This window comes from Periplaneta americana, chromosome 3 (assembly GCF_040183065.1).
Source record: "Periplaneta americana isolate PAMFEO1 chromosome 3, P.americana_PAMFEO1_priV1, whole genome shotgun sequence".
NCBI classification, from domain to species: domain Eukaryota; kingdom Metazoa; phylum Arthropoda; class Insecta; order Blattodea; family Blattidae; genus Periplaneta; species Periplaneta americana.
The window spans coordinates 65,647,894-65,792,072 of record NC_091119.1 but is presented as its reverse complement, the minus strand read 5'-3'; the positions used below and the strand labels follow the sequence as shown (position 1 = coordinate 65,792,072).

Below are 144,179 nucleotides of genomic sequence, written 5' to 3'. Positions count from 1 at the left end.
CAAGTGGGCAGACATTCAGCACGAAACAACATGAAAGTTTACAGAATTGAAGGAAATGAATGACAGTGACAATGCAGAAATAATAAAGATAACAGCTTGGAAACATGGAAACAGATTCCAAGTCAATGAACTCTACAGTCCACCTAATAACAACTTTGCTGTAGACCTGATAACTAGAGCTAGGATTTATATGTAGTACAGTATGAGTTAAGAATGACGCCGAGCATAGTTGCGTCTATGTGATGCCGGTTAAGAAGGTTTTAAGCCTGGTAGACAAGACTCGAAATGCAGGAAAAGACACAAGGACTAGACAATGCAGCTTATAACCCCCCGCTGTTTTGTAAGTGGTGGTTAAGAGGATTAAAGACCCTTAGCGCTAACTAATGGAAGTACTGAATGACAAGAATGGCAAATATGAGGAGTGGGGGCATGGCTTGCATGTTTGTAAAGTCTACCGAATAAAAATATTAGCTATTACTGCATACGAATCCTAGCTCTACTGATAACTGACAAGAAAACAATAGTGATCGGTGACCTTAAAGGCCACTCTCCAAGATGTGGATATACCAGTAACAAGAAAGTAGGAGATGTCATTGAGCAGTCGTAGTTATAATAATAATAATAATAATAATAATAATAATAATAATAATAATAATAATAATAATAATACTAATAATAATAATAATAATAATAATAATAATAAATTAATGATAAATTAATGATAATAATAATAATATAATAACAATAAATGAATGATGATAATAATAAAATAATATAATATAATAATAAAATAATAATAATAATAAATTAATGATAATAATAATATAATAACAATAAATGAATGATAATAATAATAAAATAATATAATATAATAATAAAATAATAATAATAATAATAATAATAATAATAATAATAATAATAATAATAATAATAATAATGTATTCAGTCTGAGAAAAATGTTTTGTCGCATAGATACTTTATAAGTCTCAGAAACGAGGCACTGTGCGTGATCAGAGGGCGTGCGACCTGAGGTAATAAAATTAGCTTTATTTCGTTGTATGTATGATCATGCGCACAGCCTTTTTTCTGGGACTAGTAAAGTATCTGTGCGACAAAACGTTTTTTCTAAGACTGAACAACCACGTCATTCTCAATCAACAGTTTCGATATTATTCAGTTTGTATTAAACAGATACAGATGCTGTTTATAAATGTTAAATAATAGTTTCTGAAGGCATAGTAAATATTTAAGTTATTTAGCCTACGAATGATTTGACGAGTCTCTTCATGAATGAATAATAATCAAATTGTTCACAATTTATTATCTTAGTTATGTGCTTCACCTGAATCAGTCATGGATGTGAACCTCAAGCCTGCAATCTTTTCTGCTTCTAAGTAAATCACTTTATCTTACTACTAAATTATACAAGATTCAGCAGTCTGCAATAATATATATATATATATATATATATAGTATATAGGAGGCAATGGCATTACAATATTATTATTGTTAAATATATTGTCCTCTGTTGCTTAGTAACATAGTTTGCTCTTGTATATCGTCAACATTCGTTCATTAAGTAAGTATGTGATCCGGCTTAATTTTAGAAAGAATTTATTTCGTTTAATGTTTATATCTTTATATGAATATTTTTTTTTGCATTAATACACACAACTGAAGTTGTCCACAATTAACGATTTTACAACTGACGTTCTTGTTAAATGGCAACTGATCAGCACAGGGTGTAAGTTTAAAAAAGAAACGAGCAAACAAAACATGGAAGGACTGGAAGGAAGATTAAATTCTGCCTTCTCCAACTCATCCTTTGATTAAAAGGTGCCTACAACAAATATCTGCAAGGGGAAATCAATCTGTAAGTACTGCATGTGCCATTTTCTGACATTTTTGTGACTAAATTTAATTTTACTTATTGTCTTTACCAATTAGTCGTAGTATTAGCGTTGGGATTATTTTCTGGAGAAATCTAAGTAAATCTACATTAAAATAAAAAATGAAAACAAAAAACAAAGAATAGTAAAAGAGAAAAAATAAGAAAAAAGAATATAAAAGGGAAATAAAAGAAGCAAAGATAAATAAAAAATAAACGAAAAGAAAAACGAAAAACAAAATGAAAGAAAACCAGAAAAAAGAAAGAAAAGAAAAGAAAAAGTCAAATAAAAACTAGAAAATAAAAGGAAAGAAAAAAATGAGAAAGGAAAATAAAATGAGTGATCACCATCTGCTTGTAGGATCTGTGTCACAAAAAAACTTGATAGAAAAACCGAGAAACATCTGTCGTATAAAAATAACTGAGGTAAGTACATTTTTTTCAGTCTACAAAGTATTCACACTTTGGCTTTGTCAATGCTAAAATAAAAAAAACTCCCTTTGGGCTCTATAAGCCCTTCTTGTACGCATTAGATTGCGATTTCAATATGTTTGTCTCAACATACAATAGCAAGCATTCACAAACGAAAAAAAATAATAATAAAACTAAAGAAAAAAAGAAAAGGACACGAAAAAAAAGAAAAGGACACGAGAAAAGAAAAGCAGGAAAGAAAGACGAAAGAAAAGAAAAAAAGAAAGAAAAGAACTAGTAAGAAAAAAGAAAAGAAAAGAGAAGCATAAAAGAAAGAAATAAAAATGTGAAATCAATAAAACAAAATGAAAAAGACGAACAAAGGAAAGGCATAAAAGATCAGGAAAGAAAAGAGAAAGGAAAAAGTAAAATGAAAAAAGGAAAGAGAAAAACAAGAAAGGAAAAGAAAAGAAACAGAAAGGAAAGAAAAAAAGTAAAATGAAAAAAGCAAAAGTAAAAAAGCAAAATAGAAAAAGAAAGATAAGAAAAAAAGGCAAAAAATAAAATTGAAAAGGCAAAGACAAAAAGGAAGAAAAATAAAAACATAACAGGAAAAGAAATCAAAGAAAATGAAAAGAAACAGTAAAATAAAAAGAGAAAGAAAAAAGAATGAAACGAAAAAAAAAAGGAAAAGCGAAATAAAAAAGGGAAAAAGGAAGGAAAAGGATGGTAGAAAAGGAAAAGAGTAAGTGAAATAAAAAAGTCGAAAAGGTAAACAAGAGCATTAAAGAAAAAATGAAAGGAAAAGAAAAAGTAAAATGAAAAAAGAAAGAACAAGAAAAGCAGAAAAATAAATAAATAAATGAAGAGAAAAAAAGAGGAAAGTAAAATGAGCAAAGTAAAAGAAAAATGAAAATATATACAAGAAGGAAAACGAAAAAAGAAGAGTAAAGAAATATAAAACAAAATGAAAAAAGAGAAGAAGAAAGAAAATAAAAAAGTAAAATAAAAGGACAAATGAAAAGTAAAACAAAGAAAAGAAAAGCATTAAAGATAAAAAAGGAAAGAAAAGAAAAATGGAAAGAAAAAGTAAAGCATAAAAGAAAAAGAAAGAAAAGAAAGGAGAAAAGAGGAAACAAAATAAAAATTGGAAAAGAAGAAAGAAAAGAGAAGGAAAGGATCAAAATGAAAAGCGACAGAAAAGAAAAGGAAAAAGGTAAAATGAAAAAAGAAAAGTATGAAAAAGAATAAGAAAAGAAAAAGGAAAAGTGTCCACACCTGTGGAGTAGCAGTTAGCGCGTCTAGCCGCGAAACCAGGTGGCGCGGGTTCGATTCCCGGTCGGGGCAAGTTACCTGGTTGAGGGTTTTCCGGGGTTTTCCCTCAACCCAATACGAGCAAATGCTGAGTAACTTTCGGTGTTGGACCCCGGACTCATTTCACCGGCATTATCACCTTCATCTCTTTCAGACGCTAAATAACGTAAGATATTGATAAAGCGTCGTAAAATAACCTATCAAAATAAAGAAAAGGAAAAAAAGGAAACAGGGATAAGATAAAAGAAAGGAAAAACAAAAAACAAAAAGTAGAATGAAGATAACGAAAGAAAATAAAAGGTAAAGAGAATGTAAAAGGAAAAAATCGAGGAGAAAAGAATGAAAAAGTAAAGAAGAAAGTTAAATGATAATACTTAAAAGAAACAGAATAATGAAATGCACTGTCCACATGGAAGGGAGGCTGGGATGGGCAGGGCGGAACTCGACATGCAGCCACCTCCTCGTGGTGAGTTCTGGGTTGTTTCACTTCATAGGGAATGAATGAAACAAGCAAAGTGCTGCATTATCAATTATGTTAAAACTGATAAACATAGACAAATGTCGGCCTCGGTAGCGTAGTTGGTATAGCGCTGACCTTCTATGCTCGAGGTTGCGGGTTCGATTCCGGGCTAGGTCGATGGCATTTAAGTGGGTTTAAATGCGACAGGCTCATGTCAGTAGATTTACTGTCATGTAAAAACTCCTGCGGGACAAATTCCGGCACGCTGGCGACGCTGATATAACTTCTGCATTTGCGAGCGTCGTTAAACCATAATTTAATTTTTAATATAAAAATTAGCACTAATAGGTCTACCATCACCAGCCCCGCATTACAAGGGTTTTGCCTACATTTTAAACAGTCCTTGCTCTTTAATAAGAAGTAGCGTTCTGCCTGAACCGTTTTATTAATTCACATAAAATATAATCTGCCTTCTATGCTCGAGGTTGCGGGTTCGATCCTGGCGCAGGTCGACGGCATTTTGAGTGTATTTAAATGCAACAGGCTCATGTCAGTAGATTTACTGGCATGTAAAAGAACTCCTGCGGGAGAAAATTCCAGCACACTGGCGACGCTGAAGTAATAATAAATTATTATTATTATTATTATTATTATTATTATTATTATTATTATTATTATTATTATTACAAATAATATAAAATAAGTGGTATTGAAACAATTTTACAATATTTTATTGTAACAAAATTGTGATTTTATATTTTTATTTTTTGTCTAATTCAGGACCAATTATATTCACAGAATGTAGGAAATGAAGAAAACATCACCACACTGAAGGCAGCTACAAATGAAGAGATGGAGAACTCAACTGATAACGACTATTAATTTGTCAGTTGATGATTCCGATGTTGATGCTGTCTGTATTCCTTCGAAGTCTGATGGTTCCGAAAACGAACACTACTCCAGTAGACCTGTCACCAAATCACCTCAAAAGTCTCAACATAAACAAAGTTCAGCAACAGTTACAGGGTTAGATTTAGCAGGAAGTAATGATGTACGAGTACATACTGTTGTCACAGCAGCAATGATTTCAAAGAGCTCTGTCCGAAAATCGGAACTAACTTCACTGCGGATAAAGGACGTGAAAAGGCAGCATGGAAGGACATAAAGATAGCCTAAGTTGAATTGCGAAAAAGTGAACCATTCATTGTTTTCTACAAGACAGAATATGCAGAATAATTATTTAAAATGATAAAAACAAGGAAACATTATCACCGTGGACGCCCAAATTTGAACAGTCCCCCAGCTGTTCTGCAAGCCAAAGTGAAGAATCTTTTAGACTTGTGTGAATTCAACATCATTCCTCGAATTCACCAAAATAAATTCGAGGTCCAACATCGAAAGTTACACAGCAATTCTGCTTCAATTGGTTGAGGGAAAACTTCGGAAAAACCTCCAATCAGGTAATTTGTCTCAATCAAGGGTTGAACCGGATCCGCTTGTTTCACGGTCAAGCAACTCTAGCAGTTAATCCACAGCGGTGGAACTAACTGAACTGTTAGTTGCAAACGCTGATAAACCTGCATTTAATTTTCCCGAAGCTCTTGAGAGCTATCAGTGCAGTTAAATTTACAAGAGCAATTAACGTAATTCACTGTTACCTGAGATAACAGAAACCTAGCTTAAGTCTGAGTTCTATTCAAACTCGCGCGGAATGTTTGACAAACGTGAAATACTTAATGAATACACTATTATCGATGTCCATCGCTGGGCGAAATTATGAATCCAATTTACTCGATGAAATTTGTAGTGCCCGTGTTTGCTGCATACTGTATCTGCTGTGATTTTTATTGTAATTGTTTGCGCTATCATAACACACCAGACCACTGGGCGCAAACCTTTGTACTACGTTAAAATGAAACGAATAGACCGTATACGTGAGGACACTGATGGGGAGGAGCGTGTCGTATAGCGGTTATGAATTTTACATAGCGTGTGGATCTAGCCAGAGTCCGTGGATATCCAGAGTACCGCAATCGTTTGAGCCGGCAAATGCCGACAAATCCGCCATTGTTAGTCCAGCGCGCGCTATGCAGTATACAGTTGCATAGGGAAAGAATGTAATTTAAGTGCGAAAAAATGCAATGCTGCTGTGTTCAGAACTGTTCACAGAGAACTGAAAAAAGCGCACATTTGTTTTCTCTGTGACAAGGTGAAAGAAATAAGGAAAAAGGAAAGCAGTAACTATAAATATAAAATGGAACGATCCGCTACCTAAGCGAGCATACATTGTGAGATTAATGAATGACTGTATTTTGATATTTATTTTTTTTTTAATTGGGCCCCGAAATATTTTTATAAAACTAATCTAGAATTTAAGTTGTTTCAGCAATGATATTTCTACATAAAACAAATTAAAATTACGTACCAATTAGGATCAGTGTCAAATTTTTACCATCTTCTCCCTTTCAAATCAAGCATTTCTGAATTTTATCCTATTTGCTATTTGCAAGAATGACATAATATATTTGTGAAGTTCTGAATTCATTCTTGAGACAAGATTGTATTGTTTGGCTCGATTGGAAAATGCAGGGACCGTAGAAACTAGAAACTCTATTAAAGTTAGACTGATGTGAAATTTCAGTTTTCTAAATTATTCTAGGTAGATCTCTGAAATTTTGTACTTTTAATTTGTAATTTTAAATTGTGTAAATTTAGGTTTTCAAAAATTGCTACTATTATGGCCAAATTTTTTCTACATACTTGTCAGACCTTCAGAAACAAAACTTACTATACAATTTTCCTTTTAATTTACTAAAAAATAATTAAAAATATTTAATGCACTAAAAGTGTAAAAACAGAAAAAAAATTCAACTCGAGCGTAAAAAAATAGTATTAAAATACCTTTTATTGATATTCTGACTGATATGCATATATATTATCAGGCAGTACATCTCACTTGACGATATGTGTCAGAGGAAGAACAATTGTTTGTTTGCATATGAAGTCTGATTAGTAGAATATGTAGCTAATCGGCGAAGTATGCATTGGAGGGAGAAAGGAACTGGCCACCCTACCCCATTATCTCCTGGCCTAGTTGTCTCATGAATGATGCCTTATTGGTGGTACTTATGAGATTCAAACATGTCTTCGGACATTTGACTAAGCAACAGCAACAACAAAAAATATGAGTGTTAGGTATAATCCTGATAGTAAGTTTTGTTAAGAACATATTCAAAAACTCCTCTAATGATTATTGTAATATAGTAAACTCTATGTAAACTGTAAGAATTGTTTATGTATTTTCGCGATATGACTTCCTAAGCTAAAACGACATCAAATAAATAAATTTAAAAAAACTCTACAAAAAATCATGCACGTAGTACAAAATCCGTAGAAAGAATAGAATTTTTAGCAATGCAAAATTTACAGTAAATGAAAGTGGAGACAATTCACTTCAAGGTTTTGGATGATAATAATGAACCAGGTCTCTGTCTTTTTTATTTTCTAGGCATTTTGAAACATATAGACCTAGTATATTATATACAGAACTTAGCCTTATATACACTACCACGCTGTGAACACTTAACCTACACTAGTAAATAAAGGTGACTAAAAAACTATGTAAACTTATGAAAACACTATAATAGATAAATATTATTTACAAATCACTATAGACTGTAGACACTATTATAACACTAACAATAAAACTATTAGAAACTTGCAAATATTTCTTGTATCACAAACAAAAACCAAGCATGGAAAACACGTTGCTATGGCTACTAGCAACAAGTGGAATTTTCCTTTAGACAAGAGTTGTGCTCTCCTTTGCAACTGAATATCTTTTAAAGGAAAGCAGCCTTTGAAGTAGGCCTAACACCTGTTGGATTCTATGAAGAAATATTTCGAGAAGTCGAGAAGCTACACTGGCTCAGTCGGAAATCTAATATAATAAATAATGTATGAAATAGAGCGTGATTTCCAAAATGGTCACAGAATTCAGAGTGGAGGTCGTGGACGGAGTATTTAAATTAACAGTCAGAGCCCGCAGCCTTTTAAAAACGTGACCCTAAATAGCTGATAGACCGGTCGTATGGTCATGAAAATTGGCAGAGGGCATCTTTAGACCAAAAATAAATTGTTAAAGGTAAAAACAAAGAAACGATTTTTTGACCAAAAATGATAAAACCTCACGTCAGTGTATCCTTGGGGACATTATACTGAAATTACTAGCTTCTATATTTTTAAAGCTAAATTCACAAAATGTTTACCAGTACTATATCTGGTTGATAATAACACATGTACAAAATTTCGTCTCTCTTTAATAAGTGGTTTGCATTTTATTAATAACTTAATAGAATAATATTGTATTGCTTTATACAAAAAGTCCCTTGCGTCACAATTTACATTATTTTTAATTGATATTCACTTACATGATTCTTTATATACATTGGAACAAACATTACTATTGGAATTTTCTGTACAGCGAATGGGTAAATTATTAGGAAATTTTATGGCTATTAATTTTTTATTTTTTATAATAAAAAAATTCTAGTAATTTACTGATTAATTTTACAGTAAAACCTTATAGTAAGCTTTGATTCCGTATATGTAAGGATCCATATAAGTGAAAATCACTTAAGAATAATGTCAATTGTAGTGCAAGCGACTTTTTATATAAAGCGGTTCAATGTTTTAATAAAATGATTAATAAAAAGCAAACCACGTATCGTAGGCGGATGAAATTTTGTACACTTGTCACTATTAAGCAAATATATCAGTGATAAAAGTTTGATGAATCTAGCTTCGTAAGTATGGTAGTTATGCATTTCACTGTTGTGAACTCTTAATACTAATAAACTTCGCGAAGTTTCATTATAGTGCAGTGGCGGCTCGTGATAAAATATTATGTGTGTTCACAATTTTGTGGTTCCAAAATCGAAGAGAATTTGAAATTGTACGTTTAGTCTAATATGAAATGTCATGATTCCAATGTTTCACTATCGAAAAAAACCGTATATAAATTCAAAACGACATATAATAATAATAATAATAATAATAATAATAATAATAATAATAATAATAATAATAATAATAATAATAATAATAATAATAAGAGTAATAATATTCTTTACTGTTCCAAATTTCATTGAACAGAGTTCATTGTTTACGTTTGTTAATAATGAATACATACCACAGTCCCGTTATTTACAAACGCGTGTGTTCAGTAATATATTTTGATTCACAACACACTGATACACTATAGCCTATACCAGTACTGTAATCTCATTCGCATAGATTGATTGCTATAAATACATGCCAGTAAATATTATTCTTAAATATTATACACTACCATACAGATACTTAAATTCATACCACCACCACAATCAGCCAGCACGTGTTTGAAAGTCAAACTATGCTATTATGCCGACACTGAAGTATAGTAATTCACAAACTACACTCTCGTAGCAGCACTGTACACACATCTACGTAAAGTAAACGTTCCTACAGTCAGATGCTGACATCTACAGGCATTTAAATTTCCTCCTCGAGATATAGCACGTGAACGATAGGCACCGATGCACCTGACATCTGTAGGATAGATTCACTGTTCACTTAACGCTTTGTGCTCTTGACGAGTCATAAGCGGCCAGCTAAAGACAATTTTCTCCCGCGCATGCGTGAAATTCCTGTAACCATCTCGAAAAGAGCACGGCTTGTACGTGAACGGATGTTGCCAAGTTTACATAAGAAGTTTATGCAAGATGCTCGATTCTGATATTATACATCCCCACTACGTCAATACGGTATCAAATAATAAAACTAGTCGTGCATTAATGGAAACAAGGTGTTCACGTGCTCTTGTGCTCTTATTGACGCACCGCCACTGGTATAGTGTCCCCTTATATGCGGAAGCCGGAGAGTTCGCACGAGAAATGTAGTTGCAAATGTTTAGATTTATTGTTATTTTATTTGAAACATTGTTATTTTAATTTGTTACTTGTAATTTATTAAGCTCATGCTGCTGTAATACCTACAACTGTGACGTTTATGAAGGAGTGTATTGAACACTTAAATGTATATTTATACTATTATAATTATCAAATGAAGTTTTTTTTTTACATTAGTATGTTGACTGACAATAATGTTCTATAATGTGAGAAGATCCTTTAGACGTTTTTGCTCTTCAAATTAAAAATATCTGAGTTTTACTTAAAATATTCCTATCCCTAGCGTGTTGAAAAGGACTAACAATGGCGGCCGACTCGGTGATTGCGCTACTCTGTATATCCACGGACTCTGGTCATCAACAGAGTCCGGTCATCAATTGGAAGTTCATAATAATATGAACCGTCAGTCTGAGACCCCCTTCTTCCTCATCCGATTAGTTCCAAGTAGAGATTAGAATGTTGTTGGGGATCTCACGGCTAGTGTTGAGTAGAATGCTGATGATGTGTGGGCATTTATCTATTTATAGCGTCGCGTAATGCTGCAAAACCGGAAGATTGCGTGTTCGATTCCCGATAGACTCATGGATTTTCTCCACTGATCTAATCCTTCCGACCGCACTATAGACCTGCGGTTTACTCAGTCTCTAACAAACATGAGCACCAGGGGCATTTCCTTGGGGATGAAGGCGATAGGTACTTAGGATTGGCATCCCTACTGTCATTAATGCCGATTTTCTGTATTAGTCTCGTTCATTTCAAGCTCTATGTTCGGTTCAAGTTTGTCGAGCGTCACAAGAACAGAAATCTGCTTTGAAGAAGCGGATCTCTCACAGCTCGCTCGAACTTGCGTCTTATATGATCTGTGCCCTTGAAGTTCGCTGGTTCCCTCCCATCCCTTCATGCTTTCAGGTGAGTAAGGATTGTAGAATGAATCTTGTGAAGTTTTATTTAGATGTAAGGACACGTAATTTGTATTACAAAAATATGTTTAAACAACGACAAAAATATACGTAACTTACATAAAAGTACATCACATTAAGTTACATTTTAAACAAACATGACAGTTGTTACTATACCAATTACCGACAGAAAATAGCTATAATTACATTCTTCACATAATATTCAAATAGATCACAGTTGCTCGGTAACCATATTTGTGCGATTATACGGATGATGGAAGTATTAGCGACCTGCATTACAGGCGCTATGTTCGATTCAAGTTAGTCGAGTATGACGAAGTTCGACATTCGTCGATGTTCGCTCTGCAGAAGTAGGCCTGTCACGTTTGTTCCACCTTGTTATAAAAATATTCGCTGTCCTCTACGTCCACCATTTCATGTTTCAGAATAAATCTTGCGATTAGTATTTCATATAAAATAAGACGAAGTTTGCAATGTCTTGGTTTCTTCTATCATGTTCGAACATTGCAGGACACTATTTTAAACTGCTTACGGCAGGTATGCTCAAAATTGTAAAAGCCCCGATTACACGGATGATGCTGCACTGCATAACACACACAGTGTACGGACTGGGCTCCGCAACTACATTGCAGCACCGCCCGTGGTATAGTTCTCACACTCTTACAAATATGGATAATAAACTGAATTTGAAAAAAGAAAGAATATACACTGTAATATTCAGTTATTACATTATTTATTATATTTAATATAGTTATGATATAATAATATCATAGATAATATCATTTTCATATTCCACCATACAGTCTACTTTGCGGTCTATTCAACATCTGCATTCTTTTCTGCAAGTAATCAGGAATCTATTTCCAACGAATTTACTGCAATGCGCTAGAGATGCTCATCTGTTAATCGGGACCTATGTTTGGATTTAGTAACCTTCATTCTCGAAAATAATTGTTCGCACATATATGTCGAGGCGAAGGTAGCTAACATAGTGGCAACGAATAAGCTCATCTTGTAATATTTAGTTTTGTTCATTTTTTAATAATTCTATGCTTGTCAAGTCATATTCTCTGCATTTAGTTCTGAATTCTATGTTACTTAGTAAATCAATTAACTCGTCCTGGAACTGCACTCTCACGGATTGTACTAAATTTATGAAAAGATTAACAAAAATATTAATATCACTTTCCATACGTCTAAAATCACTAAATCTATGTTCTGTGAATTCAAATTAGAGTTGTTCCAGTACAGAGATATAATTAACTATATTTTGTTCAGGCACCATACATCTCTTTACAAGTTCAGCATCCGTGAAAGGTTTTAGTGACTTAGCTAATTCCCAACATACTACATAGGCTAACTTGCTCCAAAACATAGACTCTGAATTGTTCGACTCTCTTCAATGTTTGGCCTTTCATGAAGTGCTTTCAATTCTTGAAGCTTAGTGCACGTTGCACCCCTGAAAAAGTATTTTATCAAAATATCTATTTCTGCTGGAATAAAATCACCATAATAACAATAATAATAGTAATAATAATTGGCCTAATAATAATAATAATAATAATAATAATAACGTTGGTGTATGAAAATAGGCTATATTACAGAAAACAGCTTCTCTGTCACTTCGGCATGTTCTGGGTAGCAGAGCCTATAATGTAATTTTATGTTGCTCAGTAGTATTCTTGACAGTACCTTACAATATAGCAATCACTTTCCGTTTTCACCGAACGTACTACAAAAATAGTCTTCCTCCCACACTGTACGGAATGATCGTTTGCTACAGAAGGTTTTGACTGTGTCATTATCCCGCACTGTTCGTGCGTTTACTAAGTACTTGAACTGCCTTCTGCAGCCATCCGTCGAGCTTCGAACGGGGAACAGCACGCGCTACATTCGAAGGTTGTGATTACAGAACGTAATCGGGAGTCAGAGAATGGGCATACCTGGCTTAAGGATTTGAGTACATATATCGCGATTAGATTTTAATATGGAATAAGACGAAGTTTATAATATCTTGGTTTCCTCTCTCATGATCGAACATTGCATAATACTAGTCAGTACTATGAGCATATGCGTTATATATATAAAATTTATTTATACGTAAATTTTTGTAAATGTTTATACTTATTACTATGCTTAACTTCACAAGATATATTGCTGGCATCCTTATGCAGCTAAAACATAATGGCGCAGGGAGAGGAGGAACTAAGAAGAAAGGTATCGAACGTATGTAAGGAAAGGGAAAGATTGAACAAACGCAAAGGGACATTCGGATCTACAGAGACTTGGCAAACATAAACCAAACATAAGGCCTGTTACCAATTTTCAATGGACTCGCTTATTTTAGTTTATATGTTTCACTTTAACGTACTGTTGAGATGCCTATGGATTAGGTCGAAGTTTTTAGTGTCTTGATATCCCCTCTCATGTTCAAACATTACACGACATTATTCTGTAAAGATGGGAGCATCAACCTTCTCTGATCCGATCTGGTCTGCAATGTGAATGGCTTTGAAAGAAGGATAGGATTGAAATGTGTGTATTTTGGCTGGTACCTGCCTTCGGCTACAGTTTCTTAATTATGTTGAGTATTGTGGTCTTGATGGTATTTATTTTCAGATATTCAAGTAGTATTACGAGGAATTTAATCTACCATTGAATGGCCCATAATTATATTATTTGAATTCACAGTAAAACATGTGTAAATTGAAAACCTACTGTTTTACCACCAAAAAATGTTGCCATTTTGCAGAGATATCCAAGACACAGAATAGAACAAAAGTTCTGAATGTAGTAGTATGTGATACTGGAATATTTCAGTTACTCGAATTAAATTCTCCAAAGTTTCTGTTTAAATGAGACATATTTATTATTATTATTATTATTATTATTATTATTATTATTATTAGTATTATTATTAACTTAAATTAATTAGAATCCATTAAATACATTAAGTCTTAAAACTAATTACACTACCTATTGTACTCTATGTTTAGGCAATAACATACTTAAAATTTTACCTTCATTTGGATTCAAATTGCCCACACACACAACACACATACGAACTTTCAAATATTTTTACCGCAAAATTCTGTCATAAGACGCGGGCTCTTGACTTCATTCTGGAATTTGCAAATTTCTTTTCCTATTTTCGCCGCTGTACAAATTAATAATCTCACAATTAGTTGTGACTGATCATAAGCAAAGGCGTGACGCTCTGTATCTTGTAGGCCTATACATAATCCTGCGCCTCAGAATGTGCTTACGAGTACAAACTAGTTCTTCAGGGAGAACTTGTTCATCAATTTCTAAACAAATGAAATAAGCTTTTGATATTTTTTTTTCGTTAAAATAAAACAAAATTAACCTGTCCAACATATGACAAAAGAGATGTCTAAGTTACAGAAAACATGGTGCACTATATATATAGGGATTCAAAACTTGCAAATTTATAGCATTTTAACCGATTGCAAAAGGAATTGTCAGAGATACAGAAGTGTCCAGGATACAGAAATGCCAAACTTGAGGAGTTTTATTGTATTGTTTCATAGGAATTTAAACCAGTGATGACTTCTGGAGGAACCCTTACTCTGAAAATTATTTTAAAACATTTCTTTTGTTTTCGCTAAGTTTACCAATTGAAACAAGTAGGTGAAGCGCATGTTCTCATCGTGCACGGTTTTCCATTCTAAATATTTAATTTGATAGTTTTATTTTCCTCAATCGTTAAACAGACTAGCCGCCGCTGCAGTTGAAAAAATTGAAGTAATTCAATTAATCATTACATAATGAGAAATGTTATTTTAAACAGAGAGAGATGTAAATTTTAAATTTAAATAGCTCGGAAACTTATTCTTCAGAGTCTGCTAGTAGTAGTAGTAGTAGTAGTAGTAGTAGTAGTAGTAGTAGTAGTAGTAGTAGTAGTAGTAGTAGTAGTAGTAGTAGTAGTAGTAGTAGTAGTAGTAGTAGTAGTATTGGGTGCCTAGAGGTGGGTTAGGGACGACTCTTCAACACGTCGGCTCGACATTAGCCTATTGTACACCCCGAATTATGGGATGAATGAGGATTAGGTGTACTAGCCCACCGGCCGCATGAAACCCTCACCCACTCACCCGCCTATAAGTTCATACCGCCAAAGTGACAAAGCAGCACAGGATCCATTCCAACAGCCCTTCTAAAGTATCGAAGCGCCCTTGGAAGTTACTCTTAAGGGGTTGGATACAGCTTACAGCAGTAAAATTTTTGGAAACATTCAACATTTTTTCCCCCCTCCATTACTGTATCTTGTACAATAGTGAAAACTGGTATGTGTAAAACACTATTCTCCTGCTATATGAAAATATATATATATATATATATATATATATATATATATATATATATATATATATTTACGATTCAAAAAAGTTATTTATATTTTTTTTATAAAATCAAAATGGTGGCAGTTCACTGTGCAGTGATGAAGCGTTTCCCTCATAATTCATAAACTTGTTAACTTCTTCAGTTCTCTCTCTTTTATTTTATTACTGAAACTCATATTTACAATATCATGCTCTTTCAACTACATTCCTTAATAAATAATATATATTTTTTTAATTTTGTGTTAGAAGAAAGTACTGATACTTGACCATTTTTAAATTAATTTATTTTTTATCAGACAATCTATCAAAGGTAGAGAAGTGATCTTGCATCATATTGTAGATATAACATGCATAAATACTCACAAAAAATTTCATCACAGAATGTTGGATAGTTTTTGAGTTATGTGGGAAATGCTTCATCACTGCACAGTAAATTGAATTTTGAAAAGAAAAATGTAAATATTTTTTTAATCGTAAAAATATTTTTCCATATAGCAGAAGGACAGTGTTTTACACATACCAATTTTCATTATTGTACAAGATCAGTAATGGAGGAAAAAAATGTTGAATATTTCCAAAATTTTACTGCTGTAAGCTGTACCTAACCCCTTCAGGAAAGAATCCTAGCAGAAATATTTCGAAAGGCTAGAAACCCAGAGACGGTTTCAGAGAGGACGTCCCTCCTGCAATCGGACGAATACGTGCGTCATGACCTGAATATGGGAATGAGATGATGAATGTGAATATCTAAATTCATTTTCTACAAGGAAGAAGAAGAGAAATGTCCCGTGCCAATGAGAATTTCAACCCGGCATTTGTCTAAGTAACTGTGTAAAACCACGGAAGAACCACAGTCAGGTTCGGGGATTTGAACCGTGAACCTCTCGAATGCGAGTCACGTGCGGAACGAATGAACCACCTCTCTCAGTTTTAGAGTCTTCTAAAATCGATATTAAATTAATCTAACGTTTTTTTTTAAATTATGGGATAGACCTAAATCTATAAAGTACTCATAATCAATGAGCATTTATTCAAATATCTCAACAAATCTAATTACACCTAACAGCAATTCTTTAACATAAACAACTTTAGTTCATTAATAAATGTTTTTTAGTAAGTAATCTTATAATAATAATTATCTGCGTCTCTATATAATAACTCGTTTATATTTTTGCATTTACTATTATTTCTCCATTTCAATTTTCAGATGAAACAATTACAAAATACACGAACATCAGCTACGCAAACTATCTTGTAACTCACGACAATTCTCAGCTATGATTACTCTAAAATATTTTATTATCATCATTATAAATTTTAAATTTTAACTTCATTGACAAATTTTAATCATTGTATATTTAATTGTAACATGAGCTATATGTATAAAATATTCGTCTAGTCTAATTTTAAAATCCAAAGATTATCTCTATATTCATCCTGCATTATGTCATATTTACATATAGCTCATGAATCTTATGTATTACATATATTGTTTTCTATTCTTTGTCATTTGCATAATTTACTGTTATAGGTCCAGATTATATGTTTTTGTTATATCTGAAGATGCCCTAAACGGCGAAAACGTTCATATTGTTATTACATAGCAAATAAACATTTGCAAGTTGATATGTCTTAAGATTGAAATTTATTATATACTTACTTAATAATTTACCAGGCATATTGATATATAAAATGAATTGTAAATTACTCAATGTCAATCAGACAACTTTGTATAAACGTTATCTGAACCTAAAGATTAAGTTGCACAATACCAACGCAAACATTTGGTTTAACCAACAATGTTTGAAAGAAAACTTAGTACCTAATTATGCAAAAGTCAAAATTAAAAACAAAACCCAATCAGCTAAGAGAACAAAAACTATGGCCCAAACAATTTGGATCAGAAACGAAATTAAATTCTTACACAAGAAAAAAGATGTCATGAATACTAAGTTATACGAACTTCATCTACAAAATTCAAAAGCTTCAACTACTGCGTGGCCTATTTTAGATCAAATAATAAATAACAAAATAAAGATCCTAATGGAGAATAAATACAAAACATTGAATAACAAATTGCAAAAACTAAGGTCCAATTCGTCACAATCATCAAGTAATACCCAACAACCGATGAACAATAACAGATTTGTCAACTTAATTGATACGCAATTCTCAGATGAGGATATTGAAATATTGAATAAAGGATATAAACATAATTATCCACAGACAAGTTTAACTAAAACAATAGAAAATCTAGTTATTGAAACAGAGACAGTCATACAAAACAGTAATCATAATAATAAAGATTACTTACGATACAACGCCGCTAAAATTATCAAAAACTATAAAACAAATCCTAAAACCAAAGAACAGTTTCAAAAAGCCAAAATAGAAAAACGTAAAATCAATAACCTAAACCAAAAAATGAAAGATAATAATCTCATACATGTTAAGGCTGACAAAAATAATGCAATAGTCATTATGAAGAAAGACCAATATATCGAGAAAACTACTGATTTTTTAAATAATAATCAAATAACAGAAATACAATACAATACAATCCGACAGATAATTACCAAAAGCAAATAAAAGATACATTAAAATTAATACCAGATATTATTCCAAATTCAGATAGGCATAAATATATAAACCAAAATCCCACAATCCCCACTCTTAGAACATTACCAAAAACTCATAAAAAAGATTTAACAATGAGACCCATAGTTAATAATATAAACGCTCCGAACTATAAATTAAGTAAATTCTTAGACAAATGGCTGAAACAAACATTACAATTAAAAAATCAATACACCGTAAAAAATACAAAGCATTTAATAGACAACTTGAATAAAGTAAAAATCAACAATGAATCAAAATTGATGTCTTTAGACATAGAAAATTTGTATACAAATATCCCAATTCAAGAAACCATACTCATCGTTAAAGAAAAATTACAAAATTTACAAATAGCAGAAAATATAATTCAGCAAATAATACGATTGTTAAATATAGTTACATCCCAAAATTATTTCATCTTTAATCAGAAAATATATAAACAAAATATTGGCCTAGCTTTGGGCAACCCTTTATCAGGAACTCTTACCGAAATTTTCTTACAAAACATAGAGGATAACAAAATCAATGAATAATTTCGAGGGAAAAATTGTTCCGGAGCCGGGTATCGAACCCGGGACCTTTGGTTTAACGTACCAACGCTCTACCACTGAGCTACCCGAGAACTCTAACCGACACCGCTCCAATTTTTCCCTTTATATCCACAGACCTCAAAGTGGGCTGACAACCGTCAAGCAACCAACTTCGAGTGCACACTAACTCCGTGTGACTTAAATTGTGGTTTTCTGTTAACGAACAGTGACGTGTATTATGCAAATCAAGATTTCAGGTATAACTCCCTGTAAAGTTTAACAGAAAACCACAATTTAAGTCACACGGAGTTAGTGTGCACTCGAAGTTGGTTGCTTGACGGTTGTCAGCCCACTTTGAGGTCTGTGGATATAAAGGGAAAAATTGGATCGGTGTCGGTTAGAGTTCCCGAGTAGCTCAGTGGTAGAGCGTTGGTACGTTAAACCAAAGGTCCCGGGTTCGATACCCGGCTCCGGAACAATTTTTCCCTCGAAATTATTCTAATCAACTTTACAGGGAGTTATACCTGAAATCTTGATTTGCAAAATCAATGAAATTCTAAATAAACATAGCATTAAATTTTACTATAGGTATGTAGATGATACAATCATAATTTATGAGAACACTACAATAGATAATTTCATTCTTGATTAATTTAATAAACTACACAAAAATCTAAAATTTACAGTTGAACATGAAATAAATAACTCGATTCCATTTTTAGATTAAAAATAATAAAACATAAATTTGAATTGAAATATGATATCTATAGAAAACCAACACATACAACACATAGTATACCCGCAGATTCAATACATCCCCAAAACCAAAAACAAAGTATGTTTAATTACCTAATAAATAGATTAACACAAATACCATTATCCAAAAATAAATACAAAAAAGAAGTACAAAGAATTTTAGACATTGCAAATGATAACGGATACAGTAAAACCCTTATTCGAAAATTAATTCGGAAAAAAGAAAATAATAGACAACGACAGACAAACACTACCTTAACAAAAACAAACAATAATAAATCAAAATTTTGGTCAACACTCACTTACAACAAATACATATCTAATAAATTAAAAAACTTCTTTAATAAAGAAAACATAAACATAGCATTCAAAACAAATAATAAGTTAAACAACAATATCCATAACACAATAAATCCTACAGATAAATTAAATAGTAAAGGCATATATATGCTTAAATGTCACACATGCAGTAAGAAATACATAGGCCAAACTAAACGTAATATAAAAACAAGATATAAGGAACATGTCAATGATTTCAAAAATAATAGAGAAAAATCAAAATATGCAACACACTTAATTAATACTGGACATGAATTAGGTCATTACCAGAATACATTAAGTATCCTAAAACGTACAATGATAATAAATTCATAAATGCAGCAGAAGAATTCTTCATTGCCTACTACCATAATAAAGATCAAAATATAATTAACGAAAATTTATTAAACTTTAAAAATTCACTGTATGCAATTGAAAATAGACCTATTCACATTGATCTTACGCCATTCAAATAGTTCCTTTCATATTCTTGCGCCGCTACATACCTCAATACATACGATTATCTAGGCCTCAGTTCTCTTAAAACCACCAACACACCAACACCAGCACATACAAATGTAAGTATTCGAATGCCGTCAAATCCATTAAATAATTACATCCTTCCCTCATATCAAAATTGAAAAGCAAATTAATAGTTAATATTCTGTTATTTATAGAACATCTTCATTTTATATACTTCAATAAACGTGATGACACGTAATAGGATGTCAAATTAGAGTAGTCACCAATCGTCAAACAACATCCATTTCAAAAGCCAACGATCTCTCTAAGTAAGTAATCTTATATTAATTATTACCGTTGCCTTAAATCACTTACATATATTTGGTATTATAGCTTATCTAATTATTACTAATTCTACGAATTACAATATTGATTTTCTCTACTTAAATTTCAGTGTATGATTAAAATTCATACCTAACTTATGATTTATCTATTACGAAATACTCGTACTTTCCATTACACTCATAATCAATGAGCATTTATTCAAATATCTCAACAAATCTAATTACACCTAACAGCAATTCTTTAACATAAACAACTTTAGTTCATTAATAAATGTTTTTTAGTAAGTAATCTTATAATAATAATTATCTGCGTCTCTATATAATAACTCGTTTATATTTTTGCATTTACTATTATTTCTCCATTTCAATTTTCAGATGAAACAATTACAAAATACACGAACATCAGCTACGCAAACTATCTTGTAACTCACGACAATTCTCAGCTATGATTACTCTAAAATATTTTATTATCATCATTATAAATTTTAAATTTTAACATCATTGACAAATTTTAACCATTGTATATTTAATTGTAACATGAGCTATATGTATAAAATATTCGTCTAGTCTAATTTTAAAATCCAAAGATTATCTCTATATTCATCCTGCATTATGTCATATTTACATATAGCTCATGAATCTTATGTATTACATATATTGTTTTCTATTCTTTGTCATTTGCATAATTTACTGTTATAGGTCCAGATTATATATTTTTGTTATATCTGAAGATGCCCTAAACGGCGAAAACGTTCATATTGTTATTACATAGCAAATAAACATTTGCAAGTTGATATGTCTTAAGATTGAAATTTATTATATACTTATTTACTAAATCTATATAACATAGACGTCATTCGGTTAGTATTTTAGTTTCATGTGAAATATAATAAAATGTTTGTTATTATACGTAGTTATATGAAATCATGTAAATTCAAGTACTGTATTAATAATACCATAAGAATATGGACTACATTTAAACAACGAATAGGTTAGACTAGTAATAGTCATTCAGAGTACAGCTATACACGGTGTTTAAAAAATACGGGGCATAAATTCAGGTATGTATGTCCCACATGTAGACAATCAAAATAGTTCATTACAACATGTGTCCGGAAATGCTTCATTTCCGAGTTATGGCCTTCACAACATTGAAATTCACCGGAACGTTTTTCTTTCCGCAGGTCGTTGTCATTACAGAAGATGTTCAAAATGTCCACCTCCTGCTTGAATACAGACCTCACATCGATGTCTCATTGACCTGCGAACACGATCCCAAACTCCAGGAGTATTGCGTATGTCCTCAGAACATGCCACAATTCGATTCCGAAGGGATTCCAAATCAGGCACCGGAGACGAATAAACCAATGATTTTAAATGGCCCCACAAGTAGAAATCGAGAGGGTTCAGATCAGGTGAGCGTGGAGGCCAAGAAATTGGGCCACCTCTACCTATCCATCGATCAGGAAACCTTCGATCCAAGTACCGGCGAGCCGTACGACTGAAGTGTGCAGGAGCGCCATCATGCAAGAAGTGAATGTGTTGACGATTGATCAGTGGAGTGTCTTCTAAAACATGAGGTATGGTTCCGGTGAATTTCAATGTTGTGAAGGCCATAACTCGGAAATAAAGCATTTCCGGACACATGTTCTAATGAACTATTTTGATTGTCTACATGTGGGAAATACATACCTGAAATTATGCCCCATATTTTTGAAACACCCTGTATGTGCCATCTATAATGACATCCTATAAGACAAACGTGGTCAGATAACTGAAATAAAACAAGTGGGGTTTTATTATTATTATTATTATTATTATTATTATTATTATTATTATCATATAAATAAATAAAACTGTTGTTACTATATATTTTAAACTTATACACGGTATTTTTCTATAATATGACGTTAGATTGATGACATTTATATTAAACCTATTAATTTTGACTAATTATTTCAAGTTCTCTTCGGTTTCGGAACACAAAATTGTAAACACAATCAATTTTTATCACGAGCCGCCACTATCTCCTACACACAAGTATTCCTCGAAGTTGACATCCTGAAGACAGTAAGGAAATTGCACATAGTCAAGGAGTTCGTCACCCCTAGTTTGAGCTATTACGTAGCATTTGATCTATTTTCTTATCAAATGTCGTCGCTTTTAGAGGAAGTATAGACCGGAAGTTGCTAACTCAGTCGTCACCAAGCAGGATTTTATCGTCATCGCTGTGACGAGTCACGCGACCAGAAGGTGATTGTTTCAGACAAATGAAGCCAGATCCAAAGAACACACGTCAGAAACTGCGACAAAACAAATTCTTTCTAATATTGCAAATAGAATTTTTATTTTCAGGAAAATGGCTTTTATAGAAATTAACATTTTGAAAAATATGAAAATCGATATAGATTCTACACGAATTATGGAAAGAGCAGTACTTTAACGTAACATATTTTGCTCAACACAGTGATGTTTTTGTTTTCTGTCCTCCCCCCCCCCCTCAAGTTGTAGTATTTGTAACGCTTTGTATTTTGAAGTGGCTTTCCAATTAACTTAAATATTAACGTCTATATGTCATATTTACCTCTGATTGAGGCTATAGCTGACATGTACATTATTATTAGGCAGTACATCTCACTTGGAAATGTGTCAGAGGAAGAACAATTGGATGGTGATTAGCAATAGTGATTCAAGAACCAAAAACCTGTTTAGAGATATTGGCCTTTGAAATAAATCTTTTTTTTTATAAAACATTTTATGCAAGAAGTATTATAACATTCATACTATTACAAAAAATAGCACAAATAATACCAAAAAAGGCTAACCGATTTTTAATAAGAGACCAGCAGTTGAATTAATATTTCAAAGCAAAATAAATAAATGAGTTTTATGCAATAAACGAATTTTTGCTTATAAATAGCAGCAAAATTCAGATATCGCATTATTGATTTTTTTCGAGTTATATTAGCCTGCCATCAACAGATTTGAGCAAATATCTCTTTTGTTTTTTTTTTAATTGTCGTTTGGTCTATTATTGAGTGACTCCGTCCAATTGTCTGTATACATCTGAAGTCTCATTAGTGTAATGTGTAACTAGCCAGAGATATAGATACAATGGAGGAGGAAAGAAACTAGCCACCCTACCCCATTATCTCCTGACTTAGTTTCCTCATGAGTGGTGACTTAATGGTGTCACTTGTGAGGTTTAAACCTGTCTTCGGACAGTTGACCAGCAAAAAAAGTCGTATTAAGAAGATGTACATATTAATTTCAAATTAACAATCTTCATTTCTTTTACTATCACATGAACGTAAACAAGTAGGCAGTTGAATTATATGAATCATTTTATTACCACGTGTAAGATTTAGTCGGGATTTTGCTATTGTTTACCACTGAGAGATTGGTTATTGCTCTCTAAAGAGACTACTATGGTATTATTTTAGAACAGCTTAATTACCAGTAAATCTGAGAAAGTCAGAACGATTTGAAAAGAAAATCTTCAAAATAACAGTTGAACGTCATTTGGAGACACCCCAGTAACATAGGTCTAGTGTGGGATTAAAAACTTTTTCACGATATGAAACCATTTTGTGGGGCAATGGGTTTTTACTCGAGTCTCAGTGAAGTGACGGACATGAACTACAAATTTTCGCTAATATGATGAGGAAACACATTTATTTCAACTTCTAAGAATGAATTTCAAATACTTGGGATGTCCTACTTTATATAGTAACATGAACTGCTGCCAGGAAGTCGGAAAGAGGATTGCAATAGCAAAGAAAGCTTATAATAGAAAAAGAAGCATCTTCCGTGCACTTCTCGAAAGGTAACTACGGAAGAGACTAGTGAAGTGCTTTGCGTAGAGTGTGGCATTGCTTGGAGCAGAAACATGGACATTCTGAAACATGAATATTTCGACGAAGTGAAGAAAAGCTACTGGAAACATTTGAAATCTGCATATGGACAAGGAAGGAGCGTGTAAAATGAACAGACAAAATAAGAAATGAATTTGTGCTATAAAGAGTGGGTAAAGACAGAATGATGCTGAAACTAATTAGCAAGAGAAAAAGAAATTGGTTGAGCCACTGGCTAAGAAGAAATTGCCTACTGAAGGATACACTGCAAGAAACGGTGATCGGGAGGAAAGTTCGGGGCAGAAGGATATATCAAATAATAGACAACAACATTAAGATATATGACTCATATGCGGAGACTAAGAGAAAGATGGAAAATAAATTGGAGAATGCAGGGTTTGCAGTGGAAGACCTAGGTTTGGGCAGAAAATTATGAATAAATGAATATTAGGGGCCTACCTATTTTTATATTCTAAACAAAAGTATCTTTACATTTTTTAATTCTTTTTTTTTATCCTTTTTACTTGAAATTTATTTTTATTTACACTGCAAATGTAAGGGATCTGTTCTATCACCACTACTATTCACTATTTACGTAAATGACATCCCCTCGACTCTACAGCACTGTAAGCATCACCTTTACGCAGACGATTTACAAATCTATATCCATACAACCCCTGACTCACTCAACGACACAATACACAATCTTAACGAGGACCTACAATCTATATCTGCATGGGCCAGAAAGTTTGGTTTGACTCTCAATGCAAGAAAATCACAAGCAATGCTAGTGAGACATCAACGTCTATTATGCAACATTACTCCTGCTCTTCCAGTCAAGTTAAACGACGAGTTTCGCTTCCTGTGTTAAAAACCTTGGAGTTTACTTTGATACGCATTTAAACTGGAATAACCAAGTAATCCATATTATCAAAAAAGTGCTTTCCATACTACATTCCTTAAACAGCATTCGAAAATTTCTCCCGCTATCACTCAAAAAAATCCTAGTGGAAACACTAGTAATGCCCCACTTTGATTACTGTGATTTTCTACTGACTGACCTTAATGTCAACCAGTCGCAAAGATTACAACGTGTTCATAATTCTTGTGTTCTCTTCGTCTGCGATGTCCGTCGCGCTGACCACATTACCCCATTCTTCCAAACTCTAAATTGGCTACGGCTTAACGAACGTAGAAATTTTCACTTTCTTGTTCTCCTTTTCCAAGTCCTTCACACCCCTACATCTACCTATTTACCTTGCCTCCCGTTTCAGTTACCTGTCATCATATCATAATCTCTTCACACGCACGCAAAATAGCCGAGTACTAGCCATATCAACACATAAGACATCATCGTATTCATCATCATACACAATCTCGCTGTTGCGCTTGTGGAATACCCTACCCAGTGACATCAGAGACTGTCGGAATTTAGCAGTGTTCAAAAACAAACATAGTAAGCATTTTCTTACGCGTAAAGTAGGTTTAATTTTTACGTAATTAATAAAAAAAAATTTTCTCCTTAACTTCTACAATAAACTGTCTAGCATTTATTAATTAGTTAATCTTTTAGTAATTTAGTTTTTATTGCATTTGTAAATTTAATATTAGGGTAAATTAGGGTCTGTTGGACAGTCAGGCATGTTGGACACTTTGTACTTTAACGTGTTACCTCGCCACTCGTAGGCACCACATTCTGCTAGAAGTCAATGACAGAAGTAGCCACGAGTGAGGCTACTTCCGTCATTGACTTCTAGCAGAATGTGCTGCCTACAAGTGGCGAGGTAACACGTTAAAGTACAAAGTGTCCAACATGCCGACTATCCAACAGACTCTAATTTACCCTAATTGTAATTATAATTGAAGAGTCCACTGCAAGAATTACGGATGTCATTTGGAATACATTTTGCAGGAGAAGCAATTGGAAGTTTGAAATGCTTAGCGCTCAAAGCTTAACTGTGATTTTCCGATCATTACTGGACAATGACATCAGTGTTAATGCCATATAACTCTGTATGTACATTCTATATGTCTTAAGCTATGCATTGACAGTCTTGGTTCATTTTCGACAAGAAAGTAACATCCATCATTCTTGCAGTGGACTCTTCAATTGTAATTGTATTCTTAATATTGTAGTTGTAATCCCCTGTTAGAGGGAAAGAGAAGGCCTGATGGCCTTATCTCCACCACGTCAAATAAATAAATAAATAAATAAATAAATAAATAAATAAATAAATAAATAAATAAATAAATAAATAAATAAATAAATAAATAAAATAAATAAATAAAACTTGAAATTTGCCTCAACTTAAAGCAATATCATTCTATATTTCCCAACTATTAAGGCTACAGGATCCACTGAAACAGCTGGGGACAGCCTGAATGAAGAAGTATTGTGTGTGATGCCAGAAACTTTCTCAAGTTTAGATAGGGACATAGGTAAGTAAGTAATGTGCACTGAATGCGACTTTTTTTGTATCACTAGAGGGTTTTCTAATAGACTAGGCTCCCGTCTTTCAATAAACGCGAGAGAGAATCTGGCGCGCACCTTGGATTGCAAGTTGAGATTAAAATTAATGCACACTTTTCGATTTTTTCCCGGTTTATATTGTTCAAGAAATTTTAGTATTGACCTGTTAACTGCCAACAGCCTACTTCGAAAACTGTGGGTCTTACATTTATCGTGGGGTAAGGTTTGCCGCTTTACGAAGTTCCGACGCAGTTGAGAAAGAGTTAGATGTTAATAGCGTGTGGAAAAAATATCAGAGATAATATCAAAATTGCAGCCGAGCAGAGCATAGGTTCTTATGTAACTAACAAAAAGAACCGTGCTTTGATGAAGATTGTTCCATGGTAGTAGAAAGTAGGAAAGAAGAAAAATTGAACTTCTTACAGGATCCAGTTGAGGCGAATAGAGATAATTATTTCAATGAAAGATGGGAAGCAAGTCTTACTCTGAGGAATAAAAAGAGAGATTACTTCAAGGAAAAACTGAATAAGGTAGAAATAAATAGTAAGAATAAAAACATTCGATATTTATATAAGGACATAAAGGAATTTAAGAATGGATATCAGGCAAGGGTAAACTTAATCAAGGATGAGAATGGTGACTTGCTTGCAGACTCTCATTCAGTCCTGAACAATTGGAAAAACTATTTTGGACAACTACTAAATGTACATAGGCTAAATAGAAATGATCGGGACGAAATTTAAATACAGACTGCTGAGCCGTTTATACCCGAATCCACACTCTCTGAAGTCGAAATTGCAATGGTAAATCTGAAAAAGTACAAGTCTCCAGGTATCGATCAAATTCCAGCAGAATTAATGCAAGAGGGTGGAAGCGCATTATCTAACGAGATTTACAAGCTTGTACTTGATATTTGGAAAAAGGAAATTATACCTGAACAATGGAAGGAGTCCATAATAATTGTACTTATTTTTAAGAAGGGAGACAAGACTAACTGTAGTAACTTTCGAGGAATATCATTTTTGTTGACGTCGTACAAAATTTTGTCCAATATTCTTTTGAGAATATTAACTCCATATGTAGATCAAATTATTGGAGATCATCAGTATGGTTTTAGGCGTAATAAATCGACTATAATTGATCAAATTTTTTGTATTCGACGGATATTGAAAAAAAATGGAGTATAAGGCTACAGTACATCAGTTTTTCATAGATTTCAAAAAGGCATATGACTCGTTAAGAGGGAACTTTTATATAACATTCTTATAGAAGTTGGTATTCCGAAGAAACTAGTTCGATTAATTAAAATGTGTCTCAGTGAAACATACAGCAAAGTCTGTATAGGCCACTTTCTGTCAGATGCTCTTCCCATTCGCTGCGGTTTAAAGCAAGGAGATGCACTGTCAATTTTACTTTTTAAATTTCTCTAGAATATGCCATTAGGAAAGTCCAGGATAACAGAGAGGATTTGGAATTGAACGGGTTACGTCAGCTTCTTATCTTTGCGGATAACGTGAATATGTTAGGAGAAAATCCACAAACGATTAGGGAAAACATGCAAATTTTACTTAAAACAAGTAAAGCGATAGGTTTGGAAGTAAATCCCGAAAAGACAAAGTATATGATTATGTCTCGTGACCGGAATATTGTACGAAATAAAAATAAAAATATTGGAAATTTATCCTTCGAAGAGGTGGAAAAATTCAAATACGCCTGTTTCTTGGAGCAACAGTAACTAATATAAATGACACTCGGGAGGAAATTAAACGCAGAATAAATATGGGAAATGCCTGTTATTATTCGGTTGAGAAGTAGTCTGCTGTCAAATAATCTGAAAGTTAGAATTTATAAAAAAGTTGTTTTTATTTTAGTTGGCTATTTAACGACGCTGTATCAACTACTAGGTTATTTAACATCGATGAGAGTGGTGATAGCGAGATGATATTTGGCGGGATTAGGGCGAGGATTCACTAGAGATTACCTTGCATTCACATTACGGTTTTGGAAAACCTCGGAAAAAACCAACCAGGTAATCAGCCCAAACGGGGATCGAACCCGCGCCCGAATGCAACTTCAGACCGGCAGACAAGCGCCTTAACCGAGTGAGCCACGCCGGTGGCTTAAAACAGTTATATTATCGGTTGTTATGTATGGTTGTGAAGCTTGGACTCTCAATTTGAGAGAGGAACAGAGATTAAAGGTGTTTGAGAATAAGGTTCTTAGGAAAATATTTGGGGCTAAGAGGGATGAAGTTACAGGAGAATGGACAAAGTTACACAACGCAGAACTGCATGCATTGTATTCTTCACCTGACATAATTAGGAACATTAAATCCAGACGTTTGAGATGGGCAGGGCATTGAGCACGTATGGGCGAATCCAGAAATGCATATAGTGTTAGTTGGGAGACCGGAGGGAAAAAGACCTTTAGGGAGGCCGAGACGTAGATGGGAGGATAATATTAAAATGGATTTGAGGAAGGTTATGTTAGTAGGGACTGAATTAATCTTGCTCAGAATAGGGACCAAGGCGGGCTTATGTGAGGGCGGCAATGAGTCTCTGGGTTCCTTAAAAGCCATAACCAAGTAAGTAAGTAATTTTATTCAGAACATTATAGTGTGTTTAAGGTATGCGGCCGCATTTATTAATGAAGTTAAATAGTTAAATTCATAGTATTGAAGTTATTTGTGGTTTAATATTGATAACAGTAAAACAGTACCAGTAGACTACATTTTTAAGAGCAGGTTTAGGATCCCTAAAGTCAACTAGGTGACAATTCACAGCTGCTATGGCGCGCCAATGTGCAAATTTTCAGAACCTATAATTCAGCTGTTGTTGACAACCCCATCAAGCAGGATTCCTTCTCACCTCTTTTTCACCTGAAGGCTAAGATTGATCCAATCTTCGAAACGTTATGAATTCATTATTCATTAGCAGTATTGGAAAATGTCAAATCTTTAGCTCTTCTTAACAAAAATTATTATTACTGAAGCACTTTAAATAAATAAAATCACTTTGTCAATTTCACATTTCATATGTTGGTATCCATTCCGTTGTACGCTAATTACTACAGAAATAACATGAATACATTAATAATAAATTTCATAATATAAACTTTAATAATGGTTGTTACTCATTAACATTAACTTGTTTGAGACATTTACTATAGGGGTACGAGTAGGCCCACATAAGAAATATTAGAAGCCTAAGAGATTAGTCTACGTTTGCAGAAAAGGATGATAAACGCTGATACAGGTAATAGTATCAGTCTCTCTTGTTAAAAGAAATTATGGCATGATATGTCATTATTACAACAAAGCTGTGAGGTTTATTTATAATTTCATAAATTCCACAAGATTAAGTTTGCATAATATTTTGTATGTTCGCCAGGTACCACGTTGAAAATTAATTAGGCGCTCATTACATTTTATTTGTAAGTGTGTATACATATATTTATTTAAATAATAATGAGGTCTATTTGTAAATAAGTAAGTAAACCGATAGGTTTGGAAATAAATTCCGAAAGGACAAAGTATATGGTTGTCTCTCCTGACCAGAATATTGTACGAAATGGAAACATAAAAATTGGAGATTTATCCTTCTAAGAGGTGAAAAAATTCAACTATCTTGGAGCAACAGTAACAAATATAAATGGCACTCGGGAGGAAATAAAACGCAGAATAAATATGAGAAATGCCTGTTATTATTCGGTTGAGAAGCTTTTGTCATCTAGTCTGCTATCAAAAAATCTTAAATTAGAATTTATAAAACAGTTATATTACCGGTTGTTCTGTATAGTTGTAAAACTTGGACTCTCACTTTGAGAGAGGAACAGAGATTAAGGGTGTTTGAGAATAAGGTTCTTAGGAAAATATTTGGGGCTAAGAGAGATGAAGTTACAGGAGAATGGAGATAGTTACACAACGCAGAACTGCACGCATTGTATTCTTCACCTGACATGATTAGGAACATTAAATCCAGACGTTTGAGATGGGCAGGGCATGTAGCACGTATGGGCTAATCCAGAAATGCATATAGAGTGTTAGTTGGGAGATCGGAAGGAAAAAGATCATTGGGGAGGCCAAGACGTAGATGGGAGGACAATATTAAAATGGATTTGAGGGAGGTGGGATTGATAATAGAGACTGGTTTAATCTTGCACAGAATAGGGACAGATGGCGGGCCTATGTGAGGGCGGCAATGAACCTGCGGGCTCCTTAAAAACCATTTGTAAATAAGTAAGTAATGATCATTCAAAATCCAACACTCTAACTAAACAGATGCTTCTTTTAAATTAACTCTGTGGTTTTTCTGCTTTCTCTGTTCTACTGCCCTTTCGGTTATTCTTCAATTTTAATGGCTCATTTGTTAATTTTCTCCTCTCTCAGGCGACTAAACCTACTTTTCAGTGCCTTAATATTCCATATTGTCTCGTTATGTATTTAAGTTAAGAACGAATAGTTTGCGTATTTTTCACAATATTCACTTATTCTAGTGCGTCATCGTCCTGTGTTATGGCTCTGAGACGTTTTCGAACTATAAATGCAACGGACTAAGTTCGATTCACGGAAGGATGGTGGAAATTTATCAACTTCCTTTGGTGGTATATTATGTACTGAAAGATGACTGGAAAACGATATGCTAAGTACAGCCCTTACCAAAAGTTTAAGGACACCCTCCATAAGTGATGTTTCACTCCTATTTTTATTATTATACAGGGACCAAATGACTGTGAAAAGTGAAGTTTTTACTGCAAACTCAATCTGTCTATCTTCCAAATTTTGGATTATATAACAATTTTTCTGTTGTGAAACTTATTAAAAATTACACAGTTTGTATCAAAAAAATTAATTACTCCAAAATGGGTTGACTTAGATCAATGAATTTTGGAATGGAGTTAGGTTATCTCCAGTCATTCGTCCACATCCCAATAATCTGCGACTTCACGTTCACACTCACTGAATGTCGATTTATTTTTTTATTATTTTTTTTTTTTCAAGGAAGAAATCCAACCTTTTCACACTTGTAACAAACTCCACAGCTGATTACTAAAATGGAGGGAATAAGCTGATTGACTAATATTACCAACTCCCATTGTTATGATGTAAGTGACAGTGGTAGAACCGGGTCCATTTTCCGCAAATTTCAAGAGAATTTTAGAAAATGACAATTTTTCCCAAAGGAAAAACAAAACAATCTGGAATACAATGCCTACACGAACAGCCAGAAATTTTTTAAACAAAAAGCAATAATTGTACAAGAAGTATTTCAATATGTCTAATTCTATCCCAAAATTCACAAAACTCAATCTATTCTGGAGTAATTAATTTTTTTCCTACAAAATATGCAATTTTTCAATAAGTTTCATAACAGACAAACAGTTACGCAATCCACAGTTTGGAAGATAGACAGATTGGGTTTGCAGTAAAAACTTCACTTTTCACAGGCATTTGGTCCCTGTATAAACATCAGCGGGTTTCAGATAAGTATAAGAGCAAGAGTGAAACATCACTTATGGAGAGGTGTCCTTATTGTTTTGGTAAAAACTGTATATGTTACTGCCTAAGACCCCGATGTATAAAACATAAGTGTAACATATTTTGTAGTGCGTATTTTGAACCTTTCGACTTATTACAGCAATTTACATAATGAACTCTCCAGCCATTTAGAGTTAACGAAATGAAATACAACTTTTACAGTCGGTAGAGAAGACATGGAAGATTATGAAAATGCCGTCGCCTCAATTTATATCTTACTCACTCACTCACTCACTCACTTTACTCACTCACTCACTCACTTACTTATGGCTTTTAAGGAACCAGAGGGTTCATTGCTGCCCTCACATAAGCCCGCCATCGGTCTCTATCCTGAGCAAGATTAATCCAGTCTCTACAACAGTGATGTCAACGAGAGCGCAAACGTGCTCACAGCCCATATGCGCTGATCAGCGCACGTAAGGCACGCAGGTACAAGTCACTGGTGTACATAAGGCTTGTACATTGCACATTGACGAAGAAGTCGTTCAGTAAGTTTCAGGCTGACTAGACTCTTGGCTTCTTATGTAAGTGAAAGATGAGGTGATGCTTTTTGTTGGTTTGTGGAAATTATTTAGTTACAAAGACACGCAGTGTCGAACGCCTGAAATTATTAGTTCATCTGCAGAATGATATAATATTCAAATTAGTTAGTTCTTATTGACATTAAATAGTAGTGAATGTAGAGTGAATCGGGGGGAGATGACTATCGGGGGAAGATGCTTATTTCTTTGTAGTTTCGCATTCTTCCAAGAGACAACGCCACGCGCATGTCTTCATGATCACTGAGACAGTTGAATGTCTGTAGAGTGGAAGCTAACTCATTTTGCCACGTGTTCTTGTTGTGAGAAGAAGAACAGCAAGAAAACAAATAATTTTTCTGCTATAAAATAATTGCAAAGGTATATTAAAATTTTAATACATCCTTGAATTCGTAATAACTGTCAAACGTTTGTAATAGATATTGTAGTAAAGGTTCTAAAGTTTGTATTGTTAACAACCAACGACCTTGTTCCGCCATCTTAGGTTGCGTCATAGCACTAGGCATCTTACAGCGATACTTGGGGAAGATGATCACTTTTTTTTGGGGTAAGATGACAACTTGTTACAAGAGTTTTATTTGTTGTTTTATCGCAGGGAATGTGTAAACATTACATAAGGTCCTGTGATAGAAGTCAGTGGATTGAAGACAGTCTCCAACTTGCGGTGGAACATGTTATAACAGAGGGTATGAACTGTTTTAGAGCATCGCAAGCATACGGGATTCCTTACAGTACCCTTAAACGCCGCCTAAAAAAGACTGATGACAAAAAATTGTACTGGATTGAATTCATTGTGTGCAAGAAGTGATTTCATGAGTCTTGCACACGGCAACAAAATATGTGCAATGACTGTGTTGCTAAGTAGTGATAAACGAGTGAAAAAGTGTCCATGAGCTTTAGATTAAGTCATTTTTGTTATATACATGTATCAAACCAAGTTCATGTAAAATACATATATCAGTAAATGTGTTAATTGCATTTGCCATCTTACCTGACTATCGGGGAAAGATGCCTACAATGCAGGCAAGAAGAAAACCTGTATCTATAAACAAGGTAACATTAGTTTTATGTTTTATACCAAAAATATAGTTTCAAAATATCTTCCAGACTTTGATATTTCAATATGAAATTCAAAACTAAATGAATAGTACCTTAAATTTTCAATGAAAGAAAAAGTCAGGCATCTTCCCCCGATCCACTCTATGTGAAGATGTATTGTAGAGTTTCTTCCTCATAGCACTGTATTTATGTTTACAGAATAAAGTACAAACAAAAGTGTGTGCTGCTAATTGCGTAGACTCGTTACATATCAGTTACGAGTTGTGTCTATAAATTATCCAGATTTTCATACATAAATTCTCAGTTTGACGATGTTTCTTACCATTACGATATCCTTTGGTTAAGCCAAGAAAAAATTCTGTCCAGGTATTTTGAATTGCGTCAATATTTATCAGAACTCATAATAGAAAAATAGAGACAATCCAGAATTAGTTGACTCTACATGGATCGAGGAACTTAACTTTCTCAATTATAAATTCTAGCATCTGAACGTTTTGAACTGGAAATCGCAAGGAAAGACTTCATTAATTTGTGTCGATAGATACTGTTAAAAGCTTACAGATGAAGATTTCATTGTGGATGTCACAGATCTCACAGCACAATTTTTATAATTCCAACGCCTTCAGTCATTGAACTCATGTTCAACAATGTAAAATACTGCAATGTTTTACAAAATCTCTGGGAAGAGTTCCATAGACGATTTAAAGATATTGACCTGCTCCAGCCCAAGTTGGATTTGTTTTGTGATCCTTACTCATCAAACCCAGAAAATATACCAAAACAGTTACAATTGAATACCTGAATTGGCAAACATCACAAGTCCAAAATTTACCGAATTCGATTTTTTACCTAACAAGTTGTGTTTTATATAGAGTACCATTCATTCTGTAAAAAAAAAAAAATATCCTAAGTCCGACTTTAAGTCTGTGTTTTTGGATCATACAAATATTTATTTCAATATTCATAATGCAAGCCTATAGTTTCTTTGCGATCCTGAAAAATTTACTTCAATGGACTTGGAATGTTAGCCAATTCAGGTCTTCCATTAGAAATTATTTTGCTGCAGGAAACAACATTTCACCGGACATAAGAAGGTTGGGGGTTGGCAAAAATCAGAAAAAGCACTTCTGAATTACGCGAGAAGTCAGGAATTTTAATTTGTTTCTAGAAGTGTGATGATGCTCATATAAGTAGTACACGATTATCTAACAGTTAATAACAATAATTAGGCTGATTATAGGCCTCATTATTTAAAACTGCTTAAGTTAAAGTGACACTATGTTTATTATTAGTTATAACCCTACTATTTTATAATTAACTGTATTTATTAGTGAGGTACATGCTGCAAAACATGCTTTTATTTCCTGTTTTCTTGTATGAGCGTATCATATTATCTATTACTGAAGAGCAGTTTAATTCATCTTGCAAGTTCATTTTGCTCACCCCTTCTTTTTCACCTCTACTGCCAGCAGAACAGATTCAATGGAACCCGTGAGCGCCTGGTAGCACGTAGAGCCTTTCACGTGCTCTGACCTTGACATCCCTGCTCTACAATCATATCCCACCTCTCTCAAATACATTTTAATATTATTCTCCCATCTACTCTCAGCCTCCCCAAAGGTATTTTTCCCTCCGGCCTCCCAACTAACACTCTATATGCATTTCTGCATTCACCCATACGTGCTACATGCCCTGCCCATCTCAAGCGTCTGGATTTAATGTTCCTAATTATGTCACGTAAAGAATACAATGCATGCAGTTCTGCGTTGTGTAACTTTCTCCATTCGGAAGTGTGTGTGTCAAGTGATGGCACAGCTGAACATTGATCGCTCAGAGATAGGCAGATCTGCTCAGTACGTGTTGTCACATTGTCGAACTTTCTTCATTCTCCTGTAACTTCATCCCTCCTAATAATCCGTGGCGCTACAGCCAGTGAAGGGCCTAGACCGACCAGCCGGCTGCTGGCCTCACGCCCACATGTCGAAGCAGAGGTAGACGATCATCCCACCAGAATGGAGGTATCGTGTGGTTAGCCGTTATAGCTGGCATTCACAACCGGATTTTGCTACCTATCGTAGCTCCCCAAGTGCATTGCGATGCTGGGTGGGCACCGGTCCCATACACTGGCCGAAATTTCATGAGAGACTTCATCTCTCCTAGTCCCAAATATTTTCCCAAGCACCTTATTCTCCAACACTCTCATCCTCTGTTCCTCTCACAAACTTTCAGGTTTTTTGAGATCAGATTGGATGACAATACTTTCCATCCGAACAATAACAGGCATTTCCCATATTTATTTTGCGTTTAATTTCTTCCCGAGTGTCATTTATACTTGTTACCGTTGCTCTAAGATATTTCAATTTTTCCACCTCTTCAAAGGATAAATTTCAAATTTTTATATTTCCATTTCCTACAATATTTTGGTCACGAGACTTAATCACATACTTTGTCTTTTCAGGATTTACTTCCAGACCTATCTCTTTACTTGCTTTAAGTAAACTTTCCGTTTTTTCCCTAATAGTTTGTGGATTTTCTCCTAATATATTCACGTCATACGCATAGATAAGCACTCAATTCGTATTATCAATATTATTTTGTATGGGAGATAAGACTACTTAAACTTGTTACATCAGGCCTCATCGAGGATTTCGGTCACTGGTACGAATTTTCAGGGGGAATTTCAAACTCACAGTTTCGAAAGGTTTCTAGTCAATACAGTCACAAGCAATATTACACGTATTATCTCGATGCGGAGATTCTATAGTCATTAGTGGGAGGTCCTAACGCTGGTTAGGAGACAGCCTGTCTCCGCCTCGATAGATAAGATTTCTGAGTAGATCATTAAGGAAAACACGTAAGGGAATCTTGTGACGAGAACGTTCCAGAGCTCTTTGTTTTCAAGCAAGAGCATCCACGCCAGTGATCACTCTGTTTCCTCGAGTGCGGTTAAACAACTTCCGACGGTTTCTTCAGAGTGATTCATTATCAGCCACAGCTGAGCCGCACACCCACTAGTGCAAGTCGTGTTGTCTGAGCAGTGATATCGTGTTCCTCTACACCGAACCGAGGTAAGTAAGTATATTTCTACACATTTCATTCTGGAGAGATTTTTTGTGAATTTAACCTAAGTGCTGTATACTCGAGTATGAACGAGTTTCGTGGAAAATCTGCTTAATTACGGTACCGTCTTCAGTAGGGAATCATTGAAGTTTATATAATGCATATTCTTACCGAACTACCTGTCTGTCAATCCGTTTATCCATTTATACATGTAATCTTCTAAATTTATTCTTTTCAGTATATACTGTTATATACATATATATTAGTATATAATACGTATATCTATATAATTTCCATTTATTTGTCCATTGATCTCAATTTTTATCTACTCAACTAACGTAACACTGCGTTTTATAAGTGAAAATCTATTTCCAGGATTTCGAGAATTTCGAACAATGTAAGTTTTAATAATTACTTTTCCAAGAAAAAAATCAAATGTTCAGGCATAACTTATCCTCTAACTTTTGTGTAATTGAATGGTATTGTATCTGATATCTAAGTGATTATGTGATAAAGCTAGTAATGTCATGCACAATGTTCTACAATATAGGTTACGTCCACATCGAAGTCAATTTGTCGAACCCAAGTGGATAACGGGAATTTTTGTCACTGACAAAATAGTTCACATTTGCGGTATACAAGTCAAAAAATGTGAGCTCTAGTGAATAACGGGAATTTTTGTCACTGACAAAATAGTTCACATTCACGGTATACAAGTCAAAACATTTGAGCTCTAGTGAATAATGGGAATTTTTTTTACTGACAAAATAGTTCACTTTCACGGTATACAAGTCAAAAAGTTTGAGGTGTAGTGAATAACGGGAATTTTTATAATTGACAAAATAGTTCACATTCACGATATACAAGTCAAAACGTTTGAGGTCTAGTGAATAACGGGAATTTTTGTCACTAAGTACACTGACAGAATAGTTCACACTCACGGTAACAAGTTAGCACAAGTTAACAAGTCGACAAGTTTGAGTTCTCGCTTCAAGCTGATGCATGTCTCCATGTTGTTGTGCAACAACATGGAAAACTTTTCGTTTAACTGACTACTATAAATCTTGTACCGATACATATAATGCTTGTTAATAACACATCATTACAATTACTTCACATTATAAATAAGCATAGCATGCTGTCTAGCCACAGCTCAGTTTACAAGATTTCCCACTCAAAGGACGGGGATACGTGACCGATACATCCCGTGACGTTTATGGTAAACAAAGGGGCTGGCTGATTCAATATTTTTAATACAAAAATTGTAGAGGTTTCCAGGATGTAATTTAAGTTGCTCATAATTTCGTTACGTTTTATAGTCTGGAAAATCCGGAGACTGTCTCTTTACAGGAAAAATGGGACTTTTTTTTTATAAATGAGCATTGACTTGCAAGTGTAACGAGTTTGCTTATTTAAAATCGATTATTTCTCATTTAGAACAATGCCAATTTAAATATATTTTTCATAAGCAATGGTTTTACTTCTGCGATATCATTATTACCATATCAAAACATTACAAACATGACTTTCAAGTAGGACAGTCTACGTTGGTAAATGTTTAAAACTCTAAAAAAAAAAAACCATTTTAAATAAGATTAATTTTGAAGAATGCATGTTATTAGTAGACAGGATTCCCGGACTTTATTTGTCACAGACGTTTCGTCATAGGGATATTATGTCATATTTTGTAACTTGGCCTATAAAATCAGCAGTTATTAAGTTAGTGTGATTCTGCTTATTGGGTTATATAAAAAAAAACATTTCTTAAACAGATTTTTTGGCTATTATCAGTTGAAGGAATACATTATGCAAAATGAACTTCAGAATTTTCTTACTCTTAAGCTTATATGATCCATATTTGTAATACGTAGGCCTATAGCCTGTATGAATCACCAATTAAAGTAAACCTTATATTTAACACTTACGCTCGGATGTGTAAGGCAACACATAATACCTGTATAAATTACGTAACCATGTTTACCTACCTATACACGGGGTACGCACTTCACTCCGAAGTCACTTTATTATTTACTCATGGCTTTTAAGGAACCCGGAGGTTCATTGCCGCCCTCACTAAGCCCGTCATCGGTCCCTATCCCGAGCAAGATTAATCCACTCTCTATCATCATACCCCACCTCCCTCAAATCCATTTTAATATTATCCTCCCCTCTATGTCTCGACCTCCCAAAGGTCTTCTTCCCTCCGACCTCCCAACTAACACTCTGTATGCATTTCTGGATTCGCCCATACGTGTTACATGCCCTGCCCATCTCAAACGTCTGGATTTAATGGGCACTTTATTATTTTGTATATTAATCTGTGTGTTTTATGGAGAGTGATTGGTTAGATTTTAAACGTAGGTGAGGGGGGCGCAACAGCGAATAGGGATTATATAGAATGGACGCTCAGCGAATTTTCCTGTTTTGTTTCTCTGTGCGCCAGCGTTTAGTTCCACTTTCAAGCGCTAGAGGTTAGTGTAATCGAGCACACACTAAGATAATTATTGAATATGGATAACAGTTGAGACACAGGATCCAAACATCGCCTACGTTATTGCATAATCCAGTAACGTTTTGCTTCAGATAAATTCAAGCTAACAGCTTCTCCTTATTTCTTAGTGATAAACTAGTTGTAATTAATATTTTTTTTATGTTTTATATATAGTAAATTATATTATAAAATTATACATCAAATTCGTTTAATATTTCTATACAATATATATTCATAGGTTTTACTTCTCATAGGAGTTTTGTTTTTCCATTTTCAGCGCTATCAAATCATTACATATTTTAACTACTGATGGGGTCAACGTCTCAACTTTCATTATGAAGGAACTTTAGAGTCTAGGCATTACACATAAAGACGGATTTATTATTTCATCGGTCCAATTTGTTTTATTTGAGTACATAATGTACCTGTGGCGGCCGGGTAGCTCAGTTGGTAGAGCAGCTGGCTACGGACTGAAAGGTCCGGGGTTCGATCCCAGGTGGTGACAGGATTTTTTCTCGTTGCAAAACTTTCAGAACGGCCCCAAGGTTCACTCAGCCTCCTATAAAATTGAGTACCGGGTCTTTCCCGGGGGTAAAAGGCGGTCAGAGCGTGGTGCCGACCACACCACCTCATTCTAGTGCCGAGGTCATGGAAAGCATGGGGCTCTACCTCCATGCCCCCCAAGTGCCTTCATGGCATGTTACGGGGATACCTTTACCTTTTTTTTTTTACATAATGTACCTGTTATATTCCGCTGTGTCGACTGCTAACTGGTGTGATGTCAGCGCCAACTCTAGGGAAAAGCAGAATCTCACGCTCAAGCTGGTTTGAAGGTCTTTGAAATGAGTTCTGTTAGGCCTACATCAAAGGTACCGACGCGAAGTGTCCATACTTGTAATTCCCTACATAGAATAGGACCTGTTTTGCAAAGCACTGGATTTAGGGGCAAATTTAGGGGCAAATTCTGTGAGTGTAATACATTTTTATGCATAACTTTTGAATAAATCCACATATTTTAATAATAATAATAATAATAATAATAATAATAATAATAATAATAATAATAATAATAATAATAATTATTATTATTATTATTATTATTGTTGTTGTTGTTGTTATATTTTAACTAGAAATCTAGACGGTCAAGACTAGATTTTGGGAAAGAAGTGGAGATCTATTTCCCTCTTTTTAGGAACTGGTTATGTGTACCTTAATCGTGTATCCATACTGTGTTGTCACAAAACTTTATCTTGTGCTATGCTGATATGTTGCAAATCTCCCTTATTTCCCCATGACCTCGTGTGTTTGGCCTTATTTTATTGAGATCTCCCGTGTTTCGTGTTCTTTATATAATGCAAAATAATAATTACTAGATATTAGCATAATTTTTGTATTAGAAATATGGTAATCTATCAAAAGCATTATAATTTACAATTATAAAGGGCATATTTATCACTTTAGCAGCCTTTCAGTGAGAAGAGAAAATATTTTAAGTTAGTTTAAAAGATAAAAGTGATTGTGAAAACTAAAGTTGCCTATATTGAAAATGTAAAACTTTTATGTTTACTTTATTGCACAGATATGGGAGACATTAAATTGTATATTAACACGTGGAATGCACAATATTTAATAGCCCCAACTAGAAAAAAAAAACACTATTTTTCAACACAATCCCGTTGAACTCTAAAACACTTCTCCCACTCTGTACGTTCCAGTAGTGTTATAGTCCCTCCGTTCCAAATATGGTATAGTAACAAACAAAACAAGATAGATTATTGCGCATGCGCGCACGAAATATTTAGCAGTATGGTATTCTGTTCAGTACTGAAGGGACTATCAGACAGTATAGTTGTGAATGTTTCTAGTCTTCTGTAGTGCATCAAACTGTAATATTATTTAAATTGTTCATTATGAACAGAAATCAAATGGGCACCTGCTGTGGTGTTCCTGTTGCAGAAAATGTAACACCAATTTTGAATAGAATATCTAAGGCACAACAGCTGTATAAAAACGAGTTGTAATTTATTGCACTTTTTATGTTAATTTTCCTCTGTCAAACAATGTTTTTTTTTATTTTATTAATTTTACATCACACAGAATGAAATGTACTTTATTTACTAGTTTCTCTCATGTTAATTTATGAAACAAATAAGTATGTAGAAGGTGTATTAAAGTTACATTATATTACTGAGAAATTTAATAAATTTGTACCATATTTTGGAACGAAATAAATTACATCTTTCTATAACATATTTTGGAACAGAGGGAGTAGTTTTTTATTCTGTACTTTGATCTGCGAAGAAATCTCCCACAACCATCTTGACAGCAATTTTTTTCAAAATTTTTCCCTTTAAGATATTCCTTTGGTTTGAAAATAAATAAAGGTTACTAAGAGGAAGATCAGGTGAGTAGGTACGATGTTCAATAAGTTTCATTCCAGCGTTGTGAACTGCATACATAGTAACGAGACTCTCGTGAGCAGGAGCGTTGTCTTGTTGAAAAAGCATTTCTTTTATCAAATTGTCATTAATGTTACGTAGTGTGCCTCGGTATTCGTGAGATCTCCGTTTACTTAGTTGTCTGTCACTATAATTTTAAATACTTTTATACTTGGTGTTAAATCACCCGACAGACTTCACGTAACGTTGCGGTGAGATATTTGAGATCTGTTGGAATGGTTTGTCGGAATTTCTTTTGAAACGAAGCTGATAATTAAAATCAAACAAGTTTTCAAACTGAAGCCTACAATATAAAGAGTTAAAAACTAATAAACACATTATAAATACTTCAAAAATCAACAATTTACCCAAACTTTCAAAATAAAAAATAACCAGACAACTTATGAATATATTATATATATTTTCCCGTGACATAAAAGCCGCAAATCTTAGTGCAAAAGCTCTTATATTGAAATAAAGTATCGATGAAGTGGTTATATTTACTGAATCTATGATAAATGCCTGTACTGTCGCATTCAGCTATTTTAGTGGGAAATATGATCTAACTCATGAAAATAAGATCTGTAAACTAAACGCCACGACCGGGAATTGATTCCAAAACATCATTTTATTTCATGTTACTGTAGAAGCATTTGTTATAACTTTCATATGTTTATTATTTATATCCTGACCAGTTTCTTGTTCATACGTTGTATAAATTTATTCTAACATCAATTTCTGCTGAAAGATGCATAGCCTACTCAGAAATGTTGTGCCCGGTGTACTACGCCTACGTGCAAATGCACACACATATTTTGTGCGTAGGACACTATTTGCCACTTGCACTATTGATCTACAATAGGCCTACTGTCCCTACAATTTCCCTAGTCAATACACTTTACGATTCTAGAGAAAGATAAGCGTTTATTATAACCTCACATTATAAGGGATTAACGTTTGAAGGATCTATGTCGGTGCTTACCTTATGACCTTGATGCTGTGAATTTCGGCTTACACGAAGTATTCGTTCTGTTTCACGATGGAAGCTAGTATGAAATGATATCGTATTGCCCCTTTCATAACAATCCTAACACTTTACTTTGCTTTTTGATACAAAATAATCAATCATCGAATGGAACCACCAACCTGCCTGTACAAAACTGAGCGAGTACTATGAAGTTACGCATGTTTTCAGATGTCTCGTGAAAAGAAGAGAAATACATTATTACTTACAATAAAGACAAATTTTAATTAAATCGTGTATTTTTTCTACGTAATGTAGGATCACGGACTCTACTTAAATAAAAATATGTATTAGTATTTAGTACGAAGGTCATACTAAAGTCATGAGCAACCCATTGTTATAAATCTTAATTTTTATTTTTTAAACAAACCAGGTAGGCCTACATCACCTTAATCTACAGACTTTTCTGTCACTTTTCAACATAGTCTCCATTTCTTTGCACACATTTTTTCCCGCCGTTCTGTAAGTGTGAAAATTCTCTTGCTATAGAAGTCAGTTTCATCTTCCAGAAAACATTGACGCACTGCTTTCCAGATGTCCTCCAGCGTCTCGTAGCGTTGGCCTCGCAGCTGCTACTTTACAGAACGGAAAAGATGGTAGTCGGAAGGTGCCAAGTCGGGACTGTAGGGAGATTGCGGAAGAGTTTCCCTCCCAAATGTTCTGAATTTCTCCACGGTGACATGACCAGTGTAAGACCACGCGTTATCGTGTTGCAGGATAATCTTCTTTCCAGGCCGTTTCTCGCGCAATGCAAGACGGTGCTTCAAAACTGTCTGAATATAGCAGACAGCATTTATGGTCTGTCCTGGTTGAAGAAATTCAACCAAAGTGTATCCCAGAACTCATCAACTCTTTCCTTGTTGCGTTCCATGGAGGCAATTCGAGAGCGACCGCTAGGGAGGCTCATCTGGGATGCTCGTGTTCCCATCTTCGAAATGTTTCACCCATCTTCTAACACTGCTGGCGCCCATGCACACATCTCCGTACGCACGCTGAAATCTGAAGTGAATTTCAGCTGCAGATTTTTCTTCTTTAACAATGAATTTAGTGACAGCACGCTTTCGAAACGAATCATCATTGTCGACCATTTTGCAAACATTGCCTGTGGTCACATGATAGAAGTTAATGACGTCACAATATGTCAATACATAGTGTAAAGTCTGTAGATTCTGATCATATAATTGTTTTTGTTACATTGTTGAAATTGAAATTATAGCAATGTGTTGCTCATGACTTTCAGTAAGAACCTCTGTATATGTTTCCCACTGTAAAGAAGAAATAAAAGATGCCATGTACTTCTAGAAAGTAACCTGAAGACTCTAATAAGGTTATTATCAGTAATAATAATAATAATAATAATAATAATAATAATATATAACGAGCTTTTATGATAGAATCGCAGTCCTCCTCCCGGCTGAATATGAACTCCCGAACGTTGGTTCGAATGCATGATAAATGATGTGACTGATTAACTTGCTTCGCTTGGCTTGGCGAGGGCTGAACTCGGCACGGGTCCGCAAGGCTTGCTTTGGTCCATTGTGCGACCTTATATGCGATGATTGTCCAATTCCGACAAGTGGCCTGGGTGGCATTCGTCAATCCGACACTGACTTCACCCAGCCTATTTTTACTATTGTGGATGATCGATGAAATAAGGGAAACCGGAATACCTCGAGAAAAACCCTCTGCAATGTCTGCTTTGTCTACCACAAATTCTATCACGACATGGCCGGAGATCGAACCCGGGCCGCTTGGAATGGAAGGTCAGCGCGTTAGCATTGTAGCCACAGACGTGGCTGATTAGCATGCTGACGTACTGTTCCTACTCGTCAGGGAGCGGCTTCTGCAATCCAGGTGTCATGGTTTACTTTTCAAATTAAATTCATCCTTCGCATTTCTTATAAACAGTAATTAACACTTTCCTTAAAATCATCAACTGTATGGTCTACCACCTTCGGTGTACTGCGCATGTCATGCAACTGCAAAAAAGTACAGAGACATTTTATTGTGCTTTCGCAAAATAGTGGGTGTCCACAAGTCGATGTTATTTTCTTATTTCGATGTGATTATTTTGTACAGAAAGTCCAAAATATACAACCGTAAAAAATAGCATAATTCATCAAGTTCCTTCCTAATCTCAACATGAGCACCATTCGTCGCGTTTAAAATCTATAGCTGGCATTCCAAGTTTTGTAGCATTATATGTGTTAGCACTATTTACCGTAGCCTATAAGTTACCAACGCCTGCAGAAAGCCTTGTCAAGGAAAATCTGTGAAATGTATTTATAGAGTGGAGCGCTCAGTGTGTGTGTGTCCAATGCCCACCCATTTCACTTGCGTGATTCGAGTTCCGCATACTGTGGATAGATGGCAGAACTGTGACCCATTTTCTAGTTGTACACCACTTCGGCGGGTCACACTGTTCATGATGTGTATCTGTGTCATGTACTAGGGTGAGTGTATATGTAAGTGTTCGTGTAAGTGTAGTGTCTGGAATGAGTGATTATGATGAAGATGAAGAAGGGAGAAGGGGAACCTGGTGCCGGCACGTAGCCTATTCCTGTCGAATAGCACGAAGGGGGTCGCCAGGTTTAACGTCCCCATCCGACGGACGAATCACTATCAATAGCGACATATGCCTTCTCTGCATATACACTGCGGAGAGATGAGATTTGGGATTTAACCCAGGCATATTGGTGACCCAGGCATATTGGTGCACAAGAAGTTGTGCACCGCCGTCTCTCCTAGTTCCGAGGTAGAAATTTTACATGAAAATTTCGAACCCGGACCGGCTAGTCTAGAGGCAGACACGGTACCACAGAGCTAACTCTGCGGACTGGAAAACAGTGTTGGGCTGTAAATTCTAGCACTTTATAGAGTACTGTGTATAAAATTCCAACATAACCAGTTATGATTCACTTGTTACCGCTTTTCAACAAAGAAGAAGGGGCCAATTATTCTATCTTTAATTAACCCACATGTCCACTGGTGTGGAGTAACGGTTAGCATGCCTGACCGTGAAACGAGCAGACCCGGGTTCAAATCCTGGTTGGGACAAGTTACCTGGTTCAGGTTTTACCGAGGTTTTCCCTCAACCCATTAAGAGCAAATGCTGAATAACATTCAGCGCTGAACTCTGGACTCATTTCGCCGCGGCATTATCACCTTCTTATCATTCAGATCCTACATAACCACAGTAGTTGATAAAACGTCGTAAAATAACCTACTGAAAAAAATTAACTCACACCACACTTTCACCTTTGATATCTCTGAACACCGACCTTCACAATATGCTTGCTAAGATTAGCATTTAACTTTAAATTTGACTTATCGAAGAAGAAGAAGAAGAAGAAGAAGAAGAAGAAGAAGAAGAAGAAGAAGAAGAAGACATTGAATTATGCATTATCTTTATCGATAACATTAAGCATTTTCATTGTAAACTAGAGTTTTGGGCGATCGTGTGGTTTCAAGGATTGACTGACAAGGAAGGCTCACCAAGTGATAAATGATTTTCATAACGATTGCTCCTCCATATATTCCATTTGCAATAAGAAACCTCCCTATAAATTTCTACATCCGGAAAGGGCCTAGTTTTCGAGATTTGATTTTTTTTCCAAATTCTTCAATCCAGAGCTATGACAGCTAATCCAAAACAGTGCTATGTGCTAAACATACCAGGCAATATATCTCATCTAGCTTCATACCGTACTGTCAACATCTCCTTAAATATTATAAATTATGAAAATGACATATCAGATAGGCCTACATAATATTCATGAAATTGATTATAGAATAGTCTATGAAGAAATGATAAAGAAGTGTAAGCATACCTGAAATTACTCAAGTCACTATACTGATCAGATCACAGTACTGAAAATCGCTGTAAAAATGCTCAAAATACAGTGGAACTTTGCACTACGTTACGAACATTTCAGATAAATAAGTTTCTCATAGTCAGCTTTATAGCAATTTTGTACATCAACAGGAATGACGAATTTATAAGGTCTGTTGTCAAGGTAGCCGGATTTGTGCCAACCACAAGTTATTTAAATATATTATTCATATATCTAGAAGACGAAAACTGATTATGTGTTAAGGACTGCAATTTTATCACATTACTTCTATGATGCAATATAATATTCGTGCCAAGTAACAAAACACTATCAGAGAACTTCCGAATGAAATTTTTCCAAGGCCTAAAGGTCAAGAGGCTGAACAATCGGAGTTGTGTGCTTTGGGATTGTTAAAACCTCACCGTTTTACCACAGTTTAGTATATACAGTTACGAAGCTCAATACGTAGGGAATATGCATCCATAGATAGTTGCTGACCACTAGGATCGCTACTATCGCCTCATTACAGACAATGCGACATCACAGATAGTGACTGCTGAATTTAAGAACGACTTAATAAAATAAAGGAGCGCGAGATTTCCACTCACACACATTAACAGAAGACTTCCTTGTGTTAGTAAGTTTGTACATCGAGAACATTAATGTGGCGATTAAGATTTTAAATTGAATAATTATTACTAACTTCAAGTGCAAATCTGGACAGCCGAAAATGGAATTTGAAATTTATGTAATCGCAATGGACAAAATTCGAAATATAAATTAATTCCGGTTTTCCATGTGCACTTGCTTTTTAAATTTAATGAAGTAGAAATATGTCGTCTTCGCTTTCAGAAACCGTTTCTGACTTCGATGAACTTTTTAATTCTGACAAGAACAAAGTCCATTACCAAAAACATTTAAACATTTTATTTTCTATTAGCCTTATTCACGCGTCTCTGTCATTTGTAGTCGTCTGCTAACCAATCACAAAACTCGCATCCACAGCTCACCATATTCCTCAGTCTCAAACTCCGACGAGTCTGATGAGCATAGATCAGTTTCACGATTAATTTAAAAGCGGTTTCAATTAGCACTGATAAATTGTTGAAGAATTTAAAATTGCATTTGATGCAAGTGCGACGTGATTGGATAACTTAAAAAACGTCCTCTGCTTTCTAAACAACGACTAGACCTAGAGACTGCGGTGGCTCTAGAGACTGCCTTATCAGCCACAGTAATGTGAATCGCGATATGATAAAGAAACTGAATTGCTGGAAGTACGTAAAACGTATAACGAGCAAGTATCTATTTGTCATTTTCGGGGGGACTTATTTTTATATCTGTCTTCTAATCTAAAATATTTTGAATTCTTATTCTGAGGGTGGGTGCAATATAGCCTATAAACTTATCGTGAATGTTAAACAATTTTCTCTTTGACTTTCAGAATTAGGAAGAAATACGAAGTGTCTCAAATTGATGTAGGCTTACACACTCTTTGAAATACTATTTCACAGCAAAGAAATGAGATAGAAATACGACTTTTACGGTTTATGATTCAGAAGGCAGTGAAAAGCATGGACACATGTTCATCTTATGCAAATCTGGCTTTCAGGTAGTAGCTCCCTGCAAAGCAGGTTTCAATAATTTCAAGGAAAAATTGTTCCGGGGGCTGGGTATCGATCCTTGTCCCGGATTGTGGCGGTGTCGTGTATAGTTCCTGGGGTAGCTCAGTTTGGAGAGCATTCGCGTGCTAAGCGAAGGGTCCCGGGATCGATACCTGGCCCCGGAACAATTTTTCCTTGAAATTATTAAAACATGTTCATCTGTTTATAAACAAACATGGCGGTGCAATTATCGTTCGATGAACGTAACTGGATACTGAAATGTTATTGGAAAGTGAAGAATGTTGTTGAGGTTCAACGACATAGGAGGGTTGAATTCGAAACACAACCACCAACAAGATTCACAAGAATCCGAGACAAGTTTGAAGTCGACAGAAAGGTGCAAGTTGTGTTGAAAGGGCGGTGCGGAAGAAAGAGAAGTTACACCGATAACGAGAGTGTTGGTGCAGTCATGCAGGCTTTTGCACAATCCCCAAAGAAGTCAATGAGGTGATGTTTTGGTGAGATTGGTATCAGAAAATCCAGTATTCATCGAATTTTGTGAGCTCAAAAATGGAAGCCTTATATTCCGAGACTTGTCCACGCACTAAATGAGGACGACCCAGATAGGCGACTGGAATTTTGTGAGTAGTTCTTGAACATGTGTGATGAAAGGGAAGATTTTCAAGACAATTGTTTAGTCAGATGAAGCCACATTTAAACTTAATGGCACAATTAACCGTCACAATTGTGTGTACTGGGCTAACGAAAATTCACACATCTTTCAAGAAAAGACCGTCAATCTTCTAGGAGTAACAGTATGATGTGGTCTGACTTCCAGAGGAATAATAGGACCGTACTTCTTCGAAGGGACTGTCACAGGTGAGAAATACCTGCAAAATTTGGAAACCACGATTCCACGTCTTAATGACCTCTTCAACAAGACGGGGCTCAAGGCCACTTTCATGTCAATGTGAGGAATTTTCTCGATCGCACACTCAATCAGAGATGGATAGGACGAAGAGGAAGTGCTGCGGAGTTCCCGCCTCGATCTCCTTATTTAAACCCTCCAGACTTCTACCTATGGGGAGCTCTAAAGGACAGAGTATACGCAACAAAACCACAAACACTGGAGAAAATGAGAGTTCAGATTGAACATATCTGTAATAGCAACAATCCAGTTGGTATGTCGCTCTGTTATACGTCGTTGTTGGGAGTGTACTGTGGCCGAAGGGGGCCATTTTGAACATGTACAGGCTTAAGGAATACAAAACCGCAAAAATCGTATTTCTGTCTCATTTTGTTGCTGAGAAATAGTGTTTCAAATTGTGTATACATCAATTCGGGACACTCTGTATTTGATGTGACTAGACAGTAGTCTTCAACTCATCTGTTTCTCGGAAGACTAATGTTTTTCGAATACATACTGGCATTTCCAAAACTTACGTGGTTTATATCCCGTCTTCAGGATCCTTGTATTTTTTCAATTTTTCAATCTCGTTACTCACACTTTATACCCAACTCTTTCCCCATGTCTTCATTTCATATAAGTATGCTCTTTCACCGTGCAGCCTTTAACTTTTCTGAGGAATCACATCCGCTAAGTCTTTGTTTAGTTTTTTTTTTTCTCTCTGCTTAACCGAGATTCACGATTAACTTCATTATGTAAGGCAGTGATGTCAAAGCAAGCGCATTTTTCTGACCTTGACGTCGTGCGCGGGCAGCAAGCGCTAAGTATGGAAAGAGGAAGCGTTGTGTATATGAATAAGCAACCTGTTGGATTAAGAAAACAGTGGTGCACAAACTTCAAACGGAACGTGAAATTTTATGTCGTTATTTTTATATGGTTTCTTTCTGTTTAATATTATCTATATTGTCTGCAAAACAAAAGTACTAACACTGATTTCTTAATATTGCACCTGTGTTTTAAATCTTAGTAACATAATAGAGAGTTAAGAAGGAATATTCACTTAAATTCCATAGTAGTATAATATTATACTGTATTAAGTGGATGAAACACATCATTCATAAAGAAAGTGATATTCCAAAGAAAGAGATTGAGTATGACATGATAAGTTGGAATTTATATTGATGGTATCTTCAGCCTTACAAAAGTAATCAATAAACTAATCAAAACAATATTACAGTACAAAGCAAAGTTACCTAGGTACTGTATCTGTTTTAAGTGTACCTAACTAATATTACATAACAAAACTCTTATCGCATTATGCTTTTAAGGTGATATTTGTGAGCAACTTCCTATCATCAGAATATTAAATTATTTTCTCGAAATCTGCTGAAGCTATAGAGATGAAATTTTTACAACACATGGGCACGTATGTTTTGCTTATGATGTTACAGTAGTTGCTTTGTTAATTCATTTCCTTACAAACAATTTCCATGCGAATGTTTTAAAAATTTTCAATACACTATCTTCAGTAATAGGTATATACCGTATATTAGATTTACGAAAACATTCTGTAAGGCTACTAAATAAATAGAGCTATACCTGAAAATTTCACTTTTATATACGAAAAGTTGAGAAAATATTTCTTTTGAATAAAAAAATCAAACTTGTGAAAAATGAGCATTAAAATTACAACTTACAACTTACATTCTTATAATGCACTTATACTGCTCAGGCAAATCTAAAATTTACATGGATACAGTTTTAATAAGTTCTCTTCCCTTTATCTAATGAATCAGTGCTGACTATCCCTGAATATAGCTCGACCAAGCGGCATATACCACCTCTTTCATCTGTCTCTTTCCTTTCCTCTGTAAAGCGCTCAGGCTCCCCTGGGCTATAAAGCGCGTGCTTGCTCCTGTGGGCATCAATTGACATGCCTGATGTAAGGTCAGTCTCTTTGCCTAATGGTTAGCTACGCTGGCTTCTAAGCAGGAGGTTTCGGATTCGATTCCCGACTCTGCCAAGGAATTTTTCCTTGGGTAGAAATTGTTCCTTAGTAGCCTAGCCTACACAGGGTGTTTCAAAAATATAGGGCATAATTTCAGGTATGTATTTCCCACATATAGACAATCAAAACAGTTCATTACAACATGTGTCCGGAAATGCTTTATTTCCGAGTTATGGCCTTCACAACATTGAAATTCACCGGAACATTTTTCTTTCCGCAGATCGTTGCCTTCAAAGGAGACATTAAGAGGGCACTCTGACAGTTCATTCCGAGGCGAAGGTTACATTCAATGTTATGTAGGCGTTAGACTGTGCGACATGTATTCAAATCAAGAGCTGGCAGAGATAGCCTACACTTCATGTACAGTTGTCAAAAAAAAAAGTGGCCGCACTAGTGAACAGCGAATATTTTCAAAGTCCACTTCGGGTCGCGGCGATGTTACACGATGCATGTGCTTGTACAAGCAGTTCCGGAACTATGAAAGTGTTCCATGTCTGCGCCTCGTAGACCAGCGGTAAAGTGCTTGTTTAATGATTCAAAGGTTGTGGGTTCGGGCCTTCTTCAAGTTTTCATTTTATTTTTTAATCGTTCTTTAGTGATGTAAATGATATTCAAATTATCATTTATATCCAGTTATCGTTCTTGATTGATATCACGTTATTTATATTTTGTTATCGTTCTTTAGAGATATGAATAAAATTCAAGTCATCATTTGTATTCTCTTATCGTTTTATAACGATATGAATAATAATAATTATTATTGTATCTCCGATCGGGGTTAGCCCTATTTTACATATGTATGTTAGGGCTATAGTTTTATGCACAAAAAAGATAAGCATAAAGAGAAATGGAAAACAAAATTAAATTAGCTTACGCGATGTAAACAAAACATAAACAATCCGTAAATTAGGCATTGCGATTGCAAAACAAATATCAGGTATCAATTTGAAACATACAAAAACATTAACAACACACATACGTAACACTTCTATAACACAAATATGCAGCTTTCCGTACCATACATCATAAATTAATACAAATAGTCACACAAACACAATCAAACTATAATTACGACATTGCGACGACATCAAGCATCCCATAACTGACTCACATACATCACAAATCAAGCATCCGTTGCAACACATATACTTGAACATAGTAACCACAGTTTTAAAAGTTACAAATTTAGCTCCAAGAAGAATAAATAGGACACTGTTACTAATTACTATTCTTCTACAATTTCTTAAATACATCTGTAATAAATCTGTGAAATTCCGATAGAATAATATTCACATTTTTTATATTGCTATCGTTCTTTAGCGATATAAATAATATTCAAGTTATCATTTATATCCTGTTTTCCTTCGTTAGCATTATAAAATAATATTCAAGTTATTTATATTGTTATTGATCTTTCGCAATATAAATAATCTGTATTTTATGTAAGTAATTATTATAACACTTAGATAATTAAATACGTATTATATAATATCTTATATTAATTAAACAAACTAATATTTATCATTTATATTGTGTTATCGTTCTTTAGTGATACTGTATAAATAATATTCAAGTTATTTATATTGTAATCGTTCTTTACCGATATAAATAACATAAATTTAATATTAGGTTTGGAAAAATCCAGTTGCATAATACTGGTATTAGTTTTTCTTTTTGTATTATTACATTATACCATCTTGAACCACAATAAAATGAAAAGGAGTAACGAGGAATTGAACCTGAGACGTTGACATCTAAATTCCGACGTTCGTCCGCTGAGCTACGAGGGCAAAAGTGTGGAAACATTTTCAGAAAAATTGGCTCAATCACACTCTAAGATTTTCTGATGATTCGTAGAAGCTAGTCCAGGATGCGGGGGGCAAAGGCTAATTGAGATTTCCCGGTCTCTGATCGGGTCAAACATCCTGATAGAATTAATATTTAACCCTTGCCGTGACTTTCGGTGAAGTCCGGAGGGCCCAATTAGTCAAATCCACTCTCCTCTCTCCAAGCTTGGGCCCCTTGGAATTTAATAAGATGCGAAAGAAATAGATAGTGGTGTGCGGAATGCAACGGGATGTTACCGCATTTAGGCCTATCCTTCCCAAGAAAAACTGCAAACATGAACAAAGGAAGCTTTTAATAGAAGAAGAAGGATCTTCTGCGGACCTCTGGAAAAAGAACTAAGGAAGAGACTAGTGAAGTGCTTTCTGTGGATTGTGGCATTGTATGGGGAAGGAACATGGACATTACGACGAAATGAAGAGAAACGAATTGAAGCATTTGAAATGTGGATGTGGAGAAGAACGGTGCGTGTGAAGTGGACAGACAGAATAAGAAATAAAATTGTGTTTGAAAAAGCGAGTGAAGAAAGAATGATGCTGAAACTGATTAGAAAGAGAAAAAGGAATTGGTTGGGTCTCTGGTTGAAAAGAATAATAGACGACATTAGGATATGTGGATCATATGCGGAGACTAAGAGGAAGGCAGAAAATAGGAAAGATTGGAGATTGCTAGGTTTGCAATGAAAGACCTGTCCATGGACAGAACACTTATGTATGTTCAGAATGCCTGGAATATCGTGTCTAAGAACAGTCGCTATTTGCAAAGACTAGTCAATTCCATGCCCACTCGACTGCAAGATGATCGAGATAAGAGGAAGATAGACTAAATATTGAATTGTGGTTTTTTGTTTTGTTTTTGAACGCTTAATTGTTTGAATGTTTTAAGGCCGACGCCAGTAAATTTGTTTTGTTTATGCCACGAAAGATATTTTATTGAGAATAAAATCTTTTTTTCTTTCCATTTGCAGCCACAATATCATAATGATAAAGTCATGGCATAATATATTAATGTACCTGATGTTAATTACTAAAATAATCGTAAAACAGAAAGGAGCCATTATGTATAGTTTGTCTCTCTCAAAAACAGAAAAAAGAGAACATAAAAAGCATGAGGTTGTAGTCGAACGCAGGACCTCATGAATAAGAGGCCTGAACGCTACCATTACGCTATCGAATAACACACAGAATACTTCAGTTATAACTGTAGATATCAGGCAACGTGGTCCAACAACATGTAACATCGCCTGTCTCCGAATTGTAGCGAAGATACCCGAAGGGAACTTTGTTTCAGGAGAGCGGCCACTTTTTCTTTTGACAGCTGTACGGTAAGGCGGACGGCAATGCTGCGCTGGCTCGTCGTTTGTACCAGGAGAGGTACCCACAGCGACAATGTCCAGATCGGAAGACATTTATACGTCTCCATTACCGTCTGTGCGAGTATGGAAAATTTAACTCTCCTGGTTTGGGAAGGGGACGACCAAGATCTACAAATCCAGAAGTACAGGAGAAGATTCTGGAGGCTGTGAACATGACTCCTTCTATCAGCACACGAAGGGTAGCGTTGCAAGTCAATGTTCCTCATACGACTGTCTGGAGACTGTTGAAAGAGTATCAATTGTATCCTTATCATTTGCAACGTGTACAGGCCCTGTCACCAGTAGATTACCCTCCACGAATTAGGTTCTGTCAGTGGTTCTTGCAGCAGTGTGGTGTAAATCCGAACTTTCCTGCCTTAGTATTATTTACAGATGAATCACAGTTCACACGAGATGGCATAACAAATTTCCACAATCAGCATGTATGGGCGCATGAAAACCCACGTGCAACTGTTCCATCTCATCACCAGGTGCGGTTCTCCCTCAACATGTGGGCCGGTATCATTGGTGATCGATTAGTTGGACCCCATGTACTTGTAAACAGACTTACGGAGCAGGCGTACACAAACTTCGTGGAAAACACCATACCTCATGTTTTAGAAGACACTCCACTGATCAATCGTCAACACATTCACTTCTTGCATGATGGCGCTCCTGCACACTTCAGTCGTACGGCTCGCCGGTACTTGAATCGAAGGTTTCCTGATCGATGGATAGGTAGAGGTGGCCCAATTTCTTGGCCTCCACGCTCACCTGATCTGAACCCTCTCGATTTCTACTTGTGGGGGCATTTAAAATCATTAGTTTATTCGTCTCCGGTGCCTGATTTGGAATCCCTTCGGAATCGAATTGTGGCATGTTCTGAGGACATACGCAATACTCCTGGAGTTTGGGATCGTGTTCGCAGGTCAATGAGACATCGATGTGAGGTCTGTATTCAAGCAGGAGGTGGACATTTTGAACATCTTCTGTAATGACAACGACCTGCGGAAAGAAAAACGTTCCGGTGAATTTCAATGTTGTGAAGGCCATAACTCGGAAATGAAGCATTTCCGGACACATGTTGTAATGAACTATTTTGATTGTCTACATGTGGGAAATACATACCTGAAATTATGCCCCGTATTTTTTAAACACCCTGTATATTGTCTGGGAGTTTGTGTTATCTTTAGGCTTAAGGGAGATTTAAGTAGATATAAATGTTAGAATGGACTGACGCATCCTATCAAAAATCCGCTGTGAATATCCCCTCAGGGGATCACTAGAGATCGCTCGCTATCCGATAGACTTACATCCATCCATACATAAGAACGGACATAACCATTAAGCATGATTTAATATTTTCGCGTTATTTAATGTGATGTCTTGTTTTATTGTATTCTGCCTAACGTCCCATGCACTCATTGAAATTGATTCTGTTTCTATATTCTTATACATGTCGAAACTGACATTTGAGTCTAAATTTAATTTAATCACAATGAGAGAGTTGTGTTATGAATGAAATCAAAAGTAAACAGGCCTATCCTTATTCCCCTTTAGACGACATTAATAGAACTCTCGAGTAAAACGCGATAGGATAGAAGGAGCCAAGATAGCGGCCTTAAGATTATTCCTGGAAAGGAAACCATTATCTATAATATTCTGTAGGGAGAAAGCATTGATGACATATCATTGAAACAAGTTTCTGTTTGCACTGTTTCCATTTCTGGCACAACGTATCTTGCTTAGTTTTGTGTAATTTTTCACCCAGTTTCTTTAAAGAATTCATAAATATCTGATCAAGGTTATTGTTTTGCTTTTAGTGAAACTTGCAAATAACTTGACTGAACCCATTAAGAAAACAAAGAAAGAAAAAATAAAGGAAAACGATGTAGCGAAGACAGCACATAACTTACTTTCTCATTACTAGTTCGTTAAAAATTCAGTTCCTTTATGGAATTGCGAATGATCTTCCCATTCATAGCTCATTTCTTTTAATGGTAATCCAAAATACATCCTACGTAAATTAAACCTTCTGCTACATAGAAATCAAGTAGCTTTCTGCTTTGCATGTCATTGTCCCGTCGCTCTTATTTCCGGCAGCCAATCACATTGCAGGTCGACTACATTTAAACATGTGCGTCTTGTGATTCGCTGCTGATGACATTAATGCACTTACTAAGGCTCGAAACATACTTAAAATAATCGCCCGCCATTTTAGCTCTTTCGTTGCCGTTCACAGAAAGCACACGAGGACGTTATTTGCCGTTCAATTACAGTGCGTTTGATTTATTATCATAGGAGCTACGACATGATAATGTTTAACGGTGTGGCAAATAGATTCCTCGTCTGGTAGCTCGGCAACGAAAGAACAAAATGGCGAACGATACTACCTACCTGACTTTATAGTGCCTTCACTTCCTAAGACGTAAGCAAAGAGGAGGAGTCACACTGGAAATAACAGCGACGCGACTATAAGTCTATTTATACACGCTTGAATATCTATGGCAGTGGTGGGCAAAATGAACGCAACCCACAAGACAGGATTTAATGGCAACCACATACTGTGGGAGGGGTTGCACTCTACAGTGCAGTGACGGATTTACAGACAGTTGCGCCACTACACTCCTACCTTACTTACAAATGGCTTTTAAGGAATCCGAAGGTTCATTGCCGCCCTCACATAAGCCCGCCATCGGTCCCTATCCTATGCAAGATTAATCAGTCTCTATCATCATACCCACCTCCCTAAAATCCATTTTAATATTATCCTCCCATCTACGTCTCGGCCTCCCTAAAGGTCTTTTTCCCTCCGGTCTCCCAACTAACACTATATGCATTTCTGGATTCGCCCATACGTGCTACATGCCCTGCCCATCTCAAACGTCTGGATTTAATGTTCCTAATTATGTCAGGTGAAGAATACAATGCGTGCAGTTCTGTGTTGTGTAACTTTCTCCATTCTCCTGTAACTTCATTCCGCTTAGCCCCAAATATTTTCCTAAGCACCTTATTCTCAAACACCCTTAACCTATGTTCCTCTCTCAGAGTGAGAGTCCAAGTTTCACAACCATACAGAATAACCGGTAATATAACTGTTTTATAAATTCTAACTTTCAGATTTTTAGACAGCAGACTGGATGATAAGAGCTTCTCAACCGAATAATAACACACATTTCCCATATTTATTCTGCGTTTAATTTCCTCCCGAGTGTCATTTATATTTGTTACTGTTGCTCCAAGATATTTGAATTTTTCCACCTCTTCGAAGGATAAATCTCCAATTTTTATATTTCCATTTCGTACAATATTTTGGTCACGAGACATAATCATATACTTTGTCTTTTCGGGATTTACTTCCAAACCGATCGCTTTACTTGCTTCAAGTAAAATTTCCGTGTTTACCCTAATCGTTTGTGTATTTTCTCCTAACATATTCACGTCATCCGCATAGACAAGAAGCTGATGTAACCCGTTTAATTCCAAACCCTGCCTGTTATCCTGAACTTTCCTAATAGCATATTCTAGAGCGAAGTTAAAAAGTAAAGGTGATAGTAAATCTCCCTGCTTTAGCCCGCAGTGAATTGGAAAAGCATCAGATAGAAACTGACCTATACGGACTCTGCTATATGTTTCACTGAGACACATTTTAATTAATCAAACTAGTTTCTTGGGAATACCAAATTCAATAAGAATATCATATAATACTTCCCTCTTAACCGAGTCATATGCCTTTTTGAAATCTATGAATAACTGATGTACTGTACCCTTATACTTCCAATTTTTCTCCATTATCTGTCGAATACAACAAATTTGGTCAATAGTCGATCTATTACGTCGAAAACCGCACTGATGATCCCCAATAATTTCATCTACGTACGGAGTTAATCTTCTCAAAAGAATATTGGACAAAATTTTGTACGACGTCAACAAAAATGATATTCCTCGAAAGTTACTACAGTTAGTCTTGTCTCCCTTCTTAAAAATAAGTACAATTATTATGGACTCCTTCCATTGTTCAGGTATAATTTCCTTTTTCCAAATATCAAGTACAAGCTTGTAAATTTCGTTAGATAATGCGCTTCCACCCTCTTGCATTAATTCTGCTGGAATTTGATCGATACCTGGAGACTTGTACTTTTTCAGATTTACCATTGCAATTTCGACTTCAGAGAGTGTGGGTTCGGGTATAAACGGCTCAGCAGTCTGTATTTAAATTTCGTCCCGATCATTTCTATTTAGCCTATGTACATTTAGTAGTTGTCCAAAATAGTTTTTCCAATTGTTCAGGACTGAATGAGAGTCTGCAAGCAAGTCACCATTCTCATCCTTGATCACGTTTACCCTTGGCTGATATCCGTTCTTAAATTCCTTTATACCCTTATATAAATCTCTAATGTTTTTATTCTTACTATTTGTTTCTACCTCATTCAGTTTTTCCTTCAAGTAACCTCTCTTTTTATTCCTAAGTGTACGACTTGCTTCCCGTCTTTCATTGAAATAATTATCTCTCTTCTCCTCAACTGGATCCTGTAAGAATTTCAATTTTGCCTGTTTCCTTCTTTCTACTACCATGCAACAATCTTCATCAAACCACGGTTTCTTTTTCTTAGTTTCATTATAACCTATGCTCTGCTCAGCTGCAATTTTGATACTATCTCTGATATTTTCCCACACGCTATTAACATCTAATTCTTTCTCAACTTCGTCGGAACTTTCTAAAGTGGCAAACCTATTCGTAATTTCGACCTGATAATTTTGCTTAGCTTCCTCGTCCTTTAATTTCAAAATATTGAATTTAGTAATATTAACTTGTTGCTGCTACTCGCTTGGCTACTGATAATCTTTCTCTTAATTCTCCAATCACTAAATAATGGTCAGAATTACAGTCTGCACCCTTGAAAGTTCGAATATCTACTATACTAGAATGTCTCCGTTTATCTATCAAGATGTGATCTATTTGGTTGTGTGTCAATCCATCTGGAGAAGTCCAAGTATACTTATGTATATCCTTATGGGGGAATGTTGTACTTTTGACAATTAAATTTTTCGATGTGGCAAAGTTGACTAATCTAACTCCATTGTCACTACTAATTGCGTGTAGGCTCTCTTTTCCAATAGTTGGTCTAAAAATATCCTCCCGTCCTACTTTAGCGTTGAAATCCCCCAATAAAATTGTCATGTGATATCTAGGGAACTGATCAAAAGTATGTTCCAATTCCTCATAGAAGCTATCCTTTATATGGTCGTCTTTCTCTTCTGTAGGGGCGTGAGCATTTATAACTATGATGTCGCACCATGTACCCTTAAGTACTAAATATGATAACCTGTCACTGATAAATTCGACCTTTTTTACTGCTGATTTTATAATTTTATGAACAAAGAATCCTGTTCCTAATTGGTGATTATTGTTTCCTTCCCCATAATAAAACAAGTAATCTCCTATTTGTGATATGCCATTCCCATCTAACCTAACCTCTTGTACTCCCACGAAGTCTATTCTATATCTAGCTAGTTCTTTTGCTACTAATGTTACCCCTCCTGTTCTATAAAGACTAGTTACGTTCCAAGTGCCAAATCTCAAAACCTTATTCCTTTGCTGTGTTCGTGCCAGAGAATCAGTCCTATTCCGAAGCTTATTGTAGGGATTCGTAACAAGCTGTTTTTTACGGTGATGGGTTGTTAGCCCTTCGCCCAACCCCCAAGCTGGAGGACCACCCCTTATCGGCTGTCCACGACTGCTTATTCAATATATTCGCAGCTACCCTCCATATCTGGAGGCAGTCTCCTCTATCCGCAACCTGAGGACGCGCCATGCCGTGGTGATAGGGACCCACAATACATGGACACTCCTACCTACCATATGTAATTAGAATAGTCCATTCACGTGATATTTAATTAATCATTTTTCAAAACAGTTTCTTGGGAAATTGGGATTTATATCTCTGCATGCTATTTTCAGTTGCGCAAGGAAATGAGCATCGCTTAAGCGGGATGTGTGGCTGGACTTTATAAATTTAATTTTAGAAAACAGCTGTTCGCACTGGTAGGTTGATGAATACATACCGTCATTTCCCATAACTATAGTCCACGATACAACCATTCAAAGATCATTGTAGAAGTAACATAGACCGTTCGTAGATAGCTGCAATGACTTGAATTCAAACTACAGTACAGCAAGAATATAGATAAACGAGGTACTACGTTATGGAGTACAAAATTTGAATAGTTGTATCGTGGAAAATAGTTATGGGAAATGACGGTACTCATTATTTTTGAAGCGAACTGTCTAAGCAATGGATATGTAGTAGACCTACTGGACATCTTTTAAAAAGTTTAGCCCTAAGTAACCTTCACATTCTGCTTTCAAGAAGCCATCATTCTGCGAATCCAGTACCTCTAACTGCAATTCTGGGATAACATTTTCAATTTAAACATGAAAGGAGTGGCAAAAATATTGAAATCTTTCTCCATCCTTTGAAAATCACCGAATCTGTGTTCTTTGAACTCGTATAACAGGTGATCTATTTTAAGAATGTACATATTTAAGTTCGCGTCCTGAATATTTGTAACTGATCCTAAACATGAGAAATGAAAGAACCGCCTTTCTTGTAAGTGTGATTTCCTCTCGATTCATATGATTCTGCGAAAGACATTGTATCACTAATGAAGATCCGAAGTACAGCAATCCAGTATAATCCGCCACGTACACGCACAGTATTTTCGTGGGGTGGAGGTAGAGGAAGGTAGGGGGTAAGTTTGATGCTTCACTGAGGTCTGACGTCACTGCGGCAATGCCGCAGGAATGCCCACCATTGATCTATGGTCATATCGCGTGTGTAGGATCTCACCAGTATATCAATATGCCAGCTGCATGTCACTAATCTTGAACAAAATCACATAAGAGCTAATCTTACTCATACTACTTGCGATCATTTGTAATATTTTTCTGTTTACCAAAATCTGTTTTAAAAGTGATGTTACGGATGACGCTACAGTCTATTGATAAATTCAAACTCGAAAACATTTGCGTATATAATCTTTAAAAAAAGGTTTGTCGCAGAGATGGGCCTACTTTAAGCTTATAAGTCTCAGAAAGAAGGCAGTACGCATGATTATACATAAGCTTACAACGAAATAAAACTAATTTCGAATAATTTCAAGGGAAAAATTGTTCCGGGGCCGGGTATCGAACCCAAGACCTTTGGCTAAACGCACCAACGCTCTCCCGACTGAGCTACCAAGGAACTCTACGAGACACCGACTCAATTTTCATCTTTATCTCCATATACCTCAAAGTGGGCTGACAAACCGTCAAACATCCAACATTGAGTATACACAAACTCTGCGTGACTTAAAATGTGGTCATGTCACTTTTCGTTAACAGAAAACCACACTTTAAGTCACACAAAGTTTGTGTGCACTCAATGTTGGATGTTTGACAGTTTGTCAGCCTATTTTAGGTACGTATGTGGAGATAAAAGAAAAAATTGAGTAGAGTTCCTGGTAGCTCAGTCGGGAGAGCGTTGGTGCGTTTAGCCGAAGATTCTGGGTCCCGGGTTCGATACCTGGCCCCGGAACAATTATTCAAATCAGCTTCACAGGGAGCTATACCTGAAAGCTAGATTTGAAAAAATAATTTTATTATCTCAACTAGTCATTCTCTTGTGAACAAGATCGCTCGTCCTCTGATCATGCGCACTGCCTCCTTTCTGGGACTTATAAAGTACCGAATCTGTTCGACAAAACTTTTTTCTGTGGAACAAAACTTTTTCTAATACTTATCTATATTTTGAGCGATGGTATACGCAAATAAAGGGGAGGGTTTGTGCCCGGGAACATTCCAGTCAGAAGCACCGACAACACGGTGAGTGTGTCCTTGAGGTCACTATTTCTACCCCCTTCTGCCACCCCTCTTTCTTATCATTGGCCAAACGCTTAATCGTCGTGTCGAAGACAAGTGGTGTAGCGTTTTTGTTCCGCCACTAATGCAAGACGCGTGTTTGTTTTTGTGGTACAGAAACATCATTTTCTTTTTACTAACATTTCTAATTTTAATCTGACTATAACTTTGGATTAACGGCTGAGAACCTAAAACACTGTTTATTACCTCTTCCATGATGATACTGGTGTAAAACACAAACAAAATCACTATACTAGGTATAGGAGGGAAGAAAATTAATGCATCCATTAACGTACCTAAACTTGGAAATATTACATTTTTGAGTTTGATGAGTTTCGTTAGGTTTTTATTTAATAAAAATACAATACAGTATTAACAATACTGTTTTTACTCACGAACTGACCTATCCATGCGGACGTATTCATTATACAGTGTATATTATACTGTCCACAGCACATTAGTATACATTATAGAGAGTGCATTAAAATTTAAAAATAATCAAAATCTGGATATTTAAACAAATTGTTGAAAATGGTGGTTATTCATTTCGACAGATGCTTCAATTCTTTTGTGCATATTATCCCACTATAGCCTATTGTAAATAATTCCAATTTTCGGTTTCGTCCTTCGTATCAGTAACTCATGTTATAATAATTCTGTACGTACTCTATAACCGAATACTTTACGTACTGTAAATTCAGTCTTCACTTCTGCCCGAACCGCACAAATAAAATTACTCAGACATGCTATCTACTGCCAGTCCAAGTGGTTATGTCGTAGAAAGGGGAAAATCACGTGACAGTTAATTACCTAACGAGGCCCTTTTATTTAAGTTATTTTAAACAGTTGTACCTATAATATTACATAGATGTCCAATTCCTAACAGAAATTATTTTTCAAAATAAGGCTAGGACAGCCCAGCAGAAGCGGGTGAGGGAAATTGTGATGCGACGTAACCAAAAGAACGCACAGTACCTGTGCGAAGATATAATTAAATAATTAATGCTCTCTTTTCACTGGAAAATGCGATCATATTTCTGGAATGTACAATACTCACTCAGTACTGTTTACAGTGACCTTGATTTTATGAAATGTATTTTATTTGTATGCATTTAGTGTGGGTGTAATAAAAGATAAAACAATTTCTTTCAGTTCTTTGAAACAAAAACAAGCATTTAACTAAACCTTAGAGATAGTATTAACTTCACTTGAATTATCGTATTCCAGTTATTTTTCATCTATAACTTCACATTCACAGTGTTGATTTAACTTTTGAACAGGTCCGGGTGCAATTCCTGACTAGGACAAGTTACCTAGTTGAGGTTTTCTGGGGTTTTCCCTCAACCAGTTAAGAGCAAGTGTTGGGTAACTCTCGGCGCTGCACCCTGAACTCATTTCGCTGGCTTTATCACCTTCATCTCACTCCGATGCTAGATAACCATAGCAGTTGATAAAGAGTCGTCAAATAACCAATTTAAAATAAGTTTAATTTTCGCGAATAATGAATCCATGGACAAAGATTCACATACGCATGCCAGTGTGATAGTTTATTCGAAACCATAGCAACGAGAGAGACCATCGCTTCTCTCTTATCTATTCTTTGACACTTCCAGATCAGTGTAAATATACAGTGCTCTGGACACTAGCATTGACAACATTGCCAGTATGTTTCCACTCTTGTTTATTTTGGAGCATGCTTGTTTTGCTTACGTCTCGAAGCATCTAAATGCACATCTTATCTGTTGATTACAAACACTCAAAACACTTTGTAATAAAGTTAATTTGCTGAGTAATCTCGAAGTTAGTGTTTCGTGTCAGATAACCCTTGATTGCCTACATCCTGCATCTCAACAGCTAAGTGGCCTAACAGCCGCCATTTCATTCCAAGAATTCCCTGCACTCAAAGTGACGTTCGCACTGCCACCTGTGTTGTGGCATGCGATGATGGATTACATTATCTCTGTCGTCGGGTTTAAATAGCAGATAACACACTTATGTCAGTTCCGTGGATAATTGTGGAAAAGGGAATCACGTGTGTTCATTTTCGTTCCAATAAAAGCGGTGTTCAAAGTGTCTTCGTTCCTAAATTTGGTTAATGAAAATGATACTATAGCATCGTATCGTCAGATGTTACTTCTAGATTGTAAGTACCATATCATACCCTAGAGTATGGATGTGCTGTGATGTGATGTAGTGCTTCGTAACAAGCCTTGTGTATACTTGTAATATCTCCTCGTACTATATCATCGTATCATTAAACAGCGGATTTTTGGTTCCGATACTGAACGTTAGATGTCAGTTGCAGGGATGTCATTGAACTCAATACTACGTTCCCTCCGTAAGCTAAGGGACGTGACACCTTATCGCTGTGTAGGGACCGAAAATTCGCTGTCTGGATGAGCAGTAACAGTACTACAGGGGCATCATTTTATTTTTACTTCAATTTATATTGTACCTCAGTTTTTGAATGTACTTCATTCTCGCCCCTTCTACTAATGAAGTTCAACCGTCCTCCACACAGATCCAAGACCGCATATACAGTCATAGTAGCCTTACGGTCATAGTAAACAGTACGTTTCAAAAATATGTTCGCGTTTTCCAGTTACGAAAGAGCTTTCAATATTGAATCACTTTCGCACAAGTACGGTCGTCCATTTGCCTACGTCGCATCCAGGTTTCCCCCACCTGCTTCTATTAGTAGTAGTATTTAGTAGTAGTATTTATTTATTTAACCTGGTAGAGATAAGGCCGTCAGGCCTTCTCTGCCCCTCTACCAGGAGATTCCAACTACAATATCAACAATAAAATTACAATTAGTATTAAATTTACAATTACAATTACAAATAATATTACAATTAGTATTAAATTTACAATTACAATAAAAATCAAAGTACGAAAAGATTACCTGAATAATTAAAGCTAGATAATTTATCATAGAGAAACATAGAATATTTTATATTTACTGAATTACAAATTAAATCTAGAATAACAAAATTGTATAGTGATGAAATTACTGAATATTGAAATATTTTGTGATAGATTAAAGAAACTATTTACAAGTAATCAATTACTGACCAAGTGCCTAGTAAGTTTTCGTTTGAATTCAATTTTATTTCGACAGTCCCTGATGCTAGCAGGTAGCGAATTCCAGAGTCTGTAAAGGCTAGTGGCTGGACTGTCTTAGCTCTTTTCTGAGAACATTAATTTCTGTTAGAAATTGGACGTCTACGTAATATTATACAACTGTTTAAAATAGCTTAAATAAAAGGGCCTCGTTAAGTAATTAACTGTCACATGATTTCCCCTCTTTCCACGACCCTGCGACATAACCACTTGGACGGACAGTAGATAGCATGTCTGGTTAATTTTATCTTTTCGGATCAGGCAGAAGCGAAGATTGAATTTACAGTACGTAAGGTACTATTTTATAGAGTATGTACAGAATTACTTCAACATGAGTTACTGGTACGAAGGACGAAACTGGTAATTGGAATTACGTACAATAGTCTGTAGTGCGATAATATGCACATTAGAACTGAAGCCTGAAATGAACGGCCACTATTTTCAAAAAATGTGTTTAAATATCCATATTATGATTATTTTCCAATTTAACTTCATTCTCTATATTCTACGCTAATGTGCTGTGGACAGTATAATATACACTGTATAATGAATACGTCCGCATGGACAGATCAGGTCGTGAGTAAAAACACTCATTCTTAATCCTGTAGGCCTACTGTATTTTGATTAAACAAAAACCTAATGAAAATTATCAAACTCTAAAGCATGATATTTCCTAGTTTACGTAAATGGATGAATTACTTTTCTTCCCTTCTATACCTAGTAAAGTGATTTATTTGTATATTACGCCAGTATCATCGAACTCCAGTCGTGGAAGGAGATAGCAAACGGTGTTTCCGGTTCTCAACCGTTGATCCAAAGGTATAGCTAGGTTAATATTAGAAATTTTAGTAAAAATAAAATGATGTCCCTCTATAACTATCTTACTAATAAAAACTCTATATACAGATGTTTAACTGTCTTATACAGTGAGTAGCTCGTTTATAAGTCGTGTGTAAATTCCTTACCGGTACTAATAATCACTACAACTGTTACACAGCTACGTCATAGTTTCGTCATTGTTTCATTTCGAAAGGTAATAGAATATCTGAGATTCTCTATAGCATCCGGTAGAGCGCTCTAGTGTGCCGTGTTAAGTATCGATAGTACATCTGTCTCTGATCGATTACCACACTATATTTTGGTCAAAGAGTACAAGCTACAGCAATATTACTGTAATTTTTTAATGGTCTTTGGTTTGTCCTTCTGTGGTTACAAGACAGCTATCATCAAAAATGACAGTCGATACGAACAGCTGTTAGAGGAGCGGCCATTTTTCTCTATATACAACGCTTAAACAAAGGGTTTCGTGTATATAACTACTGCAAAGCAATTCTCATTGTATAGTTACAGACTGTTTATACATACATCGCTCATGCATGGTTTATTAGTAAAGTTTTCTGTCTCAACTTTGCATAAGTCTCGTATAAAAACTGTACACGGTTTATTAATAAGACCGAGAGAAGTTAGTAGTTGTCTCTAGCGGCAAGATAAGCTGACATCTCTACTGGGACTGAGGCCGTCTATGTATGGCAACGCTGTTATAAAGCAATTCTGTTATCGGACGCGGCCAACTGCATAATATAAACATCGAGAGCATGTTGACTTGACTTCTTTGACTCCTTTCCTCTGAGCTTGGGTCGTCTAAGTTTGGCGAGTACAATACTGTTCTCGCCAAGCTTAGACGACCTCACTCACACCACTCTGCTGACTCGTGCCTTACCCAAAACATAATAAATCATACAGTAAATGCCTGTTAGTTATGCATTATGATTCTGAATTAGCCCAGCCGCTGGGCTGAGGCAAGTACGATGTTTTTTTTTTTTTTTTTTTTTTTTTAACAGAGAAGTTAGTAGTTATCTCTTGCGGCAAGATAAGCTGACCTCTCTACTCGGGCCGAGGCCGTCTATGTTTGCAACGCTGTTATAAAGTTATAAAGCAATTCTGTTATCAGACGATGCCAACTGCATAACATAGACATCGAGAGCATGTTGACGTGACTTCTTTGACTCCTTTCCTCTGAGCTGGGTTCGTCTAAGTTTGGCGAGTACAGTACGTAATAGTTTGTTACACACGAGATGAAGAGAGCAAGATGAGGTGGCAGAGGGAAGAACGTTAGTGACATGAATACTTATATTATGTAAAGTAGTAGCGATTCTGCTCTTGTGCTTAGAAAGTGAGAAGTTAAGTTATTCATTAATTACAATTCGTACCAATTCGTACCCTACTCATTCATTAATAGTATTCTACCAAAGGGCAGGCCTTTCACTGCAAACCCAGCTTTCTCCAATCTTTCCTACTTTCTGCCTTTCTCTTAGTCTTCTCATAGGCCTATGGGTCATTCTCTGAGTTCGCGGCAATTGAGAGGATCAGAAATGGAAAACTATAAATTCCCCACAGCACTTGAAACACTTCAGTTTAAGTGAACTGGTTTATTGCACACACTTTTTATACTTATCAAAGCATTTAATTGAAATGTTAATATGGTTGGTGTTGCCCAGTCATTTTGGTTCCTATTTTATGGTAACACAAAGGACAATAAGTCAGAGGACATTTTGATTATGCTTAGATTTTTTATCATTTTAAGAATTCCTGCATCAAGTTGAAAGGAACAAGTCGTACATTTACTAAAAATAATTGACATTTCAATATTATTATTAGTGTCCAAATATTAAGTAACTCAAACCTACCTTTATATATGTAACATTTGAAGCACAAATGTTTCAAACTGTGGATCATAGCTAAACCAAATGAGTCTGTGTTAGTGTGTTACATGCTTTACCCCACTGCGGATCACATGCTATGTTACCCAGTACTGGCTAGGTCAGGGTGGCGACGTAGTGTGTGTTCCGTGTTTGTTTCAAAAATGGTCTCTCTAGTGCTCAGTGGCAACTGAAGTTGCCATGAAATTTTAGCATCTTCTGATATCTGTAGAATATTTTTGGTATTCTTCCAATTACATGTGCGACGCATATACCAGGTACATGTGAAAAAATGTAGAAAATTAAAACGAGAATAGTTCTGAGCACTATTGTAAGTTCGTAAGAGGATTAATGAACATTTGAATTGTGGATTTTTTGGTAACAAATAGTGGCTTTCATTATCAGTTGTCGAAAATGAAACATATCCATAAAATTAAAACGCCAGTTAAGCATGAACTTCTGAACTGTGAACTTCCTGTTCCACTGCTACCATACGAAGTAAAAGTCCTTTCCTTCGTTTTGTTGATGCCAAGTGCCTGCGTTCAATCTAGCACATAGATGTCCAGTTATTGAAACTCGTACGAGGTAACCCCTAGCGAAAGCAACCCGCAGCGCATATCCTTTAAAGGCATTTTTCCTATTTTATATCGAAAGTTATTGACCTTAGCAGAGCATGCTTGACGTGCAATATCTCCTGGTTCTATAGGCGTTTGGACACCCATGTCTAGCATGACTGTTGAAATCAATAATTATTGGCAATTATGAGAATCGTAAATTAACGCGTGTCTAGGCTTTGCGGTGAGGAAGAAGAACCACGTCTTGCTCCAGTGTCCTAAACTGAAGGAGCTAGGTCCAAATACCTTGAGGAATGTTTAGTTCTCGAGGATATAGCTTAAGAATTTTGTCTGTCAAAATCATTTATTACCAAACGCTGTGGTCGAGGAGATATAGTCTCGGACTAGCATTCGGGAAGCCCAGTTCCAATTCCGAGGTCGGCCAATCTGAGTGCTTGATTTTTCGGGATTTTCCTCACTCGTAAAGGCGAATGTCGGATTAGAATTTAGGCCTGCTTTGCGTGTACCCCGAACGTTCAGTCCGTTGTCTAAACTATATAATGGGCTATACTACGCAGCTGTACTTCACATAGCCCATTGTGGCGAAACCAATTGGAATTAAAAAGCATTACGAAGAAAATCAGGATAACTCCGGATATATCGCATCAGGGACTGATGTGAAATGCTGCCGTATCTATACTGGCCATACTGTATGTGATAAGAATATACAATACTGAATTAACGGGTTGATCATGTCACAACAGTGAATGATAGCATAGACCTATAATGGTTAATATTGCAAGAGACAGACCACCAAGGAGATAACGATATTAATCGTCCAAGAACACTAAGGAGAACTATGTTAAAAACAGGTAGTTATAGTATTTTACTTAACTCTCTTTCAATTGCACAGTTATTCAAAGAGTCGAATTCAATTTGGACGAGAAAAGGCCGAAGAATTTTTCCTGGCACCTTCTGTCAGGAATAGGATTCTGTATCTACGACACGGGCCTCCCGGAAGAAGCCATGTTTAGGATTCCACCTACTTTTAAATCCCATCGCCCTCTGTAAGGTATGAAGCCGCGATACTTAGATTCAACGCCCAACATCTATTAGTCCCCCTTCAGGGGAGGGCACGGAGTGGGAATGTCCTCACACGCAGGCCGCTCAGGTGGGCCCATTGTACTATCCGGGATGGAATGGTGTGTATGCTCTAAGGCCCCGCACTACAGATCCTCCTGCGCGCCGCCTAGAAATAATTTTCCTTCTAGTAACGTAATTGCATGTAAAACTATGCAAATGCACAAACCATAAAAATACATACTATTGAAATCACCAACTTTTATGTTTTACGATGCCATTGTTTTTCAAATATTGTTACATATTTGTTCAAGAAGGCTGATAATTTACAACTTACGCTTAATTCTGCAGTTTACATACTTGAGACGTGATGCTATCTCACACAATGCGCCGACTTCAGCTATATGGAGCTAAAGGTGACTGTTTTGTAATTTGGAAAGCACATCGTCACTTGACCATTGACAGCTATAGATGTAGCCATGCAGGAAGACGTCTGGCCGCGCATGCGTATTTTCACCCAACCCCTGCTCTTGTTGCAAACCTACGCTAAAATACACACTAGTGCAAAATATCAGTTGCATCTTTTACTAGTGCAGATATCGTTTTACACTCATGTTCTTTTATCCTTCATGAAAGAGTGGGGAAAATCCTACCGTGAAATACAAAAGTATCTTGTCAAAGGATGAAAACCATAAAATTTTGAAATCACAAATGTAGGATCATGACAAAAAACAAAGACCACAATAGGGGCAAAGACAAGAACAACGACAACGAACACGATGAGGATAACGATATGGACAACGCTAATGATAACGACAAGGAACAAGACCATGATAAGGACCATTACAAAAAAGGACCACGATAAAGCCCATGACGACAATGAAAAGGACCATGACATGGACCCATTTTTGAGCGAGACTTCTGTATGCGACCCCACTCCCTAATTGATAGAGTACTTAACCCCACTAGAAAACGATGGTTTTACTTAACGTTAGTGATACCACCGAAAATAGAATAATATAGCTCTGATATTTCAGAACACCTAAACATTTCGAATAGTAGTTTGCAAGACCAGATGTTAACATAACAGCCAGGGATAAAATCGAAGGATTTATAAAAAAAAAACTATATTTCTGGTGGATATCCGTTGACGGAAAATGTGATACATTTCAGTGTGTTAAAGAAGTCTGGAAAATTTAGTTACGTATGATACGCAGATATCGAGTTTGTTTTTGTGAACATGCAATGAAGTTTGCAAAACTCTAAACAACAGCTTTTTGAGTATTTTCCGGAAGACACTGAAAACAATACGACTTTCACAGATAGTTATTAAATTAAATTAATTTTTAGACATTTGCGTTCAGCTGGCTGAAATTAAAAAGAAAAGAAATTAGAAAAAAAATGCATTTATTCTCGTTATAATTGCCATCAAAACAAAGAGATAAATCTTACTGAACTTTAAAGTGATATCGCTATGTGTATATTGAATACAGAGTCCAGATTTGAGAGCTACTTTCTTAAAATTAGGCACATTTGTAACAAATTATATTTTACTTTAGCATATAACTGCTGACTTTTTATGTTAAATGTTATTCATGTTTCTGAACACACAGGAAGTATATATTAAAAAAAGGCGTTTTTGTTTTATTTTGTAAATCATTCCGCGACTCCCTCAGCTCTTTATACTCTTTATACTACCCCCGTTTTGGGAACCGCTGGTCTAGGAGCGTGTTGCTAAAAAACGTTTATCAGATGATGGAAATGATTATAATTTGACAAAAAACTGCAAGGTCATCTGCTGTCAACGGTGGTAATAGGTAGTGAGCCAGGGATCCCTAAGCGCCTGCACTGCATGCTCTCGATAACCCGCACAACATTTCCTTAAAGAGCGATGAATGTACTTTATCTTGCTGAAAAGTGAACTTTGTTGGATATGTATTGCTTGTAATATGAGGATGTAATACAGGCGCTTTGACATCCCTGTAGTAAATTGTGAGATTTTGATATCTAACCTACATTACTTGCACATGAATTCAAGGTTCAAGAATTATTTTTCTGTAATAGTTAAATGTGAGAAAATTATCACCTGCAACAACATAAAAATATAACAAGGCATCAAAGCAACGCTGCCAGACAACAAAAATCAAAGCAGCCATTTTTTCAACTTCCTTCAGACGATGATATCCAGAAAAAATGAAATTCAGAATTATTGTGTGCTGCAATGACTGCAGCAAATATTCCTTTTAATAAGCTGGAAAACAAAACACTGAAGGAATTTGTTGGAAATGGACAAAATTGCAAATTCCTATCCAGTCCACACTAAAGAAATATTAGCCTGTGCTGCTATAGAAAAAATTGAAAAGATCTTAAGAGGGACCTGGATGGGATACAATAATATTGCGATTATATGCCTACTACGTGGAGGGGTACGGACGCTGGAGGGACTGCAGTCAAATCAGGTTACTTAGCTTATTTTAAATATGCTCCACTCACGTCTTGTGAGTTTGAAATAACATTTTCTGCAATTCAAAACATTCTTAATAATAGAAGAACATCCTCTGCAATGGAGAATTTTGAAAAATATATTGTACATTGTTTTTACGGCAGAAGCATTGTATACTGTATTGTAAAGAGCATAACAAAGATAATCTTGAAAATAACAATTTTATTGAATTGTAATAAGTGCTTATTAACAGCCTATTTTGTACTTTTAGTGCCTATACAATCTACTTGGCTTCTCGTTTTCAAAATTTATCTGCATATCATGAGCTAAGTATCAGGTCTCATCATATCATAAGACATCTTTATATTCTTCATCCTATACAATTCAGTTGCTAGAAATTGGAACTCGCTTCCGAGTGATGTAAGGGGTTGTTGGACAATAACTTCATTTAGGTCAAAATTACATAAATTCTTACTTAACAGATGAATTACTGATTAATATTTGTTACTTATAATGAAACTAACATCTGTCCATTATTACTATTATTATTTTTTTTTTTGTTATTGCTATTGTTATTAAGTTCTCTAAATAGAATGCAAAACTTCTAATGGCAAAATCTCATTACATTAATATTCTCATTATATCAATATATTTTAGATTTATATTTGGCTCCCTATAACATACGTAGTTTTTTATTTTATTGGGTTATTTTACGACGCTGTATCAACATCTAGGTTATTTAGCGTCTGAATGAAATGAAGGTGATAATGCCGGTGAAATGAGTCCGGGGTCCAGCACCGAAAGTTACCCAGCATTTGCTCGTATGGGTTGAGGGAAAACCCCGGAAAAACCTCAACCAGGTAACTTGCCCCGACCGGGATTCGAACCCGGGCCACCTGGTTTCGCGGCCAGACGCGCTGACCGTTACTCCACAGGTGTGGACAACATACGTAGTTCTATTATATTATTTTTCATCATTTTAACCAACTAGCTAGGCTATCTGAACTTAATTATAATTCTTTACATATTGGATATAGACTGAATTGAATTACATTAGCTCATAAATTAAGTTATTACTTTTTCTCATAGGTTTTATCTCAATTTAAATAAACATGTAGGCTTACTAGTCGTTAAAACTTAACTGAAGAATATTGCTGGACAATCTTTTAAGAGTATTGTAAATAATCATAATTTTAATATGTATGTCACTATTGTATTAAGGCTGGTTGATGGAAGAGAAGGCCTTATGGCCTTAACTCTTTCAGCGAAAATAAAACATTCTATTCTAAATAAAACATTCTAGACAGAGTGAAAAGTAACTAAACCGACAAATTCCGGGAGGTTGTATGGGACACCAAAACAAACGGTTTTCTCTAATGTCATATTTTCCTCAGAGGCTTTATTAAACCGGCAGAAGGCGTATGCGTTCATGGCGACTCTACAAATTCCATTTTGTTGTACGTCTTGACCTTTATTAAACCGGTCTGGTGGTGGGGATATTTGCTGTAGCAGGGGAAATAAACAATAATCCTGAAGTCTTTCACCGCGTTAGACAATCCGGGCCGTATTCATAGACATTTTTAGCGCGGGCTTTCGGTGGATGATCAGCGTTTTTCGTATTCATAAACCAGGGTTAGCGATAGGATATGATTTGAATTCTATACTAGTAACCAGTGGATAGCCGGGGCTAGCTTAGTACGCTCGTAGCGCGTGCTGCGAAATGTCTATGAATAGCACCCTCCATGTCCCGCCGATGTAACTTTTGTATACAGGTCAATGGAGGTATTTTGAACATCTTTTACAGTGATTTTGGTATGTAAATGTTTTTGAACATCTTTTACAGTGATTTTGATGTGTAAATGTTTTATAAGAAACTTGCAATAAAGCATGGCAATGGTTTGTGTTACATTAAGATCTGGTGTCCTCGCGAAACAGTGCCTCACGGCACAATATGACATTAAGGAAAACTGTTTGTATTGGTGTCCCATACAACCTCCCGGAGTTTGTCGGTTTCATTACTTTTGTGCGAGATCGTGCGTATTTGCTTGGTTTCCGCACAAAACCAATCCACGGAAAGTCTAAAATTCCACATTCAGTATTCCCAACCTAACACACATAACAATTTCCCTCTTCTTACCGCTTAAGTGACATATTGATTTTACTGCTTTAGGGTTTTAACATATTATTTTTAGAGACGTTCAGTATAGTAATAATTATAAATTGGAAACTTACCACTGCAATTTCATCTAAATTGCACTGTTGATTATTGTTTTTAAATATTTGCAAAAATTAAGTGAACTCTACAACTCCACTAAAGTTACTGCATTAAGGAAGCCGTGAAAAAATCAACAAGATTCCAGACTCATTATAGACTGGGGGAAAAAAAAGACAGACGTATATCACGGCCTGCTGGAGTATAGTAAACACAGAAAACATTTTAAAGCAACAATGTTGAAGATAGATATTTTTGTTTTGTAAATTTGCCGTCATTGAACAGAAACCAAGATGGAGATTTCATTGCAACTAATTAAAAATTCCTCTTTCAGGTATGTAATAAACGATCTTCGCACAAAATAATGTATGATACACGAGCGGTATGTTTTCTTTCAATTCTCGGAAATTAAAAAAGCTTAACTACGTTTCGCTTTTTCAAACTTTTCCTCGAACATGAAAACTTCAACATACCGCTCTTGTAACGCATATTGCTATTCATCCTGTATAAATACCTACGAGGGTGTTCCGAAAGTATTGCCTCCTATTTATTGTCATGCAAACTACAACAGACACAAAGAGAAAAATAACAAAGTTAAATAGAGCAAGATTTCAGTTACATTTTATAGTTATTTTTCCACATAGTCACGCCATTCATTATGCATGTTTTTCAGCGATGAACAAGAGCCTGTATGCCTGCTCGTAAAAATCTGAACCAGCAGAGGCAAGCAACTTTGTTACAGCTGCAATGACAGCATGCTTGTCTGGAAAATGTTTGCCATGTAGTCCTTCTTTCCTTGGCCCAAGGAGATAGAAGACTGAAGGTACTAAATCCGAACCATCGATGGATGTGGTGGGACAGTCTAGCCAAATTTTGCAACGTGATCGGTGGTTGCAAAACTGGTATGGAGCCTGCAAGCGAAAGGTTGTCTTCTCTGGCTTGACTTTGGAAATTCAGGCTTTCAGCTTACAAGCAAACATTCTGATGGAGGCAGATAAAAATGTTAATTCTTTTTCTTCCACCATTTTAATAATGTCAAAAGAAGTGCTTATACAAATTTTGGCCACTCGACCGCATTTACGAGGCCGTCCAGAAAGCGATTTTCCCTGGGGCCGTTTACAGAAAAAAAGCAAAATTGCATGGAAAGATTTATTGAAACAGGTACAGCAATTGTTGCTATTTGTCAACATATCCCACTGAAATTGAGACATATGTCATACCATGGGATCAATTTTTGTATTCTTGAGTCGTAGAAATCAACCGCCTGAGATCGGAATCAGCATTTGACAACCGTATTTTTTTTATTTTAGTAGATTATTTTACGACGCTTTATCAACATCTTAGGTTATTTAGCATCTGAATTAGATGAAGGTGATAATGCCGGTGAATGAGTCCGGGTCTAGCACCGAAAGTTACCCAGCATTTGCTCATATTGGACTGAGGGAAAACCCCGGAAATTCCTCAACCAAGTAACTTGCCCCGGCCGGGAATCGAACCTGAGCCACCTGGTTTCGTGGCCAGACGCGCTAACAGGTGTGAACGACAGACGTCAATCCCATGATATGTCGATCGCATGGTGTGACAAATGTCTCAATTCCGGTGGGGAATATGTTGAAAAATAACTTAACATTTGCTGTGTCTGTTCCAATAAATTTTTCCAATGAAATTGTGTTTTTTTTCTGTGAACTTATTTTTACGGCCCTCGTAATTGTGGTCGAGAGGCCAAAATTGGTATAAGCACCTCTTTTGATATTATTAACATGGTGACAGAAAAAAAACTAACTTTTTTATCTACCCCCATCAGAATGTTTTCTTCTTAGCCAACATCTTGTTGTAGCGTTCAGAATTGGCAGTTTCATCCAAAAGAATCGCACCCAACCTATCCCAAAAGACTGTCATTTTCGTCACTGTTAAAACGCACTACCTACACCTTACTGTGCTCGCATCCACTGTATGGTCTCCATATGCCTTTCAACGTATTCCGAATCTCACCGAACCGGTGGACAACAATGACGTCACGCTGCAGCGAAAAAACTGCTGGAAGGTTCGATGGCTATCATGGCGGCTGTACAAGTTGTTGTCTGTGCTACGCTAGCAAGATTTTGCGAAATTTCCATACTGTCATCTTGTTCAAAGAAAAGAGAGCATTAACAATAGTAATAACTGGTCTGTTTACATGTTCCCTCATAAGCCATTAACATATTGTTTTTACGTTGCGCTCATTATAAACAATACAGCAGAACTAAAGCAGAATACACCGCCATGACACAACAGTGTACGATGTCATTCGTCTGCTAATTCCCGCCCTATACAAGAACCAATCAGATTCACTGATGGCGGCTGCCACCACCTCTGCAAGCTGATGGCACCGGTGCGACACCGGTAGAGCATCAGTGACGTCATCGGTGAAATTCGGAACACCGTGATGCCATCGGGTTGCTCAGCGCTGAGATTCGGAATACGCTCTTTAGCAAGCGTCGATGGATGTCAGTGGGTACAATTTGTACCCATTGAGGAATTCAGTAACACATCTCTGTTTCTTATTCACCTCTATGTCAGATGCCATTTTGATAGACTGTACTGCTGCCATTATCTGTTGCACGAAAACCAAACTAACAGAACATTAGCGTGAAGGTTCAACCTTTACTACAACGTCACTAACATCCTACTCAGACGTTACAGGTCAACACAAAAAATAGAAGGCATTACTTTCGGAACGACCCTCATATTTAAACAATTTTTACTGCCTTCTTGCCTGTCTTTTTTTTTTTATTTTTTTTAGTGCCTATATGTCTCAACTTTCCTCATCATAGACGATACAGCAATGACTGATAGTCAGAATGCTGTGATTCTGTCATAAAATTTGATCTACCTCAATCCAGGATTCTCTTTCATAATGAGACTCCCTATTGTTTACAGTATGAAATGAAGTTCAGATAATATATGTTTGTTTATTGAATTCAAATTGACATTACGAACTCTTATCGTATGTTTTCATTTATTAAGTTCGAAGTATAAACGTTTTGTCTTCCTTGATGTTTCCAAATAATGGTAAACTTAAACAGCTGTAATACACATTAAAACTTGAGAAAGCAATTTCATAACAACTTAGATATATTTTAAGAACGAGACGCGCTGTTTAGCGAACGGGTAGAACGCCTGTTATCTACGCCTTGCACCCGGGTTGCAGTCTTAGTGAGACCGAATGTAGTTCGTTGAGAACAAAGGTGAAGTAGAGTGCAAATTTTAGTGGCATAGTCTTCCTGCCTTTAATCATTCCAACATTTCCCCCATGATATATGTGCAGAAAACAAAGAAAAATGTTTACACTGTTTATTTTCCCATGACACGAATATAAACTCCACAGGATTTGTACGGAGAAAGTTGTATGCAAGTATTTATTCACACTGCAAATGGGTAAATACCAGAGTGCGAATTAACGGGGGATGGAGGGATTTTCCCCCCTGTTGGAAAGTTATCCCCTCTCATAAATTCATATTAACATCCCTGCCAGGGATAACTTCTATCCCCTCTCACAAAATATAATTATTTTAATATACTTTATAAAATATAAAGTAAGCAAAGAAAATGATATTAATGTATTATCATCACCGGCAAGCTGATAACAATCAATAACTTACGAATTACGCATCTTATTTTAAGCTTCTCATGGATATGATCAAGTTGCGAGACAAGCAACTCAGTGCGACCAAGCGTTGAGCCGTATCGAATGAGGATCATAATGTTACGTATGATATTCTCTATTTAGGATTCTACCCCCCCCCCTCATCAGAAATCTTAATTCGCAATCTGGTAAATACCCTGTGACAGTGGTAACTAATTATACTCAGTAATGACAATTAATAAATAAATTACAATTAATAATAATAGTAATAAAATAATAACAATAGTATAATAATATTAACAAAGAACATCCTAAATTAAATAAAACACGATCACTTAAAATAACCTTTAAAATAAATCTAATTTGTATCTTAACCTTGAGTTCGAACTTAGACCCACGAGTATATACTAAACCCACGAGTATATAATTAAACCCACGACCACATCGAATCCCTTACGAGTAAATAAGAGTTTCAATGTTTTAATCGTAATTTCTTATGTTTGGGTTTTGTAACAAGCTCGTTTTTACGGTGATGAGTTGTTAGCCCTTCGCCCACTAGCTAATTAGAAATATTTACGTACAGTAATGAATGAGAACAGAATTAATGATTTAGCTGTTCTTAGTATTGAGTCAGAATGGTTGTGATCGTTGGAATATGACGATCTAATAAGTTAATATTTTCTTTCTTTGTTCGTTCAACCTCCTTTCTGAGTCTTACAAACCGATGCCCGTAGGGGAGGGATAATTCCTTGCTTCACACATGAAACATCTGAAATAGAAAAAAGAGTAAATGAATGAAGAAGAACAATTGGTCGGAGTTACGCAATAAGAGACCAACCGCCAAAACCCTGTTTTCGAGATACTGACCATTGAAATAAATCTGGTTTTTATTAAACATTTTATGCAAGAAGTATTGTAACATTTATCTATTACAAAAAAGTAGCACATGTAACACAAAAAAAGACTAACCGATTTTTAATGGTAGACCAGCAGTTGATTTAATATTACAGAGAAAAATAAATAAATGAGTTTTATACAATAAACGCATTTTGCTTATAAACAACAGCAAAATGCTGACATCGCATTCTTGATTCTTTCCGAGTTAATAATCCAGCCAACAACCAGGGCCGGATTTAGGTATAGTGCCGCCCCTAGGCAATGTTAAAATTTGCCCCCCACCAACTCCCACAAACAGTTTATGAGCAACTATTATACAGGTCATGTTTAGTTTAAATTAGTTTTAATTGAAATGTTACAAATCAGAAAACAAATTACTGGAATAAAAATACATGTATTTTACTTGTGAATTATAAAGTTTTCCTTCGCACTTTCTTCACATGGAAAGCATTGTGATGTCATCAAAGCCGATCTGACGAAGCACATCAGACCAGTTGCAAAGAAACATATTCAGACTTATTCATTGTTGAAACAAAATTGATTTGTGAAAGGCAGGCATTATTTTCAAGCATTGGTTTTGTTGGTGGTATAAAATTATTACTAGTATTTCTTACTTCGATAGGAAGTATAAAGTAAACTTTATTGAAAAATAAACTCCAACTCTTTGCGAAATAAACCTTTCATATCGAATTATAAGTATAGTCCACATGCTGGAAAGTGATTAAACAGTATTGTTGACGATATATCATTGGTTAATATAATTGAGAGTTGTGGTTACTATTCATAGAGATAAATAAAACACACATCTAATTGATATTCAACAATGCATTTTTGTTTATACAAGCAGTTAAATTTAAGCACTTTCATAGTATAATAACGTAATACCGGCATTACACTCCGTATAACTATGCAGCTGCACACTTTCCTTTTACTCTCACCACGACCGCGAAAATCCGATACCAAAACAATATCAGACTTCTACAAGGTGTTCAAGAACAAATTTCAGAAAAGATTTACCAACAAGTGTTTTAAAAACAAATTTCACTGTAAAATGAAAATTTAAAAAAAGGGGGGGGGAAAAAGGAAAAAAGAAAATGCTGCCCGCCTGGAAATAGCCGCCCTAGGCAACTGCCTAGGCCGAAATCCGGCACTGCCAACAACAGATTTGTGCAAATATCTATTTTTTTTTTCAAATTGCCGGGTGGTCTATTGTTGCGTAACTCCGCCCAACTGTAATGCTAAATGCGATGTTCTGGAGTAGAAAAATTTTGAATGAAATAAAAAAAAAAACTTATTTAGATATCACTAGCACAAACAAAATTGGTATATGGAACGCAAACGTGTATATTAGGCATAAAAAATAATAGTCTGTTCGCTCTTAGTTTGTGTCCTAATGTAAACACTGACCAGGTGTCAGAGATCGCAAGACATTCCACTCACAAGGAAGCAGTGCACTATAATTTGTTAAACATTACCATTACATATTTTTGGTGTGCTGCGTACAGGTCTGGTATTTTGACGACGAATACAATTTGTTTTGTTTACATTTGGGCCGATTCTGAGAGTAAACGGAGTAAATCGAGATTAATGTTTGGAGGAGAATCTTTCGAAAAACAAGGAAGGATGAAATTAAAAATACAAAAATTAGAGATATTATGGAAGTTAAAAATGGTCTTTGATGTGAGAGAAGAAAGAAAATTAAAATTGTTTGGACATGTGAAGAGGATGGCAAGTGATAGAATACTACCTATGATTTTGGAGTGGGAAGCAGAGGCACCAGAATACGGGGAAGGTCTAAGGAACAATGGATGAATCAGGCACAAACTTAAAATGCACTTAAATCACGTGGTAATTGATGCATATAGAAAATTAGGATTTATAATCAGAAATACAAAAGAATTAAAAAATATAAATACTATAGATACCCTATATAAAACTCTAGTTAGAAGTAAGCTAGAGTATGCGTCTGTAATATGGTCACCTCAGTTCCAGTCCCATCAGATGCAAATAGAAAGGACACAGAAAATATTTTTACGTTATTTATATTTTAAAAAACATCACGTGTCGTCTTATGACAAGCAAATTTCATATAATCAGTTGCTTTTTGAATTTAATTATAAACTTTAAAATCTCGACGATTAATAAATAGCCAAATTTTACTCTATAAGACTGTTAACGGTATATTGAATAACTGTGATTTTCTTAAATTCCTTCAGTTCAATGTAAAAAGAACAGAATTATGTCATAGACAACCTTTTATTATTCCCATTCCTAGAACTGTTTTCTTCAAGAACTCTCCATTGTTTGTTATGTGTAATACTTACAACTCTCTGTCTTTAAACTGTGATTCTTAATTGGATTTCAGTTTAACAATTGAAAAATTTCATACAATATTAAAAAGAATTGTATTTCCTTAGATATTTAAATTATGAAGAAGTGTATTATAATGTTTTTACTCTAGTTTTTAAATAATTTTGTATTACTATATTGACATTTGGCACTATATATAACTGTAATATTATATTCTAGCATCTATTACCATTATGAATTTTCTCTCTTTCGTTTGTGTTGTTTGTTTTGTTGTTTTTTTTCTCTTATCGTGTATTTTGTGTATATAACTATGTAAGCCACCTGTAATTGGAAGCCTGCTTCTGTTGGTGGTGGATTTAAATATATAAATTAAATTAAATATGCATTATATGAAGGATCGAACTTAAGTAGAAATACAATATTGTTAATGGGTTGTAGGAAAACTACTGTACTGTAGAAAATTTCCAAATAAGAAAATAAAGCATGTAGTTTAGACACATCTGAAAACTCCGGAGAAGGGAATCCTCGCCTGGACCACTCCCTAAAAATTGATCACTGAATAAACCAATTTATGTCTGTCGGCAGTGATCTGTCATTTACTCCTATCTTACATGTAGATACTTTGAACATCTTTTTGTTTTGTTTTTTTACAGAAATTTAAGAGGATATGTTAATATTGGCTCAAATGGCAAGTGGAACATACTGATTCTACTATAGATGGGTACCACAGCCGCGCCACATCTCTACCTTCCAGCCCAGAACGCGTATGTGCCTGCAGGGGATAGCTCACCTCCGGGGAGCCTGCCCGTCGAGGATGAACTGATAAGGTAACATCAGTGCTATATGTGAATCAAAGTAAAGAGTGTTCCATCACGTCGAAATTTAATTCTGGCTGTTCACTTCCTTGGGGATTCAGGATGAGTTATCCCAGCCTTCAGTCTCTTAGTCCAAGGGCTCGGCTCAATTGACTAGCGAGGATAGTGACGTGCACCTATCGCCACTCGTTCACTTACGGCTAGCATCTTAGACAACTCTGTCCTGCAGCTTTTGAGCTGTATTACGGACGGTTCTCTGCTATATATCTCTCTTTCATACGTGGTACCTATTAGTTTACGTCCATTTTCGGCTTTACTCTTCAATATTTCACTAGGTTCCTTCAAGGAACGGCGACAGAGTGAGACAAGTGATCTACCGGCTTGGAGCTCCCATAGATTCTTTCCCAGAGCTCCTATCTCTCTTGCAAAGACGACCGCTAGCGCACCTTTTAGTTTTTTTCCTACCATTATCCTCATTTATTGATTGAATGAGTGAGTGAGTGGTTGGTTGATTGACTGATTGACTAATTGATTGATTGATTGATTGATTGATTGATTGATTGATTGATTTCCTTCTGCAGTGTTATCGCTCAGTGCTACGTAAGAGCAGGAAAGTAATACTACAACTATGACATCGCTAACATACCTGACAAAAGGAAGTTAAACTTTACTTTGTCTACGAATACCGGCTCTTCTCTCTGACAAAGCAATCCTTACTAGATTTTAGATTTCACGGTGATTGTATTCATAAGAATTTTAGGATTTTAATCGTGTGTAGAGATAATATCTCCAACGTTTTACAACTTCTTGCTACTGCTGAAGTTCTCAGATCTAAAGGGTCGCCAACTCTGTTCAAAAAAATTGTTTATTTAACGATGCTCGCAACTGCAGAGGTTATATCAACGTCGCCGGTGTGCCGGAATTTTGTCCCGCAGGAGTTCTTTTACATGCAAGTAAATCTACTGACATGATATATTATTTTAATGTATCGAAGTACTGTACATATGATATTTCCATGCAGATATTCTGCGTCATCATACGATGTAAGAGTAATGGACATGCGTAATGACATGCGTAAATCACTTCGTGATTTAAGACGGCGCTTATTCCGTCGGATCCCGGCCAACTAGTCACTCATAACGAGTGCACCTCAACACATGTGTGGACTTCGGTCCTACGTTCATAGACATCTATGACGTAGTGCAAAGGGCGGCCACTAGAGGGAACCCAAGAATTGGAGCTTAATTTGAGACGATTCTGTCCGACGCCGGGGTGGTATCCGGTGTGGCTTAGTGGATAAAGCATCAGCACGTAGAACTGAAAACCCGGGTTCAAATCCCGGCGCCGGAGAGAATTTTTCTTCGTTCCATTACTCTTACATCCTACTGACATGAGCCTGTCGCATTTAAGCACACTTAAATGTCATCGACCTGGGCCGGGATCGGACCCGCAACCTCGAGCACAGAAGGCCAGCGCTATACCAACTACACTACCGAGGCCGACCCTACTCTGTTGATCCGTTATGTTTGACTAATCAATTTTTGCTCTCAGAGCTAATCTCGTACTTGATGTTACATACCGGTACGCCTATTTTAGAAATACGACGTCTGATAAAAATATGTCCTGTTTATTTTATTACTACCGAACCATATTTATCTCATGAGAGTGAGACTTCTGGCATATGGCCTTAGATCTTCCAGTACATAACAGAATGTCAGTAGTCCTGACACCCGACTGTCACTGGTAGACAAGTCGTACTTATAGTAAGTTGTATCTGCTCATCTAATTAGCGTCGCTGTGCTTCCGAAATCCGTTATGTGTTTTAAAAAGATTTTGCAGGAGAAAAAAAAACATTGTCACATTTAATTCCCTTGATATTCAAAGCTATTTTCATAATAGTTATTAAGTTGTTGTTTAGTCAACTGTCCGAAGACAGGTCTGAACCTCACAAGTGATACCAAGTACGCACCAACTATGAGGCAACGAGGCCAGAAGATAATGGGGTAGGGTGACCAGTTCCATTCCACCTTCATTGCATACATCGCTGACTAACTATATATTACACTAGTCAGACTTCAGATGTATACAAACAAATGTTCTTCCTCTGACACATATCGTCAAGTAAGATGTACTGCCTGATAATAGACGTACATATCAGCCAAAATCTCAATCAGAGGACAAATTTATTAAGTAATGATTGAAATTATACTGAAAATAGATTTTAAAATCAAGGTACTTAAGAGTGACAACGCATTTTTCTTTCTCCTGCAAAATCTTATTAAAAACACATAGCGGATTTTGGAGGTGCAGCGACGATAAATTTTCGTGTCACCGTGACTGATAATGAGTGCATTTATCAGACTGCTGATAGCTAAGATAGCCGATTCAGGTTCGGAATGTGAAGTCTTAACAAAACGACGAAATAAAATAAAATTTGTAGAAGTAGGCCTACGGTTCATTAGAGGAATAGAATATGAAAGGACTCATTATTTTAGAAAGCAGGAAGTCAGAACCAAATTAAATATTTTCTTCATTCACGTAAATAAAACACAATTTTACTATAAAAATGGCAGCACTAAGTAAATAAAACCTAATTGAGCGTTAGATTTAACCATTTTGGCCATTTATGTTGCAGATGGAACAATCTATTAAGATGAATTTCTACAGTTTTTATTATTATTATTATTATTATTATTATTATTATTATTATTATTATTATTATTATTATTACTATTATTATTACTATTATTATTATTATTATTATTATTATTATTATCATTGCAGATATATTGGACAGGAGTTTCCACGCTTGGAAGGACAGACATGTACCATATATAGTGTGCCAAAACAACCTATTCAAAGATCAGAACTACAGGTAAGAATCATGGCTAACATAAAAGTCACTAGGTTACGTCTGTAGTTAAATTCTGAGAGAACAGCCTGCAATCTAATCGTCCCTGTCTATTTGTCTTGCTTTATGCTAACTACGAACGCACCCAAACTTTGAAAAATAGTTTGTCCATTTTGGAGAAAACATTATTGGATCTCTCTTAAGACAAAACGAGTTTCTTCTTTAAATTTTAATACAACAAATTTTATGTTCAAAATTGACAAGGCACTTTTAAAAACAGTACATGAGAGAGATCGTGAAATTTATGTCTTGTTTCTGAAGTAATAGAAATGAGTGACGCCTGTCTATTTTAAATTAAGAGAATTATTCGGTTATCTATTCGCAAATTTAGAAATATACAGGCTAGGGCCGATGAATAAGGATCTCAATGGTATTCCTCTGAGTATCTTAATATGTTAGGTATTAAAACGTGATAATACTGTAAATTGTGAAATAACTCAATCTGCTTATCTGAAGCACAGGATGCTTCTCAGATAACACTGTCTTCTTACACAACATATACTGAGAATATGAATGAGTCGGCACTTGGCGGTAAAACAACTGTAGTCCCATATCTAATGTTTGTTGTGTTCATACTAATGTCAAATACAGAAAAAATTATTTAATCAAATTGAACTATTCATAACAACAACGATAACACCAATAATCCAGTAACATATACGAAGGTAATACTGACTGACTGCCTGACTGACATATTTCTTAGCTAACTGACTGTCTGACTGAATTAATTGTTGGCTGGCTGACTAATTGACTAACGCCTGCCTGACTGACTTACCTGTTGGCTGACTTACTGATTGACTGACTGACTGCCTGACTTAGTTGGCTGACCGGCTGTCTGACTGAATTAATTGTTGGCTGGTTGACTAATTTACTGAGTGCCTGACTGACTATCAGAATGAATTAATTGTTGGCTGACTGACTAATTTACTGACTGCCTGACTGGCTATGACGCAGAATTAATTGTTGGCTGACAGTGTAATTGACTGACTATCTGATCGAATTAATTGTTGGCTGACTAATTCACTGACTGCCTGATTGACTTCTGACTGAATTAATTGTTGACTGTGTGACTAATTGACTGACTGTCTGACTGAATTAATTGTTGACTGTGTGACTAATTGATTGACTGTCTGACCGAATTAATTGCTCACTGTGTGACTAATTGACAGACTGCCTGACTATCAGACTGAATTAATTGTTGGCTGACTGACTAATTGACTGACTGCCTGACTGAATTAATTGTTGACTGTGTGACTAATTGACAGACTGCCTGACTATCAGACTGAATTAATTGTTGGCTGACTGACTAATTGACTGACTGCCTGACTGAATTAATTGTTGACTGTGTGACTAATTGACAGACTGCCTGACTGACTATCAGACTGAATTAATTGTTGACTGACTAATTGACTGATTGGCTGTCTGACTGAATTAATTGTTGACTGTGTGACTAATTGACTGACTGCCTGACTGACTATCTAATAATAATTTACAGAGTCTAACTAAAATTTGTTTTTCTTTCAATTAAACTCAAAGTCTATTTCGAATTTTTTCATGTAGAATTATTGCATAACGATAATATTATGAAAAGATTAACGACGGAATAAGAAATTAAATAAATTAAAATATAATGAGTAGACTATAAAAAGATTAGGCTACATACATTTAATAACTGAATTTCTATAATAATTTTTATAACTATGAACGAAAGACAGGACATAACTCATTAACATTTTTTATCCTTATGGAGTTTGAACATGGAAAATGGAGGAAGAATCTTTAAATCTCATATCTTACGTAATACACCAGGAAGTACAGACAAAATCATTCGATAAGGAAAGCTATTAAAGTAAAATTGGCATTATCAATTCAGAGTAAGTTATCATCTTTATTTGATCATATTGTCACTTAAGTATACATTATTGTTCTATTTTTATCAAAGTTAAAATCTCGTCAACTCAAGAGGAAAAGGAACTACTGATTGCTAACAACAAGAAATGCACCATAAAAAGCGGGTCGCTCAGAAGCACACCGATGCAAAGTCAGACATATATGAGATTTTTTATAGTACATCATGTGTGTTTTTTGTTTCGGTTACTTAAATGGCATAGACTACTAAAAGACATAATCTAGGAAAACGTTACGGCAGCGATAGTGGAATAAGATTAATATCACGTAAAAAAAAATCTTAAAAAATATCAAACAATAAATGGGAATCAAAGGGAATCAAACACCGTGATTTCTGTTTAGTAGGTAAGTCAAACATACCACTGAGCTACGACACACTACGGTAACAATTCTTTGCTAATGTCCTTTCCATATGTATTCGCGGTGAACAAATAGGGTGCATCTGCAATTTTATTCGTTGTTAAATTCGTGTGTTTGGAAGTATCGTGAGTCATAGCATTAGAAATTAGAAATAGATGACGGCAAAACAGAGTGAAGTTCGTTCTAAAGGCGTGGGAGGGAAAACAACATGTGGAACTATCAATATAGTAGCCTATGATGCAAATTTTTGGTACAGCTGCACTGCATGCCCGTTATGAAAACGTTTCTAAGGTAGCCATTTTTGCTTTCCATGAGTGTACACACGTCAGTCAATTCCACTTTTATACGATACTGGACTCGTAACACTGATAGCACAGAAATGACCGCCGACAATGTTGCCTGGGGCACTTTCATTCAGACACTGATACAATTCGTTTACGTCCCTAAAATACGTATATGTAGACCGGAACTTTTTGCCTTACTTCCCTTTCCAAAAATGTCATACTTACTAGTTAATCCTGCATACATGATATAAAATATGTCTAAAATGTAGGTAGTAGCTACTAGAGCGCTGGTCTTCCATCCAGGTGGTGAGGGTTCAATCCCTGGCCAGATCGTGATGGAATTTCTAGTAGACAAAGCAGACTTGCAGAATGTTTTTCTCGAGGTACTCACCTCCCCCCTCATTTCATATATCATCAGTAATAGTAAAAATGGGCTGGGTAAAGTCTTGGAAGTAGTACGAGTTTCCGATGCTGATATAGGAAGGGCTTGGAGGCTCCGAGTCCCTGGGATCATACGGACGGGACCTAGCTTATCAGAGACTGAGGCAGGGTGGCCCTGGCCCACCTGTCAGCGTCGACTGATCAAGAAGAGCTTTTTTGGTTTATTTATTATTTTTATTTTGTTGGTTATTTTTGAGCCCCTGAGGTTTATCAGGCTATTCTTCCGCGAAACGGGACCTGGCTCTATCAGGGGCTTGAGGCAGGATGGCCCACCTGTCACTGCAAACTCACCATTTTCCAATTTTTCTTATTTTCTGCCTTCCTCTTAGTCTTCGCATATGATCCGTGTTTCGTATAAACACCAAATTATCTTACGTTTCAGGCAAGTCAAGCAGAAGAACATGTTTTCCAATACCTGAGTGAACTCAACATCCCTGGAATGTGGATGGTCTTCTTTCAAGGAAGAAGTTATGGAGGAAAATCATTTCGCAATGAAAGAAATGGAAAGCTAATGATAAGAGAACATGACTACGTCTTGTTCACAGTATACAAAGGCTAGTATTATTTTAACACAATAACAATAAACAAGAAAATAATGATCATTTGCATATTCTGAGCTACATTCTGGATATATTTTGCAGCTTATACAAAGTGTTTCATTCACTTTATTACAAACTTTTAGGTTTGACAGAAGTGATTAATATGAAAAATTTTCATACAGAAAGCAACGCCCGAAAACGTTTTCTCTGGCCGATACAAACCTTAATGTGTGTAGTCAGATTGCTCTCTTTGTCGTATTGGTAAACCATAGCTATTCATTCTAAAGCGATTTAGGGTCCATGGCAAATCATTTTGTCTTCTTTAATATAAGTATTCATGTTGCCACAATAATGTTTGTAAACATTACAGTGTTTTTTTATTTGTTGGTTATTTAACAACGCTTATTTAGCGTAGATGGTATTTGTGATTGTGAGATGGTATTTGGTAAGATGAGGCCTAAGATTCGCCATATATTATTTGACATTCGCCTAGCGATTGGGAAAACCTCGGAAAAAATCCAAGCCAGGTAATCAGCCCAAGCTGAAATCGAAACAACACCCGAGTATATAAGTATGGGCCTACTATATTTAGAACATAATAGTAAACATGATACATATTAACTGTAAATACTCTATATATAATATATTCAATTAATTCATTTAACGAAATCAACTCCGTTATGGTGAACAAAAACATGTATATATTCTGAGATTATGAAATTCATATCTTCTACTATAACTGCCAGTAAAAATTTGTTTAAGCTAAGAAAATGTTCTTCCTACGTCACATGACGTTACAGGGCCAAAATAAGAATAACAAAAATCAATATACAAATTATCAATATTTATATTTTATACAATATATACAAATAATTAATTTATCAAAACCTATTCCGTTGCAGTAAACGAAAACATATATTCTGAGGTTTGAAATGCATATCATTTACGAACATCACATAAAATTTGTTTAAATTAAGAGAATGTTGTTTCTACTTCACATGACGTTACAGGAGCATATTTATAATATATTACATCATTGTTATTTAATGACCCCATGCGTATCTGCTTGCAATTCACGTGACGTAATAGATATAGCTACCAGAAGAAACTACTCGATCCGCCGTACGTTTGGGAACGAAAATGCGCTGCCTGCACATGAAACGGATGTCCGTAAAATTTTAACGGCTAATGGTGGTGCGCAATTACTATAGAGAAATGGGCCCAAGAATTTATAAAGACGGCATAGTAGTCTTATACAGAGACATTTTTGTGACGTGAGGCGAGAAGACGGCGGGTTACTACGAACCGCTTCCTGCGCGGTCTGCGATGCGCGGGCTGTTAGAGGTGCAGCGTAGTAGATCCTCAGTCGCCATATGGCATTCGCTGTAGTCACAAGTCATGTTACAAAAGTCTTGATTCTTCAAGTGTACAAAGTTAGTGTATAAAGTTTAGTGATCACTGTGTATTTAGGCAATGCCTACCAACAAATTATAATTCTCAATGAGGGAATTATGGCGTGTTTTTGGTACGAGACTAATAAGTAATAATGTGTGGGCTCCACGAAGTCAAGATCTAACAACCTGTGAGTTTTATTTATGGAGAACACTAAAAGGTAAGGTTTATAGAAAGAATCCTCATTCTATAGATGAACTAAAATACTATATACGAGAAGAAATCCAAGCTATCAATGATGTGGACTTCAGAGTGTTGTTCATTCGTTTATCAGAAGATGTCAATTGTGTCTGACGGCAAATGGGGGCCATTTTCAGCAAGACTGTGAGCATGGTAATTCCAAATTATTGAATTTGTATTATTAGTACTGCTATGTATTGTAGAAGTGCCGGAGAAATGGTTACGCGCTCGCCGGAAATCCCGCTAGCAGTGGGCCACGAGTTGCTCACCGTTTTCTCGCCTCACGTCATAATAATATCGTAACTATTGTGGGTGTTTGTAATAATTTATGACAACTTAATTTATTAGGCCATTAGAAATACAGTAGACTTTGTCACAGATACATTGAAAAACATACAATACATTTAAAAACACAAATATCATATATATATATACATATATATATATATATATATATATATTTATTTATTTATTTATTTATTTATTTATTTATTTATTTATTTATTTATAAGCAAACTACATTTCAGGTAAGAAACATGTAACTCTAGTGGAAGTGAAGTCTACGTCTGATTCATGTTTGAATGGACTGAAGATGAGTGACGCCAAAATGATAAAGAATAGTAAACGCTCTGCACAGCACCAACTGCGGGACCATGTAGAAATGCTGCAGTCAAATATGGAATTAGGTAAGCGCACAGAAATGTTGATGTGAAAAATTACGACTTTGCCTCTTCCTCTTGTATTTAACCCGAATTATGTCAACCAGCTATCTTGTGTCATGTTAATAGCATAGCTCATTCCAAAAATCGACAAACACATTATAGTTATTCCCATGATCCATGACGTAACGCAGTGAGGGTCAGGAAATCCAAAAACTATTTGGAATAAAATCATGCTGTACTTAAGCTTCCATATTGTCCAGTGACTTCCCTTACGATTGTCTGAATTGAGAGAAAGATGCTTGAGTGTGAAAAGGGAAACCACTAGCAAGAATGCCTTTTGTGTCTATTAATATACCATCCACTCCAAACGTGAAAGTACGGAGTCAGGGGACCGAACTCAGTTCGGTCCCATCAGATACACACCTGAAATATACAGTACTAATTCGATCCGGGGTTCAGAAAGGTACAGTGCTAATTCGATCCGGGGTTCAGAAAGGTACAGTACTAATTCGATCCGGGGTTCAGAAAGGTACAGTACTAATTCGATCCGGGGTTCAGAAAGGTACAGTACTAATTCGGTCCGAACTAGTTATATATGAGGGGTTCACAACCAGAGTGGACCAAGTCCATCTGGATAGTTCTTAAAGTTCCTGGCTCACGCTTAGCAACCTTCACCTTCCACAGAGTCCGTGGATATCCAGAGTACCGCATTCGTTTGAGCCGGCAAATGCCGACAAATCCGCCATTGTTAGTCCAGCGCGCGCTATGCAGTATACAGTTGCATAGGGAAAGAATGTAATTTAAATGCGAAAAAAATGCAATGCTACTGTGTTCAGAACTGTTCACAGAGAATTGAAACAAGCGCACATTTGTTTTCTCTGTGACAAGGTGAAAGAAATAAGGAAAAAGGAAAGAAGTGACTATAAATATAAAAAGGAACGATCCGCTACCTAAGCGAGCATACATTGTGAGATTAATGAATGACTGTATTTTGATATTTATTTTTTCAAAATTTGGGCCCCAAAATATTTTTATAGAATTTTCTAGAATTTAAGTTGATTCAGCAATGATATTTCTACATAAAACAAATGAAAGTCGCGTATCAATTAGTATCAGTGTCAAATTTTTACCATCTTCTCCCTTTCAAATCAAGCATTTCTGAATTTAATCCTATTTGCTATTTGCAAGAATGACATAATATATTTGTGAAGTTCTGAATTTATTCTTGAGACAAGATTGTATTGTTTGGCTCGATTAGAAAATACAAAGAACGTAGAAACTAGAAACCCTATTAAGGTTAGACTGATGTGAAATTTCAATTTTCTAAACTATTCTAAGTAGATCTATGAAATTTTGTACATTTAATTTGTAATTTTAAATTATGCAAATTTAGGTTTTCAAAAATTGCTACTATTTTGGCCAGAATTTTTGTCTACATACGTGTCAGACCTTCAGAAACGAAACTTACTATACAATTTTCTCTTTATTTTACTAAAAAATAATTAAACATATTTAATGCATTAAAAGTGTAAAAACAGAAAAATTCAACTCGAGCGTAAAAAACTTAATATTAAAAAACACCTCTTCTGGCTGATATGCACAGAATATATAAACAGGCAGTACATCTCACTTGACGATATGTGTCAGAGGAAGAAAATTGTTTGTAAGTATCTGAAGTGTGACTAGTGGAATATGTAGCTAATCGGCGAAGTATGCATTGGAGGGGGAAAGAAAATTGCCACCCTACCCCATTATCTCCTGGCCTAGTTTTCTCATGAGTGATGCCTTATTGGTGGTACTTATGAGGTTCAAATCTGTCTTCGGACAATTGACTAAACAACAAGAACAACAAAAAAATGAGTGTTAGTTTTGTAAGAACATATTCAAAAACCTCTACAAAAAATCATGCATGTAGTACAGAATCTGTAGAAAGAGTAGCATTTTTAGCAATGCAAAATTTACAGAAAATTAAAGTGGAGAAAATTGACTTCAAAAGTTCGGGATAATAATAATTAACCAGGTCTCTGTTTTTATTTTCTAGGCATTTTGAAACATATAGAACTATCATATTATATACAGAACTTATCCTTATATACACTACCACGCTGTGCACACCTAATCTACATTAGTAAATAGAGATGACTAAAAAATTATGTAATCTTAGAAAACACTATAATAGATAAATATTATTTACAAATCACTATGGACTATAGACACTATTATAACATTAACAATAAAACTGTTAGAAACTTGCAAATATTTCTTGTATCACAAACAAAAACCAAGCATGGAAAACACGTTGTTATGGCTACTAGCAACACGTGGAATTTTCCTTTAGATAAGAGTTGTGCTCTCCTGTGTAACTGAATATCTTTTAAAGGAAAGCAGCCTTTGAAGTAGGTCTAACACCTTTGTATTCTATGAAGAAATATTTCGAGAAGTCGAGAAGCTACTCTGGCTCAATCGGAAATCTAATATAATAAATAATGTATGAAATATAGCGGAATTTCCAAAATGGTAGCAGAATTCAGAGTGGAGATCGTGGACGGAGAATTTAAATTAACAGTCAGAGCCCGCAGCCGTTTAAAACGTGACCCTAAACAGCTGATAGACCGGTCGTATGGTCATGAAAATTGGCAGAGGGCATCTTTAGATCATAAATGAATTTTTAAAGATAAAAACAAAGAAACGATTTGTTTACCAAAAATGACAAAATCTCACATCAGTGTATCCTTGGGGACATTATAATGAAATTACTAACTTCCATACTTTTAAAGCTAAACTCACAAAATGTTTATCACTAGTATATCTGGTTAATAATAACACATGTACAAACTTTCGTCTCTCTCTATGATAAGTGGTTTGCACTTTATTAATAACTTAATTATATAGTGTATTGCTTAATGCAAAAAGTCCCTTGCGTCACAATTTACATTATTTTCCATTTATATTCACTTATAAGATTCTTTATATACATTGGAACAAACATTACTATTGGAATTTTCTGTACAGCGAATGGGTAAATTACTAGGAATTTTTATGACTATTAATTTTTTTATTTATTAAAAAATTCTAGCAATTTACTTATTAATTTTACAGCAAAATCTTATAGTAAGCTTTGATTCCATGTATGTAAGGAGCCATGTAAGTGAAAATCACTTAAGAATAATGTCAATTGTAGTGCGACTTTTTATATAAAGCGGTTCAATATTTTAATACAGTAATTAATAAACTGCGAACCACGTATCATAGGCGGATGCAATTTTGTACACTTGTCACTATTAAGCAGATATAAGTACCAGTGATCAAAATTTGGTGAATCTAGCTTCGTAAGTATGGTAGTTATTGGTTTCACTGTTGTGAACTCTTAAAACTAATAAACTTCGAGAAATTTCAGTATAGTGTGTGCCCTTATATGCGGAAGCCGGAGAGTTTGCACGAGGAATGCAGTTGGAAATGTTTAGATTTATTGTTATTTTATTTGCAAAATTGTTGTTTTCATTTGTTACTTGTAATTTATTAAGTTCATGCTGCTGTAATACCTATAACTGTGATGTTTATGAAGGAGTATATTGAACACTTAAATGCGTATTTATGCTGTAATAATTATTAAATGAAGTTTTTATGCATTAGTATGTTGACTGATAATAATGTTCTATAATGTGAGAAGATCCTTTAGACGTTTTTGCCCTTCAAATTAAAAATATCTGAGTTTTACTTCAAATATTCCTATCCCTAGCGTGTTGAAAAGGACTAACAATGGCGGCCGACTCGGTGATTGCGCTACTCTGTATATCCACGGACTCTGACCTTCCATAGGAAATGCTGCGCTCTGTGGAGTAACAAATGGATTATGGACTTTGTTTGTTATGGCAATGAATAAATCTAAGTTTTCTTCATCCGAGATTGTATTAATCCACAAATTGATCACTGGTGGACTTGGTCCACTCTGGTTGTGAGCCCCTCATATATCAAAGAGACTGTACTAGCTTTCGTATCGAATCCGGCATGTTTTCATGTTGATATGATATCGATATTGACGTGTTTTGATGTTGATACAGTATAATATTATGAACTAGCTGTCGTATCGAATCCGAAATATTTTCATGTTAGTATGATACCGATATTGACGTGTTTTGATGTTGATACAGTATAATATTATGAACTAGCTGTCGTATCGAATCCGAAATGTTTTCATGTTAGTATGATACCGATATTGACGTGTTTTGATGTTGATACAGTATAATATTATGAACTAGCTGTCGTATCGAATCCGAAATATTTTCATGTTAGTATGATACCGATATTGACGTGTTTTGATGTTGATACAGTATATTATTATGAACTAGCTGTCGTATCGAATCCGAAATGTTTTCATGTTGGTATGATATCGATATTGACGTGTTTTGATGTTGATACAGTATAATATTATGAACTAGCTGTCGTATCGAATCGGAAATGTTTTCATGTTGGTATGATAACGATATTGACGTGTTTTGATGTTGATACAGTATAATATTATGAACTAGCTGTCGTATCGAATCCGAAATGTTTTCATGTTGGTATGATATCGATAATGACGTGTTTTGATGTTGGTACAGTAAGCTTATATACAGAGTGTTTCCCCTACAACTTGACGTAAGCAGCGATACAGACGGTACCATCACTAGCTTTAACTGCTCCCTTTTCATAGCCCTAATTATGAACTAGCTGTCGTATTGAATCCGACATGTTTTCGTGTTGGTATGATATCGATACTGAATGTTTTGATGTTGGTACAGTATATATTATGAACTAGCTGTCTCGAGTCACAAATTTACCCGTCCCTACCTTATGACAGTCCTAAGCCTGCATAGAATGGCAAGGAAAATGTTGATTTCCAACCAGTACTGATCTATTTTCGATCCGGGACCGAATTAGTACTGTTAACTTAGCCTAATGACCCGGGACTGAACTAGTATTGTTTACTTCTTGGCTCTGGACCGAACTAGTATATATTTTTGACGATGGGACCGAATTAGTAAACTCCGAAAGTACGAGTATTATTTGAATTAATATTTGTAGCGAATTTTTCATCTCTCAGTTTACCTTTACACCAGGGATGTCTGGTGTACTACCTGCTCATACAACAAGCAATACAAATCCAACTGTTTATTTCTTTTGCACGACTGTTAACAAGTAACATACCGGTACAGCATATACAGGCACTCTTGTTTACTATACATACCGGTACGCAATGTGTTGTATCTGGAATAGTAAAATTTGGCTGCCCGTTACTTTTTCCTGGTACTGTACATAGTTCGATGTGGTTATGAATGATGTAGGCCTAAATATGCTTTATGACGTGATGTAACGAAATATGAATCTTAGCAACACTGTTTTTACGAGAAAAGAATAGTAAAGTAGTGATAAGTTGTTATTGAAGAAGGTATGTGGCGATGTTGCGACAAATTTCGGAGTGGCGTTTGTATTTCCTGCCAGGATATGACAACGTTAAGTGTTCGGCTTATCATGATTTTAGAAGGTTTCATGAAAAGGTTAATATTCATATGTGTAATCGACGAGTTCGTATTTATTCGTATAGTCTAATGGTTAAGGCTATAAAGGGCTATAAAGGCAATAAAGTACAGAAGTAAAGGTCGGTGGTTCGAGTCTTGTTATCGGCATGGTTAGTAAAATTGTCTATTAATGATTAAGTAGATAGCTATGTAGAATATAGTGTAGAAATATGATTAATAATGAGAATACAGAGGTACGGAAAAAGAAAAAAGTGGAACTATGGTGGGTGGGAGTGTGGAAGAGTGGGAGAGAGAGAAAATAGAATGGGAGGATGTAAGAGAAAATCGTATTAATTTTGTCTTATGATGCAAACCTTATTTTCCCTATGTTTATGCGATATTTTCTGCAGTATTGTATTATTGTATAGGCCTATTGTAGTATTTGTATATTCTTTTTATGTATTCCTTACTGCCTCTACATGGTACCGTACCGTCCCCTAATAGAAAACTAAGTTTGTTAGAATTTCAAACTATATTGTACCGAGTGTATATAATTTTGTTTATTTTTTAGAGAGTGACTCCTACGATAATCTGAACTGCTACATCTTCTGGCCATATTTATCTCCCACAACCAAAGATCCACAAAATAAAATTATTTCAAGATGGAAGGAAGATGGCGGCATGCATGTGTTTTCCAACATATTGAATTCTCCAGCAAACTTTAAGGAATGGTTCAAAAGCGAGATTCTTCAAAATGGAACACCTATTGATGGAAAGCATTGGAATTTGTTATTCAAGAGGTAAGAGCGTATGTCGTACTCAGGAGTAAATTACAACCGAATCTAAAGTAAGGTATTGTAACATACAGAGCGAATGTCTATGGGGGCTAAGGCATGAAGACCTAATCCTCTCCCAATTCTTTATCTAAAACTTTTAGTCATGGAACAAAGGAATTTTTTAGCCTTAATTCTAGTATTGTGGAACAATTAGAACTTTTTGTACGAGTATTATTCCAATTTTATACTTCACTCTTATAGACTACTCTTACATTTTTTGTATGTAGACAGTAAGAGGGAAAAGTCGATTTCAGATAACTTAGACAACAATGCATATGACGCAGTAAAGCAATATGTGAAATTTGTTGTTTACAATAGCACAGGTTTTGATTCTAACATGACTTGACCATTATTATGAGAATTATTCTATATCTTCAAGAGACGCAGTGCTAATATTTTCAACTCATTAAATTGTGACAGTAAACCGGAAGCGTACGCAGAATTTTGTCAAAATAGGGAGGGGGGGTTATTATTAAAATAATTGTTTACAATTTACATTATCGGTATTTAAAATGTTGAGTATTGTTATTATTATTATTATTATTATTATTATTATTATTATTATTATTATTATTATTATTATTCACACGCAAGTAACGGTCACTCATCCAATAGTCGTGCAACATATACAGTTTTCGTCATACGCTACCACTTAATGTAAAGATCAGTCGTGTCGCCGGCCTCATGGATTTCAAGACGTTCTTCCATTTTTTGTAAGTATTGTTTTAGAAGATTTAAATAATACTTAAATGCTTCTAAATATTCTTTCATTCTATCCTTACAATTTACAGGATTTTTCCTGCTCCCCATAACGGACACACGACCGACCTGTTCGTAGCATCTTCAAATCTATCTTGAAAACTGTATCTGCAATGACAGAAGAGTTTTGCTGTTTCCTTGGTTCACACACGCCTCTTTCAACACAGTGATTCTTCACACATCGTGGAGGCTTTTTGCTATATTCTTTTCTCTGTTTTTAAGTGATATTACAGTTGTAACTTTGGTTTTTAACGTCATATACCAAGTGTTCACTTTTTTTATAACATGTTCCATTCGACCTACACGACCTGAAGATGCCAATCAAAATTGGCGAAAACGTTTGTTTTTAAATCTGTGTAAATGTTATTATAACATGTTTTATTGTGTTTTATGTTAAGTATTGACTGAATAGAACTCATTTTTCAATTAATAATAATGATTTTACAGTTAGCTACATATGAAAATCAAGAGAACTACTGGGTGTTCAGTTCAAAATGTGTCATGGCTCGCTGTATGCCGTCATGTGGCTAGCCGATGAGCCTAGAGAATTCAATCTTCCTACACTTCCGCAAAGGTGTATAACTTATGAGGCAGAGAAGTTGCCTAGCAAGTACGGCGTTCATTCTGAAGAGTACGTACCGATACGTACGGTAACGCCGATAGTGGCAGGAATGTGAACTGTTTGGAAATACGTACTGTCGGGATATGGGGAGAGGGTTAAGACGATTACTGACGTATTTGTTGACATTAACTTCGACGGTTAACATGGACACGGAGCATTTGATTTGTGTTGTGGAATGTTACCGTACGCAACCGATGATAACAAATACCCTGCGTACGACTTGCCGGCGCAAAACACAGTTCGAAAGAGGTTATGGTAGCACACAGACCGCCATCTGTTGCTACGACGTTCAAGTTATACCGTACACGTTCTCAAGTTCAGATTGAAGAACGCCTTAAATAATAGGCAACTTCTCTAACATATAAGCTGAAACTCGCTTCAAATCGGTGACCCAACAACAGTGACGTCATGACACACTTTGAAATGAACACCCAGTATAATTATTAAAGAGGACAGAAAAAGTATAAATTCCGCCAATGCTGCTTACAGGCAAATTACTTTAAAAAGGCGTCAAATCAGAAAACTTCAAAATATCAGGCATACAAGTTACGAAAAGGAAAACATTCTTGATTAAAAAAAAAAAAACCGCCCGGACCTCAAAGGCCTAAAAAGTAGGACATGTCCGGACAAAAGAGGACGTCTGGTCACTCTATATGCGTCAAACTATTTTTTTCTCATCCTGCGCTATTGCATAGAAATATAAATATCTCTGAAACTCTGGTAAAAAAAAGTTATGAAGTAATTACGTATGGTGGCTGCATATGATATTGAATTTAGTTGAATAATGTCTTCTTGTAAATTAAAGTTTTGAAGTGTCGTATTATGTTGTTGAGGTTCGCAATATCTTCGTCATCGCTAGAAAACGGTGAGGAAAAATCGGAATAGGCTGTATCGGAGACACAGACCCCAAGTGCGTGAATGCGTTGCATCGCTGATAGAATTGCAGTTAAGAAACAGAAAATTTTTTTTTCGAAGTTCGTATAAGCAGAAATTCGTATTAACCGAATAAAAAGCCATTAAAACCACCGTATTTGAGCCACGGCTACCGCGCTACGGCGCGGCGCTCCTCTCAATTCATGCCTCACCTCCCACCCGTGTATCGCTAATAACGTCACCCGCTCCAATTCAAGGTCACGTTGGATACATTGTTCCTTCGTCTGTCAATCTTTAACTTCATTGGAATATGACGTGTAGTTTAGAAATTATACGTGCGACGAAACTGACCTTAAAATATGTTGATCGACTTTCTAAGATGGCACCCTAGTACTGGACCTAACTTGACGTATTCACGTCAAAAATTATGATGAACATGTCTTGCGAAAAACGCAGACGTGGGGAGAAGTGAGGGAGTTCAGTGCAGTACAACGTCGGTTGCGCTGCTCCTGTCCTACTGCAGCACCGACTCGCCAGGAAGCTCCTTAAGAAAGCTTAATTCAGGTGTCGGCACCAACTCTAGGCTTTCTTATTGCTACTTGCTCATGTAATAAAGGCACCGAAATTCCGTTCAGTGAATCAGTAAAGAACCTAGGATAAAAGTTTAAATTGAAACATTCAAGTTGCAGAAACTTGCAAAAAAGTATTTTCACTAATCCACTCTTTTAGGCAATTAAAGAACTTTCTACCCTTTCCCCAGGATGCGAATTAACGGGGAGGGGGGTTGGGGGGAGTTTTCCCCATCTCATAAATTCATATTAACATCCCTGCCAGGGATAACTTCTATCCACCTCACAAAATATAATTGTTTTAATACGACTATATGTACTTTATAAAGTATAAAGTAAGCAAAGAAAACAATAATATTGATGTATTATCATCACCGGCAAGCTGGCAACACTCAATAACTTAGGAATTACACATCTTATCTTAAGCCTGCTCGTGGATATAATTATTATTATGATCAAGATGCAAGACAAGCAACTCAGTGCGACCAAGCGTTGAGCTGTAACGAATGAGGATAATAATTATTTTATGTATGATATTCTCTCTCTAGGATTCTATCCCCCCCCACCCCATCAGAAATCTTAATTCGCACTCTGCTTTTCCCTAAAAAATATTTTAGTGCAAACACTCGTCATGCCCGACTTCGATGATTGTGATATTCTATTTACTGATCTAAACGTTACTCTGGTGCAGAGACTGCAAAGTGTACATATATGTGCATACATTTCGTCTGAAATATTCGCCGGGTCGATCACATAACACAGTCTCTCGAAATGTTGTTCTGATTCCGGCTAGATCGTAGAAAAATCCATTGTCTTTCCCTCCTCTTTCATATATTGCATTTCTCCACTTCTATCTCACGTCCCATTTTCAAAATTCAGCCACCCATCATGATCTAGACACACAATCATAGCACTCCTCAATATTATTCATTCCTTCCCATCAAACATCCTCATACTCATCTTCTTTCACTGTGGCTGTTCTTTGACTTTGGAATTTCCTACCGAGTAATGTCAGAGACTGTCAGACATCAAACGAATTTAAGAATAGATTAAGGAAGCATTTTTCAAATAATTCTCGTTAACAATAGTATTTGTTTTAATTTTCCCAATTTTTAATGGTTACGCTCTAATAAAGTCAAAAAAGCAACTCCAACTATAACAAAAATAACTAATAAAATAAAAATAATAAACAAACCAAAAATTTCCCTAAGCATAAACGCAATTCTATTCATTATACCCATATACAATTCAAACTTCCGAGGTATACAATTTTACTCTATTAACCAAATTATATGCACATTACAGGTTAAATAATTAAATTATCTAAGTATTATTATTACTATTATTATTATTATTATTATTATTATTATTATTATTATTATTATTATTATTATTATATGCATGTACATCGAGAGCGGGCAGAGATATGTGGAGAGGGGAAGGGAAGTAGAGGGAGAGTGTGCATTTATGTTTTTCATAACATATGGAATATACTTCGAAGACGGATTCAGGATCTAAAAAGAAGAAGAAAAATTCATATAAACTTATGACTAAAATATCTTTGATTCTAAATTAAAGTTGTTTTCGGGTTCCAATAACAATATGTTTATCTCTGCATGAATTTCTCCAAAGAGCCACATCGTGTCTCAATAGGCCTACTAGGTCTCTAACAGAACTTCTAATTTGTTAAAATATTCCGGCTGTCTTAACGAATTTGTTGGCAACTTAGTTCTACACACTGAAGAAATTAAACGTTTTCAATTGGTATTGAATAAATAAATTGTTAGACTAGGAAAATTCAGATACATTCTGGCCCAGGAAGTGCACAGCTCAGAAAATGGGTCCTCCACGACCCAATGAGTACTGATTATCCATTAATTCTGGACCTAAATTCACTTGGCTTGCATTTGTGGAACCAATTTAAATCTCTTATACACTAATTGATTTTCCTCAGTGACCCACAGCTCGTCAGCATCGAATTTCAACACTGAATAACCTCTGCAGTTGAAATCATTGTTAAATAAAATAATTCTAATACAACTGGAAATGTTGAAATGCTTGTTGTACTTGTACGGTACTTTCTGTTGGGTAAGTCCATGATCCAGGAGTTCCGGTTCCTCTGTGTCATCTCAACAACCATCATCATCATCATCATCTCATCTTATCATGGGTGTAGAGTAGATCAGCTTCCTCTGGGCAACGACTCTGTTGGTAAATTGATCTACACAATTGGCTTTTTATGGGTGAATGACTAATAAAATATGCAATATTAGTATAAAAAAATGGGTGGCAACTTGGATAGTTTATATGCCCAGCACTAACTGAGAATGTTGCAATGCTTGTACTTTTATGGCCAACTTACACTATAGGTACTAGATATCTTTTGTATTCAATACTAACAGAATGTTGCAATGTTCCAACTTGTTGTAGGCCTACTGAACAAAACTTTCAACAAATTTGACAGGTACCTGGAATTTTTAACAGGATTTTGATAATTTCCTTTTGAAATAAACATAAGTTACCTTTACTAAGAAAATGTTTAACTTGGAATTAACTATTTCGAACATAATTCATGTAAACTGATATAGGTCCTGAATCCGTCCCTTAAGTGGATCCCATATTGTCATGTTGTGTGGTGTCTGTACATAGTTTAGCAGCCTGCTAGTGTCTTTTATAGCAGATCTTTCATTAGTCTGGTTATTATTCAGTGTTACTTCATGTATAAGATATAGTACTAATATCATTATTCATATTTACCTTAAATGAAGTATTCTTTACAAATTGGTGTTCACTTGTTTTTTTACTTAGGTTCGTCATCTTGAGCTGCGGTGTTATTGTTGATGAAATTCATAATGGAATGCTGGCTCTCCTTTCTCAGGTAATTAATTAATAATGAAATTTGTGCTTGAATAAAACGTTATAGAGTGATTTTTCTGTAATTGCTATTTCAATTATACCAGTACTAAGTTGTTTATAACATACTATTAAGTAAAATTCATCATTTTATTTTATTATTTAGTGGCATAAAGGAGAGTTTGCTTTCCCAGCTCAAATCCAAACGCTATTTATCGTTTCCTCCATCACAATCCATCACTTCTAAATAACCATTCCTGGTTACTGGTATTTCTTCTAAAACGTTTTGATGTAGAATATATTCTTCCCCGCACCGAGTATGGCCATTCATTCCAGGATCCAAGGTAAAACAAAACGGCCAGAATTTCAACTTATTCTAACAAGACTATAAGCCACAGCTGAATGATAATACTATTAGGCCTAGTAGTCAGGCCATGAACCAATGCAACTTGTGTGACCATGCTCAATGACCACCTTCACTTGCTATGGGCATGAGGGTGCCGAAATTGTGTAAAAAAAATAGTCATGATGCGTGACCTCTCTCAATAATATCTCGACATCAAGAGCGGCTACAGACACGAATTCTCTAACATTAAAGTCATAATTAACACGTAGACTAGGTACACTTTGAGTGAATCATAATGAAAAACAGTGGCAGCTCGTGATCATTTTTGTTGGTGGTGCCAGATATTTCACAAATTTTGCAGTATACATTAAATAATGCACCAAGATTTTTTGTTTCATTTTAGTTAAATGTTTCTGCTTAAAAATTAGTTCAGCACAATACAACTAAAACTACCACTCATTACTGCAAGCACCATCATATGCTCGAGCTATGAGTTTATTTTCTAAATTGAAAAGTTGTAGTTTGTTTTAGAACCTCGCTCAGACTGTTAGCCATGCGATTGTTTACCTCTTTGCTCTTTGAAAAAAAAAAAAAAAAAAAAAAAACCTTTCCACAGGTTTACAACCTTTTATGTATCTCAAAATAATAAATTGGTTTTTCCAGGTTATGTCTGTTGTTTCGTCAGCCTGCACAACAACAAAATCTGTAGAATTATCGGTACCGGTAATGTTCTGTTTCAGATCTTCGATGTATACCGTACATCATACATAAGCTTACTGTCTAGTAATTCATTTTGTATAATGTGTAAAGTATATTTAAAAACAGAAGTACTGTTTAAATGTTCATCCAATACATTATCAAGACTGACAAATAAAGATAACAAGTCTAACAAATTTCCCCGGAATTTCATTCTGAACCCTTAGTTATAATTCGTGAGTTCCGCAAAATACTAAAGAATCAATTACTCTTGCTAGTATTATGTCTGTCTTTTGTGACCTGTTCGTTATGTTTCTGGATTGAAAATTTGACCGCGGAATCAATTGATGCTGCGATATTTATACTGCCCCAAATAGTTTAACTTACAAGTATTTTCTAAATGTATTGCCTTTCTTCTTGTCTTTTTTTTATGTGCTCCCTTAAATGTTTTAGATCTTTGCAACATGTCGACATCCACAGTCCCTTGCCACCAGACAACAGACAATAGAAATAAAATAAACTTTGTTTTTCGTCACTTACAGTTAGCCAGGACTTCTTTGTAAACCACGAGATGCAGAAAGTTCTCCTTTTCATACCATCCGCCTGTGTAAAACTGAAGTAATTCGGTTGATGTGTGCCTAGTCGTTTAACTTCAAGTTTATCTTCTAATTTTAACGAAGAAAACGATGTTTTAATAGGTAATCCATTTCATTTATGTTTTCACACTTCGCTCGCGTGCACTATTCAAAGTTCACATGGACACTTCTAGAATTAACCCACTGTTCAGTGACACTGCGACTCACAGTATAACAGATACCTGCGACTGTCGCTTCCGTCCGGCAGGCGGGCCAGGTTCGTCGGGCACCGATGAGAAGCATTATATTCGTGACGGTAACTTCGTAAATCTCCGTCGATGGCGAACATTGCATACCTGGCACCATGGCAGTTGAGTGCTAAGGTGATTCAAGTTGTGGGGCCCTTTAACGCGGCCCAAGCTCACAATATTAAATTTAGTGTCATACAATCTTTGACATTTTACTGACACACATTGCGCCATGTTATGAAATTTACTGAAACAATTATGAATCCAGTACACTGTCCTGAACAAAATTTACGCATTTTAAATGCGAAAAGAAAATTGCTGGGGAACGAAATATTGATGGACCCCTAAGGACGTCCTGCCCCTGGTGAAAAATGTGTTGAGCTGGGACTAATTTCGGAATGTTGCTTCATGCATATGAACAGAAAATATCGTCAGCTTATTTCTAAAACCCCGTAAATCCAATTTTTCACGAATGTCGAAATCTGTGTATATTTTCAAAATACGTCTGCTAATAACACCTTATAAGTATGCAAATGTTTCTATATTTTATAAATAACAAACGCATAGCAGTTATTAGTTGGGATATAAAAGATTAAGAAGTTATATTGCTCTCTTGTACAATTTCTTCAAATGCGGTTACGAGGTTTTATAAGTAAGCCAACGACATATTAATTACTGTACTTCTTATCATGGACCCATGCTCTCTATTTATAAACCGAAACACAACTGTAGTTTCATTCCCGAAATTTAGTGACATATTCTACGTGTCGGTGTATCCTTGATACAACACAGAATTTTCTTCCAGAAAAAATGTTCCTTATGCTAAATTGTCCTAATGACAGTTTTCATAACATACTGATTTCAGAATACAAAATTCCTGAAATATTTTTCCGACATTTATTTTCTAAAAACATGCTTATCTTTACATGAAAATAAAATAGGTATTCTTTATTCAGAAACATGGCTTAATGTATGCTGTTATCTATCATCCTGAGGCTATAATATAACAGTCTGTTATCAAATTTGTAGGTCTCATATTGAGCTGCTACTGTCCAAAGCCTTTCTGCGCATTCACCCAATGTTTTTAGTTTTTGCTTTGACATTCCCAAAGTAAATTCTCAGAGGTCTGTTTCTGTGTTCACATTCCCAATAAACCTTGTCTTTATAATTTGTAATACATATGCAGTGCCCCTGATTGGGTTATGTGCCATTAGAACACGGCCCAAATAGCAGCTGGAAGCACACTGCTGCTGTCTATGTAATTCTCAACTCAAGAGCATAGCTTTATTTTAATTCAAATATTTCACAATTACAATGAAGTAATCACCTATCTTTGTCGAAGACGATGTTGGAGATGATGTTCTTGCTGCCCATATTATTTTTGGCTTTTTTTTTTTGGAAAGTTTGCATTCATATGTGCATTAGTTTATTTTCTGAAATGTGTCTCCTTATATTCTCTTTCAGTTCTTCCAATGTGTGTGAGTTATTTGTATACAGTACATACACCAAGATTTGGGAATCGTTCTGGCCATAATCATTTACTAATGACCCTATCTTCAAATTTTCCTCAATTAAAGTTAATGAGTCATCAGCTGTATGTGCTGTAGCAGAGTCCTGTTGAAAAACAGCAGACTGACATTCAATGTCGGATAATTATTCGAAGAGAGGTGTGAGTAAATTATCCCTGTATCTCTGCGCATTGATATTTTCATAAAATATGGGCCTTATTATTCCGTCTGTATGCATTTATAGTGTACCATACCCCGATTTTCTCATGTAATGTTTCATGTAAAAGATCAGCTGATCGGGTTTCTCTGCATTCGAATAAGTACTTACCTGTTGTTCTATGTCACTACATGGCCATGTAAATGGAACCATGCTTAGTCCATAAAAAATTTAGAGTTCAGAGCCATAGTAGGCCAAGCGCCATTTATTAAAAATGGAGAAAGCAAGGGTTAAAGTTAAGTGAATACCATAGTTTAATGAAGATTGATATATTGTTTAGTTTTAACGTGTACACTTTATATTACTTGCTATATGTTTCCATTGAATTATGGTAATAACTTCATTTTAACCCTTGTTCTCTACGGTTTCAGTAAATGGTGCTTGGTCCACTATGGTTCTGAACCCTTCAATTATTTATTGTGTCGTCACTGACATTACGCCATTTACATTATCACATAGCTACAACTGCTGGACAATGGTCATCTTATGTGATATTGATTTTAAAAGTTTAGTAGCTTTCAAAACCGAGGTTTGCAAAATTTCTATTTCCTGTGCAAGCCATCACAGAGATTTCTTTGGACTTTTTTCTAATCTATCTCCAGGTTCATCATCAAGTACTCTATAGAGGATTCCAGGTTAAGAAAAAAGTATTCAGCATACAGGGCTATTCCATCAAATGACCAGTTGCCATAAAAACACTTCCGTACCACAGAGCTTGAACAGTATGCTAGGAAAGATACATAAAACCAATGCTTTTTTTTTAACCTGGAATCCTCTATAATCTTTCTCCAGTTTCATCAAGATTCTCCTAAGCAAACTGTGATTTACTTGTGACTTCTCATCAATAACAAATCTCATTGCCCTAAATTTATTAACACGATTATGCACACTATTTCTGTGTGGAGCAGGAATACCAGGAAATTTACTTAAAAATCGCTTCCTCACACTTCTGCACAAATCTGTTTTCACATAAGAATCATACATAAAATTTCTTTCTTCTTAAGTATGTTTATACTGTGGCATAATAATGCCACTAACAACACTTCATCATTCTATCACTTATTACTTTAGCAAACTATACTGCAGTGAAAATACTCATAAATCCTACTTCAACACGCAACACGTGCACTCATATCGAAGCAAGTAGGCTACTCAAACTGAGTTTCACGGGAAAATCAAAACCATGACCGTTACTTCTACCTGCTATGCAGGTCACATTCTAAAGGCATACAGTCCACATGACGACACTGTATACAGTCCACTACTGTGGAGTAATGGTTAGCAGAAAAAAGTGGGCCTGAGTTCAAATTCTGGTTGGGATAAATTACGTGGTTGGGGGTTTTTCTGAGGTTTCCCTCAACCACCTGAAGCAGAATTGCTGGGTAACTTTCAGCATTGGACCTCGGACTCGTTTCCCCATCATTAATTCAAGCGTCATTGTCATCATTACCATAGCCCGGTTACGTTCATGGTCTAGCATGCATTATACATACAAGAGCGCAGCCATTTGGAGACAAAATCACTCACAGAAAAGAAGTGGTAAGCACAATAAGAATCAAGCTGCAGTGCAAGCCTGTGGATCACTCCTCTGTCAAATATATATATGAGTCAACTCTAAATTACCAGCATTCTTACCAGTCCACGAGGTTACTTTTCGGTAGGCAGTAAGTTGGGTTTTTCCTTATCAGTTGGCCCGAGTTGGTGTATAATTCTACTCAAACTTTATGTTTCATTTCCAGTTAGTCAGTTATCTGAACTGTATTAAGAAATATGTATTTTAACCAGTGGTTTATTTCTAAACAAAAAAGTTCCCTGGCTCTGGAATTTCAGTACTACTGGTAGTAGTTGTCTTCATAATTGTCGTCACCATCATCATCATCATCATCATCATCATCATCATCATCTTCAGCACCACCATTTCCACAGGAATAGTTATTGGAATGTCAGACGAAAATATATGGGTTCAACTCTAGATATAGAGGTTGTTAGGTCTGTGGAGTAGACTTCATTATGAAATTGTTTAAATATGAAAAAAATGATTACTTTTTAGAAATGAAAAATTTCACAATAATATGAAAATCATAAAAGTCCTCTGGTGCCACGAAAAATAGTACTCTGGCGCTACCAGGGCCCGCCTCAAATACACTCCTGATTTCAACTATGATTAAATACATAGTACAGCAAAGCATTTTCCCTGTTGAAACGTAACTACTAAAGAAGAAGTCATATGAGTTGAGTTTATGCAAGTTCCAGCGATGTTTTCCAGAGACTGCATAATTTAATAAGTGGCAAGAAACAGATTCTGTTGTCGATAAAAACAGAAACATTCGCATAATGTTCCGAAATAATTGTTTCGTAAAAAAAAAAAATGGGCCAACTATTTTTCATGCTCTAACTGCACACCAGATATATTATGTAGCAACACTGATATAACCTTGGCAGTTGCGAGCATCATTAAATAAAACATAACATTTAACATTTATAATATGTAGTGGGGCTTCATGAGAAAAATTGGGATTTTCGGCATCCTAATACCGACTATTCTGAGCATTTACATTGTCACTCAGGGGAAATCGAACTTCATCAGTGAGAAAAAAAAACCGTGTGCGTGCTATTGGATTACCCGGATTTAACACATAAACCACTGACATCTTATAGAGATGAAACTTTAGAAAATTCGAACCCTATTTTTTCAACCATGTGTTGATAATGTTGCCAAATTTCGGGACTATATAGCCTACTGATTTCAAAGGATAGAAGTAACTGATGCACGTCACATACACCGCAAACATTGCTCTAAAGAGCAGACTGTAATATTACAGGAGCAGTATTGTACTAGTTCTCCAGCTCCACAGCTAGCATGCAGCACAGCACTTGCAGTGAGTTACACTCCCACAATAACGTCAAATTTTTTTGTAAGAGATGGACAAAAGTAACAATAATGTATCAGAGAAAACACATGTTTACTTTCGGAAGTGGTTAAGAGGAACGAGCATTACTTATTTTAGCATTCAAATGCTTACGAATTCGTCTCGAGAGACAAACAAATATGCAGTGGACAATCTCTTCTACTGTCCTATACTAGCTGATACTCTAGTGCGCCAACATGGCATGGGTTGTTCCCTGTAGTGTTTTATTAATATTTTTAGTAATTTATAGTTTGTATTAATATTTATACAATGTAACTTTAGATGCTTTTGTAACCCATATTAACATCTGTTGGTTATTACTAATCTGAATTTTACACTCTGCTTGTTACTTGTAAATAAAATTCCCAAGTATTTAAATTCGATTATCCTCTCAAACTTATTAACTAGCTTCTAGATATTCCAATCTTGATGAATTTTCAGTTATTTGCATATATATCGTCGTTGTTTCTGCAATAATTCCTATGTGCAAAATATAACATTGTTCAGTAGAAAGAAAAACACATTAATTCACATACGTTTTACTCTGTGAAAAGATTTATGAAATCTACATACTTAGACTTTAACAAACAAGATTTGATAACACAATCTCAAGGGAAAAAATGGAACTCTCTGCATCAAAATCCACAGATAATTCCCGATTTACTACGAAAATCGTCTGTAGCTGCATTTAGATTGGCAACAGGCCATGATTGTTTGGCCAAACACCTGCATAGAATTGGAATATATCAGTCCCCTAACTGCCCATTGTGCAACTCAAACCAAGAAATGGATTTGGAACACCTCAAAATCTGTGCTTCAGTGGCTGGCCATGATAATATCTTTGAAAAATATTGGAGTGCAAGAGATCAAATGACTTTATTGTCAAATGCCTGGCATTAGAAAACAACAACATTTATTCATTCTATGATAGTAGTACATAGGAGACTATAAATTGTTAAATTTTCGAAAGAAAGAAATATAATTACATATAGGAGATTATTTACTATATCACTATTTAAGTTATTTAATAGAGCAAAATTCTGAAAATCGATAACATGGCAATTATTGCAGGAACAACAACGATATATTGTTTTACCTTAACTGATTCTGAGTCCCAACATCTGTACTTCGCGGTCTAGTTTTGTGAATTGATCATCCAGTTTTATGACACACTCAAAAGCCAAACTGTTTAATTCTACAAGGAGCAGTCAGAATGTAATGCCTCCTATTTTTTTCTCTCTTTTAATTTACAAGAAAATTAAATTAAATTTACATAATACAACAGCCACAACATTCACAATTAATTTCTCACTTTTCAATATAATCTCCATCTTTTTCCACAGTTTTTTTCCACCTTGAAACAAGAGCATATATTGCAGTGCAATAAAAATCACGGTCCTTCTTCCTCAATCATTGACACATAGTATTTTTCAAGGTCTCCTCATCTTCAAAGTGATGCCCATGATGAGCTTCCTTTACTGGACCTAACAGATGGAAATCTGATGGTGCTAGGTCAGGGCTGTATGGTGGGTGAGGCAAGACTTTCCAACCAATTTTCAAAATCTCGCCAGTGGTGTATTGACTGGTGTTTGGTTTTGCATTGTCATGCAAAAGAAGATTATCAGTCATAGGTTTTGATAGGCGAACTTGCTGAAGACATGCTTTAACTCCTTGAGGGTTTCGACGTATTGTACAGAATTTATTGTGCACTCTGCTCCAAAACATCAACCAGAAGCACACCCTTCAAATCCCAAAAGGCTGTCGGCATAACTTCCCCTGTAGATCGCAGTTTTGAATTTTTTTCTTTTTTGGCAACATTGTGTGATGCCAAGTTTTTGTCCCTCTTGAACTCAGGTTCAAAAAAATGAATCCAAGTCTCATCTCCAGTCACAATTTTCGCCAAGAACTCCACTCCTTCCACAAAGCACTGCAACAGATCGAAAGCTATTGTTTTCCTTGCTTCTTTATTCTGGTCAGTCAACATTTTTGGTAACCAGCATACACAAACTTTAGAGTAGCGCAGTTTATTAATAATAGCCATCACACTGCCTTTACTGACACAATTCATTCATCTGTTGTTACCCGGCGGTCATCAGAAATGATGTCGTTGACTCACTGGATGTTGCATGAAATCACTGCAGTCGTCAGCCGCTTCACGTTTCATTAGTCAAAAGTCTTTCCCTGTACAGCAACGAACCCATCGTCTAACAGTGCTGACATCCACTGTTGCATCTCCATAAACCTTCTTCGGCCTTTCATGAATGCAAATGAGCATTTCACCTTCTGCATTCAGGAATTCTATCACAGCATGCTGTCTTATACGTACGTCAATATCAGCTATTTTCTAAACTGATGCAGTACTGCCATCTGTTGACTTAGGAAGCTGTTACTGCAGTAGACTGTAGAAGAAGGTTCGAGGAATCGCACCAAATTCGAATTTTTCACATTTCCAACTTATTTAAGGAGAAAAAAATAGGAGGCATTACTTTCTGACCGACCCTCGTACTAAGATTGATCTGAGAAAACAGGAGCTACAGTTGAAAACTTCTGAAGTTTCGATACAGTAATCGGTAAATATAACAGATGCTATGATCTGCATAACTACATGTAGCTGAAGTTAATCACTTTCCAACTGATCAATTTTATTCTTAGGATATTTTCTAATCACGTAATTACACCGAAAGTGGAGATAGTGAATTTGGTTTCTGAATGCTTCATCTAAGTTGTTGGCATATTTTAAAATTTGAACCAACTTGTAAAATGTTGTACCCCTTCTTTCAATATTCGAGTCTCTCGTAACCTTTTCTCATTGAATTTTAAAAGCTTTCTCATGTTCATTTCTTTTGGTTATTATTATTATTATTATTATTATTATTATTATTATTATTATTATTATTATAATTATTATAATACACCGCTTTTATGTAATACATTCTTTCAAATAGGCCTAATAAGTTTGGAAATTGTAATAAGTTGTATGGTTTGTCATAATTATTTGCAGGAACAGGTAGATCTGTTAAATCGGAGGTCAACTGGGAATCCTCTGATAATTCACGGAGCAGCAGGAACCGGTAAGACATTACTTGTGATAAGGAAGCTACAAAAGCTGTATGAAGAAGGCCAGTTACATAAAGATGCTCGAGCTCTCTACATCTGTTACTGGCCTGGGATTCGATGTGATGTTGTTAAGAAACTAGAAGCTCTCGGATTATCTGAATTTGTTGACACTCAGCGTTTTTTCATCAGCACTGAAGGATTCTTAAAGCACAATAAAGAAGGCTACAAACACATATTCATGGATGAATGTGAAGCTCTCTGTTTGTCGTTTGAAGAAAAAATTATCACTCAGACATTAGAAGAACTATTTAAACGCTATCAAATGGGAAACACCAATGTTCGTGACAATGAACAAGGCGTATTCTGGTTTCTGGTAGACATTAACCAGGCCTCACTGTTCCTTCCAAAACACTCTCCAAACATTCTGAAAAGTCCCGATATAATACTGACTAAAGTGATCAGATCAACTGGTACTATTTATAAGGTATTCAAACAGTTTTATCAAGAACCAATCCCAAGAATGCCTGCTGCACTGAAATTAGAGGCCTACCAAAAGCTTCAAGACATCTCCATAGGACACAGCATTAATGGACCTCCGATTTACTGGGTGGACAGCAACAGTCAACCATCTTGTCTACAAGTTTTGGTGTCAGTCATTGTGGATCTATGTTCCACCAAAGGTATTAAACCAAATGATCTGTGCGTTCTGCCATTTCTGGTACACAGCAGCTACAAAGCAGATGCTATAAATGACGAAATACAGACACACTTTGTAGACAGAGGATTCATGCCACAGGGCTTGGCAAACGTGGAGAGTTTTATCTTGACAAGCAAACCAAACCATTTTCTAATTCCATGGGTACTTCGAGTAAAGGGACTTGAATTCAAAGTTGTTGTAATGGTTATTGATGATGAAGATTTTGACTTTGCAGATGCAGAAGATAGGAGAAGAGTTTATATAATGGCATCTCGATGTACTTGTCTGCTGATATTGATCAGTCCAGAGACTGTCAAGCGAAGTATTGACAAACACAATGTCATTAAAAATTACCCATTCTCACTGAAACTCACATAAAATACACAATGATTCGAGAGACAGAAACTCGCATTGTTTTTTTTATATTCACGTCTATCTCCATTCTTCAGAACTTATTCTGTCCTTTTTAACTTCTCTCACTGTTTGAAAGCAACCTTACTTTCAAGATAGTGATGAAGATTACGAAGCAAATTTAACATCTTGATGTTTTACATACTGTAATTTAAGTAATAACTTCCGAATTTTGATAATTTCATAAATTTATTACAATAAGAGTTTATCTTCCTACTACAAGCTATTCAAAGTTAGGACGGCAACCTCATTCTTCAGTTAAATGTTCATTAGTTTAGGTGTTCAGTGTTCTTACATAGGAAACATGTTAAAAAATATCACTGATTCACACCCTTTGGTGTGGTACCTGCTACTGTACACGTATGAAATGCACAAATTGAAAATGGATATTAGTTAAGACTAGACCAGTCAAGAAGAACAAATGACTTTGTGGTCAAATAATCGACATCAGAAACCAACCTATCTCCCCAGACTCTTCTAATCTGGCAATGTTAAGGCCGGGTGCACACAGAATGAATGTGATGCAGCAAAATGAGATGTGACGTTTTACTTTACAACACCTCGCGGCAACTTAACATGGTCTGCTCGCGATTTGCTGGCTGTGTGGATTTGGAAAACTGGCCTAGGCTAGAAAATGGCGTCTATATGAGAAATTCTATTGTATTTGGTTATTATTCCCTAAGGACGCCTAATATGCCTAAAAATCTATATAATTGAAAACCTCTTAAAATTAAATACTACTAATGTAGTACACAAATGTCATTTTGTATGTTTACGACTACTTCACGACTCACTATAAAGAAAAATAATATATTAAATCAATAATGAGTGATAGTATAGGGCAGGGAAGTAGATCTACTACAAATTATTATTATCAATATTATTATTCACCTGGTGCTTTCATATCAGTTGCAATTTCTCACATATTTTTAGAAACCACATTATTGTCATGATATTGTTTCAAAGATTTTACAGAACGTATATTTTCTGTACCAAACAACTAATTTATCTGCATTGAGCTCCATTATGGATAATGTGCACTACACAACAATAGTATTGTAGATAGTGAAAGCGTGCAATCATAGCCACTACTAACGCATGCGCAGTACACTGCAGCTATCAGTCTCCTCATGACGAACTTCAAGCAGTCATTCAATGTTGTCTCTCCGTGTCTCCTTGTGTCTGCTCGCGACCGTCGCACTGCATCTAATTCTGTGTGCACCATATCATAATAAATAAATGGGAGACAAGTACCACGAGACAAAATGTCGCCTCACGCTGCATCTTATTCTGTATGCACACAGCCTAAGAGTTTCATTTCTATTTTGAAAACCAGCAAGACAGAATGCATTACTGTTGATGATACAAAATGATAGGTCAGAATGACGAGTAGTAGAAGTGTCCCATTTTGATATGATGGAACACTGAATGATTCTGTTTGGTGGAGTGATGGAACAGTGAATGATTCTGTTTGGTGGAGTGATGGAACAGTGAATGATTCTGTTTGGAGTGATGGAACACTGAATGATTCTGTTTGGAGTGATGGAACACTGAATGATTCTGTTTGGGGTCCTTCCACTCAGGGAAAAGATCATTTCACGTGTTGTAAATCTATTAAATGGAATCTTTTCCTCAATTTGCTTTCATTAAAAAAAATCTTAGTAAGGACTTTTTACTGTCTTTAATCTAATGCTCTAGCTTGCTTTCAACCTCTTATTGTGTTTTAATGACAAACATGACAACCAACTGACTATGTATTAATTTCGTTCACTATTCAGATGTGATGAATATGATCTGTACCTCAATAGCAGATAGGAGTTTAATGTGATGTAGCTGAAGTGCCATTTTAGTAGTTGACTGAAAGCACAAAATTGCTTCTTAATGTATCTGATTCTGAGACTTGAATTGCAACATGAAGAAATATGTTTCACAATATGAAATAAGCATAGAGTGTTTCATTCGAGAGGATGTCATTTGTACCTGAGTAACAATGAATAATTACGGAAGCTAAGGTTGAAGAAGAAGTTTACGAACTGGAGTTTCAGAAAGTTCAGGTGGTGATATTTTAATTTCTGTGTACCAGTACCATAGTCCGTTTAATATCTTCGGTTCACATAATTCTGTCTTTCTGGTTTTTGATCTACAGCTAGTAAAAGAGTATTCAAATAATGTGAAATTCTTTGTGCGCTCTGAATTGGCCTTTGGCTTTGAGAGCTGTTCTGTCTTTTTAGGTTAGCTACACCTATACAAGTAGCACTTTAGCGAGATTTCTTTATGTCTAGTTGTTTGTGATGGACAAAACAAAATAGGCGACTCTTCTGACTGAAACCACTCTTACGATGAAATATGTGAATACTTCTGAAAGGAAATCTCAACTCAAGGTTGCAAAAACCCAAAATCTTCATTAATATCTGTACACAAAATAAATGTATGTAACTTAATTTCAATGTGTAACTTAGCAAACTGTGTAAGACAGCAAACAGTACTGCTTCTGAATATGTGACAGACATATTCAAAAAGTAAGTACAATGTTATGCATATATAGTTTGAATGTATTTTTGTACATATGTAATAAAAGTGAATTAACTGAAGATATTTTAATTTCAACCAGAAACAACCATCTCATATTCATTCAAGTTCTGTATTCTGTAAACATACTTTTATTTAATATTTGCTAATAGTGGAAACAATACAATATTTACAGCTGTCCATAATGTGCTATGAGTTGTTAATTACGCAGGGGAGATGTTAAAAATCACTTTTTCTAGACAATTTCGAAGCCTGTAACAAGAGAAAGAGCACAAACAAGCTTCATTGTACTATTCCTACAACCTTATCAGTGTAGAATTCACATTTCAGCATAACCGCTTGCTTCTCAAATAAAATCTCTCATCTGGAAAATATAGCTAAATGAGGTATATTACTTTGTAAATATTTTATGCCATTTTGAGTCTGTGTACATGGAAAATAAAAATTTTTCGACCTCTTGACTAAAAAGGTATAATATACAAAACTAATTTGAAAGAAATACGAAACCATAAAAGAATATTGTTTGCTTACGAGAACAAGCATCACAACAAAATTTTCATACAAAAACAAGTTCAATGTGAAGCTACGGTGTTAAAGTGCAATTTGCAAATCAATGTCGAATATAAAGTTCATTTAGTTTAACTATAATGTGTCCATAAATAAATAAAAACTTAAAACAGTTATTAAAATTATGCAGGAAGATAAGAAACACTGTAAATAACAAAACCAAAATCACAGAAGAAATGAGAGAAAGCAAGAGACAAATTTAAGGAGCCAGCACTGGATAAATATAGGTTTCCATTATTTTTCAATTTTAGCCTTAAGGTACAGCTCTTGTTTTCTCTCTTTCTATGGAGGTTTCAACGGTCAGCAAACAAATACAAAACAATAACTTATAACAAAACATGGGTGTCCTCCACAACTCGATGGCAGCTAACTGGGTCTGCAATTGATGGCAGGGGCTTCCCGAGCCCCTTCATCCCCACCTTCTCCTTCTTCTCCCTGTACAGATGTGATGCGATATCCCATATTCATCAGCATCACTTCAAATGGATCGGCATTCATTCGTTTCTGGTTAGCAGACGCAGCATCGTCCAAATCAATAACTTCCCTGTCATTCTTGGAACCATCCTTAACAGAAAAAAACAAAACATTCAGCACACATTACAGTACTCTGGGAATGTAACAGCGTGAGGGAGTATAGATTTAAAAGTAACATTCTGAGTGTGTAAGGAGGCAAGCGAAAGGTTGAGAGGATGAAAGATAGGGAGGGAAACCACATAAAAAAAGGAAACAAATAGAAAAGAGTGGATTGGTGAATGTGTAGAGAGAAGCAAAGAATGAAGAAAAATTGTACGCATATAGGTGTAATAACTTTCATTTGAGCTGATTTTAACAAAACATGACATAAGTACTGCTCAAGTTTTCTCATCAATTTAAATCTACTATACTAGTAAATCCTCTGATTGAGGTTCTGGCTAATATGTACATCTATTATCAGGCAGTACATCTCACTTTACGATATGTGTCAGAGCTTCACAACTGTTTGTATGCATCTGAAGTCTGACTAGTGTAATATGTAGCTAGTCGGCGATGTATGCAATGGAAGGGGAAAGGAACTGGCCACCCTACCCCATTATCTCTTGGCCTGGTTGCCTCATAAGTGGGGCCTTCTTGGTATCGCTTGTGAGGTTCAGACCTGTCTTCGGACAGTTGACTAAACAACATACTAGTAAGTCGATTTTAAAATGTATATATAGGATAAAAAATAAACAAATCTGCGGCACAACAGCCCATTAAGAGCCAGGGCCGATCAGCAGACTGCTGGGCTCACATCCACATGCTTCCGCAAAGGTTAACGGTCATCCAACCAGAACAGAGGTATTGTGTGGTTAGTGTGATGTCCCCCCAGCCATTATAGCTGGTGGTTGTAACCAGATTTCACTACTTAAAGTAGCTCCCCAAATGCATTACGATGTTGGGAGAGCACCTATCCCATACGCTGACCGAAATTTCAGGAGAAAATATTTTCCTCCAAGGTGTCTGAAACCAGAGTGCATTCCGTAACACGAGTCCTAGGCAGGATGTCTTAGACCACAACACCACAGCACAGGACTATGTACTGTATAGGATAACTGTGTGAAAATTAATATAATTTAATTTTTATGGACAACAATTAACTACAAGAGGGTGCTGAAAAAGACGTAATTTTCTATTTCTTTCATTCTCATTTTCTATCATGTCTTTCCTAATAGCCTGCTATGTATTTATTTGGCACTGTATATATGTATCTGAATTATTAACAACTTTGGAAAAGCAAAGAAATAAGCAATATTAAATTTCAAATGGGCCGTCTGTGCTTATCTAATTTTATGAAGTACTAATTATAACATGAACGTTTTCGGCACTAGTGTGCCATTTTCAAATGTATAGAAGATGCTGCCTAGTTACATTGTCAAATAGATACACGTAACCATGATCATTATGTGTGTGAAAACACAATAAAAAGACGCATTAAAAGTTATTAAGGTTACTAGCAGCCCCTTAATTGACACAGCAGAGCAATATTACATTGCCAGGAGCCATAATGAAGGAAACCCGCTTTTAAATGAGCAAATAGCCGATACCAATAACCCTTTATTCAACCTATTTAAATTAATTTCACGAAATCAAACAAGATCATTCTCCCCTTCCTCAGGTCCCCCCATCCCCACGCCACTTCCGGTTCCGCTAGATGTTCATTAGGCTAAAATCCAATGTGAACACCGACCGACTCTCAGTCTGTGCCAAGCCAACGCCGAACACACAGTACAACCAGTTATTGCACGTAAGTTACTTGCCTACTCATTCTATCGGACCATCAGTACATTAGCATATGTAACAGCATAACTTTTATGTTCGCAGTACACAAGGCTAGGCTGATATTCGGACGGTGACAACCCAGAATTTGTAACATCTTAACATCAGCAATCTGAAGAAAACATATACCAGGTATTATAATCAATCACCGCAACTTACGTGTCACACACCATGTTTCAATATTGCAAAGTGCTTCAATATGTGAAAGTGATCAACAAAAGACAAGTGGACCTTGATCAATAAGAAACGATTTTATGACTTCCACAGTTTAATTAACATTTTAATATTTTACATCATAGTGCAACTAAACAACGTTTTCAATATGAAACTGAATCACTCCATTTGACAACGTCAAGTTAACCACAACGTTCATCACACAACAATGGACATTATAATAGCAAAACAATATTTCAATTTACTATTTTTAAGTATGTGTTTTAATTAACTATATGTAAGGGTTTTGCATTTCATCTATTTGACAATGTAACTAGGCAGCATCTTCTATACATTTGAAAATGGCATACTAGTGCCAAAAACGTTCATGTTATAATTAGTACTTCATAAAATTAGATAAGCACAGACGGCCCATTTGAAATTTAATATTGTAATATAACTTGCTTATCGCAACAAATCAAAACAAAATGAAAAAGAAATAAGCTCAAAAATTATTCGTAAATAATACAAAATAAAGTTAATAAAGCTACATAATTTTTTAAAAGCGGAAATTACTAATTGCTTCAAAAATAAATATTACTACTCTTAAAATCAAATTATTGACTCAATGAATAACACAAATTCAACAAGTCCAAATGGAATTTAGCAGTAGGTTATACCCAAAGATGATATTGAAAAAGGTTGACTGCTATAATTCTACCTCATGCTATTTTCTTATAATTTATGTTCAAACATATGTGTGAAAATTTTAGAGACAAAATACCTCAGGTCTAGGACTCCAAAGTCTGACAACTGGATCAATACCACTTGTGGCCAGCAGACAATACGACGGATGAGGTTGCAAACAGTTCACAATGGAATCATCACCACGGAGAACACGCATAATGTTGGTGGTTTGACGATCCCAAATGAAAAAGGATCCATCATCAGATCCAGCAACAATATACTGGCCTTGACTGTAAATCAAAGTATCATTTCAGCTTTCGATCATTTATCTGAAATAATTTAGTTGGTATGGAATTATGAGCATCCAGAGTTTGTTTTCATAAGACAGTAAAACTTTTATACATTTTGCACTTCAGCATTTTTCACACTTAAATGTTTTTTTAGAACTCTCGGCAAAATTTCTATCCTTCCTATGTTAATTTATTTCGGATATATACTTTAGGTTTATTCATTATTTACACATTCCAAATACATTTTAATCAAAATTAGGTTTGCCATGAAAATGTAAAAAAGTGGAAATACAGTACTTGTTTATTGTTAAGATGAGATACACTTTAAAATTCGTGGAAATCAAAACTGTCCATGCTTGTCTCCAACAATTTTGTGTCCTTTAATGACATTGTTTTAATTTATTTTATTGGGTTATTTTACGATGTTGTATCAACACCAGGTTATTTAGCGTCTGAATGATATGAAGGACATAACATCGGTGAAATGAGTCCGGGGCCATCACCAATAGTTACCCAGCATTTGCTCGTATTGGGTTGAGGGAAAACCCCAGAAAAAACCTCAACCAGGTAACTTTCCCCGACCGGGATTTGAACCTGGGCCACCTGGTTTTGCGGCCAGATGCGCTGACCATTACTCCACAGGTGTGGACTAATGATGTTGTTACTACTTTAGAAACATTACATATGTAACTCAACAGATTATGGAACAGTTATCACAATTTGAAAGCATGATTTATTCTTTAGGATCAAGTAGTCCAAAATAACTGACTTTTTGTAAAAATAAACACATGTTAATATACGAAGATCACATGATAAGAACAAGGTCACTTCCGTAAAATTTTCTGGACTGGAGTTTGAAATGTAATATATCAGCCAGCTTTGCCTCTAAACAGCTAACAAGCAAACATTCTGATGGGGGCAGATAAAAAAGTTAAATTTTTTTTCTTCCACTATGTTAATAAAGTCAAAACAAGTGCTTACACAAATTTTGGCCACTCGACCGCAATTACGAGGCCATCAAGAAAGTGATTTTCTCTGGGGCCGTTTACAGAAAAAAAAACACATGGAAAGATTTATTGAAACAGATACAGCAATTGTTGCGCTATTTGTCAACATATCCCCCACTGGAATTGAGACATTTGTCATACCATGGGATCAATATATGTGTCGTAGAAGTCAGCCGCCTGGGATCAGAACCAGCATTTGACAGCCGTCTGCACCTCTCTTTTGATGCCAAACGTCTCAATTCCGGTGGGAATATAATGAAAAATAGCTCAGCAATTGCTGTGTCTATTCCAATAAATTTTTCCAATGAAATTGTGTTTTCTTTCTGTTAATGGCTTCTGACGAACTTATTTTTTTACAGTCCTCATAATTGTGGTCGAGTGGCCAAAATTTGTATAAGCACTTCTTTTGACATTATTACCATGGTGAAAGAAAGAAAATTAACTTTTTTTTTTATCTGCCTCCATCAGAATGTTTGCTTGTAAGATTTTCCACAAATAATCTTATAATTCTTCAAGAATATGCGTTGTAAAGTTTAGTATTGTATTATAGACTCAAAAATGGCTTAACTATGAAATTCAAAATTTTTCTTGCAAAATGTTTAATAAATCAACTTAGCTTGTGCTTCTCATAAAGTCTTCAAAGACTATTTCAGATGTCATTAAAATAAATGTAATTTCAGCTATACATTTTTCTGACTTACACGTTTTTCGTCAGACCCCAATAAATGAAGTTTTACTGTATTATGTTTGTGTTACAATTAACAAATCAATTATACATTCGTAATGAGTATAGATTAAGTAATTACTAATGACGAAGTTCCAGAACCACACAAAAAAAAAGTTAGACACATCAGAAAAATGGAAGTGAAAAGGTGATACGCAAAAACAGGTTGGCAACACTAAGTAAATTAAATGTGACAACATCTACCTATTTCCCATCGCAAATCATGTCTCACACTTCTCCTCACTAGCTTGACAGCTATTATGCATCTTTTTCCATAATGCAAATCATAAGAAGTAAATGGGCTGAATTTTCCCAGACTGCCACTTTGAGAATAAGAATAGCATAAGGATGAAAACAAAAATCACGTAATTTCAAAGACAGTATTATTTAAAGAAACTAAAAAGAAGATTACTGCCCTAAATGACTTACATTTTGGAATAAATGTTTAATTTTCCATTACCTCCCAAAGAAATTTGCTTCCTTGATGTCTGTAGTTGTGTTACAGTGGCCACAAAACCGTATCTCATAGTCGTAGGCCAGTTCCCTCCATGCACGTTCCTGTTGCGACATAGTGCAGCGATTTGCAGTGTGACTCTTGTACTGATCAGATGGTTCGGCACCTGGCTCCATGTCTTCAGACTCTACATCTGTTCAAATCAGTCATCACAATGTTTTAGACACATCATACTGATATAACCTAGCATTAATCATGCAAACACAAATTAATCAACTGCAATTTTTTTGTACAAGTCTGGAATGTCTTTCTAGAATTTTTTTTCTTTATACCGAGCAACTGTCGAAGATATATCAACATTTACAGAGGTTATTTCCTATGTAATTAAAAAAAATCATATTAACATTGGCTTCGAATGCGAGAGATATGCAGTTATTTCTCATTTTAGACATACAGTACCACATTTTTCCAAACCAACCTTCAATCTTGTATGTGCCATGCAACCTTAGCAAACGAAGTCAGTAGTTACTGTCATATCTCAGGGTAAGGAATTGGTCTCCTGATCGAGACTGCATTCGAGTGAGAGTTCGAATCCTGCTTTAACTGATTACCTGGTTGGGTTTTTCAAGATCTTTTCCTGAACAAGAAGGCAAATGTCAGGAATCCATGGTGAATCCTCTGTTTCATCTCGCCAAAATACCGTCTTCTTGTCACCAAGTCCACTGATGTTAGATAACCTCGTAGTGCATACAGCATCATTAAGGGTTAGGTACAGCTTACAGCAGTAAAATTTTGGAAATATTCAATATATTTTCCTCCATTACTGTATCTTGTATAATAATTCATCTCATACTGTTCACAGGTGTGATTTAGCTCCACTAGCATATCCCTCAGTATCATTTCCTCTTCTGATAACAACGCCATATCAGCAGCAAATCTTATGCACTTTATTCTTCTTCCTCCTACTATCACCCCTCCTATATTCTGAAAATAGTTCTTCACTGACTCTTGCAAGTAGATGTTGAACAGGATAAGTGATTATGGGCATCCCTCTCTCTATTCCACTTCTCTTTGGAATTGCAATTCTTAAGAATACAGAAATTATTAATTATAATACACACTTTTCTTGTGATTAATGTAGCTTTTACTACGAAATTTTGTATGCAACACATAAAGAAGTTAGGAGACTCATCTAATATTACGGACTCAGCTGTACCTCATCTGTAAACATCTAGATTCGTTCACTAAAGCCTTGCATTGCATAATTGTTACATAAGTAACTATCATATACCAATTATACTCGATTTGTTCACTTTATACTACTGACACACACACATATATATATATATATATGTGAATTCAAGAAATCAAAGTATGAGACTGATGTAAAATCCAAGTACTATATGTTGTTGTTGTTTTCTAATGCCAGGCGTTTGACAATAAAGTCATTTGACCTCTTGCACTCCAATATTTTTCAAAGATATTATCATGACCAGCCACTGAAGCACAGATTTCCTTGGTTTGAGTTGCACAATGGGCAGTTAGGGGACTGATATATTCCAATTCTATGTAGGTGTTTGGCCAAACAATCATGGCCTGTGCCAATCTAAATGCAGCTACAGACGATTTTCGTGGTAAATCGGGAATTAACTGTGGATTTTGATGCAGAGAGTTCCATTTTTTCCCTTGGGACTGAGTTATCAAATTTTATTTGTTGAAGTCTAAGTACGTAGATTTAATAAATCTCTTCACAGAGTAATACGCAGATTTAGTAACAGGTCTGTAAGTAGCAGTGCTGCCCTTCTTTGCTAAAGCATCCGCATTCTCGTTTCCCAGGATTCCACAATGGGATGGTATCCATTGGAATACAATTTTTTTATTGAGTGATATTAATTGAGAGAGCATTTTAGTTATTTCTGCTGTTTGAGATGAAGGTGTGTGTTTAGAGACGATTGATAGAATAGCTACTTTGGAGTCTGACAATATAACTGCATTTTTAAATTTACTGATGTGGCATAGAAGGTTCCTGAGACATTCACTTATTGCAATGATTTCACCGTCAAAACTTGTTGTTCCATATCCAAGAGATCTATAAAGTGAGAAGAGACAGCACGTAACACCTGCACCGGCATCTTGTTCTCTGGAGATCAAGGTTCCGTCGGTGTATAAATGAAGCCAGTTTTGTGGAGGGTACCTAATATTAATTGTCTCTAAAGACAATTGTTTCAGTATTTCAGTGTTTATTTCTGATTTCAGCATTTCTTCTGTTAAATTTAGATTATATTCTATATTTAATAGAGTTAATGGATTTGCTTTAATTTGTAAGTTTTCTTTTAAATTCGGGATATTTATTTTCTGTTTTAATTCTTGAACAATGGATATGAAACTTTTTTGACTTTTCAATCTACAGAGAGGACTTTATGAATGCCAATTGTTTCCTGGTAATCTGATAAGTTTTTCATATTGAATCAGTGCTTTTTCTTCTATTGTCATTTTGATGCTGTTAATATTAGTGAGGAATCTCATAGAATCTATTGGAGTTGTTTTGATTCCACCAGTAATGAGTCTGAGAGCTTGGTTTTGAACATATTCTATGTCGTTTATGAAAGGTGAAGTAATTAAAATTTCTCCGCAGTATGTCAGCACTGGCTGTATAAACATTTTGTATGTAGTGTTCAAAGTATTCCTAGAGCATCCCCATTTCTTTCCTGCTAGTCTTTTTAGAAGGGAGAATCTTTTACGAGCTTTTTCAGAAATGTATTTCAAATGGTTGCTCCATGTTAACTTACTACCGAAAATAACTCCAAGATATTTGGATTCATAAGTCCTAGGAAGGTGTTGGCCATTGTATTGGATATTGAATTCTCTTTCTTTTTTACCGAGTGAAAATATTTGGTAGTTACTTTTGCTTAAATTAAGTGTCATCAAATTTGATGCATTCCATTCAGGTAGTTGATTTAGAGCTTTAAGAGCAGAATTTTTAATTTTGTCTCTATGTCTGTAAGATCCGGAAGTCCACAAAACTATATCATCTGCAAATAGTGCTGTTTTCATGTTTGATTCCTCTAATAGGGAGGGTAAGTCATTTATATAAATATTGAATAAAGTTGTGCTGAGGACAGTGCCCTGAGGTAGATCTCGATATGTTTGTCTGTAACTAGAAAGTGAGTTATTGAATTTAGTGACAATGAATCTTTGACTAAGGAATTCTGATATCCATCTGAACATATTGCTGAAGATACCTAATTTCTGGAGTTTTAGTAACAATTTATTTCTCCAAACAGAGCCATATGCTAACTGAAAGTCAATAAATATTGCCAAGGTATCTTCTTTCTTGTTAAAACTGTCTTTTATTTCTTGGCCGAGGCATATGATTTGTTCATTGGTAGAGTGTAGTTGTCGAAAACCGGCTTGTCTTGGTGATAAAAGATTATGGGATTCTAAATACCAAGTTAATCTGTTGGAGATCATGGACTCCATGGTTTTTGCTATCATGCTTAATAGTGCTATTGGTCAATAACTATTAACATCATGAGCAGGTTTCCCTTTTTTGTGAATTGGTACAATGATTGCTTTTTTCCAAGCTGCAGGAATTGAGGTGTTCCATGATAAATTGAAAATGGATAAAAGTAAAGACTTGGCTTTTTCCTCCAGATGTTTCAAAAATTCGGAATGAATATTGTCAGGGCCAGGAGATTTCTTGGTTTTTAAATTTTGTATAGCTAGAGTTAATTCTTTGGAAGTAATATTTTGATGAAATATTTCAGGTTTTGTACTAGTAATATTGTTTTTATTATTTTTATGTAATTCTCTTTTGATTTTTTGTCAGTTTTTTTGATATTGGGATGTAATCTGTGAGAGTTTGAGTAGTGTTTATTAAATGTGTTTGCTATATCTTTCAAGTAATATATGAATGGATAGATAAGAGGAAGAAAATTAATGGGATGATTGTATCACAAGAATTAATAAAAAAAGAGAAGCAAAATTAGCATGAGATAAGTGGCTAAGAAATCATAAGCACTGGTCTGCTCTCACTTCCAAGAAAACACTGTTGTGAATTAAACATGATGTAAGCTTATTTTAAAATTTAACCTTACTTTAAATTAATGTAAGCAAAAGCATTATCTTTACAACTTTGAATATAATATCACCTGCAATGTAACTCACTCCCCAAACTTCTTCACAGTCTTCGAGAGAGCTTCCCATCTCTCTCTTCCTCTGCCCCTCTCTCTTTCTACATAACTTTATAGCTTTCATGTAACAAGCATTGATGTATACTTACCAAAATCTGGTTTTGAGGCACTAGCTGTTTCAATGTCTTTGACAAGAGCTTTGCAAGCATGGCTATGGACATGATCAGGGAATTTGTTCTTGAAGGCCTGCATACAATCTGAAGCCTCTTGTACCCATTGCAGCTCATACAAACATCTCGCCAGTCTGGAACACAATTTGGGTTACTTTTCTAATAGTCTGAATTGATCAGCAGGCATTTTGAATGATCAGCTGATAGAACCATTAATTTTACTCGATAACATAACTGGTAACATGTACCTACACTTTCTACAAAATGAATTTCCACAATTACTAGATGATGTTCGTCTTGCAACGAGACTTCATATACACTTCCACTTAATGTAGAGCCTGCTCATTTCACCCTTGCTGTGAGATACTATCTAAACCAGTATTTCCCACACTGTTGGATTAGTTGCGGAAGTCCTTATCCCTGGCCAGCCAGGTCCCCAAATTTGACACCCCTTAATTTTGCTTATGGGGGTGGATGATCTTGTGTACCAGATTAAGGTAAACACACGCGAAAAATAAATTGTGTGCATTATGGATGCCGCCGCAATCATCAGGAACAGTCCTGATAAGTTAAGGAATGTGATGCGAGTGATTCATAATTGAAGGGTACACGGGAGTAACGATCAAGGTCCATTTTAGGAAGTTTCGAAAAAAAAACGAATTTTAAAGTTTAAGCACTTAATACTTTGTTATGTGTGTATTTAATAGAAATTGACATAGTGGAATGTCAAGAACGATGATTTCTTATTACTAGATAGACCACATGATAGTACTTTCTTTCCGCTATAAGATAGCATTATTAACTCAATTTCGATTTTTGATGGACCTTGATCGTCTTTCCTGTGTACCCTTCAATTGTGCGACCAAGTGTGTGGAGGTAGAAGGAGACATGTTTGAAAATCTCTTGTAAAACTAAGAGTTGAAGAGCAGAATGAAGTTTCTAACAAGTAAGCAGTTACAAAACTGGGAACTGTATTCATTTTTCGTGTTTTTTGTAGTGATATTAAATTCTGCCTCTAATTTTAAATTTTCAATAAACTGTAGCGACTTAACTATAAGTCGGACCCTATTTTTTTATTTACATTTTTTGCTCCACTTTACCTCAAGAAGGCTCTCCCAAAGTGGTGGTAAAACTTCGTGAATCACTCTGTATACAAAAGAATGATTGAAAAACACTAAAGTCTTGCAGATACACACACTTCAAGATTCATAAGACAAATGTGCTGCTATTGTGAAAACTTGATGGGATCTTATTTAAATTAAGCTGTTTCACAAAATATGTTTTAAATGGTAAATAATTTTTTTTTTTTTACTTAACATAAAAACACCCATTACATGCCGGTCAGTACAGCACTATCTGTTATCACTAGTAGTAGGCGTAATGAATCCCACCTTGAATGTACTCAAGTTCAGAAATGCAATTCAATTGGACATACATGGGTGTTATTCAGGGCACTTTTTATGTCACTAAGCTTTGTTAAAAATACGTTTTACATAAAATAAAAGCACCATTTCATTTTAAAAAATAATGGGGCTTATTTATGTGAAAATTAATTGATACTAATTTAAAATTTTAACCATTAATACTGCCAGGTCCACACCTCAGACCATTTACAGTTCTAAACTTCTCAGAATGTTGGGAAATTCTCTATTGCATTCATAGTTACACCCAATAAACGTTTACAGAGATAAAATGTAATTTAATATACAGTCCCAGTACATGGGTTTTATTCAAAAGTCATGATACTTTTGAAATCACTTAAGCTTTGTTAAAAAGAAGTTTAGAATATCATTTACAAAAAAATTTTGGATTTATTTACGTAAAATTTGTCAACTGAGCTCAAGTAATATAAAATTCAAATTGGAATCTTTAATAACATACGGAATGAAGACAGTCTATAACACACAATAACCCTCACAAGAATAGCTAGCTTGAATATCTTTTTTCATTTGTTACATTTCGAAATAAAACTTGTCTCAGGCTGCTACTAATCTTTATTTATACTAATATTAGGCTCTCAATAAAGGGCATAATAGCGTATTCCTCTCTCAGCACTTACATCCATAAAACAAATAAATGGCAGTATCATATTCCCACTGTTACGTGTCCACCAATCTGATGACTGACATCAAGGATGTACATGAACTCCAACCAAGACAAGCCAGATAGTCACGAACCTTAGTAAATATAATTTCATTATTACGGGACGGGAAACTTTTGACATAAACACAATGATGTTAAGGCTGAGGCAACCACCCAAGGAATTTAGGTATGTTATAAATGGATACATTGAGAGGTGAAGAGTGGGGGAAGCTCATGTGAACTGAGGCTTCTGGTATCGGTCATTATGCAGCTTTCAAATTTCTGTGTGAGTGGAAAATGGCCCACTTATTTTTCCTGTAGCTCTCTTCATAGGGACAGGGTTCGTTTACGAGCTACTATTATACATCCTTCGTGTTTGCTATCCTTCTGGAAGAAGTCATTACGATTTTGTCATCTTTTAATACCTACCGCCTCGGCCCCGAATCTTGGTAACAGCTACATCACCGAGGAAGGCTAACATTTACATCACTTGAAATTATCAATTTTGTGAATAAAAATATATTGGACATTAACAAGCAGTTATATGATGCATAGACTACAGAACTGATTCACATATACATTCAGATTCTCAAGCAGCATTGCTCTCTATTAAAGATAAATTCAATTTAAACCCGATAGCCGCAGAAATAAGAACCAAACTCTCAAGATATAATAACCATGCTTGTCTCTCTTGGATAAAGGGACATGATGCTCACACTGGAAATGAAAGAGCTGATGAACTGACGAAATTAGCAGCATCCAGCGGAGGTGATTTTGCATACAAAAAGTGTCCTTTATCTCGTGCAAAGGCTGAGTATAAAAAACAAATAATACGAGTAAATAGGTGGAATTCACAGTGGAAGAATAGTAATAATGGCTCAACCACAAGAGATTTATTCTTCTTATTTATTCTATGTACATAGCCGCTTAAAGTGCACATTATTTATACCTGATTTCATACTCACACAGTTTGTATCCGGCCATGGTAAATTTCTTTCATATTTCAGGAGCTTTCATATTAATGTAGAGAACGGAAATGAATACGTTTGTGGAAGTGAACAAACAGTAGAACATTTGTTATTTGATTGCCCACTTTATGGATATAAACGATACAGCATTGAAATGCACCTAAATAATTGTAATATGAGCTACAATAAGCCATTGTACATTTTCAGTAGAAATTGTTGTCGCAAAATATTCATTAATTTTATTAACAACATCAATGGAAAATTGTAAGTGTCAATATTGTTCTTGTATTGTGTGTATTATTTAAAAATTTTAACCCTAAACTAATAAGAATTGTCCATCTATGCTATGCTATAAAAGGGTGTGTGTAAATTACAAATTTACTTGGGTATGAAATATTTGTTTGTATGATTATATCTGTATATTCCACATTGCTCTAGTATGTATAATAATATTTGTTGACTTATGGACGCTATATGTATTATTTCATGTCAAATTCTATGTTATTGTTATTCAATTATGTTTTGTATTTATAGATATTATTTTTTTATGTATTTTGTATCATTAAGCGCTTGCTTTTATGATTGATGTAGACTTCTCATGTATTTGTGTTACTAGTTGTAACTGTCGTAAAAGTAAGTTTACATTTCTCTTATTCATAAAGGCTGGTTCACAATAAACCGGGAACGAGAACCAGAATGAAAACGAGAAGCAGATGACGTGAATATGAAAATTTTTTATTTACAATAAACCGAGAACGTAGACGATATGCATATCGATATGCATGTCAATAACGATATGTAAAGTCGATATTACGCATTCTGATGTTGTGTATAATTGACCAATGGCGTTCTCTCATGAGTACAAGGCAGCCAACATAAACACAGGTTAACCAACTTCGAAATTTCAACTGAAACATTTCATTAGGTACGGTACTATAAATATGCCCATGCCTCTTTATTATCACAACCTATTTTAAGTCTACCATAACGTAAAATAATGAGAGAAGAAACATTTGTAATAGAACAAAAATGAACACAACAGTAGTTATTGAATTGAAGCATGAATATGTAGTGTGTAATACAACCAATACAGTAATAAAAGGGAAAATTTTAGAACACGGATTGCACCTACCAAATTATGTCATAAAATACTAAAAAGAGCAAATTTGTCTGCGTTTGTCTAATGCGCAGCATTATATTTACGAAAAGGCACTTTTCAGTGCCAATAATTTATTTTGTGTGCACAAGGTTGGAATTTTGAAGTAAGAGAGAAATATGATTCACTTACGATCGGTGTTCAAAGATGCAGCTATTGAAAGCCACGTATTCTCCTTCATTTTCTCATCTTTATACGAGGCGCGCCGCTTATCGTAAACGTGAGGATTTTCCTCAACACTCAATATTAGAATCTCATCAAATAAAACTTGCTCCATGATGCACAGCACAGAACAAAATAATGCATAGGTTATGTCACGGTCTTCTTGCTACAAAATATACGACGACAAAATAGCTTTTAGATGGCAATAGAATGAATCTAGTGGGCTGTGATCGGAAACGTGATCGCCAAAGTTGAAACTTGGCCAACCCTCCGTTCCCGATCCTGGGCTCAGGCAAGCTTTTCGTTAATCGTGAATGCTCACATTTAAATGTACACATTTTAACAAATTTACCGTTTTCGTTTTCGTTCCGATTCTCTTTTCCGGTTTATTGTGAACCAGCCTTTACATCGACAGAAAAAAAATGTTAAAAATGTATTTATATTATATTATATCAAGTTGATTGAAAATTTTAACACTAATATACTCATGTAAAATAGGGTTTTTATGTGAAAAAAGTGTCTTTTTTCAGTTTTATACTGATGTTAAGAACATTTTTCCTCTGCTACATTGTCAATCATTATAAATTTATTGCGAAACCGACCACTATTGTGTCAAATAAAAATCATACACTTCTAAATCAACAGTTTCTTATGCTATTTAACCGTGCAATAATAAACAGAACAGAATTTTCGGACAGTTATAAGTTAAACTATTCACATTACATACTTTTTAGGTATGAACAAACCCTGTTCATGCACAGTGACACTTGTCTAACTTATTACATAACATATCGTATATTTTCGAGGTCATCTTGTAAAATTACAATAATGTAATTTTGTTATCGCATATATACACACATTTACATAGATGTTCACACACAGGCTTATCATTCTGTTAGAGGTCATTTTTTGAAACAACAAAATTAGCGGTATAGGCTAAACACAGCTAAATAGACATACAAATACCCTAATTATTCAATCACACTATGCATACACTCAATACACTGAAGAATAAAATGCAGAAACAACGTAAAACAAATACTTGAGACCAGTCATAACCTTGTACCTATAAGATACAACTGCATGTTAATTTATTTACATCTACCTACTGAAAACGTGCTATGCATTATTCATAATAAATTATTAATTTTGTGATTATCAGTAATTCAGAATATGAACTTTCATTCTGCGATTTGGATACTTAATAAAATTATTATGTATTTACATATATCTCTCGAATACTAGTGCAAAACATAAAGTATAAATGGTAACATCATTTTCATTAGAAATGTGACAAATAATAGGCCTATGCATTTTTGTAAAGCATTGAAACTTTCGGTGAGAATGTATGTTTCGATTTAAAGTGACGCTTGTTTGTTATAATAATAACAAGCAGTAAAATTTAACGAAAAGTTAAAGAACAGAATACTAACATATTACAAAAAATAATACCATAACAAAATCGACAATAAAGAAAGTGAAAATATTGCAATAGTAGAAAAAAAAGTAAAATATATATCTAAAGATTGGAATATAATAAAGAAAACTCAGTTACTACAAATAGTTAACAGGAAAACGTAAAGAAGAATACAACAAATGGAATGCAATAAAGACTATGATAATGAATCTACTGGTCATGAGACCAAAAAAAAAAAAACAAGGGAGAAAAAGAAATCTTTGTTTCAGAAAAATATTGCAGATAAAAGGGCTTATAACTGAAGGGAATCTGAATTGAAAAAAGTACAATTTTGACTTATTTTTGAAACAAGATAATGTCCGACAGTCTATGGCATGATGGAGCAGAGAGTTCCAGACATGAGCTGCAGAGATGAAGAGTAGGAGATTGTTCTGTGTTTAGGAATCGAGAGCATGATGTGGTGTTGTGAGCGAGTATCTATTTCGTGATATAAGGACGAATATTGAAAACGAAAAACTAATTACAGTACGATTATCTAGTCCTGACAGTCGCCGGAGATGTGCGCCTATGTCAGGCGAGTCCATTTAGTTACGCCTAGAGGTATTTCGATTAGTCACCGCTTGCCTTCGGAGCGATAGCATGTCGTGCGTGCGGTAGAGCGCTATGTTTCTAGTACAGTTAGGCTGTACTACATTCCTTTACCGACCGCTCGCCCTTATCTCTACTCCGAAGCTCTCCCCACTACTCCTATTACTTCTCCTCTTTCGCGTCGCTGCGCTGTCAGGACTAAATAATCGGTCTGTAGCTAGGGTTGAGTTCTGAAGAATATTGTAGAGTTGCGTTAGAGAGTGAATAATTTCTTCACTCTTTGAGACGGATCGAGGACTGCGTATTTCCAGCCTTGGCAATACATACCTCTGTATGTTGTAGTACGTAGTTTCTTTTTTCTTCGCTGTGGCGCTGATCACCGACTGTTCCTCCTCGCTGTCTCCGAGGTTTTGAGTTTAAATATTTTGCTCTTTCAAATGTCTCCGTTTGAACAAATGCCACACGTTTTAACACTGTAGGCAAAAAGTATTTACACACACCACTTGCTAGAATTGTTGAATGATCTTGCGATTCACAGTGTTAACACGCAACATTAAAAAACTTATTTAGTTCTGGTATTAAATACTGCACACGACGGCAAGTACATATTTCTAGTAAAAATGCAGCTCTTAGCTTGTTTCCTTCACTATGGACTGAAACAACCCAGAACTCACCACGAGGAGGTGGCTGCATGTCGAGTTCCGCCCTGCCCATCCCAACCTCCCTACCTTTGGACAAGGGCTCTTCATTGTTATTTACTCACGTATAATGTTCAAACAAATGCCTTCAGAATGTTTCAAGTGAAACAATGTCAGTCTTGTATTCGCATTAACGTTCCATTTTAGAACTCTTTATGTGAGGCTTTGAAAGGATCCATGATCTTCTTCTAGTACATTACATACAAATTAATAATATTACACTAATCAAATACATCACATTCTTAGTTACATTTTTTGTTTCTATATCATTTCTTCTTTGCTTCCAAAGACCAATTGTCATTAGTAAGAATTAGGTAGTGTCTTAACATTCAGTTGACATAACATCGATGGCTAAGAAGTAATGCCTCGTATTTGTGAATTTGCAGGTGAATCAGAAAATTGTTTTAAAAATTGAAGACTTCGGGGGTAAATAATGATAACTCACATAAACACATTGCATACATTTTAATTTTTACTGCAAATAAAAGAGGATTTTGATACTTTTAAAGCAGCATATTCCAATAATTTAACATATTTACGTAATTATTTAACCAAACCAAATATTAAGTGACTTAGAGCGTGCTAATAACCAGAAAAATGTCTACCACAATTTTGAGGGTTATCATTATTATTGTTGACGTCGTACAAAATTTTGTCCAATATTCTTTTGAGAAGATTAATTCCGTACGTAGATGAAATTATTGGGGATCATCAGTGTGGTTTTAGGCGTAATAGATCGACTATTGATCAGTTTTTTTGTATTCGACAGATAATGGAGAAACAATGAGAGTATAAGGGTACAGTACATCAGTTGAATAATTTCAAGGGAAAAATTGTTCCGGGGCCGGGTATCGATCCCGGGACCTCTGGTTGAACGTACCAGCGCTCTACCACTGAGCTACCCGGGAACTCCACCCGACACCGTCTCAACTTTTCCCTTTATATCCACACAACTCGCGTGGGCTGACGAAACGCCAGAGACCCACAACGAGTGCACACAATCTCTGTGTGACTTGGAATTGTGGTTTTCTGTTAACGTAAACAGTAACGTATATATTATGCAAATCTAGTCTTTCAGGTGAAGCTCCCTGTAAAGCAGATTTGAATAATTTCAAGGGAAAAATTGTTCCGGGGCCGGGTATTCAAATCTGCTTTACAGGGAGCTTCACCTGAAAAACTAGATTTGCATAATATATACGTTACTGTGTACGTTAACAGAAAACCACAATTCCAAGTCACACAGAGATTGTGTGCACTCGTTGTGGGTCTCTGGCGTTTCGTCAGCCCACGCGAGTTGTGTGGATATAAAGGGAAAAGTTGAGACGGTGTCGGGTGGAGTTCCTGGGTAGCTCAGTGGTAGAGCGCTGGTACGTTCAACCAGAGGTCCCGGGATCGATACCAGGCCCCGGAACAATTTTTCCCTTGAAATGATTCAAATCTGCTTTACAGGGAGCTTCACCTGAAAGACTAGATTTGCATAGTACATCAGTTATTCATAGATTTCAAAAAGTCATATGACTCGGTTAAGAGGGAAGTATTATATGATATTCTTATTGAATTTGGTATTCTCAAGAAACTAGTTCGATTACTTAAAATGTGTCTCAGTGAAACATACAGCAGAGCCCGTATAGGTCAGTTTCTATCTGATGCTTTTTCAATTCACTGCGGGCTATAGCAGGGAGATGCACTATCACCTTCACTTTTTAACTTCGCTTTAGAATATGCCATTAGGAAAGTTCAGGATAACAGGCAGGGTTCGGAATTGAACGGGTTACATCAGCTTCTTGTCTATGCGGATGACGTGAATATGTTAGGAGAAAATCCACAAACGATTAAGGAAAACACGGAAATTTTACTTGAAGCAAGTAAAGCGATCGGTTTGGAAGTAAATCCCGAAAAGACAAAGTATATGATTATGTCTCGTGTCCAGAATATTGTACGAAATGGAAATATAAAAATTGGAGATTTATCCTTCGAAGGGGTGGAAAAATTCAAATATCTTGGAGCAACAGTAACAAATATAAATGACACTCGGGAGGAAATTAAACCCAGAATAAATATGGGAAATGCGTGTTATTATTCGGTTGAGAAACTTTTATATCTAGTCTGCTGTCAAAAATCTGAAAGTTAGAATTTATAAAACAGTTATATTATCGGTTGTTCTGTACGGTTGTGAAACTTGGACTCTCACTCTGAGAGAGGAACATAGGTTGAGGGTGTTTGAGAATAAGGTGATTAGGAAAATATTTGGGGCTAAGAGGGACGAAGTTACAGGAGAATGGAGAAAGTTACACAACGCAGAACTGCACGCATTGTATTCTTCACATGACATAATTAGGAACATTAAATCCAGACGTTTGAGATGGGCAGGGCATGTAACACGTATGGGCGAATCCAGAAATGCATATAGAGTGTGTTAGTTGGGAGACCGGAGGGAAAAAGACCTTTGGGGAGGCCGAGACGTAGATGGGAGGATAATATTAAAATGGATTTGAGGGAGGTGGGATATGATGATAGACACTGGATTAATCTTGCACAGGATAGGGACCGATGGCAATGAACCTTCGGGTTCCTTAAAAGCCATTTGTATGTATGTATATATATCATTATTTACCCCCGAGGTCTTGAATTAGTTTCTCTCAAATATTTTACATATGCTTCTGCTTTGCAAGGTGTTGTACTCGAGGACAAAATATTAGTTAACTGTCCAGTTTTCTAAATATAATGATAAAGTAGTTATTCTAAATAATGTAATGCAGATCAACTAAGTAGCCATTTTTGTAGATACGACGTATCATCTCTTAGCCATCGATATAAAATATTCCTCTTTTTTTTGTACATTTCTTTTGTATCGTAGGGTATTGAATTTCTGTCGTTTAGTAATTCTGTATATCTTTTAATATTTTTCTGCATTTATTTTTTTTTCAATATCTCTTTGTGTGATTATTCTTACTCTCCTTATTTCCTTCATTTTTTTGTTCAGTTTCTCTTCCCATTATTTCGTTGGTAGTATCTTACCATAACAAAAAATAAATTGGCCCATGAAAATTTAATTAAATTATTAACTTTTTCCAGATCAGTCGTAATTATTGCATTATTCTATTACAAAGGTAAGAACTTATTGTGGCATTCATAGTATTATCACAGTCTAGTATATATAGTCAAGAAACTTGAGTTGAGAGGGTGCTAGGTACAATAGACTGTGCCGGTACTATTTTGCATTGTCTGTAATGCGGCGATATTAGCAATCTTAGTGGTTAGCAACTATCTATGGATGCATATTTACTACATAGGCTGCAAAAGGGTATCTGTCGGATACAGGGGGGAGAGCCATTAATCCTTCCCAATTGAAGGCTTTAAGGAACCAACCTGGACAAATACCCAATGTCCCATCCCTACCTTCCCGTGGTGCAGCTGTTAGTAAGCATAATTTTACGAACTGAACTAAAGGGAGGGGCTACTCATCAATTAGCACTGGTCAGCTTGATGAGTTAATAACTGAATTTGGTATAATTTTCCTCTATTCAATACCTAATTCCCTCTTTACCCTTTCCTATCCAGTCCTCTGACTGAACTCGTACTTTCTTCGACCGCGACGGCATTAGAGCATTCAAGGCCCAGGAGTTCATTTCCCTTTCCTTCCTCCTCTTTCTACTTTTCTGTTCCTAGTGCTGACCTGCTATGGCACTAAAATCGTCCTCCTGTGGCTTAAGAAGGGAAAGCTGGTGATCAACAAGATCTCCCAGCTAGGTCCAATGGACCCGTCGACCAACAGCAGGTGTGGTCCTCCAGACATTCTGGGGGTTGTGTGTGAATGAAGTAGCCACCAAAACATTAAAATATGGTGTTCACTTAAATCGGCTACAACTTGCCATTTATACAAGAAATGGATTCGGAACACCTCAAAATCTGTGCTTCAGTGGCTGGCCATGATATTATCTTTGAAAAATATTGGAGTGCAAGAGGTCAACTGACTTTATTGTCAAACGCCTGGCATTAGAATACAACAACAACATATTTACTACATATTGAGCTTCATGACTATATATATTAGACTGCAGTATTACCCATATTATGCTCTTTATTTCTTACCTTCCCGTGTCTCGCTTTTCCTTATTCTTTTCTGCTATAAGTTCGATTTCCTATTGTCTTCAATTCATTCATAACTTCTTTTATTTAAATTTAATATATTAAGGCAATAATGAATAATATACATGGTCTTCTATTTATGAAGGCGCCTGCGTTTATCATATGAAAATAGCCGAAATTGAAGTGAAGTGGTCAATTAAACAATAATTTACTGTAAAAAAACTCCTTTCGATGTCGCGAAAAGTGATAAAAACATAATAATATCAATGATAATTTTGCTGCATTTCTTCTGTCATAGTGTAATTTCCTTGTTTCACTGACACATCACGCACACCACTTGTGATAGAGAACTGGTATTTTTGTCTCGAACACACTTTAGCTTCCTTTTCATCTTTTCAGTAACTGTTCCAGGTTTTGCAGGGCTAATCATTCTAGATGAATGCCTGGTCCAAAAGGCAATCGGAGTGTGGTGTCGACCATACCACCTCGTTCTAGTGTCGCGATTAGGACGGTATGATCTTCCTCCATGTCTCTGAAGTATCATCATGGCGTAGTATTAATATGATTTGGCATTATCTGATTATCACAGTTGCACGGCCAGCAAAAGCTGTCTCCATGTATGTCCACTCAGTGACCGCTGTGGTAAAATCAAGTTGAAATGAAAGAACTTAGAACAGATGCAACCCAGTACCTTTGCTGCCACAACTTGAAATGATTACTATGTTAATATAGAAAATATATAGTGGAATAAAGAATATTGATTAAGCGGACACTCAACTTAAAAATTGGAGAAAAAGTGTCATAGAAATGAAAAATTAAATTTCTACACTAATTTACGTGACAGAACTAAGTCAATACGCAGAATTCTTCCCCCTATTCATTGAGAAGGCACAGTCAAATGCACAAAGCCAAAAAATAAAAAATGACAATTAAAAGTGATATTTCAATTAATGTTTGATTAAAAATTGAAATATTTTTTATTTTGAAAAGTATTGGATCTAATGAGCTGAAATTTTGCATGTTACTTTCCATGTGTATATTAAACTTTTTCTCCAAATTTGAAAAAGATTCGTCAAATAGGAAAAAAAGTTCCAAAATATAGTTGAGTATCCCCTTAAAGATCGACTTGTAATTTTGAATTAAGACCACAATTTATTTTTAAATCGATAAAACTGATTACAAGGAAAACAAGGGAAATACAGGGATAACATGAGGAATAAAAGAAGAAAAGGGAAATACAAGAACAGCAAGGGGAATGTAAGTAGAACCAGGGGAATACAAGGGGAAGAAGGGAAATATAGGAAGAAGAAGAGAAATACAAGAAACAAGGGAAATACAAGGAGAAGATGGGGAATACAAGGAGAACTAGGGAATTACAAGAACAATATGTGGAAAGCAAGTAGAACTAGGGAATGGAAGAGGAACAACGAAAATAAAAGGAGAACATAGGAAATACAAGGAGAGCATGGAGAATTCGAAGAGAACAAGAGGATTACGAGCCGAAGAAGGAGATTACTGGAAGAATAGGGCAAATGCGAGGAGAATGGGCAAAATACCAGAGAATACGGGGGATGCGAGGAGACACGGGAGATACAAGGAGATCAAGGGAAATACTAGGATAACATGGAGAATTCGAAGAGAACATGGGAAATTTTAAGAGAAGTAGGTGGTTACGGGAAGAATAAGGGGAATGCGAGGAGAATAGGGAAAATACGAGGAGAACAGGGAGATATAAGAAGAATAGGACGATGCAAGAAGAAAGAGGAAATACAAGAAGAATTTGGGGAATTCGAGGTCAACAAAGGAATTAGGAGAAGGACGTTGCGGGGGGAAATGGAAGGAGAACACGAGAGTATACAATGAGAACAGAGGAAATACAAGGAGAATGCGGGGTATACGAAGAGTACAGAGAAAACACGAGGAGGATACGGGGATACCAGGAGAACAAGGGAAATACGAGGAGAGTACTTGGATACGAGGAGAAAGTGGGAGATACAAGGAGAATAGGGACGATGTAATGAGAACAAGGAGAATACAGGAAGAACAGGGGGGATACGAGAAATAAAGCGGGATACTAGGAGAACCGGAGGATATGAGAAAAATCAGGCGAACAAGGCGATTATGATGACAGCAAGGGGAATGCAAGAAGAACAAATGAAAAGAAGCAAAACAGGAACAATACAAGAATGAGAAGAGTTATACAAGCAGAAGGAGAGGAAGACGAAGACATCATGGAGAAGATATGGAGAAAATTATAATAGGCCAACAATGAGGAAAAAGACATGCAATGACAACTTGGAGATGCAAGGCGAATAAGATTAATAAAAGAAGAAAGATGGGAATAGGGGGAGAGAAAAGGGAATAGAGGAGAAAGGAGAATAGAAGGTGAAGAAGAGGATTAGAAAGAGAACGAAGGCAATGAATACAAGTAGAACCAAGGGAATACAAGGAGAATAAGAGCAACACGAAAAATAAGAGAGTCCAAAGAGTATATAAGGGGTATACAAGGAGAAAAAGACCAACACGAGAAATATGAGCGTCCCAAGAGAACAAGGAGAATAAGAGCAACACGAGAAATAGGAGAATCCAAAGAGAACAAGGGGAATACAAGGAGAAAAAGAGCAACACGAGAAATATGAGCGTCCAAAGAGAACAAGGAGAATAAGAGCATTATGAGAAATAGAGTCCAAAGAGTATACAAGGGGTATAAAAGGAGGAAAAGAGCAACACGAGAAATATGAGCGTTCAAAGAGAACAAGGAGAATAAGAGCTACATGAGAAATAGGAGAGTCCAAAGAGAACGAGGGGAATACTAGGAGAAAAAGAGCAACACGAGAAATATGAGCGTTGAAAGAGAACAAGGAGAATAAGAGCAACGTGAGAAATAGGAGAGTCCAAAGAGAACAACGGTAATACAAGGAGAAAAAAGACCAACACGAGAAATAGGAGAGTCCAAAGAGAACAAGGAAAATAAGAGCAACACGAGAAATAGGAGAATCCAAAGAGAACAAGGGGAATACAAGGAGAAAAAGAGCAACACGAGAAATATGAGCGTCCAAAGAGAACAAGGAGAATAAGAGCATTATGAGAAATAGAGTCCAAAGAGTATACAAGGGGTATAAAAGGAGGAAAAGAGCAACACGAGAAATACGAGCGTTCAAAGAGAACAAGGAGAATAAGAGCAACACGAGAAATAGTAGAGTCTAAAGAGAACAAGGGGAATACAAGGAGAAAAGATCGACACGAGAAATATGAGCGTCCAAAGAGAACAAGGAGAATAAGAGCAATACGAGAAATAGGAGAATCCAAATAGTATAGAAGGTGTATACAAGGAGAACAAGCAAGGAGAACGAGGTAAATACCAGGAGAATACAGGGAGAACAAGGGTCATACAAGAATAATAAGGGGAAAACAAAAAAACAATCGGAATGCTAGGAGCGCAACCTAGGTAAATAGATAACATGGAAGCTGCAAAAAGAACAAGGGGAGTGCAAGGAAACGAAGCGGATTCAAAGATAACTATGGGAATACAGGTCGAACGGGGTGAATAAAAGAGAATACGGGCAATTCAAGGAGATTAAGTGGAATACAAGGAGAATACTTGAAATGTAAGCGAAGAAGGAAACACAAGGAGAAGAAGGTGATTGCATGCGAAAAAATGAAAAACATGGAGAAAACGAGCAGTATAAGAACATAGAGCATACAGTGATAGAAATGGAAATGGAAGGAAAATAATGGGAATACACATACGGTCAGGGATAAATAAAATAGAAATTGGTATACAATAACAATTGCGGGAATAACAGGCGAATTGTAGGAGTACTGGGAGAACATGGGGATATGGAAAATAAGGTGAAGAAGACAAATAGAAAAATGACAAGAGGAATACAATAAAACAAAGCAGAATAAAAGGATAAGAATTCATTCAAAGGGCAGCAAAAGGAATACTAGGAGTACAAGGGATGACAGCGATAACAAGGAGAACTCAAAGAGAACAAGGGAAAGCCGAGTAGAAGGAAAATATAAGAAGCGTAGATGACGGATAACAAGGCAAATACGAGAAAATTGTATACGTAGAGAATAAGAGGAATACAATAAGAGGAACGAAGGGAATACATGGAGAACAAGACAAGTGAAAGGAAATGAATGGAAGGGGCAGGATAACTAGAAAAGAGACTGATACAGGAACAGAAATACAAAGCGGCCAAGACGAATATAAGGACAATAAGGGAACTGCAAGAAAAACAAATGGAAGGGAAGGAATACTGGAAGAAAAGGTTAATACAAGCAGAGCGAGGGGAATGGGACGAGAAAAGGAGAAGTGGATGAAAAGAAGAACTGAAGGAGAAAAAGTGCATAGTCTACAATGAGAACAAGAAGATATAAGAAAAATAATGTGAATAAAAGGAAAATGACAGCGAGAATAGGGGGTGAAAAGAGAGCAGGGAAGGGGCAGAGGGACAGAAGTACAAAGAGAACACTTGGAATACAGGGAGAACTATGGGAGTACAAGGAGAGAAAGTGGAATAGAACAGGAGAAGATGAATAAAAGCAGAACGCGTTGAATATAAGAAGAACGATGGGAGTAGAAGGAGAGAAAGGAGAATACAAGCAGAAAAGTGGAATACAAAAAGAATGGATATAAAATAGAGCACACATGGAGAATACGTGCATACCAAGCAGAATACAGGGAGAACAAGTAGAATACAATGAGTACAATCGGCGTATAAAGATAACTAGAGGTATGGAAGGAGAACAAGCGGGAGAACAAGGAGAAAAGGCGAGATACAAGAAGGATAAAGGAATATCATGAGAAAGAGACTAGGAGGACAACAGGGTAATAACAGGAAAACAGGGGGGACATGAAGAGAACACAAGATATACGAGGAGAACAGGGGAATGCGAGAACAGGAAGAGACGAGGAGAATAGCGGGATACGACGAGAACATTTCGGATAAGAGGTGAACAGGACGATACGAGGAGGTTAGAGGGTTTATAAGGAGAACAGGGGGATCGAGTAGTTCAGAGAGTAACGAATAGAAGATTGGAGATAGGCCTAGGAGGAGAAAACATGGGGGACACTTAGAGAACAGGGGAAGTCGAGAAGAGGAAGGAGAATTCGAGGAAGACAGGTGTGGGATTGGGAGGTAAGCAATAATAGCAAGATTGGAAGTGCGAGTAGGAAAACTGAAACATACAAACCAAGTGAATTAGGAAATATAAGCAAAATTGCAAATAGTGCTATTCATAATACACACAAAGAAAATGAACAGGAAGAACAGCAAGAGAAATTCCACGAAAGGAGAGCAGCAATGTAAAGAGAATCCGCATGAAACGGCGGGCGTACTGACGAATCCCCCTGAGTTGACAACTAAGGCGATGTTATAAGAAATTCTCTCTGCGATAAACGCACTAAAGGAGCAAAACGAACACTTCAAAGAAGAAACAAAGAAAGAAATAGCAGATCTGAAAACGGAAATACAGAAGAGAGACGAAACTTGGAAAAACAACAGAGAAAATATAAAAAACAAATTGGATAAGGTGGAGAGCTGCCTAGAAGAAAAAATAACAAAGTTCGACAACAGGCTCAGAGAAATTGCAAAAGTGAAGAAATGAGGTAAAGAAGAGAACGTAGGAATAATATCATAATCAAAAGCAGAACCATAGCAGAAAAGAAGGAGAATCTAGAGGACGAAGTGAAGGAAATCTTCAAAAAACTCGAAGCGGATGTTAGCTACGAACATATGCACTATATAGGCGGAGACTGGAAGAAGAGAGGTCTGGCATTGGTATGCCTGAATAAACTGGAAGACAAAATGAAAATCATGAGGAATAAACGTAAACTGGGAGACGAAGAATGTTACATAGAGGACGATATGTCAAAGAAAGAGAGGGAAATACAAGCCGCAATAAGAATTAAGGCAAGAGAAGAAAGGGAGGCAGGTAGAGAAGTCAAGATAGGCTTCCAGAAGATCATGCTGAATGGGAATTGGGAGAATTGGGAAACCAGCCCCCCAAAAAACGTTACGCGGAGTTCACAGGTGATCGCGAGCCAAAAAACCGGACACCAATAACAGAAAATGCACGGAAAGAAGATCAATTCGCATTAGCCATAGCAACATACAACGTACGATCTCTTAGAACAGAAGAACAGCAACAGGAACTGAAACAGCATTACAGAAATGCCAGGTGGATGTGCTAGGCTTAAGCGAGGTAAGACGAATGGGAGAAGAAATTATCGACAAACCAAATAGTGATATATTTTCATATATTGGCGAGACGAAAGGTCATAGAGGAGTTGGATTCATCATCAACAAGAAACTAAAATCCAATATTAGGGAGGTAGTAGGTATCTCTGAAAGAGTGACAGTGCTGTCTCTGGTGTTAAGGAAGATAAAAATTAATGTAATTCAAGCATATGCTCCAACAGACTCAAGCACAGAAGAAGTAGAAAATTTTTACACCGACCTAGATGATACGCTCAACAATTTTAGAGGAGACATAAACTTTGTCATAGGAGATTTTAACAGCAAGGTGGGAACGAAACAACACAAGTTAGAAGACCCAATCGGTCCAAACGGCTATGGAATT

General features: G+C 35.7%; 2 protein-coding genes across 5 annotated transcripts; one reads left to right on the top strand and one right to left on the bottom strand.

The window, feature by feature from the left end:
- Nucleotides 1–36,596: 36,596 nt before the first annotated feature.
- LOC138696112 (uncharacterized) lies at nt 36,597–116,013 on the top strand. Of its 4 annotated transcripts, none has more exons than XM_069820660.1 (8): nt 36,597–36,854; nt 81,850–82,023; nt 84,796–84,886; nt 88,298–88,469; nt 90,614–90,772; nt 96,818–97,046; nt 102,714–102,783; nt 112,259–116,013. In XM_069820660.1, exons 2-8 carry the CDS (start codon nt 81,914–81,916, stop codon nt 113,387–113,389), a joined length of 1,962 nt encoding a protein of 653 aa, XP_069676761.1. In that variant the 5' UTR covers nt 36,597–36,854; nt 81,850–81,913; the 3' UTR covers nt 113,390–116,013. The 4 variants fall into 4 exon arrangements, with proteins under 4 accessions (XP_069676761.1, XP_069676764.1, XP_069676765.1 ...); XM_069820663.1 differs by having other exon boundaries at nt 36,597–36,858; XM_069820664.1 differs by lacking the exon at nt 36,597–36,854 and adding an exon at nt 64,239–64,396 and having other exon boundaries at nt 81,859–82,023.
- Nucleotides 116,014–116,066: 53 nt separating this feature from the next.
- LOC138697030 (WD and tetratricopeptide repeats protein 1-like) lies at nt 116,067–129,494 on the bottom strand. The gene is made up of 5 exons (XM_069822621.1): nt 129,460–129,494; nt 126,408–126,562; nt 122,132–122,318; nt 119,748–119,940; nt 116,067–117,082 (listed from the first exon to the last, which is right to left on the bottom strand). The coding sequence occupies exons 1-5, from the start codon at nt 129,492–129,494 to the stop codon at nt 116,885–116,887; spliced, it is 768 nt and encodes a 255-aa protein (XP_069678722.1). The 3' UTR covers nt 116,067–116,884.
- Between the last annotated feature and the right edge of the window lie 14,685 nt (nt 129,495–144,179).

Bases quoted from the DNA above. Each gene is read 5' to 3' on its own strand.
- LOC138697030 (XM_069822621.1), bottom strand. From the start codon at position 129,494: ATGGCCGGATACAAACTGTGTGAGTATGAAATCAG. The intron at 122,319-126,407 runs GTAAGTATACAT...TGATTTGAACAG, and splicing joins TGCCTCAAAACCAGATTTTG to ATGTAGAGTCTGAAGACATG. The intron at 119,941-122,131 runs GTAATGGAAAAT...TTTGATTTACAG, and splicing joins GAAGCAAATTTCTTTGGGAG to TCAAGGCCAGTATATTGTTG.
- LOC138696112 (XM_069820660.1), top strand. From the start codon at position 81,914: ATGGGTACCACAGCCGCGCCACATCTCTACCTTCCAGCCCAGAACGCG. The intron at 84,887-88,297 runs GTAAGAATCATG...CTTACGTTTCAG, and splicing joins TTCAAAGATCAGAACTACAG to GCAAGTCAAGCAGAAGAACA. The intron at 97,047-102,713 runs GTAAGAGCGTAT...TTTTTTACTTAG, and splicing joins TGGAATTTGTTATTCAAGAG to GTTCGTCATCTTGAGCTGCG.